Genomic DNA, 135,516 nt, shown 5'->3' with positions numbered 1-135,516 from the left:
GAACACAGGACATTTGGCATATATTTTTGCAATTTCCTGTGAATCCGTAATTATTTAAAAATAAAATGTTTGAAAAATAATGATATACTACATATCAAAAAGTTAATGTCATAAAGTTGATGAGTTTACTTAGTGAATAGCTTTGTTAATATCTGATGTAAGACTACTGAAAACGATAGTTATACAAGTATAAGCTCAGAGAACTCTCCCCCTTCCTAAATGAAATGAACAAAAGAAATGAAACAGGAAAGGCAAGCAGCACTGAAAACAGGGAAGGGTTCTTCTGCATATAACTATATCAGCAACATCAACAGCTGTTCATCCAGAAACACAGCCTCTTGCACCAGCTAAGAGGAAACTTTGGATAACAATATGTTTTCACTCTCCAAGACAGAAAATGGATAGATTAATTTTTGAGAACAAATAACCCCACCAATTTCATGCTGTGGCTTGCACCTTTAATCCCAGCTACCTACAAGGCTGAGATGAGAGGCTTACTTGAGCCCAGGAGTTCAAGGCTGCAATGAGCTATGATTGATTGTGCTATTGCACTCCAACCTAGAGTGCTAAGCTAAGAGCTAAGAACACAGCTGAGAGCAGAGAAGAAACAAACAAACCTGAACAATAACCCCCACTCCCCTCATTTTACTGGAGTGAGCTGAGACTGCTGGCAAACATGGCCTTTGCCCTATCCTGAACTGTAACAAAAGTCATCAGATATTTTTCCACCAATCAATAGACAGAAGTGGGGAGAAAACAATCCTAGTTCATAACTACAACAAGCATAAACAAAGGCCATAGTGAGGGATGGAAGACATTGTGATATACCGAAGCCAGGTTCATTTAAAACTCAACCCAAATTCCAAACAAAATACATTATGTTGTTGCCAAAGGAGCTTGAGTGAGCTTTAGCACCAATCCCTGGCCTCCAGTACCCGCCCAAAAAAATCACTCTCTGTTCTCTCCCCATTCTTTGATAGGCACACTTGCTGTTTTCTCAAAGCCAAGGTATAGAGGGGACTTAGAGGAACTAGAACTCTAATACACTGCTAGCAGAAATGTAAAATGAAGCATCTACTTTAGAAAACCATTTTATCAGTTTCTAGAAAGTTAAACATAGACCCACCATGCAGCCCAGCCACTCTACTCCTAAGTATTTACACAAGAGAAATGAAAATGTGTGCACACAGAGTTGTATTTAAAGGTAATGGTTAGCCTTGTATGTCAACTTGGCTAGGCTATAATACCCAGTTGTGGAATCAAACAGTAGTCTAGGTGCATCTGTGAAGGTATTTTGTAGATGTGGTTAACAGCTACAATCTGTTGACTTGAAATAAAGGAGATTGCTCTTGACAGTGTGGGTGGACTTCATCCAATCAGTTGAAGGCCTTAAGAGCAAAAAGTAAGGATTCCCAGAGAGAAAGAAATTCTGCCTCAAGACTGCAACCTCAACTCCGGCCTGAGTTTCCAGTCGGCCAGCCTGCCTAAAGATTTGCTAGGCCTTATAATCACCTGAGCTAATTTCTTAAAATAAACTTCTTTATATATATTGATACAATGAATGGTTATAGCAGCCTTATTTGTAAGAGCCACAAACTGGAAACAACCTAAATGTCCTTCAGTAAGTGAATACATAAACAAATTGTGGTGTATCCGCAAAATGAAATAGTACACAGCAGTAGAAAAAGGAGTAAATGGTTGAATAAGGAATAAACACATAACAAGGATGAACCTCAAAACAGTAAGGCTGAATGAAAAAAGTCAGACAAAAGTAATACATACTGAATGATTCCATTTATATTGAAATTCTAGAAAATGAGGACTAACCTATAGTAACAAAAAGCAGAACAATTTTGTCTACTGGTGGTGGGGGGACAGGTATAGTACAGTGTGTGAGAAAGGACAACTGGATTAAAAAGGGGGCACAAGAAAACTTTTGAGGGTGATTGATAGGTTCATTATCTTGTGGCATGGTTTCATAGGTGCACACATATGTCAAAACATCAAGTTATACACCTTTAAAATGTTCAGTTTACTGTATATCTATTACACTTCAGTAGAGAGGAAGGAAGGAAGTGGGGAGGGGAGAAGAAAGGAAACGAGAGAGGGAAGGCCCTAATAGGAAGGATTTTGGACTTTTGATTTTAAAATGATAAAGAATGTTTGACACTCTAGGCATATGACGAATATAGGATTAGGAGTCCACAAAAACCACCAGGAAGTCACGTGTGTTTATACTTTTTAAGTGAAGGATCAGTGGATTATCAACTCCTAATGCTTTGCATCTCTATGACTGGCTGCTGTCTTTCTCATGCCAATACTCCTTCCAAAGCCCCTTGCTTAAATGTAAGCCTTCCTTCCTCCTTCCAACACATTCTGCATTCCATGACAAAATAAGTTTTCCTTAAATAGAATGTACAGCATATTATTTGTACAATTAAAAATTTTTGGTCAGGTGTGGTGGCTCATGCCTGTAATCCCAGCAATTTGGGAGGCTGAGGTGGGTGGATTACCCGAGGTCAGGAGTTCGAGACCAGCCTGGCCAACATGGTGAAACCCCGTCTCTACTAAAAATACAAAAATTAGCTGGGTGTAGTGTGACAGGTACCTGTAATCCCAGCTACTCAGGAAGCTGAAGCAGGAGAATCTCTTGAACCCAGGAGGTGGAAGTTGCCATGAGCAGAGATCACACTACTGCACTCTAGGCTGGGAGACAGAGTGAGACTCGGTCTCAAAAAAAATAATAATTTTTTTTTTAATGTTTCCTCCTTGCCTATAGGAAAAAGGCTCTGACTCCTTAGCCTGGGCATCAGAGCTCTGCCTAAATGGACTTTAACCTGATTTTGTGGCACTAATTCCACTGCAGTACTTGTCCACTCACTGGTCTGTGCCTCTCTGCCACTATTTTTGGAATAATGTCCTCTCTCCATCTTGTTTGTCCAATATATCCAACCTCTAAGGCTGTGCTCCTACATAGCCTCCCCTGGCTACCTCAGCCCACAGGGATATTTAACTACTCTGCAGTTCAGGACATTCTTCTGACTCTGTAAATCACATTTACTTACATATGATCTTGTGATTTTTTTTTTACATGTTTACTTTAATTTTCTTCCATAACTTATTCAACAAACTCAACAAATACTTCTTAAATGCCAAGTTAGAAAAGGATTATTGATTTTATATAGATTATAGATATATTTGAAACTTTATTTGGTAATCTGCAAGTGGAAAGATAATTATCATGTGGTAAATTTGTGATGGAAGTGTTAGTGCAGAGGCCATGGGGAACATAATCCAGCCTGGAAGTTCAGGAGAGATACATGGAAGAAAGGAAGTTGGAGCCTTTTTCCTACAGGCAAGGAGGAAACATTAAAAAAATTTTTTTTTTTTTTTTTGAGACAGAGTCTCACTCTGTCTCCCAGTCTAGACTGCAGTGGTGTGATCTCTGCTCACTGCAACCTCCACCTCCCGGGTTCAAGCAATTCTCTTGCCTCAGCTTCCCAAGTAGCTGGGATTACGGGTATCTGCCACACATGGATGATAAATATGATCATATTTGCTTGTTCTTTTCCTCCTCAGTTGTCTTCCCCGAAGAAAAGAATGCCTTTTATAGATGACAAACTCCCATTCTTAAGCGCAAGGATTTTTTACCAATTTAATTTAATCAGATGTCTGGCTTTGACCTAGAAATACAGTCACGAAATGGTGATTAGAGACCAATTCCCAAACATGAACATTTGTTAGGAAACACAGTAAAGATCTGAAAGGCCCAAGAGCAGAAGGGCGAGAAACCAAAAGCCATCAGTTTGCATAGGAAACACCTTGTTTAACCTAATCTTTTTATTTTTATTACTGTATTAGTCACTACAACTATTTTCTGATTGCTATGGTGATAGATGGTTTAAAACAAGCCTTCATTGAGAATTGTCACACCATTGTCTCAGTCAAAACCACCAACATTTTTATTGGTATTGATATTTATGGGAATACCCAATTCCAAGAAGACAAGGAGACCTCTGAACTTTCTAAATGAGGACTCCAATCTTCCTGGTCTGATGGGAAGCAGCTTGGCAAGATTACCAACCACCACCACCACAGAGAGTGGACACTAAGCTAAGACTTAAAAGGTAAGTGGAAATTAATTATCCAGGCAAAGATGGATACAGAGAAGGAAGTGCATCCAGGGGAAAAGAACAATACGTGCGAAAGTCCAGAAATTGTAAAAAGTAATACTACATAGTCAAAGCCAAGCAGAGTTCAGAAGTGATCTGGTGGTAAAAAAAATAAGGCTAGAGAAAGCAGCAAGGATTGGCTTCTAAAACCTATGAAGTATTTTGAACCTTACCCTAAACGTAATGAGGAGCTGCTAAAGAATCTTTCATTTATTCATTCATTGAACAAATATTTTGAGCCTTTCTGTGCAGAACATCATTCTAAGTAGTAAAGATACAGATGTGAACAGGACACATACAATCCCAGATCTCACAGAATTGACATTCCAGAGAGGGAGAGGTAGACAATAAATACATAAACACATCATTTAACGAGATGATTTCAGACAATGGTACCTACTGTGAAGAAAATGAAACAAGGTAATGGACAGTGAAAAGGCACTGGAAGGAAGGCTGCTTACCTTTGCATGGTTAGAAAAGGTCTCTCTAAGAAAGAGACCACATGTGAGCTGTGACCTGAAGGATACTGAGAAGCTAGGTGTGTAAAGATGTGGGGACAGAACTTTTGGACTGAATAGCAAGTATAAATGCCCTTGGGTGCAAGCTTTGCCTGTTCAAGGACCAAAAAGAAGGCCAGTGTGCTGGTAGCGTACTAAGCAAAGAGGAAAAAACTGTTATATGCTGAGATTGGAATTATAAGCAGAGCCAGATAATATAGTCTCTTACAGGTCATAATAAGGCAACCAGATTTTATTCCAAGAGGATTTAAAAATCACTGGAGGTTTTGCACTAGGGTGAGAGGTGTGATTTGTATTTTTAAAAGATAATTCTGGAGAATTAATTATAATGAGGTAGGAGTAAACTAAGTTAGGGGCTATTTCAGTGGCTCAGACAAGAGATAATGGTAGCTTAGACTAGGATAGAGGATAGCAGTTGTGGAAATAAATAAAAGTAGCACTCTACTTTGGGGGTAGAGTCTGTAATAGGATCATAATATGAGAGTAATAATGGATCATATATGAGAGTAAAAAAAAGAAAATAAATTAATAATGGTTCCTAGGTTTGTACCTGAGCAACTGAATAAATAGGTGGTGTGAATTGAGATAAAGGAGATTGAGAATCACACGCTTTGTTTTGCAAATTAGTTTTGAAAGGCTTATTAGACATCCCAGTGGAGATTTCGGGTGAGTAGAGCTCATTGAAAGGTAAGGGACAGGGTCAGGTGTGGTAGGTCAGACCTGTGATCCCAGGACTTTGGAAGGCCAAGGCAGATCAGTTGAGTTCAGGAGTTCAAGATCAGCTTGGACAATATGGCAAAATCCTGTCTCTACAAAATATGCAAAATATTACCTGGGCCTGGTGGCGCATGCCTGTGGTCCAAGATACTTGGGGGACTGAGATGGGAGGATCACTTGAGCACGGGAGGTGGAGGTTGCAGTGAGCTGAGATCTCACTACTGCAAACCAGCTTAGGTGACAGAGTGAGACCCTGTCTCAATGAATAAATCAGAAAGGCAAGGGAGAAGGAAATTAATCAGATCATTGGCATATGCATAGTATTTAAAGCCAGGGGAGTAGATGAGATACTCAAAGTAGGTGAAGAGAAGAAGGCAATGAAGGCCTAGGACTCTGGTGTACATTTAGATGGTTATAAGAGGAATAGAAACTGGCAAAATAAGTAACACTGAGCACCCAATGAGTTGGAGAGGAAAGCCAGGAGATGAAGCATCATAGAAGACAAGAGAAGAAGGGTGTCAAAGAGGCAAGGCAGTCATCAACTTCTGGGCAGTCAAATAATATAAGGACAGAAAAGTGACCATTGGATTTGGAAATATCATGAGCACTCTGGTGGAGTGGTGAGACAGAAGACCAATTAGAGTAGATTGAGGAGATAATGAAAAATGAGAAAATGTAACCTGCAAGCACAGACAATTCTTGAGAGACTTTTCTGTGAAAGGAAACAGACACAGAGTCTTAGCATGTCTTGTCTTTCTATGGGAAATGTAAATAGTTCGAGATCAGGGATAGTATTTTATTCTGCTTTTTGTACCTCTACATTACCCAGCATAGAACTAGGTAATGTGCATTTAAGTATGCTCTTAAGTATGTTCTCAATTCTATCTCCTGAATGACTGGATGGGTGGATGGATGGATGGATGGATGGATGGATGGATGGATGGATGGATGCAAGACTTCTGATTTGCCAAGAAGAGGACGCTGGTAGCAGAAATAAAACAATACTAGAGAAACAAGAGTTTAGATTTTTATTCTGTAGTGTCAGTGAGACAGGAAAGTAAGACATTAGAAGAGTCCTTAGGTAATTGATGTAATTATTCACTTAGGATTTTTAAATGTGATCATTGATATTGGACATGTTCCTAGTGAAGCATTTTTGGTGTTTCATTGGTTGAAGTTAATAACCTTGTAAAATTAATCTCCATTCAGGACAGAAAAACAGAAAACCTGAAGCTCCTGTAGAAAGTTCAAGATTCTCTGGGGTTCTTAGGATTTACTGTTTCCAAAACTCTGTCGATAACAAGAAAATGACCAGTATACTTAACTGGTCTAGACAGCAGTGGAAAGACAATTCTCAGAGATTTGTTTTAAGAAGACACTTACCATAGGAATCAAACAATAGCTTTCAGTGACTAACACGGTAAGACACAGGGTGTTAGCTCTTTCCTTCCAACCTCATGGCTGTTGTACCTTACCTCTCGACCCCTTGTTCCTGAAATTGTTAAATTCATAAACTTACCAACGACTAACCAGCCTTTGGGGAATTGCTGTATACTTAGCAAACTTACAATGGGCATATTTATAAGCCATAATGATAACCGACTAATAGGAAATACCCTGAACTGAAAATAAGAGCTTATCATTTGCAAATGAGTTTTCTTACCCAGGGCAACTACTGGGAAAAATGTCGTGTCAGCAAAACTAATCTTTGAAATCCTCCTTTTCCATATTTTGTGTCTTCACTTTCCTTTTTTTTTTTTTTTTTTTTTGAGATGGAGTCTCACTTTGTCGCCAGGCTGGAGTATAGTGGCACAATCTCAGCTCACTGCAACCTCCACCTCCCAGGTTCAAGCGATTCTCCTGCCTCAGCCTCCCGAGTATCTGGGACTACCGGCGCACACCACCACGCCCAGCTAATTTTTATGTTTTTAGTTGAGATGGGGTTTCACCATGTTGGCCAGGATGGTCTCGATCTCTTGGCCTTGTGATCTGCCCGCCTCAGCCTCCCAGAGAGCTGGGATTACAGGCATGAGCCACCACGCCTGGCCTGTCTCTTCTCTTTCCATAGGCACCAGAAATATCACGGTCCCTGGATCTCATCTCTACAGAAAAAAAAAAAAAAGTGATTTCATAAACTGATTTATATCAGTGTCCAAAAACGATTGTATTTTCAAAGAGAACCCAAGGGGAGACTGCTGTCTGGCCCAACAGCAGGCTCTCGACTTCATTTCAGACACTGTGGCCAAGGGCTGGGAAACAGGTATGAACAGTCGGTTTCTGAGTCCCCTGGAATTATTCCATTTATGTAGCCACCTCCATCACAGGAAGTCTCCCTACTCTTATTTCCCAGTTTGTTCATGCATGGCACCAGGTTGCAGATTAAAAATTGCTCAGTGACCTTTTATCTAATAATGTGTTACCTTCTTCTCTTAAAAAGTACAAGGGGCAAATGCTCATGGTGTACTTTTAGGAGATTGTGGCTCTCTATTAACAGTATTTATCCAACAGACATTTATTGAGCATTTATACGTGCATCATGCTAGGGACTGGAACCTAGTAAGAGTGTAGCACATATAATTTCATTTAATCCTCACAGCAAATCCATGAGGCTGGTTTTATGATCCCTATTTTACAGAAGAAGAAACTGACATTCAGAACCAGTTAACTAACTGGTTCAAGGTCATGCAATTACTAAGTACAGAACCAAGAGTCAAAGACATGATTTTAAACCAAAGTTTTTTCTGTTACTCCGCACTGCTTCCCTAGGTGAGATCTGAGGCATTCCAGGAAAGAGAAGAGTCATAAAGCCAAGGGAAGACAAGCTTAGGAAAAAAAGGGAAATGTCCTAAATCAACAGCTTTCCTTTTTACCAGAAACCAGTAGTTTAAAAATATAATGGGAAATATCCTATTCACTTTAACAATGTAAAAAAAAAAAAAAAAAAATAGAAGAAACATAAGGATAAACTTAACACCTTTGTAGGATATGTGAAGAAACTAAAAGATGTTAACAATGGCCTTAAGAAAAACAATTTACATGTATGGAGTGATAGACCATATTATTGGATTCTAATATTTAATATTCTAGGTGTTCCATTTTTCACCAAATCAATGTATACATTTAATACAATGTCAGATGAAATATCTTAGGAATTGTTTACAAATTATCAGATAATTATAAAGTTTACCTGGTAAAAATCAGCAGGTATGAATAGTGAATGGCACCCCACCACTCCCCCCCACCAAAAAAAGGTCTAAAAAGGACACAGATCAAGGAGAGTCTTGCCTGCCAGATACAAAATTCTGTTATAAAGGTGTATTGATGAAAACCATTTAATACTAGTGTAGCAATAGGCAGCAAAGCAATGAAACAGCATAAAAAGACCAGAACTATACTTAATGATGATGAAGATTTAGGGGATGATAAACATGACATAATTCAAATCAGCAGAAATTGGTATAGGTAGGGTTAAGACAAATAGCAAATCATTGGCGGGGAGGAAGGAAAGGAGGCAGGATAAAATTACATTCCTGCCTTCATCTTACTTTAAAATAAATTCCGGGCCGGGCTCGGTGGCTCAAGCCTGTAATCCCAGCACTTTGGGAGGCCGAGACGGGCGGATCACGAGGTCAGGAGATCGAGATCATCCTGGCTAACGCGGTGAAACCCCGTCTCTACTAAAAAATACAAAAAACTAGCCGGGCGAGGTGGCAGGCGCCGTAGTCCCAGCTACTCGGGAGACTGAGGCAGGAGAATGGCGTGAACCGGGAGGCGGAGCGTGCAGTGAGCTGAGATCCGGCCATTGCACTCCAGCCCGGGCGACAGAGCAAGACTCCGTCTCAAAAAAATAAATAAATAAATAAATAAATAAATAAATAATAAAAAAATAAATTCCGGGTGTATTACATTTAAATTTTTTTAAAAAAAAGAAACCACAAAATACTTAAGAAAATATAAACTGTTATATAGTCTTTTGATGGGCCTTTTTTTTTTTTTCTCCAGACACAGGGTCTTGCTCTGTCACCTAGCCTAGAGTGCATGGCACAATCATGGCTCACTGCAGCCTTGAACTCCTGGGCTCAAGTAATCCTCCCAGCTCAGCCCCCCAGGTAGCAGGAACTACAGGCATGCGCCACCACATCCAACTTATTTTTTATTTTTTGTAGAGACCGGGTCTTGCTTTGTTGCCCAGGCTTATCTCAAACTCCTGCTTTCAAGCACCTCAGCCTCCCAAAGAGCTGGGCTGATGGGACATTTTTTTAACATAGTGCCACGTTACCATAAATGAAAAGCTTGTAAAATCCTAATTTTTAAAATTAATATATCAGAAATTTTTATAAACAAAGTTAAAAAGCAAACAAAAAATTTGTAGCACTTTTTACAAATATATGTAAATATATGAATACAAAAAAGTCTTTACAAAACAGAAAGAAAACAGTGAATATTCCCAATGGAAAACTAAACTGCTAAAAGCAATTCAAAACAAAAAAAAAGTTAACTATTCATATATATGTGAAAAAGTTTAACCTTATCAAAGAAGCAAACTCTCAAAGAAATAAACATCAAATAAGGAAATAGCCTTTTCCCACAAATAACCAAAATCTGTAAGAATACTGAGCTGTGAATGTTTCAGAAAAAAAAATTGCATACACCAATGTTAGGCATGTAATTAATATAGATAAGAACACTTTAAAAATATGTATAGGCCAGGCACGGTGGCTCATGCCTGTAATCCCAGCACTTTGGGAGGCTGAGGCAGGTGGATCACCTGAGGTGAGGAGTTTGAGACCAGCCTGACTAACATGGTGAAACCCATCTCTACTAAAAACACAAAAATTAGCCAGGCGTGGTGGTGCATGCCAGTAATCCCGGCTACTCAGGAGGCTGAGGCAGGAGAATTGCTTGAACCTGGGAGGTGGAGGTTGCAGTGAGCTGACCTTCTGCCACTGTACTCCAGCCTGGGCAACAAGAGCAAAACTCCATCTCAAAGTAAATAAATAAAAATAAAATATTTATATACTGTGACCTATTAATTTGTCCAGCATAATTAGGCATGTGTACAAAGGTTTACACACAAGAATGCCTATTGCAATATTGCTTTTAATGCTAACAAGTTGTGGAAAATGCTTTAAAAATATGGATTGAGACTATAAATTATGGTACAGTCATATATGAATATTATATAGCTATTATTTATTTTCAGCCACTGTCCAAAATATAGCTTGCCCTAACAACATTCTGTTAGGATACCCAAGCACCGTGAGGAGATCAGCTATAAAGTGTCAGTGTTTCATACCACTGCTCCTTTGCTAATAACCTTCAATGGCTTTTAATGATGTCAAAAATAAAGGCAAAATTCCTTAGTCAGCTCTTAAGACTCTCTGTTTCTTAGCTCAAACTACCCTTTTCAACAACACTGCCCTAAGCAGGCTGAGTCTTTTCCTCCCCTCGAGTACATTCAGCCTTTCCTTATCAAACCTTACTTTATATAAATATCTTGTCCAGGACCACTTCACTTTCTTCCCCAATTTAGCATTTTCTATACTTCAAGGCCTACCTCTATAAAGCCTGTCGTAACCACTCAAACCCTAGCTTTTTCTGTGAACTGCCAGAAAAATTTTTCTCTCATTTGCCATTTAGGTAAAAAGATTTTTACTGTTTATTACCTACTCCATACAAATTTTCTTTTTTTGAGATAAGGTCTTACTCTGTCGACTAGAATGGAGTGAAGTGGTGTGATCACAACTCACTGCAACTTCGACCTCCCAGCTAAACAGTCCTCCCACCTCAGCCTAGTGAGCAGCTGTGACTACAGGCATGTGCCACCATACCCCACTACTTTTTATTTTTTATTTTTTGTGAGATGGAATTTCACTATGTTACCCAGGCTGGTCTCCTGGGCTCAATTGATCTTCCCACCGTGGCCTCCCAAAATGCTGGGATTACAGGCATGACCACAATGTCTGGCCCCAGTAAACTTTTAAGGCCATTAATGTGAGGAACAGTGTGCCTTACACTATTTTATCAGCTAGGGCTTTGCATAGAGTAGGAGTTTAGTAAACGTGGTTGATGGGTTAATCAATATGTGAAAATATTCAGAGCCACCAAAAACAGATATTATGTCTATTCTCATCAATAATCAAAATTGAGTAAACAGCCATTTTCTAATCCAGGAAACCACAAAACACTGAATGGTAACATTAAAAAATTCCCCCAGCAGGAGCCAACACCTTTTTTCATCCTGATCCAAGTTAGCAAACTGCGAAAGATAGGAAACTCTAATGAGTGGAAATTTGAGTAGAAGCATTTCTTATGAAGGCTGTCTTGACTGCATCACATTTTTAATGCTGTTGGAGGTGCCACATGTGTGTGTGTATGCTAATCCTCCACCTCAGACAACACACAGTCAAGGATCCTACCAAGTGTTACCATCAAGTGTCTGTTGGCAGCTGAAGGCCCCAGCATTGTTCCCTTGCACTAGGAAGAAGACATTCCAGGTACAATTACTCCCACTTTGATGCTACAGAGGAGTTGCTGAACTTAGTGTCATTAATCTCTCTTCGTTAGATCCCCACCCTGTTTAAATCCACTCTCTGCCTACTCTAGGTCTTCACCACTTTACTAGATCCTAGTTGGAGAAAATCTACAAAACCTTGCTCCCTTTAAATTTAAACAGGTCTCCCTTTAAATTTAGAATTGCTAACTTCAAGCGGGCCCTTATGTGACAGTATGCCTGTCACTCGTTCTACATTTCCCCAATTCCATTCATGTGACTGCTACATACCATTCCCTCTCTCTTCATACCGCTATTATCTCTTCCCCTACCCTCATTTTTAACTGATGACCTTGTTTCCTTTTTCTCTGAGAAAATAGAAGCCATCAGAAGAGAGCTTCCACAATCTCCTACTGCCTTATCTAGCCCTGTACCACACACTGCATTTCCTCTCATTACCATGGATGTACTGCCTATCTGTGCTTCTATCTAAGGCTAATCCTTCTACTTCAGTTTTGAATGTTATCAGCTCTTACCAACTGAAGGCCATTGCGCTAGCAATCCTCTCACTCTCTCATTTTCTTCCATCAAGTTTTCCTTGTCTTCAATTAACAGAGTAGCTCCTAAAGGAAAAGAAAAAACGTCTTCTTTTTCTGCAGGATCAGTCCATCACCACACACACAGGCTGTTTTATGTTGTTGCCCAGCTGAAGAGATCATTCTCCAGATCCCACTTCTCCTTCCACTTGTCACCTCAGTTCTCTACTTCTTTTTGCTGATAAACTACTCTAACTAGTTACATATTATTTCTGTCCCCCGGTCCCCTCCCTCAGTTGTTTTGAACATAATCATTTATATCATTTATCATTTTCACTCCAATTGCTCAACCAAAATCTGCTTTTTTTTTTTTTTTTTTTTTTTAAGATGGAGTCTCACTCTGTCACCTAGGCTGGAGTGCAGTGGCGTGATCTCGGCTCACTCCAACCTCTGCCTCTCGGATTCAAGTGATCCCCCTGCCTCAGCCTCCTGAATGGCTGGGATTATATGCATGCACCACCATACCTGGCTAATTGTTTTGTGTGTGTGTGTGTTTTTCAAGACAGAGTCTCGCTGTGTCACCCAGGCTAGACTACAGTGGCACAATCTCAGCTCACTGCAACCTCCACCTCCTGGGTTCAAGCGATTCTCCTGCTTCAGCCTCCCAAGTAGCTAACACTACAGGCATGCACAACCATGCCAGGTTCATTTTTTTGTATTTTTAGTACAAACCAGGTTTCACCATGTTGGTCAGGCTGGTCTCGAACTCCTGACCTCAAATGATCTGTCCACCTGGGCCTCCCAAAGTGCTGGGATTACAAGCTTGAGCCACTGTGCCGGGCTATTTTGTGTTTTTCTTAAAGACAGAGTTTCACCATGTTGTCCAGGCTGTTCTCAAACTCCTGACCTCAAGTGATCCGCCCGCCTCAGTCCCTCAAAGTGCTGGGATTACAGGAGTGAGCCACCATGCCTGGCCATAGAACTGCCCTTTATTAACATGACTGTTGGCCTGCACATTGTAAAGTCCAGTGGCATTCATCTTACTCAGCCAACCTACAGCATTTGACTCTGTCCGTCTCTCCTTCTGTCTGTTTCCAGGACACTGGACTGGCTTTCTTTTTACCTCTTTTATATGCTCTTCCAGTGTCAGGCTCCTTTGGGGATTTGGAGGTATATTGCATTTTGCTATTCAATAAATAATGACAGGTAATGACCACTTAAGACATTAAGTGGTCAGTTCCTTTACTAGGATAAAAATGATTTTCTTCCCAACATGGGGCATATTCCATTTCCAATCTGACTGTTCTGTGTAATTCTTTGTATTCCTTGGCAACTCCCTTTATATCAGTTGATCTACTGTGCAGGAAATTGGACAAACATTTGCACTGGTATAACCAAATATAGTTGAACTTTTGACTCTTAGCTGAACCCACCAAAAATAATTTCTGTAAGAGACTGAGAAGTCTAGGAGTAGGTTTTTCAAAATTAGTAAATATAAATCAAGGATACACAGGTAAATTTGAATTTCAGATAAACAACAAATCCTTTTTTAGTATGTCTACTGAAATATTTGTATCTTATCCGGCAATTCTACCTGGTACGGGACTAATCCATCCTCTTGAAAGATCTTGACTCTGTAATAAGTCCTTGGGTGATGGAAGGGAGGTATTTCTGTAATTAGAGTCAGTGTCTTCCTCCCAGTTTTTTATCCTGTCCCAGATCTGCAGTGAACACATGACAGAATTCAGGGGGGATGAAGGTGGGTACTTTGTAGGAAAAAAAAAATTAAAAACATCTGAAAGAGCTTTTGTACTAACAGAATGTGATCTAAAAAAGGAAGCAGGAGACGTTTCTGTCTGCACTTTACATCAGAACAACCTTGGCGTCTTGGAGCTGTGTCCTGTGGGAAATGGTGGTGCTTGGTAAGAGATGCCAGGACCAGTGGTACCCACTGGGAGCACTGCCAATACCCAGCAAGGAACGTGGGTGCACAGTAAGGTACTGCACTGTGATTCAGCATAAAATAACAATAAGGGAACGTCATGGAGAAAAGGCCAGACTTCCTTTGCTTAGAATGTGGGAAATGTCTCCTGAAAACTGGTAGTAAAAAACACACTTGGATGGTCCACTCCAGGCAAAACTGACTAATTGGGGGTTGGGGATAGAACCCCTGCATCATATGTTTGTTTCTGTTGGACTGACGTGAGGTTCACTGTGACCACTGTGGTTTAACCCCATAGTCTCCTGGAAATACAGCCAGGTCAAGAGAGCTCCACATAAAACATAATCAAAAAAATAAACTCAAGTTTCCGCTGGGCCGGGCGCGGTGGCTCAAGCCTGTAATCCCAGCACTTTGGGAGGCCGAGACGGGCGGATCACGAGGTCAGGAGATCGAGACCATCCTGGTTAATATGGTGAAACCCCGTCTCTACTAAAAAGTACAAAAAAAAAAACTAGCCGGGCGTGGTGACGGGCGCCTGTAGTCCCAGCTACTTGGGAGGCTGAGGCAGGAGAATGGCGTGAACCCGGGAGGCAGAGCTTGTAGTGAGCTGAGATCTGGCCACTGCACTCCAGCCTGGGCGATAGAGCGAAACTCCGTCTCAAAAAAAAAAAAAAGTTTCCGCTGATCAGCTTTTCACAACTCTTATCCTTTCACTAACTTTGGAGCAAGATTTGAGAATCAGATGGCTATTTGAGGGCTATTTTTGTGCTTTAGTTCAATGTTTTGTTCTTTCTTTATTAGAGAACTATGGTTTTTTTCAACCTTGATTTCTTGCATGTGAATAAATGTTAATGATGATACAAATATTACCTAATCTGATGGTTCTGAATATTTTCATACACCAATTAAACCATCCATTAATATTTACCAAGCTTCTATTATAGATAAAGCACCAGCTACTCAAAGAGATTAAGATACATATTTCTGACTTTAGAATTTCCCTGGGTGGAATTGTAATCAGGGAACACCTAACCTGTTCACCCAGAGCAGTCCAGTTTTCACCTGTTTTCCAGGCAAAATTATTAAAACTGCTTCATTTTACTCTCAGAAATTTCCCAGTTTGGATGATAAATTGTAGTCATACTGACTGTAAAACTTTTTATTAGCTAATAAAATACAGATACATTCTAGAAACATTCAAAGGAAAGGGCATCCGGAATAGATGAAAAGGTGAATAGACTTCACAGACGTAGAGTTTAAGGTAGGCCTAAAATAAAGAGTAGAAATGGTAAAAACCAAGAGGAAATGGAAGGAAGCCCAGGGAGGCAAAATGGGGTTCCTTCAGGGGGACCTTTGATGATGAAGACAGAGATTGTTTTAGGAGGAATAGTTGTTGCAGTGTTCTGGAAATGGGATGTGAATGGTAATTTTGGCTAGTTTAAGGGACGTCTTGAATGCTAAGTGATTTGAATTTTATCCTTGAGATAATGGAGAGCCAGTGAAAATTTTGTGGGTAAAGCAGAAATGTTTTAAAATATTGACCTTTTTCTCAGGTACTTCGGCCTTTTTCCAGAAGTTGGGGGCAGGCTGCCCTTGGAGTAATCAGTGTTATTGCAAGCCTGTCTCAATATTTCTCTTGCAAAGTCTTCCATGATGACCCTACTTTTCCCACTTTTAAATAAAGTCATCAAGAGCCCTCTTCCCTATGGACATGATCCTTATGGTCCTGAGGCAATGTAAATCAAGAGAGAGGCAGTTATGTTGGCAGAGTATTAGGAGATTGTACAGCTCCATGGTGTCTTATATCATGGAAAATAAATCAATATTTTCTTATTTTTTAATTTAAAAGTGAATACAAATATATGATCTAGTATTTTCTTTCTGCCTTATGATGAGATGTCTTGTATGCCTACTTTGAGGGCCACCGCCTTTGAAACTGGGAAACTGTTAGAGATTTTAATCAGGAAGACATGGGCAGAAATTGATGTGCTGTGAGTAACGTTATCTGGTGGTAGAAGTTGAATGGATTAGCATTAGGCAGGATGAATTGGGGCAATCCTCGATTAGACAGAGATAAAAAAAGGAAGCCGTTAACTAAATATTAGCAGTGTTAGCATTAGAATAGTTCGTTTTAGTCAAACATGGAAACTAAAAGGAAATAGGAATCAAGAATGGTGGTTTGCGGTGAACCGAGATAGTGCCATTGCACTCCAGCCTGGGCAACAAGAGTGAAACTCTGTCTCAAAAAAAAAAAAAAAAAGAAGGTGGTTTTGCCCTGTAATCCCAGCACTTTGGGAGGCCGAGGCAGGTGGATCACCTGAGGTCAGGTGTTTGAGACCAGCCTGGTCAACATGGCAAAACCCTATCTCCACTAAAAATACAAAAATTAGCCAGGCATCTTGGCACGTGCCTGTAGTCCTAGCTACTCGTGAGGCTGAGGCAGGAGAATCACTTGAACTTGGGAGGTGGAGGTTGCATTGAGCCGAGATTGCACCACTGCACTCCAGCCTGGGTGACAGAGCGAGACTCTGTCTCAAAAACAAAAAAAATGGTGGTTTTAAATAAGACTAATGTCCTAGATTTATATGAAACTTTAATGTACAATATTACATTTGAAACTCATAACTGAATGCTGTAAACAGAATAAATATTATCCACCATTTTATTGAAGAGATCTTTGTCACTTTGTTACAGGACAGAGAAATATGTTACAGGAAAGGGGTTTCAATCCAGACCCCAAGAGAGGGTTCTTGGATCTCGCGCAAGAAAGAATTCAGGGTGAATCCCAGTGCAAAGTGAAAGCAAGTTTATTAAGAAAGTAAAGGAATAAAAGAATGGCTACTGCATAGACAGAGCAGCCTGAGGGCTGCTGGTTGCCCATTTTTATGATTATTTCTTGATGATATGCTAAACAAGGGGTGGATTATTCATGCCTCCTCTTTTTAGACCACATAGGGTAACCTCCTGACGTTGCCATGGCATTTGTAAAACCACATGGCGCTGATGGGAGTGTAGTAATGAGGAAGATCAGAGGTCACTCTTGTGGCCATCTTGGTTTTGGTAGGATTTAGCCGGCTTCTTTACTATAAACTGTTTTATCAGCAATGTCTTTATGACCTGTATCTTGTGCCAGCCTCCTATCTCATCCTGTGACTTAGAATGCCTTAACTGTCCGGAAATGCAGCCCAGTAGGTTTCAGCCTCATTTTGCCCAGCTCCTATTCAAGATGGAGCTGTTCTGGTTCACATGCCTCTGACAACTTGATGAAGGCATGTGCACAGTTATGAAGGGCAAGAGTCAGGTGTAGGACTTGGGTCCGTTTGACTTCTTTTTTATTAGTATTATACTTTAAGTTCTAAGGTACATGTGCACAATGTGCAGGTTTGTTATATAGGTATAAATGTGCCATGTTGGTTTGCTGCACCCATCAACTCATGATTTACATTAGGTATTTCTCCTAATGCTATCCCTCCCCCAGTCCCCACCCCCCAACAGGCCCTGATGTGTGATATTCCCTGCCCTGTGTCCCTGTGTTCTCGTTGTTCAATTCCCCCTAGAAGTGAGAACATGCAGTGTTTGGTTTTCTGTCCTTGTGATATTTTGCTGAGAATGATGGTTTCCAGCTTCATCCATGTCCCTGCTAAGGACATTAACTCATCCTTTTTATGGCTGCATAGTATTCCATGGTGTATATGTGCCACACTTTTTTAATCCAGTCTATTATTGATGGACATTTGGGTTGGTTCCAAGTCTTCGCTATTGTGAATAGTGCCACAGTAAACATATGTGTGCATGTGTCTTTATACTAGCATGATTTAAAATCCTTTTGGTATCTACTGAGTAACGGGATTGCTGGGTCAAATGGCTTTTCTAGTTCTAGATCCTTGAGGAATTGCCACACTGTCTTCCACAATGGTTGAACTAATTTACATTCCCACCAATAGTGTAAAAGTGTTCCTATTTCTCCACATCCTCTCCAGCATCTGTTGTTTCTTGACATTTTAATGATCGCCAATCTAACTGGCGTGAGATCGGATCTCATTGTGGTTTTGATTTGCATTTCTCTAATGACCAGTGATGATGAGCATTTTTTCATATGTCCATTGTCTGCATAAATGTCTTCTTTTGAGAAGTGTCTGTTCATATCCTTTGCCCACTTTCTGATGGGGTTGTTTTTTTCTTGTAAATTTGTTTAAGTTCTTTGTAGATTCTAGATATTAGCCCTTTCTCAGATAGATAGATTGCAAAAGTTTCTTCCCATCTTGTAGGTTTCCTGTTCACTCTGATGATAGTTTCTTTTGCTGTGCGGAAGCTCCTTAGTTTAATTAGATCCCATTTGTCAATTTTGGCTTTTGTTGCCATTGCTTTTGGTGTTTTAGTCATGAAGTCTTTGCCCTGCCTATGCCCATGCCTATGCCTAGGTTTTATTCTAGGGTTTTTATGGCTTTAGGTCTTGCATTTAAGTCTTTAACCCATCTTGAGTTAATTTTTGTATAAGGTGTAAGGAAGGGATCCAGTTTCAGCTTTCTACATATGGCTAGTCAGTTTTCCCAACACCATTTATTAAATAGGGAATCCTTTCCCCATTGCTTGTTTTTGTCAGGTTTGTCAAAGATCACATGGTTGTAGATGTGTGGTGTTATTCTGAAGCCTCTGGTACCATCTGTTTTGGTACCAGTACCACGCTGTTTTGTAGCCTTGTTGTACAGTTTGAAGTCAGGTAGCATCATGCCTCCAGCTTTGTTCTTTTTGCTTAGGATTGTCTTCAATATGCAAGCTCTTTTCTGGTTCCATATGAAATTTAAAGTAGTTTTTTCTAATTCTGTGAAGAAAGTCAATGGTAGCTTGATGGGGATAGCATTGAATCTATAAGTTACCTTGGGCAGTATGGCCATTTTCACAATATTGATTCTTCCTATCAATGAGCATGGAATATTCTTCCATTTGTTTTTGTCCTCTTCTGTTTCATTGAGCAGTGGTTTGTAGTTCTACTTGAAGAATTCCTTCTCATATCTTGTAAGTTGGATTCCTAGATATTTTATTCTCTTTGTAGCAATTGTGAATGGGAGTTCACTCATGATTTGGCTTTCTGTCTGTTATTGGTGTATAGGAATGCTTGTGATTTTTGCACATTGATTTTGTATCCTGAGATTTTGCTCAAGTTGCTTATCAGTTTAAGGAGATTTTGGGCTGAGACGATGGGATTTTCTAAATAGACAATCATGTCATCTGCAAACAGAGACAATTTGACTTCCTCTTTTCCTAATTGAATACCCTTTATTTCTTTCTCTTGCCTGATTGCCCTGGCCAGACCTTCCAACACTATGTTGGATAGGAGTGGTGAGAGAGGGCATCCCTGTCTTGTGCCAATTTTCAGAGGGAATGCTTCCAGTTTTTGCCCATTCAGTATGCCATTGGCTGTGGATTTGTCATAAATAGCTCTTATTATTTTGAGATATATTCCATCAATACCTAGTTAATTGAGAGTTTTTTTAGCATGAAAGGCTGTTGAATTTTGTCAAAGGACTTTTCTGCCTCTATTGAGAAAGTCGTGTGGTTTTTGTCATTGGTTCTGTTTATGTGATAGATTACGTTTATTGATTTGTGTGTGTTAAACCAGCCTTGCATCACAGTCACATGCTTACAAGAAACAAACACTTCACAGATTGATCATTATGTGTGATAAGTGAAATCCAAGGTGGGCTTAACAGGTAGGAAAAGCAGTATTTTCCTTCAACCATGAGTGTATGCAGGTTTTTCTTTTCTTTTCTGAGACGGAGTCTTACTCTATCACCCAGGCTCGCGTGCAGTGGTGCGATCTTGGCTCACTGTAACCTCTGCCACCTGGGTTCAAGCAATTCTCCTGCCTCAGCCTCCCAAGTAGCTGGGATTACAGGTGCCTACCACTGCCTACAGCTCATTTTTGTATTTTTAGTAGAGATGGGGTTTCACCATCTTGACCAGCCTTGTCTTGAACTCCTGACCTCATGAATCATCCCCCTCAGCCTCCCAAAGTGCTGGGATTACAGGCGTGAGCCACTGCACCCAGCCCGCAGGTTTTTCAAAGACTAAACTTTTTTTAAAAAATTATTTCTCAATGAAATGTAAAACTAAAGTGCTAAACTGTGATAGACTGTTTTAAAAAAAATGCCAATTTTTACAAGTGTCTATAGAACATGTAATTTAGATTGGTAAGATGAAATTTTGATAATATTTGATGGCAAATTTCAACAGGTATAAAACAAAAATAAAATTCTAAGTCCCCCAACCAACTGAATGGACTCCTTCTCTCAGCCAAAGGAATACAAAAGTAAAGCTGAAAAACTAGTTTTGGCCAGGATTGGGGGTGGGTGGGGGAAGCCCAACATAACTCCTTCTTCTCTCCTCCCTTTGGAATTCAGGCACAACTGAATGTCAGTATTGACATTAAAACACAGATCTTAAGACTGAAAAGCCAGACTCTTTGTAGCAGAGAGCCAGGCCCTGGAAGAAATCAAGGTATTTTATCCCAAAATATATTTCTTTGATATATTTTGAAATGGCCCTGCAAAGCTGTCTCTTGTGGGGAAAGCTGACATTCTGTACAGAATCTCCTTCCCTTTCCAAGTCTTTTACTGATCCAGGACAGATTTAACTAAGAGGCTAGCACCTTTTTTTTTTTTTTTTTTTTTTTGAGGTGGAGTCTTGCTGTGTTGCCCAGGCTGGAGTGCAGTGGCACGATCTCAGCTCACTGCAAACTTCGCCTCCCAGGTTCAAGCAACTCTCCTGCCTCAGCTTCCTGAGTAGCTGGGATTACAGATCCAGGCCACTATGCCCAGCTAATTTTTGTATTTTTAGTAGAGACAGGGTTTCACCATGTTGGCCAGGCTGGTATTGAACTCCTGACCTCCTGATCCACCCACCTCAGCCTTCCAAAGTGCTGGGGCATTACAGGTGTGAGCCACTGTGCCCAGCACGAGACATTTATCGTCTATTCTCTCTGAAGCTGCTACCTAGAGGCTTCATCAACATAATAAGACCTTTGGTCTCCACAACCCCTTATCTTAACCCAGACATTCGTTTCTACTGATTCCAGGTCTTTAGATAATAACTTAACTCTTTCAACCAATTGCCAATCAGAGAGTCTTTGAATCCACCTATGACTTAAAAACTCCACTCCTTCGAGTTATCCCACCTTTCTGGACTAAACCAATGTACACCTTATATGTGTTGACTGATATCTGCCCATAACTTCTGTTCTCCTAAAATGTATAGTATCAAGCTGTAACCCAACTGCCTTGGGCACGTGTTTTCAGGAACTGGTGAGACTGTGCCTCAGACCTTGGTCACTCATTTGGCTCATAGTAAACTTCTTTAAATATTTTAGAGAGTTTGGCTTTTTTCATTGACACAGGAAAAATAAAGAATTGGAAGGTCTTTCATCAGTCACTGAACCAGCTTCATCTCTGACTGAGGTCATACAGTTCAGTGATTTGTAGCTTTGCTACTTACATTGCTATTCATTATCTACAAGCATCAGGATCACATGGGACCTATTGGAAATGCAGACGCTCCTAGAACCCAGCACCTTGGAATTTTCTTGGCACATAGTAGGTGCTCAATACATATTGAACTCCTGGGTGCAATTCATTAATTCATGAATTAATAAATTAACATGCTCTCCAAGTTCAGTGCTTTTTCACAGACTAGTCTTTCTACCTGTTAAGCACTCAGCTCAACACCCTTCCAATCCCACTCCCCTATTAGTCTGATTAAAATCTGCTTACATGTAAGTGTGAGATCAAGTGTTATCTCTTCTGAGAAGTCTTCCCCCACTGACTCTTCTATCTTAGCACTGTCCCAGGTGACTTGTCATTATTCTAGTCTTCTTCATATTAGTTGTTTTTCATATATATGTTATTAAGGAAACTAGTCATTTCCCCTAACAAAACAAAATTGCTGGCCTTTGGGGTTGGCAATGCAGGGGAGGCTCTTCTTGAAAAGGGGAAGAGTGTTCTACTAATATTTTTCTTATGAGATTTATGTTGCTCATCTTTAGCTTTTGATCCCCCATTGCCTGCCTACAGTTAGCAGAGACCATCTGTTCTCTCACTGTCAGGAACTGTCTCAATTCTTGAAGTTCAGAGTCAAAAAACAAGCAAGATTTCCTAGCTCTTTGATCAACTTTCTAAGTTTTACTTCCATTTGAAAAGTCTACTAAGTCAGCAGGAGATGGTTTATACTGAGAAATATCCACTCATCCTCTTCCTCTTCAACTTTCTTCCATATACACCCTATTACAGGGATATAGTCTTACTCTACAGCTCAAAAGGATGACTCTATCAGAAACCTGCACAGTATGTAAAGCATTCTCACAAGAGGTTCACTTGTGTATTTCCACCCTAGATTGGAAGCTCCCCAAAAGCACAGAATGTATCATTTTAACTTTAGATTCTATTTGCAAACTCAGTGCTTGACACATGATTTGAAGTTAATATTTATTTATCGAGTGATTGTTTTAAAATCATGACTCACTCAACAAAGTTATAAGATTAAGAATGGTGTTACAGAATTGGTATACACATGCTGACCATAATCAACACACTTATTATTATTTTTTGAGACAGGGTCTCGCTCTGTCACCCTGGTTGGAATGGAGTGGCATGACCATGGTTCACTGTAGGTTTGAACTCCCAGGTTCAAGCTATCCTCCCACATCAGCTTCCCACATAGCTGAGACCACAGGTGTGTGTCACCATGCCCAGCTAACTTTTTAATTCTTTGTAGAGACAGGGCCACCCTATGTTGCCCAGGCTGGTCTTGAACTCCTGGGCTAGAGAGATCCTCCCACCAAGATCCCCCAAAATGCTGGGATCTCAGGCATGAGCCACCATGCCTGGTCATAATCAATACACTTTTAAGAATGCTAGAATGTTAAATCAGATGCATACTTCAGCACTGTCTCAAGCCAACTGGGGTGTGGATTATTCTACATATGAAGTTCAGCAGTGTTGTTCCACAATCCCAAACTCCAACTGAGGTCAAATGGAGGGTGCAGCAAGGTCACTTGGGCTGTCATCAAGGGCCTCTCCTTGCACTCTTGCCAACCCTGTTTCTTGATTGGCTCCACCACCATGAGTCACCAGCAATCTCCCACAGTCACTTGTTTAAAAGTTCACAAAATATTGTGTGAATTGCGGGCAACGCCTTGACTCCCTGATTGCCTGGTCTTCTTCCTTGGGCTCTACCATTTTTTTTTCCCCAGCACTTTTTCTGCTGCTCTAAATTTTAATTCATGCAATTCCATATGTGTTTCTCTATCATTCTTTATCTCTTTCCTCTTCCTTCCATCCAGTTTTGTTTGTCTGTTTGCTTGCTTGCTTTAATACATTTCTCTTTTTCTGAGAAGGCTTGAGTCCAAAGCTGTCAGTTACTTATTGTTCTGTTTCCCGTTAGTTAATCTCCGAACCTTCATAAATTAAATTTGACAAAGTCCCTTGACTAACAAAGGAAATGTACAAGTCACAGTAAAAGAGGCACACACAGAACACAAATAGACCCAGGGTCTTTTCTGTTGATCACACAGCTTTTTATAGGAGATCCAGGAGAAATGAAGTGGAAAGGGAAGTGCGTTGAGTTACTATACAACACAAGAGTAAACTTTCTTATAAGTGGTAATTTTTTTTTACAGGAATAATTGAAAATGGAAATTATCCTCTACTCATGGTAAGTACTCAGTGCATTCTTGATGGGATGAGAATGTGTTTGAGCTTTAGTGTAAGGCAGAATTCTGTTTACTCTGCCAGTATTGGAGAAAAATAAACACAAAGGGACTGACATGCAGGAAGTGGCACCTGGGAGGGGCTCAATTCTTCCTACTACAAAAATGCCCCAGAGAAATAAAAACTTTGTGTACATGTTGAGATGGCAGAGTTACCTGGGCCCCCTCGCAGGATGTGTGACAGGGGTGTGGCTCTCTGCTGGGCCACCATGAGCTCAAACCCCTTATAGGAGGGGGAGCACACAGGCGGGAAGGTATAGGAGCTGGGAGAGCTCTTTGGGTTCTGGCCCCATGGTACTGTCTAGGGGTGGGTGTCTGCAACTCCTGAAGCCCAAGTAGGCATGTGTTACAGTGTGTTCTTTCAGCTTTGCTGTCTGCAGCTTAAGCATTAACCAGCTCAGTTTCTTCTTGGTACCCAGGTCCTTGTCTGGCATCCACGAAGAATCAGGTCACACATGGCCTTGAAGGATGAATGTGGGAGTTTTATGGAGTGGTGGAGGTGGCTCTCAGTGGCATGGATGGGGAGCTGGAAGGGGGATGGAGTGAGAAGATGATATTCTCCTGGAGTTTGGCTGTCCAGCAGTCGATCTCCTCACCAATCGTCCCCAGCCTCTCGACGTTCAGATGTTCCTCTTCTCTCCTTCTCTGCCATGCTGTTCTGCCATTCATCTGCCTGTCTCCCTCTGGAGCCTGGGGTTTGGGGTTTATATGGTACACAATAAGGGGCATGGCAGGTCAAAAGGGAATTTTTTAGGTGCAAAAAACAGGAACGCCTCTTCTCACTTAGTGCTATGGATTTTCAGGCTTGAAGGTGGGGCCTTTACCAGGGAACCTGTATTTCCCTGTCTTCTGTGCATATCAATGTAATCAAATACTGGGCTGATCCAGGATTTTTTTTAGACCAATTATGGGTAAAATAATTTACATTCAGGTTTTTATATTTGGTTTTGTCATTTCTTTTTAAGCAATCACGTAAAATATCTATCTGACAGTAATAGATGATAGCAAACGTAATTATAATTACCAGAAACTTAAGAATCTCTAATGATTTCAACTGTAACTAAAGTTATTTCTCTTTATGTTGAACTATGTAAGGAGATAAGACACAAGAGTTTCTGAAGTATTTTGAGGGAGGGTATATAAATAATATTTTTTTCCTACTTTGGGAAAATGAAAGCTAGTCACAAAGTTAAATGAGTGGTTATTTTAATATTTAAAATACAGGCTTGAATGTGTTTTGTGTTAAAGGAAATAAAATGCAGAATATTCAAAACATCTGACCACCTTTCCAAGAAAATGCATCTCTGAGGTATTTTCCATAGAAGTAAGAATCTTTTTGGTTCTTATTGTAAAAATCCTGGAGAAGCTTGAACACAGCAAAGCAAACAGGATGCAGAGTTTAATCTGTGGAAAGCTTAGGGAAGAAAAGCAAATCATTAAAAATGTGCTTTCCTCTGAAGATCTTTAAAACACAAAGGTAGAATAGCAATGATAATAAAAAAGCTGGCATAGAGATTGGTTAATGACAATTTGCTGTGCCACTGAGCTGACTGGCTGTGTTCTGAATTTCTAGGCATTAGTCTACCTTTCCACACACATTCTCCCTTTAAAAAAATGCCCACACACTGAATACGTTTTTCATGCAATTTAAAATAAGTACAGCATCTAATTTACAGAAATTCACAAGAAGTTATTTATCCTAAAATAGCAGAGATCTAGAAGAATTTTGAGCTCTAGGACATTTTAGACACACAGAAAGAAGAATCTGGACAAGTCTTGACCAGACATGATAGAATAGAAATATTTTTTTTTCCTATTTATCTCTTTGAATAAAATTTTGAGGATCTTGCAGTGGACAAGTTTGTTGTCTACACATTGTGAAGCATATTGATTTCTCCTCTGTAGCCTTAGGAGGATCTGAGAGGTGACTGAGCTGACTGAATGATCCGTGACCGCTCTACTGAGACCAGTAGTAGAACTTTACTGGTGGAGACCTGCTGGAGGTTTGAGAGTAGACTTTGAAAATTACTAGAGCTACACAGATACTGTGTGGCTAACTGGATTATGTTTGGAGGCTTTCAGAACTATGCTGCTACTTCTGCAGTGTAGCCAGGACAGGCAAAGAACATCTAAGACTCTTAAATGGGGCGATAGGGACGGATTTCAGCAGCCATCTGACTTCACGCTCATTTTGATGCTTTCACTGCAGGGTGCAGTGTGCAATGTGCAGTGGTGGGAAGCTCACACAGGAGTACTTTCTTTTATAGCCCTAATTTCCAGTTCAAACTCTGCATTCACCTTGACAGATTCTTTTCTTGGCCAAAATTTAGTTAGGCTTCTGGGTTTTCTCTTATGCCTATCTGTGGACTTTTTTGTAAAATCCAGTTTTAGTAAAGAACTCTGCTAAGTCAGTTTAGCAAGAATCGCCACCTCAAAAGTCACTATCTGCCTCCCTAGTAATGTCTGGCTTATCTTCAGCAAGAATTCTGTTAGGTTCTGTTAGGTTAGAATCCTCCTTACCCTTGATGCTTCCTCTTAGTATTTTTTCATTCATTGACCCCTTGACCCACCTTGCTCCTTGGCTATAAATTCCCACTTGCCCATACTCTGCAGTTAAGCCTATTTTCTCTCCCCTACTGCAAAATCCCATTGCCATGGTCCCTATACCTATCTCAGTGGTAAGGAATAAAGTCTGCCTTTCCATGCTTTAACAAATATCATTGAACCATTTTTTCTTTAACAATGTACTGCACAATGGGATTACTAAAACTTATATTCCATTTTGTCATGCTGGATGTCCTCAATGGAATGGCTCTTGTGAGCACCAAATCATTGCGAGAAGAAAAACCTATGTCTTACAGCCCCCTTCCTACATGTGATGTATGTTACATCGTTTTTTTTTTTTTTTCCATGTTGATCACTTTTGTCCATTTGCCTATATCTTATCAGTTGGAAGACTGTGGAAGTTTGTAGTACTAAGCCACAAGATGACTAAGAAGAGTTGAAAGGGCAAGTGGGGCTAAAAACAGATTTTGTTTGCCTTACCCCACCATTCCCCCTATCATGGGGCCAAATCTACTTGGAGGAAGGAGCATCTTTATCTTTGTACTGTGAACCATACAGTCTAGCAGCAGCACAGCCAAGGCATTTGGGGTTTCATGAGACTAAGTACATGCAATTCTATTGTAAAGGCTTAACATATATACAATTGACCCTTGAACACCACGGATTAGAATTGCATGGTCAGTTATATACAGATTTTCTTCCACCTCTGCCACCCCTCAGACAGTAAGATCAACCAATCCTCTTCCTTCTCCTCCTCAGTCTACTCAAAGATACTTGAAGTCTACTTGAAGATGACAAGCACGAAGACATAGTAAATATATTTTTTCTTCCTCCTAATTTTTTAACACTTTCTTCTCTCTAGCTTAATTTATTGTAAGAATACAATCTATAATACCTATGACATACAAAAGAATTTATTGTAAGAATACAATCTATAATACATATGATATACAAAATATTCTTAGATGACTGTTTATGTTATCTGTAAGGCTTCAGGTCAACAGTATGCTATTAGTGGTTAAGTTTTCGAGGAGTCAAAAACTGTATGTCGATTTTCAACTGCATGGGGGTGGGCACCCCTGTCCCCATGTTGTTCAAGGGTCAACATTACTGCCAAAGGCAAGCCTTTGCATCCACTTTTTTCATCCCATCAGTAAATGGAAAAGGATAGCTACAGTATCCCTGCATCATATCTTTTTTTTTGCAGATCACAAATCGACCACTACCTTGCTCTGTGAGGGGTAAAATGCCCCACTTTCTTTGGTAATATTTAAGTTATAAAGTTTTTCTTTGTCATTGTAATTTTTACATAGTTTCTTTCAAATAGAAAAAGCACTTTTGTTAGATAACCTCCCGTATAGATGATGACACTCCTTTTAATTCCTTGAAAAGGCAGAAATTGGATTTCTAGTAGTTATAAATGTACTATGGCTTCCCCCAACCATCCGGGCTATATAGAAGCTGCATCCCTCGACTGCAATAAAGGATTCTTACAAAGCACAGAGCAACTTCTCTCCTGGGCTGCACTAGTTATGATGGCAATTTTAAATGTGTACTTTCATCCAAAGAAAACCTTATTATCAGCAATCACAATGCCATCATAAACATGGTATGAAAAATTCAAAATGTCCCAGCTGAAGTGGAGGCAAATAATCAAGTTCATGGAGTCTGAGTTTCCTTGCTATTCCTCTTTTTCAAATGACCATTTAGTAAGCACCTGAAGAAAATACTATGGAGGGCATTGAAAAGTGAAGATAGGTTTAATCTTCTCGAAAATCTCATTCTCTAGATGAAACGCTGATACTTATCCACCTGACAGACTCTACAGCAGATGTGTCACTGGCCATCACATTTGACACAGTGAAGTCACAACGCTTAGCACAGACACGGTTCCATGAGTTTCTGAAACATGGACAGAACGTCATCTGTGGGACATGAAAACTGGAACTTAGAGGACAGGCACATCTGAGAAATGGGCAGTTTAAAGGCAGAACACAGCACATACGTGACTAGGTTTTAGAAGCAAATTTACAAGATGCACTCTTCTTCATCCTAAATAATCTGCAACCAAAGCTTACAAAAAAAGACAATTTAGGAATGCGGAGGTGAGGAGTGGGGAGGGGAATGGGATGAGAGAGAGTGGAGATTAATGGTGGGCAGAGCAAGGCTTAGAACTTAGTGGTTTCTTCAAGTTCTGAACAGAGATTTGTATACTGTAAAGGTACAAACACCATTTTTAACAAATGTGAGCAGGACTTCCTATCTGATTCAGAAAATAAGTGACTAAATAGTAAGAATTATCAAAAATAATAATTTCCACTTATACATAGGAAACTTGATAGGAACCAAGATAAATGCTTAACTCTTAATCTTCAAAGAACTCTGCTAGGGATATAGTATTATAAACTTTGTTTTACAGATGGAGAAATTGAATTTTAACCCAAGGTATCATAACCCTTAAATGATTAAATTACACTGTTACATGAGAAAGCTATGTATCTGTTTTCTGGATTTGTAGCCATAATTTGTGTCCCAAGTCCCTTTTGCTGCCAGCTATCTTGGGTAGGTGTGTTCCCTTTGGGCTGTTTGATACCCCCAAATTTATCTTTTTTTTTTTTTTCTTTTTCTTTTTTTTTTGAGACAGAGTCTTTCCCTGTTGCCTAGGCTGGAGTGCAGTGGTGCAACCTTGACTCACTGCAACCTCTGCCTCCTGGGTTTAAGCGATTCTCACGATTCTCCTGCCCCAGCCTCCCGAATAGCTGGGGTTACAGGCATGTACCACCAAGCCCACCTAATTTCATATTTTTAGTAGACACAGGGTTTCTCCATGTTGGTCAGGGTGGTCTCGAACTCCTGACCTCAGGTGATCTGCCCACCTCGGCCTCCCAAAGGGCTGGGATTACAGGCGTGAGCCACCATGCCCAGCCCCAAATTTATCTTTAATGCCCCAAATTATCTAGTTCCCATGACTGGGCTTCTGCTTTGATCCTTTCTGCACTTGTTGAACCCTCTCCCTGGGAACTGAAATTGTCCTGAGCCCCCAGTTAGAGGCTGTGTCTCTGCTGTTCCTGAATGGGCCTCCTGGATGAGACCTCATTAAAAGTCTAATTCTCTCGGAGAATTGAGAGATACCTGTTTGTCTCAAAATCATTGAAACTGATTATTGTATTACGAGCCTCTATCCAGTGATTTGTACCTCAATTCCCCAATCCAGCTGTCAAGGCCAATTTGTTCTACCTTACCTAGTAGGTAAGTCTGGAATTGTAGCTGTGGCATTTTCAGTAATGGTACTCTAGGTTAGTGGTCCCTAACCTTTTTGGCACCAGGGACCAGTTTCGTGGAAGATAATTTTTCCACAAAGGGCTGGGCAGGGGAGTGGTTTCAGGATGAAACTGTTCCAGCTCAGATCATCAGGCATTAGATTCTCACAAGGAGTGTGCAACCTAGATCCCTCACATGTGCAGTTCACAATAGAGTGTGCACTCCTATGAGAATCTAACGCTGCTGCTGATCTGACAGGAGACAGAGCTCAGGCAGTAATACTCACTTGCTTACCACTCACCGCCTGCTGTGCAGCCCGGTTCCTAACAGGCCACGGACCGGTACTGGTCCATGGCCTGGGCATCAGGGACCCCTGTTCCTAGGTATAAGCATCTGGCTGCTGTGTGTCCTCTGTGTAGCTACACCTGTGTGTGTATCTGATGAGATATAAATTATTTGATTATAAATTACTTTCTTCATATTAGTTGTGACTATTACATATAATTATATATAAACGAGGAATATACTTTTTAATAATGTATGTAAGTAAGTTTCCTTAACTATGACTTTCATTCTAGAGTAGTAAGAGGGTGCTAAGAAATATTTGTGATGAAAATAGGCATTGGTAGAGTTGAGACCACTGGATGATGAAAGAGTGTAAAGACTTTTAAGACTTCAAATTCTGGCTCAAGGTGAGAAATGTGATTGGGAGCAAATCAATTAACTTCTTGGAGTCTTATAGGGCAGTTATGAATATTTAATGTTAACATATATAAAGGTCTTCTGTCCTGTTTACACTAAATGCTAAATACTGTTAGCTATTATGATCACTACTAAAATGGAGATAACATATACCTCATAAGGTTTTAAGTATTATGCAAGACGCTATACAAAGTACCTAGTTAACCGTAAATGTCCAGTAAATATCACATTTAATTGAATCCATGACGTCCGATTATTTTAGCTACTTCCAAGAAAGAAAAAAATGCTGTCAATTTTACTGTTGTTATAGAGAGCAAGGCAGATCCCAATTCCCAGTGAAGTAAAATGTGAAATTTTTTGCATTTGAATCAACAAAACACTTTCTCCTTTCTTTCCTACTATTTAACAACTGGTGAGAAGTCTATACTCCCCCAAATCTGGAATTCTCCTTTCTTTTTCTTTTTCCTCCTACCAAGACTGCAGGATCTCTTACTTGGCTATAAGGAGTAAACCTAAAGTAGTACAAGTTCTCTGTATCACTTTTATACTCTATCACAGATTCCCTTTATTTCCTCATCTCCATGTGAATTTAGTTAAATTCTCACCATTCTGATCCTTACTATACAAGGTAAATGAATATAAAAACAAAATGAAACAAAAACCTCCTCCTATTTACCTAAGGCCTTCAAACCTAATATTTAGTGATGTATATTAATGGCATAGTGATCTGATCAGCCACTTCACGTGAACCAGGAACTAACAAAAAGCAGGAAGAAATTCACAGACTTGAGAGAAGAAATGGCAGGATTTCCTGGGTACAATTTCATGTAATGTCAAAGATGGTAAAAAGGTCAAATAGAATGAAGATGGAGAATACCAGAATTTGCTACAAAATGATTTCCCAGGAGATCTCATCAAATGCACAAGGGTATTTTCTCAGTTTCACCTAGTGAGTACAAGATTGCTAACACAGCTCACTTATGATTTGGATAAACTAAACAAACATCAAAAATTCAGAAAAATTAATAGCAAGACAGAAATCAAACACTCAAATTTTTGGTCCTTCTGTTTATTTCATTTTGGTTACTCAGTGAACATTAACCAGGAGACTTAAAAGTTATTTCAATTATGAACCGCTTCAATCCTTCATCAATTATTTTGAGTATTCTGGTCTTAAAAACATCCCTTTCTTCTATAAACTTCTGAAAGAGGTGAACACCTCCACCTACACCAAAATAATGTGCTTTGCTAGCCAAAAGAACACGTCCATTTTTACTTAACAGTCTAAGGAAAGTCTGGTGCAAATTACTATAATAATCTGGGTTGTAAATGGTTTCTGAGGTGAGAATGAGATCATATTTTACAAAAAGTTTTTCACTGCTTAGTACAAGCTTACAAAACTCAGACCACTCACCAGAAAAAAATCGGCATTTATATAGTTCTTGTGTTACTTTTGGTTTCCTGCATCTTTTCAGATCTGGCTCATTTACATCATTTTCTTCATCTTCCAAAGTGGAGTTAGCTACTACATTAGCTAAGGTTACTTCATCAATTACCATACTGTTATAATCTTGAAAGTGAATTTCTTTGGCCCCTCCCTTGAATGCAGTTATACCCAGTAAACCTGATCCACAACCAAGATCCAAGACTTTTTTCCCGGCAAATTTCACTTTGGCCTTTGTGAAATAAGCCAGGAGGTCAAAGGTACATTCCCAGATTTTTAAGCCTCCTTCATAAACACCTGTAATCAGATCAGAGTGAGAAGAAAAGCTTTTTGAAACTATGTTTTCTCCAGGGAAGTTCTCTTTCAACAAGATGGTTTTCACTACTGAGAAGTTAACATGCTGGAAACCTGGTAATGTTTCTATGACTTTATTTTCTAACATCTTTAAATCTTTAGGCATAGCATGCTCTTTAGCAGCTCTCAAGGAGGGCTGTTTTCCATATGGCTCCAAGTTACTTGAATTGTAGGCTGCACTGAGTGGACTGTCTGTGTCTTGAGAGGGAGCTGCATTTTCCATTGACTTATGTTCCCACAAGTGACCCTGAGGCAAGTCAAATTGTTCTGCAGAACATTTTCTGTCCCTGTCTTCTCCTTTTTGACTTTCTGAGACTGACAGCTCTTTTGAGGAATCCAGGGTCAAAGCTCCATCTCCAGTGGGTGTTAATTCATTTTCCAGATGGTCTTCTATAGTGAAATTAAACTGAAAGGTCATCCTCTTATTAAATGCACACGATTGTTAAATTCAGATTCTTCAACTTCTGGATAGAATTTGATGACACACACAAACCTGCCTCAATTATTCAATTAATTTTGTTGGGCCCAATTTCTCTTTAGCAGCTTATACATGGTAACAAACATTTAGAGGTATTTCCAAATTACTTTTTACACGTCTTCGGTCCTCTTTCCATGTAACTCTGGAAAGAAAAAAAACAGAAAGAAAATGATGATTAAAGCAAAATGGCACATTTCACTAAAGTGTAATATTAAACAGCCACCTCCAATCCCTCCCCGCCCCACTATATAGTTGCCTTTTCTAAAAAAGTTGTGGGGAAGAGAGAGAGATAAACAGATTTGGACGCTCATATACACCTTAAGGGTTCAAAAGTGGGAGAAGAAAATCAGCTATAAAAACAAACAGAAGAACAGCAGCAGCAACCACCACCACCACCTGGACAAACATAAAGTCCAAGATATTCAGACAGGACGGCCTAGTTACTTGCCATCTTTCAGCTGTCTTGACTGTGTCCAACCATATTCACTCCCTAAGCTTCCAGAATAATTTCACTTCTGTCTTTTACAAAAGACGTACAATATTTTATTTTGATAAGTGGGCGTCCCTTTAAAAACATGCATAGGTATGGTCTGGTGTGTGTAAATTCATCCAAGACTTCACTCCAAACATTTAGTCGAGAACAGCAGCCCTAAGTGTATGGAAGTGGGGGTAATTTGGAAATAATTAGTAAAGACTAATTTGATGGCAGAGCGAACGCAAACTAGGGCAATGCAGTAGTTTGGAGAGGCCTGTAGAAATCAGAAGCAACTTTATTGAGAATCTTCTATCCACTGCGCTAGACACTATACCATCTGCCTCTGTTTTTATAGTTCTGGCAAGTGGGATCTTTATTCCCTTTACACAAGATTTACAATTCGGGGGAGGGGAGGGTCACCCAGTCCAGCGGCTAGGAACGCGCCTCTTTTCTCTCCCATCACGCTGCAAGGCTCGGAGTCACTTCCGGCTGCAGGTCCCAGGACAAATCCGACCCTAGAAGTGCAATCTCAAAACCCCATGGGTAGCAAATCTGGGACTTCTGGCCCTCACCTCCCCATTTGAATGTAATGTTTACAGTGATCCAGACCTGAGAATTCTAGCTTCCCGACACGTCCTGGGATCGCGCGTCTGAAAATCTCACCTCACGATACCTCCTCCGGACTGAAATCGCGCACCAGCGAGTCGAGTCCTCCGGTGGCTAGAGAAGCCCGACTTTCTTTCCGGCCTTGAGGGGACCCGGGCTCACCAAGAAACCAGCCGTCCTCCTCTCTATGGTTCTGGAGCCGGCGGAGAGAGCGCAAGGGTTGGCGGGACTGTGATTTCCGGTCTGGGCTGTGGCGGGACTGTGAGTTTCCGGTCTGGGCTGTGGCGGGATTGGTTTGAAGGTGTGCTGTTTGACGAAAGTATGTCTCAGGAACGTGCCGTCCCGGCTAGCGCGGTTCCCCTGGAAGAATTAAGTAGCTGGCCAGAGGAACTATGCCGCCGGGAACTGCCATCCGTCCTGCCCCGACTCCTCATATCCTTCCTTGGTTGTCATTTCCACCTAGAGAGGGGTGTGGGCGGGTCGCGAACCTCTCTCTTCTGTGCCGTCAGACTCACCGTCAGGCTGGGTTATATTACCGCGGCGTGAATCTCCTCTTTTCTTTGTCAGTGAGTGGGATGAAAAGCGAGGGACTGGAGGGGAAGCGACAACCATGGTAGATGTAAGGCTTTGGCCCTGGAAGGGCTCGCGGACGTATTCTGACCTAAGGGTTTAGCAGTGGATGTGGCGTTTTCCTCCATTCCTTCTTTGAGTTTTTCTGTACTCGTTGCTTGCAATTAAGTGTAAATACTTTTGGTAGTGGGTAATGGGGGAGGCAAGGACTCAGACCTGGAGTATGAGGATAGCTCTGGCTCTTAATAGGTTGAGATAAAGCGAGATACTGTGAGCTTTTGTCTCCCGTAAAAAGGGTGGTGAATATGAATAATGCCTTTCTTAGCGTTGTAAGAATTAAAGGACACAGTTCTGTGGTGTGAAATCTTTAAAAGATGTTCAGTAAATAAAAATAATGTTCCTCCTTCCTCTCAGACCTCTTTTTCTTCTTCTTTTTTTTTTTTTTTTTGATGCAAGTTCTCCCTCCTCTTGCCTGGGCTGGAGTCTTTTTCTGAAAGAGTTGCTTCCGCTTGTTGGCTTTTGACTGTTGCATTTGAGGCGCTTAGCGCCTTTGTCATCCAGGTGCAGCACATTCTTGATTGGTCTCATGCCTTTGTGGTTGTAAATGTGCCTGGAATCCTAGCCTTTTCATGGTAAACCATATGTATATGTATCTTTTTCACAACTTTTGAGCCCACCTTTATACAATTACACTAAAAAAAAGTAACCTTCACTTGAGACAGTCTCAACACTGCACAAATATTGTGCAGCTAAAGCCCCATATAATCACATAGAAGTCATTCACCTAGACATTAGCAAAATCTCAGGAAGTGCCAAGGCCCCCTTTTTAAGTTTTTGTGTAGATACAGAATTGCCGTCTTCAAGGAGTTTCAACTTGAAAACAAATAGCCACCCTAAAAACATTCAAAAACACTTAAACTGCATGCATAATGTGTGTGAGACATGATGTTAGCCTTTGGGAGAATAGAGACACGGAACATGTTTCCTCTCCTTCCCCACAAGCTTATAGAGAGACTTCATTAAGTTGAAAGTCAACATTCCCACTTAGCTTTGCACTTCAAACGACATATTCAAAAAAGCCGGAACTTCTTCCTCTGGTTTTCCTCATCTGAGTAAATGGTTTCACAAACTGAAACCTTGAATCCTGTCTCTCTCACACACCCGATCAATAAGTTCTATTGTTTCTGATTCCAAACTGTCTTGAATCAATCCATTTATTTCCATCCTCATTGCTACCACTTTGATTCCAAACCCCTATCACCCTCTCACTTGGAGTATTAATAGTTTCCCTGTTTCTACTCATAATTATTACAAGAAAGCTCAGAGGGGAAAAACACAGATCACGTAATTTCCCTTTTTAAACCACTTTACCTTCAAGGCTCCAGGTGATCTAAGCCTTGCCCTTCTCTCATACCTAGTTAACTACACTCTATTCATGAATACATTAGGCTCACCTACCTCAGGATCTTTGTGCTCAGCCTGGTTCTCCCAGCCTTTTGCATATTTCATGTTTATATCTTGGCCCAAATGTCACCTCCTTAGAGGGGCTTTTTCAGAGCCTTCAATCTTAGGTAGTTCCCCCAAACCCAGTCTTACGCTTGTATCAGTTGACCTGTTCAGTTTTCTAAAAAGCACATTATCGTTAAAAGAAATGCTCTTGTTTGCTTTGTATATTTTCCACTTTTACACATTACGTTGCAAAGTTCATAAAAGCAGCAAGTTGATTTTCCTCACAGCGTTATCCTCAGCACCTAGAACAGTGCCTGACACATAGTGAGCATTCATTAAAGGGCTAAAAATATTTCATGTTTTAAAAATTCTTGAGAGTCTAATTAGACAATACTTTTTTTTCAGCTTATGGTAGTATTTTAGCTTCACTATTTTAACAAATGAAAAATTTGCAACAAATCTACAATGCCACTACCCCCCAAAATCATTTTCATGTTTTGCATTTTACATATTTTCTAGGCCTTACCTGCATGTCTGCATAATCATAACTGACTAATTTTGGAACAGCTAGCAATTATTTGAGCTTTACTGAAATTTTTTCATGAGGCCAATTCTATCCTACTGAACTCAAATTTGAGTTAATGATGACCTCATTTCGATTGCTGCTGTAAAAATATATGTGGAAAATAATTTTTCAGAAGAGGAATGAATTCTTGTATTAGTGTCGTGGGATTATAGGTTCCTTTTTTGTTTTTTTTTTTTTGAGATGGAGTCTCACCCTGCCACCCAGGCTGGAGTGCAATGGCGCTGTCTCAGCTCACAGCAGCCAGGTTCAAGTGATTCTCCTGCCTCAGCCTCCTGAATAGCTGGGATTACAGGCACGCACCACCATGCATGGCTCATTTTTTGAATCTTTAGTAGAGACAGGGTTTCACCATGTTGGCCAGGCTGGTCTCGAACTCCTGACCTTGTGATCTGCCTGCCTTGGCCTCCCAAAGTGCTGGGACTACAGGCGTGAGCCACCGCGCCCGGGCGAGTTATTCATTTTTCTTGTTGACATTCTTTGATGATTCTTATAGTGTTGTTACAGTAAAACATTTCTAACAATTATTTTTGATGGTATATATGGAGAATTTGTTGTCATGTATTTGTAAGCTGCTATGTGCAGAAGAATTTCAGTCTAATAAGGTTGGTAAGATAGATATGTAAGTAATATGAAAATAAGATAAAAGGTGATGAGTGACGCAAGACAGGTATAAATTAAGTACTATAGAAATGTTGAGGAAAGAGAAATTTCTTGTAATAGAAATTGGAAGTACAAACTGGGCATGATGGTGTGCGTCTGTAGTCCCAGCTCCTTGAGAGGCTGGTATGGGAGGATCACTTTAGCCCAGGAGCTTGAGGCTGCAGTGAGGTATGATCATGTCACTGCACTCCATCCTGGGTGACAGCAAGACCCTCTTTTTTTTTTTTTTTTTTTCTTGACACGGAGTCTTCCTCTGTCGTGTATGCTGCAGTACAATGGCACAATCTCGGCTCCCTGCAACCTCCGCCTCCCAGGTTCAAGTGATTCTCCTGCGTCAGTCTCCTTAGCAGCTGAGATTACAGGCGCACGCCACCATGCCCACCTAATTTTTTTGTATTTTTAGTAGAGACAGTTTCACCATGTTGGTCAGGCTGGTCTCGTACTCCTGACCTCTTGTTCCACCTGCCTTGGTCTCCCAGATTGCTGGGATTACAGGCGTGAGCCACCCGCCTGGCCCCGAGCGAGACCCTCTCTCAAAAAATAAATAAATCATAAACCTGTGGATTATTGTAGCACTGTTTCTCATCTGTCAAAAATATTTCATGACTATGCATAGTTTGAAAAGGCAAGTTTGTCCTTGGGCAATTTTCAAAATATTTCTTTAATGTATTTTCACAATACTGTTTACCTAATCTTAAGTTTTTAAAAGCAAAATTAAGCCAGTAATTTGAGTCCAATTCCAATCTCTTATGGGTCATTGCTTAAATTTCAAAAGGGTTTTTTTTTTAAAGTTTATTCTGATAACGAATACCCTATTATTGTGATACTAGTATCTTCCTTAATTATCCTACTCATTGTCTCAACATTCTGACAGTTGGATTGAGCATGTTCGTAAGTTAAATTGTTTTAACTGTATTATTTGATGTTAAGGTCCGAGTCCCCACATACCTCAATGGATGTGTCCTTACAGTTTTGTATTCCCTTGAAATGTAACTGTTTTCTATGTTACAGCCTTTATAACCTTCAGTTACTTGAAATGAACAAATTCCTTCAAATTCCAGCACTTAAAAGTTTTAAATTACGTTCTGGATAAATACCAAACGTGTTTTGTTGATGATGTATGTATAAAAAAATTATTAAATGTTATGATTAGACCTATGTAAAACATGATTTACAGTCCACTGAATAACTATCAGTCTCTAACATGTTTAGTGTCATTTAGAAAATACTTTCTAAATTGTCGAAAGCTGATTGTCTAGGTGATAACAAATTTATCATTTGGAGGAAGTTGGCTTTCTCATTTTCATGTCTTCTTCAGTCTTACTTGACAAGATTTATTCTTTTAGTCAGAAGAGAGTTTAGACTGCTCAGTTTACTCATATTTTGAGTTAGCTTTTCTATTTAGAGTTCACTTGGTTGTGGAATATTCATTTATAATTTGAATCTACTTTGTGTAATGGGACCTAATTTTTTTTTTGTTTTGTTTTGTTTTTTGTTTTTTGTTTTTTTTGAGACGGAGTCTTGCGCTGTGTCACCCAGGCTGGAGTGCAGTGGCGCGATCTCGGCTCACTGCAAGCTCTGCCTCCCAGGTTCACGCCATTCTCCTGCCTCAGCCTCCGAGTAGCTGGGACTACAGGCGCCCGCCACCACGCCCGGCTAGTTTTTTGTATTTTTAGTAGAGACGGGGTTTCACCATGTTAGCCAGGATGGTCTCGATCTCCTGACCTCGTGATCCACCCGCCTCGGCCTCCCAAAGTGCTGGGATTACAGGCTTGAGCCACCGCGCCCGGCCTCTAATTTTTTTTTTTTTCCTTTGTTTTTGATGAAGTCTCATTCTGTCACCCAGGTTGGAGTGCAGTGGCATGATCTTTGCTCACTGCAACCTCCACCTTCCAGGTTCAGGTGATTCTCCTGCTTCAGTCTCCCAAGTAGTTGGGATTACAGGCATGCTTCACCACATCTGGCTAATTTTTGTATTTTTAGTAGAGATGAGGTTTCACCATGTTGGCCCGGCTGGTCTCAAAACTCCTGAGCTCAAGTGATCTTCCTGCCTTGTCCTCTGTAACTACTGGGATTACAGACATGAGCCACCAAGCCTAGCCCCGAAGTTTGTTTTGTTTTGTTTTCGAGACAAGATCTTGCTCTGTTACCCAGGCTGGAGAGCAGTGGTGTGATCATAGCTCACTGCAGCCTGAACTCCTGGGTTCAAGCTATTCTCCTGCCTCCATCTTCTAAAGTGCTGGGATTACAGATCTGAGCCATCATGCTTGGCCTACTTTTTTGTTTGTTTGTTTTAGGGGACAGAGTCTTGCTTTGTCACCAAAACTGGAGTGTAGTGGTGCGAACACAGCTCACTGCAGCCTCCATCTCCCAGGCTCAAGCAGTCCTCTCACCTCAGCCTTCCAAGTAGCTGAGACCGTAGGTACGTGCTACCATGCCTGGCTAATTTTCTATTTATATATTTATTTTTTGGTAGACATGAGGTCTTGTCATGTTTCCCAGGTTGGTCTTTAACTCCTGGGCTCAGGCAGTCCTCCTGCCTCAGCTAACCAAAGTGTTGGGATTACAGGCATGAGCCACCATGCGTGGCATAATTTTTTTTGAGTAAATTTTTTTTTATCTTGAGTATAGAAGTGATTCATGTTCATTGTGGAAAATATGAAACATAGAAAAACAGAAAAGATTACAAAACATCTAATCTGAAATGGTTAAGATTTTGATGAGAACAGTCTCATCTCATTTCCGTATGTTCCTGCCAGCCTATCCATCATTCTTTGTACATGTTTATATTAAAATTGGTGTTATATTTTGGAAACTTTTTGTTTAACTACATTTTGAACATTTTTCATGTTTTAAAATGTCATTTTAATGATGGCAGATCCTATTCAATAGATGTACAGACACCTATTCAACTGGTCCACAGTTGTTGGATATGTAGGTTGTTTCCTTTCTCTGTCGCTGTCTCTCTTTTTTTTGGCTATTACTTAATAGTTTCCCTACATAGAATGTGGTGTTTTGAAAGTATATCAAGCTTTAGATTGGTAGTATTCTTGCATTTAATAAAGGGCAGTGGCCTTTGTTGACTGACATGACAATATTTTTATAAAATATGTTATTTGCTTTACAGAAATTTTGAAAATTATTGTAGAAATGTTTTTACCTCATATGAACCACCTGACATTGGAACAGACTTTCTTTTCACAAGTGTTACCAAAGGTATAATACTATTACCTGAAAGTACATGTTATAAGGAATCTAACCTCTCAGTCTTAGATAATTTATCATTAATTATGGGTCTGTTTTTCTAATATATCAAATATATTCAAAATAAAAATAAGGAGTAAATAGATCTCATGTGAGACTATAATCGTGTTAGTGTGATCATTAGGCAATTAAAAACTGTTATAGGCTGGGCGTGGTGGCTCATGCCTGTAATCCATGCATTTTGGGAGGCTGAGGTGGGTGGATCATCTGAGGTCAGGAGTTCAAGACCAGCCATGGTCAACATGATGAAACCCTGTCTCTACTAAAAATACAAAAAATTAGCTGGACATGGTGACTGGTGCCTATAATCCCAGCTACTTAGGAGGCTGAGACAGGAGAATTGCTTGAGCCTGGGAGACAGAGGTTGCATTGAGTCAAGATCGCGCCATTGCACTCCAGCCTGGGCAATAAGAGCGATGCTCCGTCTCAAAAAAAGAAGAAAAAATTTTTATTTTCAGATTGTATGAGTCTTTTGCTAATTGATTTTAAATTATTTGTAGTCAATTTTAAATGTTCGTGTATTTTAAAGCCACTGTATTCCAGCCTGGGTGAAACCCTGAATTCCAAAAAAAAAAAAAAAAAAAAAAAAAGCTGGAATATTGGCAAAATCAAGTAACTAAGATAAAACATTAAATTCACAGACTACGTTATTACTTTTTCGATATATATGGTATACGTTTTCTCTGAAAAGCACAAGCATACTTTTTTTGTTTTGAATGGAGGCAACCAAAGATACTTTGGTGCCAAAATGAAACATTATTTGTAATTAATCTCTTATTGAAATGGGTTTCTAACTTTAGCTTTTAAACATAATCTTTCAGGTTTCTTGTACTCATAGTCACTTGATGATTCTCTATCTGAAATATTTCTTAGAATTTGTTCTTGGCCGGGCGCGGTGGCTCAAGCCTGTAATCCCAGCACTTTGGGAGGCCGAGACGGGCGGATCACGAGGTCAGGAGATCGAGACCATCCTGGCTAACACGGTGAAACCCCGTCTCTACTAAAAAATACAAAAAACTAGCCGGGTGAGGTGGCGGCGCCTGTAGTCCCAGCTACTTGGGAGGCTGAGGCAGGAGAATGGCGTGAACCCGGGAGGCGGAGCTTGCAGTGAGCTGAGATCCGGCCACTGCACTCCAGCCTGGGCGACACAGTAAGACTCCGTCTCAAAAAAAAAAAAAAAAAAAAAAGAATTTGTTCTTGACCACCAGAAAAAGATTCAACTATTACATAGATAAAAATAGATGTTGAATGTTAACAGGCCTACGGGAAACAGTATCTTCTTTAACTACATTGTATTGTTGACTATGTTGCTATTCTTGTAATGTTTAGGTCATTTAAATTGTTAGAAAGATCCAAGTATTAAGATCTTAGGGTGGCTAACTTTTCACAGACAAAAAGCTTAGTTGTAAGGTCATATACTATACTCTTAATTCAGGAAGGTTATCTTGAATTGGGTCAAAAAGGAAACTGGTTAGAAAATAAGCAAGTAGTGATTAGGAGATTCAGTGCAAATTCCTTCCAGAAAATACCCTTGTAAATGGCCATACGAATGTGGACTCATCAAGACAGTCAAATTTATTGGGCAAAAGTAATACTTTTATTTCTTGCATCTCTAAAATGTGAACTTTGAGTGATTTTTTTAAAAAATTGATGCTATTAAATAGATCCAAACCATAGAAATGGAAAATAAATTTCTGTTTGAGGCTTTTGGGGGGAATTATATTGTAAAAGTACCTTTTCTCTATATTTTGTGCTTAATTAGGTACAATTGTTAAGCTAGATGACAGCCCGTGGATGTTACTAAGTGCAAAATCAAATTATCGTATTGCGTTTTCTCTGTAAAGTTTTGTCTTGTCTTTTCTAGTGATTTCTCTTATTACTGTTTATTACTTGATTTGTTTTTACAGACTGTGAAATTATTTGATGACATGGTATATGAATTAACCAGTCAAGCCAGAGGACTGTCAAGCCAAAATTTGGAAATCCAGACTACTTTAAGGAATATTTTACAGGTAAGTCAAATGTATTAGAAAGCAGGAGAGAGAGGGAGTTTAAAGAATATCAAAATTTTTATACTGATACTGATTAGCCATGTATTCTTATGTAATGGTGTAATGTTGGAATTAAATGTATAGAATTAAAGACGTGAATATAGAAACATGAATTCTGAATAATAAACTCTTAGAAGAAGACAAGTCATCAAGCTAGCTTACCCTACCTGTATTTTTTTTTTTTGAGACGGAGTCTCGCTCTGTCACCCAGGCTGGAGTGTAGTGGTGTGATCTCGGCTCACTGCAAACTCCTCCTCCCCGGTTCACACCATTCTCCTGCCTCAGCCTCCCAAGTAGCTGGGACTACAGGCAGTCGCCACCACGCCCTGCTAATTTTTTGTATTTTTAGTAGAGACGGGGTTTCACTGTGTTAGGATGGTCTTGATCTCCTGACCTTGTGATCCGCCCGCCTTGGCCTCCCAAAGTGCTGGGATTACATGCGTGAAACACCGTGCTCAGCCTACCCGACCTGTATTTTCAAGGTATATGTGTAGAACACCTGCCATGTGTTTTGAAGTTTGGGTTAGGATTCTAAATGGCTAGACAGTTGTTCCAGTATTTGTAGTTCTGATAGACTAAAGTTCTGTGAAAAGAGGAACAGACTATGTTTTGTTCACTGCTGTATTTGTAGCACCCAGCATACTGACTAATACCTTTTCAGTGCACAAAAAATATATTCTGAATGAAATTTCCTTCCTTATTCACAGACAATGGTGCAGCTCTTAGGAGCTCTTACAGGATGTGTTCAGCATGTCTGTGCCACACAGGAATCCATCATTTTGGAAAATATTCAGAGTCTCCCCTCCTCAGTCCTTCATGTAATTAAAAGCACATTTGTGCATTGTAAGGTGAGTAAAGGTCTAATTATACTTTGAATGGTATATAATCAATGTGCATAGGGGCTGAGTAAAATAATGTTTGTATAAGATTTTACATTTTAGTCTGTATTATTGAAATAAACTTTTCTATACAATAAAGAACATGTAAGTAAATAATTGTTTCAAAAAAAGTGGTTATAAGGAAGTCATTAAAAGTGGCTTTTTGGGGGTTTTTAGTTTTATTTTATTTCCCCTCTATAAAGAAAGAAATTTTAAGAATTTATGTTGAGACAGACACAAGGATCCTGAAATAATTCTGTCATGTTGCATTGATCAATATTCAGTTACCATTATGATTAGATGTCAGAACTTCCTTTTATAAAGGGAAATTAATCCTTGTTTAGTCCATCTCTGCATTCCAAAGGTAGCCTTGAGGCACAAAAGCTTGCCTAGAATTTATGGGGTTCAGACAGTTTTAATATTGCTATTTGCTGAGCAAATGAAAATAGCTAGTTAATTAATACCTCTCTTTGCTGATAGGATGCTAAAAATGTCATGCACCGGGCCTAATGTTACCTTTCTTTTAGTTCTGTATTTGTAAGATCATGGAAGTCAAATAATATTTTATACATGCTTGCATCTCTTGAAGTACACTATATTTAATGGATGTTCACTAAACAATCAATGTGTGATTCAGTAAATTTATGATTTCTAATAGTATGAATTAAAGTAAATTTGGTTCTTGAGCTTTTTATGATTTGTTTTTTCTCTCATTTTTATTTATCCGTAATCAGAATAGTGAATCTGTGTATTCTGGGCGTTTACACCTAGTTTCAGACCTTCTTCAGGCTCTTTTCAAGGAGGCCTATTCTCTTCAAAAGCAGCTAATGGAACTGCTGGACATGGTTTGCATGGACCCTTCAGTAGATGAGAATGATGATATTTTGAATATGGTAATAGGTGAGTGGAGAAAACTTTCTGCTTAGTATATGGTGACTGTAAATCATATATCAGTTAAAATTGTCTGTAATGATTCCTGTTATTTTCTTACTAATTATGTGTTAACATTGATTTAAATCTTACCAAATGCATTTTAATCTTTAAATTTGAAATTTATAAAATTTATTTTGGGTGCCTTAACCTAGATTTGCGTATTCAGTTACTGTAATTTCTCCACAATGATTAACTTATATAACTTTATGTTCTCTGAGGTTGACCATATTCAGAGACAATAACTTTCACATTTTTTAAACCATAACTCATATTAAGATGCAGTTTATATTTCCTTCCAGAATACATATAAATATGTGCATATGTGTATGTAAATATGTCTATTCTCATATTATAATGAAGTATACTCATTTTACATGTAATGCACTTTATACTAGTTTATTTTTTTTTATTTATTTATTTTTGACACAGTCTCCCTCTGTCGCCCAGGCTAGAGTGCAGTGACGCAATCTTGGCTCACTGCAACCTCGCCTCCCGGACTCAGGCGATTCTCCTGCCTCAGCCTCCCGAGTAGCTGGGATTATAGGCGTCCGCCACCACACCTGGCTAATTTTTGTATTTCACCGTGTTGGCCAGGCTGGTTTTGAACTCCTGACCTCAGGTAATCCACCTGCCTCAGCCTCCCAGAGTGCTGGGATTACGAGCATGAGCCACCTTGCCTGGCCAATACTAGTTTATTTTTAAAGAATTGCTGGTTGTAGCACACTTCATTGATTTTATCACTCATTAATGGATTATGAACAAGAGTTTGAAAAACTATATAAGGGCAAAGTTTGCATTCAAAACTTTGGTATAAAGAGAGAAATTTGGTTTTGTGCAATGTATCAGGGCCCTGTCGCTCTGCAACACACCCTCTCAAAGTCTATTTATTCACTATTTTATTTATTCATGATTCTGTGAGTCTGCAGTTTAGGGTGGGATCCCCTGATATAACTTTCTCTGATCCACCTGGGGCACTAGCTCACCCATGTGACTTCAGCGACTTCATTCACATCTGGCTGTTGGCAGAGGCAGAAGTACTTGAGAAAGCCGTGTGCATCATTCAGCAGGCTCACCACATCTCAGATACCTGATGCCAGTGGTTTCAGGGTTTCTAAGAGTAGCAAGAGTGAGCAGGTCCCTGTATGCTAGCACGTTCCAAGTTTCTGCTTGCCTTAATTTTATTATTGTCCCCCGGGCCAAAGCAGGTCATAGGGTTTAGCCCAGAGTCATTGTGGAAAAGTGTGGATTCACAAAGGGCAGTCATTGTGGCCATTTTTATAAGTAGTCTACCACAGGCTGAGTAAAAGCCTTGCATGAATACCATGGAAATTAATTTGAATTCTTCCTTTTTAGGTTTTCTTTCCTTAGCAATTTGTTTTGTCATTTTGGATTAGAATTATATCTGTAGAATATTTCAGTTATAATAGGGTACAACTTTTATTCCACTGAACATTTTTAGTTTTATTTAGGTCATCAGGTAGGTATAAACTTCAAAAGTTAATTTCCAATAGGTATAAAAACCGTAACAAGTGTGACACTTAAATTGTTTAAATAATTCTTTTGACACAACTATTTCCAAACTGTGTTACCTATTTTAATTCAATCAAATGTTGAAATTGTTCAGTAGATAGTGTTAATTATGGGAGAAACTCACCCCCATGATATTTGGATGTCTTAAAAGTTCTGTTATCTTTCTTTGCAGTTATTCATTCTTTATTGGATATCTGCTCTGTTATTTCCAGTATGGACCATGCATTTCATGCCAATACTTGGAAGTTTATAATTAAGTAAGTTTGTTTGTTATTTTTTACTTTTTAGAAAATGTTTTCCATATTCCCCAATCTTAATTATTCATGATTCTTTAGATTGCATTTGAAACATTTTGTGTGAATTTAATGTTCACTGACACTGCTGTCTGATAATCCAGATATTATACATGTAACTCTCAAGCCAAATTGGACTTCTTTACCCTGTGGCCTCTAAAAATAAAAAAAGTGTTTTTTCTAGTTAGCTAGTACTTCAGAAATAATGGGCTATGGGCCAGACTAGAACTTAACCACTTTCCTGCTGCTACTGTTGTTTAACCAGCTCTCAAGTATCCTATTTCTAGGATTAGATAAATTGGTAACTATAATTAGAACCGAATATAATCTTTTCATTAGGTACTTTTAAGTTGTTCACACTTAATTCCATTTATACAGTAATTTTAACTTTCTGAAACTGAAGCATTATAACGGGTCACCAGGGATAGTGCCTGTAGCATTCATCAGATTCTTAGGGGTGAGAGGAGATGTAGTTGAGATGTAAAAATGGTTAAGAATATCTACTTTATACACATACATAAAACATTAAAGGTCGGTGTATTTTCAGGTGTTAGGTGCTTTTCTTCTATTACCAGGACATTAAGTTGCCATTCAGTGGTTAAGAGTGTTGCCTGGAAGCTGTGTCACATGTGCTTAAATCCATTCTGGAATCATTTACTCCTTCTGAGCCCTTGGGCTATTTGGTTAATTTCTCTGAACATTAGTTTGCTCATCTGAAAATGGAAATAATAATAGCACCTTCTTGACAGGGTTATAGTGAGAATTGAGTTCATCACTGAAATGCTTAGAACTGTGCATGACACATAGTTAATGCTCAAGGAATTAGCCACATCGCTATCATCACCACTGAATATCTTCCACTCTTACCCTCTCCCATTTCATTTTCTACCCAGCAGAATGATCTTTTAAAAAGCAAATCAGTTCATGTCACTCTATTGCTTAACATCTATCCCATTTTACTAAGAATAACAACCTAATCCTCTCTGGACGCTGCCTCCTTCACCAGCCTGTCTCATGCTGCTCTCTCCCTGCTCTTAGTTCCTTAAACATACCAAACTCTCCTGTCCCAGAGCCTTTTCATGGTTTTTCCATCTGCCTAGGATGCTTCTCTCTCCTATTGTATACCTTGCTAACTCCTGCTTATTGTCTTTCAGTTCTCAGCTTAAGAGTTATATCTTCATGATAACATTCTTTGATATCCTTATGCTAAGAATAAATTAGATTAGGTCTCTCTATTGTAGCACCTTAGACTTTGTCATTTGACAAATCACAGCCCTAATTAATTATTCTTACAATTATTTAACGTTCTCTCTCATGCTGGACCACAAGTTTCATGCAGGTAAGGCAGAGATTGTGTCCGTTTGTTTGACCCTTTGTCCCCAGGGCCTGGTAGAGTGCCTGGTACATAGTAAGAATTCAATTAATATTTTACACAGAGAAAAAATTAGCAGCTTATTTAAACAAACATACCTGCTTCAAAGGTAAATAGGCATATCTTATTTATATTATGTCATATATGATGCTTTGTGATTGTTTTTTAAATGTTCTATAAGGTAGATATTGGTGGTGGTCCTAAGTTACTTGATGTGTTACTTGTGGTGATTGTATTCTTTTCTTTTTATTCATTTAGGCAGAGCCTTAAGCACCAGTCCATAATAAAAAGCCAGTTGAAACACAAAGATATAATTACTAGCTTGTGTGAAGACATTCTTTTCTCCTTCCATTCTTGTTTACATTTAGCTGAGCAGATGACACAGTCAGATGCACAGGTAAAATCTGGGCTAATAGCATTTTAAACAGCAACTCTTATTTTCTTTGGCAATTAGTAAATCTCATTTGAATGTCTGGGTCAGTCTGTTTAAGAGGATTTTAATTTATTTCATTTGGGTGTTTTTTTGGATCTGTGGGATTATTTATAGCCCATAATTACTTTTCACCCAGAGCATTGCATTAGATTCCTAACTGCTCTCATTGCCTCTAGGGTCTACCTGACTCCCTCTTTGCATTGTAACTGGTTGGTTACAGCATTCTTCTCTGAATCCTTTCATTCTTTTCTGCATGAAAACATAAATTATTTTGTTCATATTTATATAACATCTAATATAGCTGCAATCAATCTTGCATTTTTTCTTCACCAATGCATTGCAACCTTTAGGGATACAAGTATGTTTGTGCATGTATATATATGTATCAGTCTTTTAAAGTTGATGTATTCATACATCCATTTTTATTTCGAAAAGTTAGAGCGTTGAATTGGTATTCCATTTATGAAACAGATTAAATTTGTACTACGATTATTGGGAATTAGAACTCGTTAGTACCTTTTGCTTTCAGACTAGCCTCTAATTTTATTTAACTATAATAGCCCTAAATTATAAGATTAATAGTACTCAGGACCTAACAGTTATATGTAATTTTTTTTTTTTTTTGAGACTGAGTCTCACTCTGTCACCAAAGCTGGAGTGCAGTGGTGCAGTGATATGATCTTGGCTCACTGCAACCTCTGCCTCCCGGGTTCAAGGGGTTGTCCTGCCTCAGCCTCCTGAGTAGCTGGGATTATAGGTGCCTGCCACCACGCCTGGCTAATTTTTGTATTTTTAGTAGAGACGGGGTTTTGCCATGTTGGCCAGGCTGATCTCGAACTCCTGACCTAACATAATCCACCCGCCTCGGCCTCCCAAAGTACTGGGATTACAGGTGTAAGCCACGGCGCCCAGCCTGTATGTAATAATTTTAATGGGACCATGAATTTAGTATTTCTTCTTTGAATAGCAATGACATAGCCCGTTCTATTGTACATGTGCAAGCTGATATAGGGAATTCTTTTGTACCTGTGCTCTTCCCTGCCAGTCAGTTATGGGGGTGAAAGTGTAGGGATTCATCCAAGTCCTAAAACTGGTAGTAACTCCTAGGGCAGGGATGATCTGGAAGGACAGACCCTAGGGGAGGATGGAACTTTAAAAAGAAATTCTGAAGGTAGTAAGAAGGAAATGAGGAGTAGTGTTAGGAAGGGGCTTTTTTCTTCTTGTTTCTCTTCTTTATCTCACCTGCCCCTCCCCTTATAACTCTTCTTCCTTTTTCTCTTTTCTTTTTTGTTCTCACTTCATTCATGCGTCCTTTCTGATTCCTCTTACCTTGCTAAAAGGAGAAGTTAGTTTGGGTATCCTGTATCAATGGCAGGAAGGTTGTTTTCTTCTTTACCTTTGTCCTGTAGATTCATATTCTCAACCCCAACCTCCTCTTTCAGTTTCCTTCTTGCTTCTCTTGACACCACAGATTTTCCAGCTAGTACTTGGAGAGGAAAATTAAACAGAGATATTTGGACAGGAGTAAGATGAAGAAAGCCTAAGCAACAGTATAGTCCATAGTGGCAAGAGAGAGTATGGGGGCTGCTTAGCCAGGGTGGCTGTTTATATATAAAGGATATTTTCAGTTTATATAAACTGCTTATGGATGGACATCAGAAAATTTAAATTCTCTTAACTGTCCAAGAAAATTCTCATATTTTTACTCATTTGTTCAAATTTGGGACTGATAAATGTGACCAGTTCTGCTTACTGTCCATTGCCTGAAATGGAGCTTTGAGGTGGACTGTATAATTTCTTCAATCTTAACTCCAGATTCTGATCAGCGATGCCCTCTGCTGCTCACTGTTAATATTTATTTACCAATCAAAGTGAAGTATTGAAGTTTTCCAAGCAGTTTTCACTTTGTGTCTTAGTCCATTTAGGCTGCTATAACAAAATCCCTTAAACTGGGTAAGGGATTATAAATATTAGAAATTTATCTCTCACAGTTCTGGAAACTGGGAAGCCCAATATCAAGGCACCAGCAGATTTGGTGTCTAGTGAGGGTGTACTCTCTGCTTCAAAGATGGCCCCTTGCTGCTGCATCCTCACTTAGTGCAAGGGGCAAGACACCTCCCCTCAACCTCTTTTATAAGGGCACTTATTCATGAGGGCAGAGCCTTCGTGACTTAATCACTTCCCCAAAGGCCCCACCTCTTAATAGTATCACTTTGGGTGTTAGGTGTCTGGGAGGACACCAATCTTCAAGCCATATCATCTCACTTTGAAAAAAGTCACAATAAAACCAGTAGATTTAATTAATATTACACTATTTATGGAAGCACGTGATGTGTCATTCCTTGTATTAATTTCCTGGGGTTGCCATAACAAATTACCACAAACTAGGTGGCTTAAAACAATAGAATTTTATTCTGTCACATTTCTAGAGGCAAAAGTTCACAGTGTGTCAATAGGGCCATGTTCTCTGGAAGGCTTTAGGGGAGAATATATGTCATATCTTTTTCTTAGCTTCTGGGTGTCACTGGCAATCTTCAGCTTACTTTGGCTTGCAGCTGTGTAACTCCACATGCTGTTCTCTTTCTGTGTCTTCACATCATCTTTTTATAAGAACACCAGTGATAGTGACTAAGGGCATATCTTACTTTAGTATGACGTCATCTTAACTGATTATGTCTTCAATAACCCTATTTCCAAATAAGGCCACATTCTGAAGTATTGAGAGTTAGAACTTAAAGCTTTCTGAGAGGGACACAGTTCGATCCATAACAACCCCTAAAATCGATACTTATTCTCGAGTCTTGAAATTGGTTTTAAAAAGAGAATATTCTATTAGAGTTTTTAATGTATAGTTTTAACATATAGTTCTTTAGCCCCCAATTATTTAGTTTTTCTATAAACCTAGGGAAATTTATTTGTGTGGCCCTTAGAAATAATTTAATTTCCACTCTAATTCCTACTTATATAATGCTTTTAGAAATTTGTATTATTCAGAAAATAAACATATACTATTGTATCTGTTGCCTACACTTAGATTTTATTGCCTGCTACATTTAAATTTTATTAGTATTTTAGTTGTTTTAGTTATTTTAGAAAGAATGTGCCTGTAATCTCAGCACTTTTAAGAGGCCAAGGCAGAAGGATTGCTTGAGCCTAGGAGTTCGAGACCAGCCTGGGCAATACAGGGAGACCCCCATCTCTACAAAAAACAAAAAAATTATCCAGGCCTCGTGGCATATACCTGTAGTTCTAGTTACTTGGGAGACTGGGGCAGGAGCATACATTGAGCCCAGGAGATTGAGGCTGCAGTGAGCCGTGATCGGGCCACTGTACTACAGCCTGGACAACAGAGCGAGACCCTGTTTAGATAGATAGATAGATAGATAGATAGATAGATAGATAGATAGATAGATAGATAGATAGATAGATAGATACCTGGACAATAGAGCGAGACCCTGTCTAGATAGATAGATAGACTCTGTCTAGATAGATAGGTAGATAGATAGATAGATAGATAGATAGATAGATAGATAGATAAGGAAAGAAAGAAAGAAAGGTGCTCATATTTTAAAGCATTGAAAAATGGTCTTCCTTGCTTATATTACCCACACCTTTGTTGGCATTGAGATGCAAACTTTGTTTTAAACAGTTGAGTAAATCAAAGATGGGACTGTTAATTTATTTGTGTTATTTACTTGCTTTTTGAAAAATGTAAAAATAAAACTCTAGATTTAATTAGTAGTATACTATTTAGTGATGAAGTAAAGCTACAGGCTTCGAACAAATCTTGCGTAATTTCCTCTTGAATGAGAGAGAAGATTTAAAGTAAGCAAACAAATAAGTTGTGTGTCACCACTCATTCAGTCATTTAACAAGAGTGCTTATTCCGTGCCAGGAAATGTTGTAGGTGCCCTCAACAACTTAAGAGTCTAGCTTGAAACACAAATAAGTAGGTAATTATTATAGAATGGTATGATCTTTGGAGGACTGGGTATTGGCTGGCTCATGGGAGTACAAGATAGGTATCCAGTGATGAAGTCAGGAACAGTTTCTTATGGTGATATGACGTCTATGCTGAATAAAATGTATTATAAGGTCAGTGTAGATTAATCTTTAAACTTTTAAATTTGCATAGCACTCTATTAGAGAGTTCATGTTCAAAACAATCGAAAAGGCTGGGTGTGGTGGCTCATGGCTGTAATCCCAGCACTTCGGGAGGCCGAGGTGAGCAGATCGCTTGAGCTAGGAGTTCGAGACCAGGCTGGCCAACATGGTGAAACCCCGTCTCTACTAAAAATACAAAAATTTGCCCAGAGTGATGGTGCACACCTGTAATCTCAGCTACTCGGGAGACTGAGGCAGGAGGATCAGTCGAACCTAGGAGATGGAGGTTGAAGTAAGTCGAGATTGTGCCACTGCACTCCAGCCTGGGCAACAGAGTGAGACTCCATCTCAAAAAAAAAAAAAAATTCAAAGAAGGATGAATTTTCATCTACCCTACTTCTGCTGAGGAAAATTGACTATTTTCAAATATTTTTAATAAACATGAGGGATCATGTTCCATTAGCGAACCATCCAACTCTGTTTTGACTGGGTTTAATGAAGATTTTACTCTATTGGAAAAGAAATCAAACATAGCCAATTAACATATAAGTTAAGATATGTTATTTTCATATGAAATAATTCACAAATTAAAGACAGTAATTTGTTTGACTTAATTTAATGGCACTATTTAAAGCTGTTTGGATTATAGTGTGTATTATAAACTTGGGTGATGGAACAACCAATATTTATTGAGCTAAGGTGCTTAAATGTCAGACACTGTTTAAATCTCACAATAATCCTGTATTAGCCTCATTGTAGATGAGAAAACCGGGCCACAGAAAGGTTTAGTAACTTTCCCCAGATCATATAGTAGTTGTAGTAGGACCAGGACTTAAATCCAGGCAGATGAATCTATAGCCCTCCCTGCATACTGTTGGCACTACCCACTGTTTTATCAATTTACAAATGTAATACGTAATTAGAGAACACACATATTACACAAGTATCTAACATGGAAAGTGAAATCCTATTTTCATCTACTAGAAAGAATCCCAGGAAAGTTTTTTATTTATTTTGAGGGTGGGAGAAAACATTAACATTGAACACATTTAAAAATAATGATAGGGTTATGTTGTCATTAGAGTCAATAGACAAATCTCTGAAAACAAAATGTTTTATTTGGGAGGAAGTAATTGCAATTTGTAGCATTCATGCAGACCAATTGTTTGGTATGTCCATAGAAAAAAGAGAAGGTTAGCGGTCTTATAAAAAAAGGAGAAATATTACATACGGCTCTTGAAGAAAGTCCATTGGCACTAGATTTGGGGAGCCATCAAGCTCTGATTGGTAAGTGAGGGCAATGGGTAACACAGGTTCTGTTCCAGTTACAGCAGTTCTAGAGTTCCAGTTACAGCAGGCAGTTTCAGCAGCCAGGCTTACAGAGAATTACATTTTGGGAGAAATGTTTTGTGCCCTAAGTGCTTTTCCCCCAGGCCTGTTGACTCTGTTTTAGTTGGGTATGACAAGAACGACTCAACTTGTGTTACTAATTTTTACATTATACAAATTGTTTACAACTTGAGTTTTTGCTTAACAGTTTATCCCAAGGGCTTTCTGTGTCCATGAAGGTATATGTACCTGATTCTTTTTAATAGCTATATGGTATTACAGTTTATGATTATACTATAAATTTGTAGTTGACCCTTGAACAATTCGGGTCCGAACTGCACAGGTCAACTTATGCAGATTTTTAAAAATTGTCATTTATTACAATAAAATAACACAAATCTATTATCAGAGGTTAAAATTTATCAAAACTTAGCACACAGAGACCATACATGGTACCATGCAGTTGAGAGAAATGTAAACAAATGTAAAGATGCAGTATTAAATCATAATTACATAACATTAACTGTGGTACATATTGTAGTACTATTAGGTTGTGCAAAAGTAATTGCAGTTTTTGCCATTATTTTCAATATATATATTCAATATAATACAATAATTTCATAGCCACTTCCTGTTGCTGTTACTGTGAACTCAAGTTTTGCAAGGCCATGTGATACTAACCATCCCCACATGAGTAGTTTGTCTCTCCAGTAAGTAAATTGCATTTCTCAGTAAATGTTAGCTCTTGAGGTGCCTCCATATTTTTTCATCGTCTTTAATGCAATATGATAAACCCATAAGAAGAGCCACTAGTGATGCTGGAAGTGCTCCCAAGAATTCCTTAATACGTATTGTAAATTGAGGTCTGCAACTGCAATTACCTGCCATTTCAGACAGATGATTCATTTTGTAAATAGACAGTGTTAATACATATAACATACAAAATATGTTAATCAGCTGTTTTTATTGGTAAGGCTTATGGTCAGTGGTAGGCTATTAGTGTTTTTGGAGACTCAAAAAGGTTATACTCGGATTTTAGACCACATGGGGGTTGGCACCCCTAGACCCCATGTTGTTCAAAGGTCAACTGTTTTTAGGTGTTCCCCACATGTTGCATACTTGGTTCATTTCAGTTTTCACTATATAAAAAAAGTTGTTTTTTTTGTAAAGTGAAAGCAAGTTTATTAAGAAAGTAAAGGAATAAGGCCAGGCACGGTGGCTCATGCCTGTATTCCCAGCACTTTGGGAGGCTGAGGTGGGTGGATCACGAGGTCAGGAGTTCGAGACCAGCCTGGCCAACATGGTGAAACCCCGTCTCTACTAAAAATACCAAAATGAGCTGGGCACGGTGGCGGGTGCCTGTAATCCCAGCTACTCAGGAGGCTGAGACAGGAGAATCACTTGAACCCAGGAGGTGGAGGTTGCAGTGAGCCGAGATCACGCCACTGCACTGCAGCCTGGGTGACAGAGTAAGACTCCGTCTCAAAAAAAAAAAAAAAAGAAAGTTAAAAGAATAAAGAATGGTTACTCCATAGTCGGAGCAACCCCAAAGTCTCCTGGTTGGCCACTTTTATGGCCATTTCCTGATTTATATGCTAAACAAGGAGTAGATTATTCCCTTTCTGGGAAAGGGGTGAGCAATTCCCAGAACTAAGGGTTTCTACCCTTTGTAGATCATATAGGGTTACTTTCGGTTGTTGCCAGGGTATTTGTAAACTGATGGAACGGTTTGGAGTATCTTTTATCATGCTACTGCATTATAATTAGTGTATAATGAGCAGTGAGGACAACCAGAAGTCACTTTTGTCACCATGTTGGATTTGGTGGGTTTTGGCCGGCTTCTCTACTGCATGCCGTTTTATCAGCAAGTTCTTTGTGACCTGTGTCTTGTGCTGACCTCCCATCTCATCCTGTGACTTAGGATGCCTAACCTCCTAGAAATGCAGTCCAGCAGGTCTTGGCCTCATTTTACCCAGCGCCTTTTTAAGATGGAGTCCTCTGGTTAAAACACCTGTGACATATTTGCCCCCTCCCTTTTATAAGGGAACCCTTAATCCTAAGGGTTGTAGAGGGACAGATAGATATCTTCTATAACTTCTTTGGGCTGAATAGGGATGATGATATTCCTGCCTAACTATTGGGGTCTCTTATATTCCGGGTAGAGAGGAGATCAGTCAGAAAGTGTCAGTATCATGAGGGCCATTCATAACTCTCAGTTCCGAAAAAAGGTGATATCTGGAAGATTAGTAAGTGTTCGATTTAATAAAACATTCAGTAAGCTTACCTCGTATTCCTACACAGAGTGCAACAGCAGTATATTCCACAACAGTAAAGCAAAATAAGTAAAATTATCCCAAGTACTAAATAAGAAGACTTCCCATGAACTGGGCAACTGTTGGAAACCAAGCTGATTCCAGTCGGCCCAGAATTAGAATACTGATCCAGATTTTCACATTACCATCCCTCTTGTTTCTTCTGAGCAGCAGCCGGAAATTACTGGTTGGTTCACAGGAATAAGCAGGGTTAGTCTAAATTGCAGGGAAAAAACTCAAAAACAACTGATGAGAAAAACACTCAAAAACACCTAATAACAAGTGTACCATAGTTTTTGAAACATAATTTTTTTTTCTCTCTCCAGTCTCCCATTTTTACTAAAGACAAATCATGATAGGACTGATTTGCTTTTTTATACTTGGCCTGATTATCTGTATAAAATACAGCAAGAATAATGATTTTTCACATGGACTTTTAAAAACTGGCTTTGATGGAACTCTGTTTTATAAGGAAACTCAGATAAGACTTTAAAATATGAATTGGATAAATTCCTCTCCTCTTGAGGTCCCAAGATAATTTGGGGCTCCTGGGCCTGTCAGAAAGTGACATTCTTTACTTACCACAGGTCAGGAACCCTGGCATAAACAAGGTATGAGGCAAGTTTTCCCAAGGGCCTTTATTGGCTTTATAAGTCAAGTTTGATTCCTTAAAGGAAAGCACACTATTCCAGCCAAAGCCTTGGTAAAATAATCAGTTTATCCAGTTGTGTCCTGTTGCAAAAGAAAACATTCGTATTCCACTTATGCAAATAACTCTATTGCCATAAGTTGAGAATATTCACAAATAGGTTCCAAATTCTGGAGAAATCGGAAACAAATAGGCTCCAAATTTTATTCACAGTGATGTACTTTACTCAATTGTTAAACAGCTCAAATAAAAGCTCAAAGCAGGCCGGGCGCGGTGGCTCAAGCCTGTAATCCCAGCACTTTGGGAGGCCGAGGCGGGCGGATCACGAGGTCAGGAGATCGAGACCATCCTGGCTAACATGGTGAAACCCCGTCTCTACTAAAGGTACAAAAAACTAGCCGGGCGTGGTGGCGGGAGCCTGTAGTCCCAGCTGCTCGGAGGCTGAGGCAGGAGAATGGCCTGAACCTGGGGGGCGGAGCTTGCAGTGAGCCGAGATCGCGCCACTGCACTCCAGCCTGGGCGACACAGCGCGAGACTCCGTCTCAAAAAAAAAAAAAAAAAAAAAAAAAAAGCTCAAAGCAGCTCAAAAGAAAAGTTTTCTTGACTCTGAAAAATAAAACAAAGGATAAGCAACATTTTAAACAAAAAATAAAAAAAATTACTTCAGTCTTCTGTTAGTTCAGTTCATGTAGTTAACGCTTGCCCTATTTGATATCCACGAACACTCCAGCTCTTCATGAGAGTCCTGAAAATTTCTTTCCTCTATTTTAATGTCACAATTGCCAAAGTTAGCGGAAACCTACATTTAAAAGCACCTGTCAAAGTCCTATAGCCGATTAAAAATTACCTTTTGATTAAAACCAGACAGTTGTCTCTGGATGACAAAAATGCCTTATAGCAGCCTCTGTTAAAGCCATAATTGACTGGGGATTTTGGTTACTTCTGTGGCACATAACAATTTCATATAACAATTATAACGTACACTAAGTTATATCAGAATTATAGTTGTTTCCCATAATTTTGGAACACATGCCAGTAACATTTATACAAATATAGCCCAAAGAAAGCCAAGCATCATTTTATATTTGACAGTGCTTCCTATATGATTTTTTTTTACCAAAAAAGCCAAGTTTCACCTTTGCAGTAGTGTCCTATTGTTAACCCCAATTCTTAATAAAACTGTATAGACAAATCTAATTTTAATCAGTATAAAATTTAATCAGTATAAAACTGTGTAAACAAATCTAATTTTAATCAGTATAAAATTTAATCAGTATAAAATCTAATTGTAATCGGTATAACCATAAGGTATGATTCTCATAAACTGTTTACAACTCTTTACAATTTTTGTTAAAGAGTAGATTATTGCTCTCAGGAAACCCTGTTGTGATTTTTTGCAGTGTTCAATTTATGGAAAAACTGAATAATATCCCTTTAACTTTAGCCAATATGTTCACACAGATTTTTTTTACAAGATTAATTTTTTACAAATGTACAACTTGCTCAGACCTTCAGCGTTATCGTACTTAACTTAAAACAATCCTATACCCCTTTAATCTAGGTCAAAAATACACATTCTCATGCTTTCTTACAATCTTTTACCAAAAAAACATTTCACTTTCCTTACATACCTGTAATGTAAAACTCTTTCTTCAGTAGTCTTCAATTACATATTACAATGTTAACTCTTAGCAACTTTTACTTATGGTGGAAAACCTTGGTAAGTAAGGAATTCTAATTATGTACTAGGTATGGATCCTAGGACACAGAACAGAAGTGCAGATAAGGTCTGACTCTTTCTAGCATAGCTAGGGGGCATGGCTAACACCACATGTCCCCAAGCCTTACCTAGAATCTGCTCCAAAGTAAGTAAGTTAAACAGTTTTCAAAAGTCAAAGAAGCAGTTTGTGACCTTAAAGCATTTAGCAAACCTAATATCTAACCTGCCTAATTTAAACCACATGTCTTTGTTTTGAAGATATTTTGATTTTACCAATAATCTTTAAAACTATTTCCCAGAAATTACTTAAGTCACATGAATTAAAAGGCATTCCACTTTTTACTTTTCTGACAAAATATTTAAGTGTTCATTATTTTTAAACCAGTTATCAAAGCTCTTTTATATTTCACACACAATACATATAAATACACAGAAGAAGAGATGCAGTAGTTATAAGATTTTTCATTTGCCAGTTTTATTTATTTATTTAGAGACAGAGTCTTGCTCTGTTGCCCATGCTGGGGTACAATGGCATGATCTTAGCTCACTGAAACCTCCACTTCCTGGGTTCAAGTGATTCTCTTGCCTCAGCCTCCCAAGTAGAGACAGGGTTTCGCCATGTTGGCCAGGCTGGTCTTGAACTCCTGACCCCAAGTGATCTGCTTGCCTCAGCCTCCCAAAATGCTGGGATTATAGGTGTGAGCCATCACACCTGGCTCATGTGCCAGTTTCTTAATTGGATTACTGGGTTTAGGGTAGAGCACTTGGAGGAACAGGGCCAGGAAAGCATGTAGTGTCTACAGCCTAATAAGCAGGCACAGTTGGAATGCAAAACAGATCCCCAAAAATTAAGTGTCCCATTTGTATACTGGATCCTGGATTCCCAAAAGAGAAACGCTATAGAACAAGGCAGTCCAATGATTTTACCATGCATTTCATTGCGCAGTAACCCAAAGCCAGTCAGTCCATTCTGTGATCAGCCCATCACTCATGGGAGTTGTATCTCAGTGGGGTTTGAGGGGACGGTGGGGACATCCCCATATCTTCTAGGTGGCCAAGAGCATGCTTCTGATCCAAATGTGCAAAGATCTGAGTATCCCGCTTGTGCCATTAGTTATATCCAAAAGTATATTTCCTACCTAGTTATATACGAAAGCTCTGTGAAGTAATTTCTGATACCCCCAAAGTGAAAATCATCAGATAGTGCAATGCAAAACAGAACACAGCCTTAGATTTTGAGAGGGATCTATCCATTTTAAATTTTGGGGTTCCATGAGGAAAATAGAGGTTTTCACTTAAAAGGGATCTGTGGTGCCCCCTCTGTTTTCTGATGGAGTCCGAGGCTGTTAAAGCTTGATTATCTGCTTTCAATTAAGCTGACTTAACCACGGCACTTTTTAAAACGTCCTTTTAAATCCCCTGTTACCCGTCTTTAGCCATGCCAAAGTGCCAATATTTCTGGCTTTTGAAGCGGGTAACCTTCCAGGTGCTCAGAGAAAGAAAAATTTAAGACAGTTCATGGAGGGGAAGAGAATCAACAAATGGTAAAGGTCACACAGATATCAACCAGAAAGTACTCATTGCCTTTGCCAGATTGAACCTGGGCCACCAGCCATTGTAAAATGGCAAAGCCTTAGCTGCTGAGCTCCAGCACTAAGCAATTTCCATTGCTCTTTCCAGAAGGAGCCCAGAGCAGCCAATTTTGAGCTTGCAAAGGCTCAAGATAATTTTTAGAGCTAATTATAACAACCCCCAAATTCCTGTTCTCGGGACGGTAGAGACAGAGCAAGTACTGCCATGTGGTTACAAGGTCAAGCTCCTCAGGATATTTTTCAACATGTTGTCTCTGGGCAAGATGAAAGAATGGACAGTTGATCTCAGTAACAGAAAAGATAAGAAGGGGAAAGGAGAGAATGGGAGAAAAGCATTGCCTGTGTCAGGGTTGGGACGGTGAGGAGCTCAGGGAGGCCTGAGAAAGACCCCTCCATTGCAGTGACACTGAGTCAAGTTCAGGCAGCACTTGTCTGTAGTGAAGGGACCTTTTTCAGCAGTCCCATCAGCTCAAGTTTCCCCTTTTGGGAAGGATAAAAGCTCCCCATGTCCCATGATTCTGTACATGCCTAATCCTGTCACCCATAGCCGTCACCAAGAGTGCAAGGCTGAGTAATCCAAAGAGAATAGCAGTTAACATCCCGTAGTGCCAAACCCGTTCTTAGCCCAGAGGGACTTTACTGAGGGGGATCTCTAACGCCCTAAATCTTAGGAAGAAGTCTAATTTTCCTAAGTTGGGCTGCAAACCAAAGTTCAGTCAAGCATCCTTTCCTTTTATTAAGAGGGGTGTTTAAACCCACCCTGTCTTAGGAGAGACTCTCAACTCCTATAAGATGGGGCTCTAACCCAATCCTCTTCGTCACCTGGGTACCCCACCACTTAACGAAAGTTGGCCAATTGGTGCTGCAGTCTACTTTTTGGCACTGGAGGTCTCAGTATTGTCCCTACGGCGTTTGCCAGGAAGTTATTACTGGACAGGGGTCCTGATCCAGACGCCAAAAGAGGTCTGGATCTTGTGCAAGAAAGAATTCAAGGTGAATCCATAGAGTAAGATGAAAGCAAGTTTATGAAGAAAGTAAAGGAATAAAGAATGACTACTCCATAGGCCAAGCAACCAAAAATGTCATTGCATACCTATGCTAGTATTTCTATAGACTGTGTTTCCAGAAATTGAATTGCTACTCAATTAAGATGTTTTAACACTTCAGCTTTTTATAATAATGTATTATTTTATGTTCCCATCAGTGGTAAAAGAAAGTGCTTGTTACCTTACTTCCTTACTAGTGCAGGGATATTATCAGTCTTTTTAATCTTTGCTAATCAAATAACCCTCAAACTTCCCCCTTCCCCAAATATATATAATTAGGTTGTAATTTGGATATTTTTCAGTATTAATTTATTGGCAGTTTGTTTTGTCTTTTTTGTGAAATATGTTTTTATGTCTTTACCTGTTTTCTTTTATGTATCATTCTTTCTTTGATTTGTAAGACCTTTTTTTTGGACCATCTGTTAAACTTATCCCCATGTAACAAAGAATAAGGTATTTAAATTTCTTTCACTTTCAGATCAACCAAGAAGGATCGCCTCTTTTGCTATCATAGGTTAAGATTTCTTTTCAGTAATGTAGAATTTAATACCTCTATTGTCATTTGTTATTTGATTGCACCTAATAATTCAAAGAAGAGTTATATTTTCTTGGAAAATTTTTATACCATATTTAAGAGGTTTTGTTTTTGTTTTTTAGAAAACATTGTCTCATTTGTAAGTTTAGCTAATTTTATATTCTTATTTATTATGCTTATTTCCCTTTTTGGTGCAGGATAATGCTGACTACAGATTATTTCAGAAAACACTCAAATTGTGTCGTTTTTTTGCCAACTCCCTTTTGCACTATACTAAGGTAAGTCTTTATTATACGTTACTTTATTTAATTGTAGTCCTCTCAAAAAACGAATTATTATCCCCATTCCACAGAATAGAAAGCTCAAGCTCAGATAGCATATAACTTGATCAAGTCACATATCTAGAAACCAGTAAGGCTGGGATTTAAGTACAGATGTGATTTCTTTTTTATGGTTAGACTATGCCTTAGAAAGTAAAAGAAATAGTTTTTATTGTATTATAAGATATAGGAAAAAGCTGATGATCATTTGAAAATTTTTAAAGATTCCCCTGATGGAATTGATTTTTTCAAAAAGACAAGCAGCATGATTAGGGAAAACTTTGCCTCCCTACACACCAAGCAAATATCAGATGGGTTACTACCCATCAAATGCCATTGGTGCATTTCCCACAATGTGTCTTTGCCACTGGAATACAAACCCTGCAAGCTGCAGGGAACCCAGTGTAAGAAGCAACCAACTACTCTTAAATGGCAGCTGCCCAGAAAGACCAATTTGGATGGCAGTGTATCAGTAGCCAGGGTACCAGCCATGGAATTCTGACTATAATAAATCGTCATTGGAAACCCTTATCTTTCCTCAAAAACAGAAGAAAAGGTCAAAAACAAATTGAACATGGACAGTAGTTTTTTTAAAAACCACTAACATCTTTTACTAATAATGTTTTGTTCACTGACTACTGTAAGCATTCTCGGCTCATCTTTGCAAATAATCTGCCTTGACAACTTTTCTGTTTGTTTGTTTTTTTGAGACAGAGTCTCGCTCTGTTGCCCAGGCCTGGAGTGTGATGGCATGATCTCGGCTCACTGCAACCTCTGCCTCCCAGGTTCAAGCGATTCTCCTGCCTCAGCCTTCCGAGGAGCTGAGACTACAGGCGCCTGCCACCACACCTGGCTAGTTTTTGTATTTTTGGTAGAGATGGGATTTCACCATATTGGTCAGGCTGGTCTCGAACTCCTGACCTCAGGTGCTCTGCCCACCTTGGCCTCCCAAAATGCCAGCATTACAGGTGTGAGCCACTGTGCCCGGTCGACAATTTTTCTGTTTTACAGTTACCACTACTATTCTGATGACTCTCAAATATGCAGGCCTCTTTAAAATTATGACACAGTTTTTAAAGTGTGGTGGCTCATGCCTGTAATCCCAGCACTTTGGGAGGCCAAGGCGGGTGGATGACCTGAGGTCAGGAGTTCAAGACCAACCTGGACAACATGGTGAAACCCTTCCGCTACTAAAAATACAAAATTAGCCAGGTGTCGTGATGCACGCCTGTAATCCCAGCTACCTGGGAGGCTGAGGCGTGAGAATCGCTTGAATCCGGGAGACGGTTGCAGTGAGCTGACATCACACCATTGTACTGTAGCCTGGGCAACAAGAGTGAAACTACGTCTCAAAAAAAAAAGAAAAGAAAGAAAAATAATTTTTTTTTAAAATGGGGCACATTCAGGATTTTATTTTATTTTGCATTCCTTTGTGAGATTATATGTACTAAAAAGACACATTTTATACAAAGAATGAATAGAGTTGTTTTATTTTAGGAATTTCTTCCTTTCCTCTCTGATTCTTGCTGTAATTTGCACCAGCTGTATCTTCAGATACACAGGTAAGAAGAATGCCATGATTATTAAGATATAACAATGCCATCTGTGCCATGCAGTGCTTGAGTACCTACCGTTTTACAATAAAACAAAAATTTTTCTTAATATTTTAGTAATTTTTATCTGCTAGCTTGAAATAATTGGAGATAGAGGCTTTTGAAAGATACATTCCACATGAGTTATGCTTATCTTTGTATTTTACTAGTACCTTATACAGGAGTGATAATTAGTAGGGTGATAAAATCCAATGGCAAATATAAATATGTATACACAAATATACGTATACCTTATATATGCCTTTATATTTTAATATTGGCATTTTTTAATCTTTATTTTTATTTTGTTTCTATGAAGTTTAAGTCAGCCCCCATTTAAATTTAAATTTTGATACCTTTCTGTAATTCACTTTACAGGACGGTCTTTTTTCTGAAACCATCTCAGAAAAGAAAGTGAATTACAGAAAGGTATCAAAATTTAGATGGGGGCTAAGCGACTTCTAAAATTGATGGTTACCTCCAAAGAGCCCTAAATTTGACACAAAGTGAGTTCATTTATCCATCAGTCCTGTTGCAGCTTCATAATTCATTTAGCATCCCAGACAACTTTTTCACACCTTTCCTTCCTCGAACTTCCTGTATCTCCAGCATCTTCCCAATTCCTCATTGTCAATGACCTCACTTCCTGTGTCACTGAGGAAAAATGGAAGCAATTAAAAGAGAGCTGCTGTATGTTTCCTGTAACACATCTACTATTCTATGTGTATCTAGACCCATATATTCATTCCCTCACTACCATGAGTGAACTGTGCCCCTAAGACTAGCCTCTCCATTGTGCATTGGATTTCATTCTCTCTCACAGGCTCAGTGACCTTGCACCAGCAATTATTCTCTTTCCCTCTTGCATCATCAGCCTTTCCTCCATACTGGGTCACTCTCATGAGTATACAAATATGCTGTTATTTTTCCCATCTTAACAATACAAAACAAAATCTCTTGACTCTATATCCTCCTACAAATACCCTCTCGTTTCTCTGCCTTTCTTTACAGCAAAATTTCTAGAAAGAGTTGTCTATACCCCTGTCTCAACTCTTTCTTGAATCTAGTCCAGTCAGGCTTTCTGCACCAACACTTCATCAAAATAGTTCTTGTTAAGGTCATGAGTGACCACCATATTACTGCATCCACTAGTCAATTATAGTCCTTCTGTAACCTGTCAGTAGCACTTGATCCTCTTTTATGAACACTTTGTTCTTTTGGTTTCTAGGATATGTCTCACTCTTAGTTCTCTTGGTTCCAGTCTTACTATCTGCTCCTTCTCAGCTTCCCTAGGAGGTTTCTCTTCTAAGTTAAATGTGTCCCAGCACTTACTCCTCAAGCCTGTTATCTGTCTATTATCATTTAGTCTCAAGACTTTAAATTTATATCTCCTTTAATGTCTAACTACCAATCAGGACATCTATACTAAATTGTCCCAAACTGAACTCTTGATTTCCACCCATGTCATCCTCATACCCCTATAAAATCTGCTCCTTTTGTAACCTCTTTATTTCAGTTTAAGTGGCAACTTTGTTCTTCAAATTGATCAGGCCAAAAAACCTTGCCCCTTTAGCATTTTCTGTCAGTGTTACCTTCAGTGTACACACGCATGCATGCACGTGCATGTACATGCACTTCTCATCACCTGAACTGCTACCATCTGATCTGACCCACTATTATTTTCTTGCCTGGATTTTGCAAAAAAGTTTATGTCTTTGCCTCACGCTACTTTGTTCTCCACACAATAGCCAAAATGAGTGATAAAAAACACAAATCAGATGATGTGACTTCTTTGCTCAACCCTCAGATGACTTTCATCAATAGAACTTCTTGTCTTTCCTTGTTTTATTTTTTTTCTCTGCAGCACTGAATTAACCTCTGCTATATTATGTGTTTACTTGTACACTTGTCTGTTAACTGTCCCCTTTCATTAGAATTGTAAACTCTAGAAAGACAGTGACTTTGTATATTCTCTTTATTACTGTATCACCCACTTGTGGAACAGTGCATGGCATGTATACATAGGCACTTAGTAAACATTTATCAAATTAATTTAAAAATATTTGATTGAAAAAATAAATTCTTGCAATGATGCTCAGTAGATGTAATTCAAGTCTGGAATTTCGTTATGTTTTATTTGTATATGTCTTTTATTTGCTTATAATTAATCCTCACAATAACTCAGAATCAATGTCACAAATGACAAAACTGAGTCTCAGGAAGGGCAAATGAATGAACCAAAGTCATGTAACTAATTGACAGATTGGTGCTTTTTCTATCACTCTACAAAAACCTCAAGTGTTTATCTTAAGTGCATACTTTAAAATGCTGTTATCCTCTGCTAGACAGAGTTTTCTCATGTATTGTCAAGTATACAATTAATGTGGCAAAAAATATAGAATACATATCTTAGTTCACGTAAGTTTTGATTGAACTTTAGTTTAAAACCCAGTTACTGAGACATTTTCATGAAATAGTATTTCCATTCTTCTTCAGTGTTAGTATATGGTTTATTTCTTGTAAAGCTCTTGCTTCTGAGAAACTGAGTATTAATTCATAGTAAATTCAGCGTTCTATTTAAAAACAACTTTTTTTTTTTTTTTTTTCTTTTTTGAGACGGAGTTTCGCTCTTGTTGCCTAGGCTGGAGTGCAGTGGCGCGATCTTGGCCTCCCAAAGTGCTGGAATTACAGGTGTGAGTCACCATGCCCGGCATTTTGTTTGTTTGTTTGTTTAGTTGGTTGGTTGGTTTTTTTTTTTTTGAGAAAGAGTTCACTCTCCCGCCCAGGCTGGAGTGCAGTGGCACCGTCTTGGCTCACGGCAATCTCCGCCTTCCAATTTCAAGCGATTCTCGTGCCTCAGCCTCCCGAGTAGCTGGGATTACAGGCGTGCGCCACCACACCCCGCTAATTTTTGTATTTTTTAGTAGAGACGGGGTTTCACCATGTTGCCGAGACTGGTCTTGAACTCCTGACCTCAGGCAATCCACACGCCTCAGCCTCCCAAAGTGCTGGGATTTGACAGGCGTGAGCCACCACACGCTCCACCTAAAAACAACTTTTAATAGAAATAAGCTAGAATTTATCAGAAATAATCTTTTCAATATGTATTTTCACTTCTGATTTACGATAGATTTTTGTAGTATTTTTAAGGATATCATTGTCAAAATGGTATCAGTGTCTCAAAGCAACAAAGATTTCTCTAAGATTATCAGGTTCTCATTTTATAGAATTATAGCTATGTTTAGTTTAGAGATCTTGATCCAATTCTGGTATCAATTCAGTATTTGGAATTTTGTTTTATAAAATGCACACTTATTTTTAAAAATTTAGTTTTTAATATATTTTTACTACTAGAACATCAGTTTATAGTACTTACTCTACCTAAAATTATAAGATAGCTATTAATGAGTTTTTTCTCTCCCTTTCCAGCAAGTTTCCTCCAAGCCTTTATGCTACCAGGATTTCTAAAGCACACCAAGAGGAAATAGCAGGTGCCTTCCTAGTGACACTGGATCCACTTATCAGTCAGCTGCTCACATTTCAACCTTTTGTGCAGGTGGTTTTAGATAGTAGATTAGGTAAGCTTCAAAACAGATTTAATGGTAAATCATCTATTATGACATGTTAGAGACAGTGATTTCCCCTAACCATTCTTTTTTACAATTAAGAAATTTTTATTAAGTTTCTTTTAGTTTCTTTTCTTGAAACATATTTCTTATTTAAAAATTATACCTGGCTGGGCACAGTGAATCATGCCTGTAATCCCAGCACTTTGGGTGACCGAGGCGGGGAGATCACCTGAGGTCAGGAGTTCAAGACCAGCCTGACCAATATGGTGAAACCCCATCTCTACTAAAAGTACAAAAATTAGTTGGGTGTGGTGGCGTGTACCTATAGTCCCAGCTACTTGGGAGGCTGAGGCAGGAGAATCGCTTGAACCCAGAAGGTAGAGGTTGCAGTGAGCTGAGATCACACCACTGCACTCCAGGCTGGGTGACAGAGTAAGACTCTGTCTGGGAAAAAAAAAAAAAAATTCCTTTATGTATTAATCAGGTTTCTGCTGAATTAATGTGTTTTTATTACATGTAAGACCTGCCATGTGAACTACAGTTTCCACAATGTCTTCTTCTGGTTGTTGTCATGGATAAGCTACCATTTCAGTCTAAGGAAGTGCAAACCCTGTGGTGCACAGACAGCCAGGCCTCAGAAACTACAACCAGGTAGCAAACATGTTTTTATCCAGTCACATTACCAATGGTTGAGAATGCTCTGTTGTTTGGAATGGTCTTGAAATTAAGTTTTGGTTTTTTTTAATCAGATATTTATGTGAATAGTTATTGTGTAGACCTCATATGTGTGTGCTACACACACATATATATTGCTACTATATAACAATAGATAAATATAAAATATATAAACCTATATTAGATGCTAAAAATATTTTAATGTTTTAATTTTGTTTAGTATTGCTTAATGGTCAGCATTATAAACATTGATTGTAATAGAGTAGCTGTAAGTAGAAGCATGTAAAAATGAGCTCTGATAAATAGAACACTAGACTATAGGTGTATATATATATATAAAAGGTATATCCTGGCAAATTTTACCTTTAATCATCTTCCTTGCCAACACCATAGTCCATGCTCTCGCTTCTTTCTTCCCGGATTACTCTGTGCTCTAATTTTTCACCTCTTCCTTTATCCCATTCTGTGTACATAACATTTATGTACTGTCAAAGAAATTCACTGTTAAAGAAATTCCTTAAGGAGAATTTTTGTGGACATTTTTTGCATCATTTACCAACTGTTTATCTTAGTACTGAGTTATACAAAGTCAGAGTTCCTCAAGGAACTTGAAACTTAAATAGCTAAATTAGATATTATATGGAAAACAGAAAATAAGTAGCAGAAAAGGAGGAGTCATTTTAAGATTAAAATGGTTGAAGAAACTTAGAGGATTTAAACAACAAATTAAAAATAGTCAAGTTATGGGCACGGTGTAGTGGCTCACGCCTGTAATTCCAGCATTTTGGGAGGCTGAGGCAGGAAGATCACTTGAGCCCAGGAGTTGGAAGACTAGCCTGGGCAACATAGTGAGACCTCATCCCTAGAAAAAATTTAAAAATTAGCCAGGACAGCTGGCACATACCATTGGTCCCAGTTACTTAGGAGGCTAAGGCAGGAGAATCACTTGAACCCAGGAGGTTGAAGCTGCAGTGAGCCATGGTCGTGCCAGTGCACTCCAGCCTGGGTGACAGAGCAAGATCCTGCTCCAAACAAAACAACAAAACTGTCAAATTGTAAGTATGTAAAGAAGACAAAAGCATGAATAAAAGGAAGACATAAATAAGGAGTGTGACAGAAACAAGGAATATTTGTTGAAAATGAATACAAGAATGAGGAGCAAAAATAGAAGATGGCAACAGTATGGGACAGGCTTTTATTCCAAAGCTGAGAAGTTCTAACATTATGCTTCAGTTTTTGAGCAGAATAGAAGCTCAGAGCCAGGTTTAGGGAGACTAACCTCATCATGGTACACAGAATGGGATAAAGGAAGAGGTGAAAAATTAGAGCACAGAGTAATCCGGGAAGAAAGAAACTAGAGCATGGACTATGGTGTTAGCAAGGAAGATGATTAAAGGTAAAATTTGCCAGGATATACCTTATATATATACCTATAGTCTAGTGTTCTATTTATCAGAGCTCATTTTTACATGCTTCTACTTATAGCTACTCTATTACAATCAGTGTTTATAATGCTGACCATTAAGCAATACTGAACAAAATTAAAATATTAAAATATTTTTAGCATCTAATATAGGCTTATATATTTTATATCTATCTACTGTTATAAAGTAGCAATATATATTGTCTACACAATAACTATTAACATTAATATCTGATTAAAAAATGTTTTTTGACACACATGAGGTCTACACAATAACTATTAACATAAATATCTGATTAAAAATTTTCTTTGACACTGTATTTTCCTTTTATGTGTGCATATTCACACATGTTGGAAACTTGCTGAGTATACCTTTTGAAATTTTTCTTTGCTTAAACAACCTTCCATGTTACGTATTATTATTATACTTGCTAATTAGTAAATGTTATTAACGTTGGGTTCAATGTTCTCAATTTCTCTGCAGGATATCTCTACTCAAAGCCATTTTCTACAGTTTTGAGCAGTGTTCTGGTGAACTCTCTCTACCTGTTCATTTACAGGGATTAAAGAGTAAGGGGAAAGCTGAGGTGGCTGTCACATTGTATCAGCATGTTTGTGTTCATCTGTGTACATTTATTACTTCTTTTCATCCCTCACTATTTGCTGAACTGGTAAGCATATTACTGTGCTAAGCTAAGGTTAGACTTTTGCTTTCTCTTCACTGAAATTGTGATTCATATACAGAAGAAAGTGTGGGAATACTTTACGTGTATTCATTTTGAATGAAACTTAGTTGTATCCTAGAAAATGGTAATCCTAGATTCCTATATTGTATAGATCTAATATTTGGCTAAAATATTTGAGAAAACATTTTGGGTGGGGAGGTAGGCAAAGACAGTGTGAGAAGAGGAAAAAATATGTGGTACTTAAGTCAAAAGAAAAATTAATAGCTTGTAGTACCAGGGCTCTTTTAGATCTCAGATACAATGTAGATTTTCAAAAAATAGAATTTGATTCGAAAAGAGGTTAAGAAGTTCTAGGAATTTGATACTTGTAATATCTGAAATTTAAGGATCAGTAGCATTTCAGATATTACATAATATCTAGGACCTATTAAATATTGTATGTGAATAAAAGCAGAAAGAAGAGTATAAGCATATATGTTATATATGTTGTTTTGAATATTTCAGGCTACTTAGAGAATCTTTGTGGATCCTCGTGATTGAGTTACCACATTTAAAACCATGTTGAACTCTCCATAGCACAGCACGGTACTTAATGTATAGTAGGTGCTCAATAAATATTGAGGGAATGACAGTGTCCTTTTAGATACTAGAAAGTAGAACTTTCCCATTGAGGATCTGTTCTTTGGATTCTGATAGTGCTTTCTTGTTTTATTTTGAGAAATATAATACTATTATTGTGAATTTTAGTATTTAAATAAATTTTTCTGTTTTTGATTAGGATGCTGCTCTGCTGAATGCTGTACTTAGTGCTAATATGATCACCTCTTTGTTAGCTATGGATGCATGGTGCTTCCTTGCTCGGTACAACATATTTGCTTTTTCTTTGGATTGGTTATTAGTAGTGACTGACAGTAAATAATTTTATAATTGTAAGTTTATAGAAAAACTATGTTTCAATAATCCTTTAATAATAATTCCCAAAATGCTTTGATTTCATATTACAGCATTAAATTAGGAAACAAGTTCTCTTCTTTCTTTGGTTCAAGCCAATAGATGAGTACTGTTTAGGGAATTTTGTATATTGTGATACTATTTGGTCATGGAAGTAATGACAGTTTTTAATGTCCTCATCAGAATATTTAGTGCTTTATGCAAGTTCATCTCCTTGTGTTTCTGAGTAACTGTATAAACCCAGTTGCCTTCTCTTTATATTGCAGATATGGGACTGCTGAACTCTGTGCACACCATGTCACCATAGTGGCTCATCTGGTGCGTAGAATTACAAGGCCTAGAATACCCACTCTCTATGCAGTTCCTTTGGGGATATGATAATCTTTAAGAATGTGAATATCAGCGGGAGAAATATCATAGTAGCAAGATTGTTTTGACAGTCTTTGTCCTGTATTAATGCTGATGCTTTTAAGAAGGATGTACTGAAAAACTGTTAGTGTGAAACTGGGGATGTTTTCTCATATTCTCAGGATTTTATGTAATTTCAGTAATTGTTCTGGGAAGGAAAGACTAGGTTGAGATTACATTTAAAATTGAATACAAAGTAGAAAATAAGAGCGATTTATAATTGATGGCCAAGAGGTCTCTCTCCTCTGTCTCTCTAATATGCCTTGGACAAGCTGACCCTTGATTTTGTTGTATTTTTTTTTTTTAAGTCAAGATGATTTGAGAGGAACTTGAATTTAACAGTGATAGATGTTTTTGGCAAAAGAAGTCATGTTTTATGAATGGGTACATAGAGAAAATGATTTAATAATGATTTCATCTTTTTAACATTAACATTTTTTGCTTTTAAATTCTGAAGTGTTTTATGTGTTCCATATAAGATGATTATGACCTTTTTGTTATGTATTTTTGTCCCTGGCCTTTAAGATCTTATGTAGGCCATACATCTTTTGCTTTCTAATAGTCTTATTGTATCTTACATTTCTTGGTTTACCTTTAAAGGATTTTGTAGATCAGACAGTGAGGTGTGTAATATCATGAACAGCTGACATCTATGTCTCCATGGCTGATGGTCTGGATTATCACTTACCCACTTTACTAAATCCTTAACATATCTTTCACAAAGCAGATAAAGAGTGATTTTTATGTTATGTGTTTTATGTCTCAGGTTTCCTTTAAATAAAAGCTTCTCAGTGCATTATGGTGTAGGAATGGATTTCTTCTAGTTCATTATGATAGAAATTGATTCCAGGATGGATGATAGTATATTGTGATAGGAATTGATAAAATTGAGTTTATAACATTTTTTTGTTAGTGGTGGTTTTTTTCTTAGAGACAGGGTCTCATTCTGTCACCCAGGCTAGAATGCAGTGGTGTGCAATCATAGTTCACTACAGCCTCAAACTTCTGGGTGCAAATGGTCCTCCTCCCTCACCCTCCTGAGTAGCTGGGACTACAGGCATGCACCACTATACCCAGCTCAATTTTAAAACTTTCTGTGGATATGGGGTTCTTGCTGTGTTGTCCAGGCTAGTCTCAAACTCCTGGGCTCAAGCAGTCCTCCCACCTTGACCTCCCAAAGTGCTGGGATTACAGTTGCGAACCACCACACTCAGCCCCTATAATGTCTTTTAATGAGCTTCTGTCTTGTAGAGTTTTATCTACCTCTCTATTATTGTAGTTAGATCTTAAAAAGTTCCATGAATTGTCTTTGGACTGACATACCAAGTTATCAAAATGATAATTAGAAATAGAAATTACAGTGTTATTTTTAAATATAATGTCAAAATTTCAATCTCATTCTAAATTTAGATTCATTGAAGGTAAAAAAGAAAAGCCCCAAATTAAAAGTCAATATTACTACAATCTTTTCCCCTAGAAAGAGCTGCTATTAATATTTTGGCATATTCTCTTCTTATAAAAATTCTGATTCTAAATTAGTCAATCTCTCCTCTCTTTCCCATGTCTTTTTCCAGATAAAATCATGCCCTGGAGAATGTTATCAACTCATCAACCTATCAATACTGTTGAAGCGTCTCTTTTTCTTCATGGCCCCACCCCATCAGGCAAGGAAGGATACCATTTTTGTCACTGTCTATGAACCTGCTCAGAGTTGGATTCAGACTCCTTTGATAGCCTTTTTTTTTCCGTTTTAAAAATTTTATTTTATTATTTTTTTGAGACAGGGTCTCGCTCTGTCACCCAGGCTGGTTGTACGGTGGCTCAACCATAGCTCACTGCAGCTTCAACTTCCCGGGCTCAAGCAATCCTCCCACCTCAGCCTCCTGAGTAGCTGGGACTACAGGCACACACCACTACGCCTGGCTAATTTTTTAAAAAATTATTTGTAGAGACTAGGTCTCACTATGTTACCTAGGCTGGTCTCAAACTCCTGGGCTCAAGTGATCCATCTCTGCCTTCCAAAGTTCTGAGATTGCAGGTGTGAGCCACTCTGCCTAGCCTTGCCTCCATTTATTTTAAATTTAAATATTGGTGTGATCTAAGTATAAATTTTTGACATGTTGATTGCTTTGTTTATTGCTTTCAGCTGGGTATAGATTTTGATGTCCTTGCTTCAAGTTATAATAATTATTCTAATTCCATCTTCCTGAAATAGATCTTTCCCCTTATTTTTCTTATATATTTGAGATACATGAAATGAAATGGTTCCATATCCCCTGCCCCTTTTATTTTGAAGAGCTAGAATATTATTTTTGTTCTTAATGGTCTTTACTTACATAAACCTGTATGGCCTAGTGCAGTCCCTCAGACTGGTCACATCGGAACTCTTGTATGAGCTCTTTTAAAAATATAAGTTCCTGGACTCTAATCTGTGGATGGGTGGGTATGGAGGCATGGGTATGAAGTAAGGCTCAATAATTGGTTTTTGTTGGTACTATCATTAAGTTCCTATGTGAGTCAGACTTGGATCTAAGCTTGGGAACCACTAGATTAGTGAAGGGGATTAGAATTTAAGGTCCTGTGGTCCTTGCTTTGAATCCTGGCATACCGTGACCTTGGGCAAGTCATCCTTTCTGAACTTCATTTTCCTTGTCTGCAAAACAGAACATATGTATAACTGCTTTGAAAAAGTTTGTAAAGACTTGGAACTAATACATGGAAAACAGCATAGTGCTAGGTTTAAGAGGGTGCTCAGTAAATGCTAGGAGTTATTTCTGACTAGGGTTTTTGCCCCAAGTCCAAGTCTGTTCCTGCCCTAGAGTGGTTGGTCAGGAACCAGAGGTACTACAACTACCTCTTAGCCTTCTTTTTCTTAAAGGTAGCCCCACCTATTAGCCCTCTAAGAGCATGGGAAGCTTGCTTGCTTCCAAAAGAATTTTCTACTCCAGATCTCTTAGAAGAAGTGGGACTGAGAGGGAAAGGGTCACATGTCATAAGACTTTAAGAAAATCCCTTTCCTTTTTTTTTAGACACAGGGTTATGTTGCCCAGGCTGGTCTCAGACTTGAACTCAAACGATCCTCCTGCCTTGGCGTCCCAAAGTGCTGGGATTAGAGGTGTGAGCCATTGAGCTCAGCCGTCACTTTCCTTTTAACCTCAATTTTCTTATTTATACAACAGGAATAAAATTATTTTCCCAAAGTGGTTGTGAAAATTTTAACTTTTAAAATAATATAACTCAGAATGAATTAGCTATGAGGTCTAGAAGCAGTATTCTAAATTAGATAAATTATAGTTTATGCCTGGAGATCTCTTACTCTCAATTTTCTAAATTTTTCCAAATGAGGCTATCAGATATATAAATTACAGGTAAATGAACGGTTACTTTTAATTTGTATCTTCAGTTATCGAATGCAGATTTTCTTTATGTACAAGTTATTGTGATAAGAAACCTGAATCTGAATACCTATTCTGAGAGTCTTTAGGAGAGTTAATTATAAAATTGAGATAGATACTAATACTCATATGGCAGTTAAGAAACTTGATAGGATAGAGAATATACGTATGGCATGAAAAGACCATTTAACAAATGTTAGGTCTACTCTCCTGTTTGGCTCTTTTTTTTTTTTTTTTTTTTTAACCCCTTAAGACATTATCCTTTCTCTTAAAGGAAGGAGAACGGGAAATAATATTTTTGAGACTGTACCAGGCCAGGCACTTAATTCATTTAATCCTTATAGCAGCCTTGTAAGGATTACAAGGATAGATAATATTGTGGGATAGATAATATTGTGTCCATTTGACAGATGAAGAAACAGTAGCTCAAGGAAATTAAATAACTTCCACAAATTCACACCTAACAGCTGATCTGGGATGTTGAGGCAGGAGGATCGGAGGATCGTTTTATTTAGTCCAAAGTTCAAGTCCAGCCTGGACAACATAGCAGGACTCTCTTTACAGCTTGGAAACCACTGCACTATCTCATGATATCTCAAGGAACATAAAATCTAGTATAAACTATAAATTTATAAAGATACTCATATTAAAGAGTGGTTTGTGATGAATGCCAAAACTGAGGCACAAATCAAATGTTGTTGGGTGTTCGTAGCTGAGACAGTCATTTCTGAAGAGGTGCAGCATGGGAACAGGTAGACATAGGAGTTGGAGTTGATGGCATTTGAGGTACGTGTTACAGGATGAATGTGGAAGGTGGTGGGACTAGAGAAGCAAAGGCAATAAAGCATATTAGAGAAAAAAGGAGAAGCGAGAGCAATGAAACTTGAAATAATTATTCAGCTATTTGCATACAAGATGTTGTCTTTTTAAATAGTAAAATAAGAACCCAAATTTTTTTTACTAGTGATGTAGCCTTAACATAAATGAAAATAGTTAATCCCAGTATGGTGATAATATACTTTAAAAAACAAAAGTGTCTATGATGCTAATTTGGAAGAAAATGCCAATAGAAATAGATGTTAGAATGCATTTACTGTTTTAATATGAGGGGTAATTATTGAATATCACATTATTTCTTTTAGTATGTAACTATTAATAGTATTCCATTTTATCAAGAAAAGCAAAAATACAAGGAGGTTACCTACTTGAGGGAAAAGTATTTAATATGCCTTATCTAAGCACACTGATAGTTTGTACTATGTTTTTAATGTAAAGTAAAAATTACTGCATTTACATTTTAAACCCAAAAGTGTATTTTTTCTCTTTCCAATTTTAAGAAGGGAAATCATAATTCTCTGTGTATTATTCCCTTATACTTTAGTCTTTTATGAACTATTTTGTCATAGCAGTTTTAAGTCTTTAGAATTGTGTTGAAACCAGGGTTTTCAACCTCAGAATAGAATCTTGAACTCTTTCTGTAACAAATTTTGGCAATACCTACCCTTTTATGTCGTCCAGGACATTATATTTTTAGTTTCCATTTTGGAAAGGGAAGTAGTTCACTCACTTACTGGACTTTATTATAAAGAAAGGTGATACTTGAACTGATGTTTACCAGTTGGCACAGTTCTCTTGGCTTTCCTGATGTAGTTTGCTTTTATGAATAAAGCTGCTTTTTATAATAGACACTCGCTCATCAAGGGATCTGTTTTTCTGGCTGTAGCCTCTGTCACAGCAGATAGCCACATAATTTCTAGCTTGTATTGACAGGTAAATATTTTCCACAAAAGAAGTAAAATTGAAATACAAATATAGTATATGACGGAAAAGTTTCTCTGTCAGATTTAATTTTTTTTGGTGGGTTTTTAGTTTTTGGTGTAAGAAAAGTTTTCATCAAATAGATTTTGAATATTTTAAATTGAATTATTCTACTTCTTAGAAAATACACTAATATACTTCCTAGTCGGATTATACTTATTTTAATCATTAAATGCACCATTGGTTTTACCATTTTTCCACCAAAAACTGATTCAGCATTTAAACTGTTTCTTAGAACTCTTGTTTTCCATTTGTATCTAGTCTGTAACATCTGCATTTTAACAAAACAGTACTTTTCTGTTAACCTAGTAAGCACTTTGAATTGTTATTTCAGTGGTGGAATGGATTTGCCAACCACATTCTTTTTGATTTGTGGCTTACCTTTGTGAAACTGATTTAGTATGTTGTCTAAAGTAGGGCAGAACCAGCTAACTCAGTTTAAAGCTGAATCTTTGCTTCTTTAAGTTCTCTGCTATGAATCAAGTGAGATAATAGTAAGCTATGAAGGTTGACTAAATCCAGTTTGTATATTTGGAATGTTACTTTTGACTTAACTACAAGGTGAGGAGTATACAGAAAAATAAGACTTATTGGTAAGTAGGAGCATGATAAGATATCTGACATAACTAATAATGAAATACATTATTTAATGGCTTAGTGCATTTATATCGTGCTCCACTTAAGCTGTGTTTTTGTTTTGGAAACCAGTGCAGTGTCAACAACAATAATAATAAGGTATGTTCATTTATGTTACCTTGGTCTGGAACATAGATATTACGGTACTATTAAAAAGCTTTCTTGAAATATTAAATGTGGAAACAAATACTTAGCTTTTGTGTATCCATTCCTCTGACTTGTCTCATATTACTCTTCTTTCTTTAACAATTTATTTCAGCTGGAGTTTATCCATAAATTTTCCCCAAAAGAAGCAGAAAATCTGCCTCTGTGGCAGCATATTTCCTTCCAGGCGTTACCTGCTGAGCTTAGGAAACAAACTGTCCATGAGGTCTCCACGGTAGGCACAGCAGAATGCAGGAAATGGCTGAGCAGCAGTCGTACTTTGGGAGAACTAGAATCTCTGGTAAGATAATAATTTTGATTAATTTTATTCATTCAGCAGCTATTTATTGAGCATTGTTTTAGGTAACGGGGATAGGTTGTTAATAACAAGCACACAGGCTCTGTACTCTGTTTCTGTTAGAACCTAGTAAGATTTTCAGATTTCTACATCGTAAAAGAATCTGTGAGAAACGTACTGTTATTTTAATTGATGTATTATATTGGGGGGTTGTTTCCTATGTTGCTTAAGACATGTTGAGAAATGATCAAACACACTATGGAACACTTCAGTTGTGTAATTTTGCTGATGCATCTCTGGATTAGGCAGATGTAATTCTTCCATTTGACAAAATACAACCCCCATTTTATGTGAACTTACTCTGAACCTTTATGTACCTTTTACATAGAATGTTCCCTCATAAAATAATGGAATAATAAAAAGAGACTCATCCACTAGAAGAAGTAGGAAATGCGAGCTTTTAAAAAGTTGACTGGATATAGTACATGAAATTGAATTTTCCAGTTTAGTGTTCATATGCTCATTCATTCATTCAACAAATATATTTGGAGTACTTTTATGTGCCACTTTGTTCTAGGCATTGGCAGTACATCAGGAACCAAAAATTTCTACTCTCATAGACTCACATTTGAGCTTAGCAGTGGACAGTAAAATAAGAAATGCCAATTTACATTAAGTAGAGAAAAGCAAGGATAAGGATAGGGCATTCAAAGGGACAGAGGTCTATTTGCAATTCTAACTTAGGAGTTCAGGGTTTTCTGAGGGCATATGTCTCCATGCTGAGTACAAATGTTCTGATACTGTTATATGTAATGACACTTGATCATAATAATTATAATTTTTTGTGGGGGGACGAGGTTTTGTTCTCATGGCCCAGGCTGAAGTGCAATGGCGTAATCTTGGCTCACTGCAATCTCCGCTTCCCAGATTTAAGCAATTCTCCTGCCTCAGCCTCCTGAGTAGCAGGGATTGGCTCCCACCACCATGCCCAGCTAATTTTTTGTATTTTTAGTAGAGACAGAGTTTCGCCATTTTGGCCAGGTTGGTTACGAACTCCTGACATCAGGTGATCCACCCGCCTTGGCCTCCCAAAGTGCCCGGATTACAGGTGTGAGCCACAGTGCCCAGGCTTATCCAAAGGAAATGTTTTTATGTGACTTTATTTTAGAAAAACTGTTAAATACCTTGTTAACAGGTTAAATGTGTCTGAGTTTTGCATTTAATGTGTACCAATTTCTATAGTAAGGACAAAAGATGTTTTGTTTTATATTAGGTAAAGTAAAAGCACTATAAGTAAACTTTTGAAGTATGACCACAGCTTTTTAGTCCAGCAGGTTGTTCAACATATGTCTTTTTAAATTTTTTTTCAACTTTTATTTTTTATTTTATTTTTTGAGATGGAGTCTTGCTCTGTTGCCCAGGCTGGAGTGCAGTGGCATGATCTCGGCTCACCGCAACCTCTGCCTCCTGGGCTTAAGTGATTATCCTGCCTCAGCCTCCCAAGTAGCTGGGATTACAGGCACCCACCACCATGCCTGGCTAATTTTTGTATTTTTAGTGGAGACAGGGTTTAGCCATGTTGACTAGGCTGGTCTCGAACTCCTAACCTCAGGTGATCTGTCCGCCTCAGTCTCCCAAAGTGCTGGGATTACAGGAGTGAGCCACCATACCCAGGCTCAACTTTTATTTTAGATTTAGGGGATACTTGTGCAGGTTTGTTACCTGGTTTTATTGTGTGATGCTGAGGTTTGGGGTATCAATGATTTCATCACCCAGGTATTCAGCATAGTACCCAACAGTTTATCAGTCCTTATCCTCTCTCCTCCCTCCCCCTACTAGTAGTCCCAGTGTTTATTGTTGCCATCTTTATGTCCATGAGTGCCCAGTGTTTAGCTCTTACTTATAAGTGAGAACATGTGGTATTTGGTTTTCCATTCCTGTATTAATTTGCTTAGGATAATGGTGTCTAGCTGCTCTATGTTGCTGCAAAGGACATGATTTCATTCTTTTTTATGACTGTATACTGTTCCATGGTATATATGTACTACATTATCTTTAATCTGTTGATGGACATCTAGGTTGATTCAGTGTCTGCTGTTGTGAGTAGTGCTGCAATGAACACGTGAGTACATGTGTCTTTTTGGTAGAACAATTTGTTTTCTTTTGGATATGTACCCAGTAATGAGATTGCGGGGTAGAATGGTAGTTCTGAGTGCTTTGAGAAATTGCCAAACTGCTTTCCACAGTGGCTGAAATAATATACATTCCTACCAACAGTATATAAGCATTTACTTTCTCTATAGCCTCACCAATGTCTGTTGTTTGACTTTTTAAATGGCCATTGTGACTGGTGTGAGATAGTATCTCATTGTGATTTTGATTTGCATTTCCCTGATAGTTTTTTTATATGTTCGTTGGCCTCTTGTGTGTCTTGTTTTGAGAAACGTCTGTTCATGTCTTTTGCCCATTTTCTAATGGGGTCGTTTTTTACTTGTTCAGTTGTTTTAAGTTCCTTATAGATTCTGGATAGTAGACCTTTGTCACATGCATAGTTTGCAAGTATTTTCTCCCATTTTATTGGTTGTCTGTTTACTTTGTTGATAGTTTCTTTTGCTCTGCAGAAGCTCTTTAATTAGGTCCTGCTTGTCAATTTTTGCTTTTATTGCAATTGCTACTGGTGTCTTTCTCAAGGCTGAGGTCTAGAATGGTGTTTCCTAGGTTTTTTTCTAGGATTCTTATAGTTTGAGGTCTTGCATTTAAATCTTTAATCCATCTTGAGTTAATTCTTGTATATGCTGAAAGGTAGCTATCCAGTTTCATTCTTCTGCATATAGGCTAGCTAGCTGGCCCAGCACCATTTATTGAATAGGAATCCTTTCCCCATTACTTGTTTTTGTTGACTTTTTCAGTGATCACGTGGTTGTAGGTATGTGGCTTTATTTGCAGGTTCTCTATCGTGTTCATTGATCTATTTCTGTTTTTATACCAGTATCATGCTGTTTTGGTTACTGTAGTCTTATAGTTTCAGATGCCTCTGGCCTTCTTCATTTTGCTTATCATTACTTTGGCTATTCAGGCTCTTTTTTGATTCCATATGAATTTTAGAATAGTTTCTTCTAATTCTGTGAAAAATGGTGTCAATAGTTTGGTAGGAAAAGCATTGAATCTGTAGATTGCTTTGGGTAGTATGGCCATTTTAATGATATTGACTCTTCCAATCCATGAGCACAGACTGTTTTTCCATTTGTTTGTGTCATCTATGATTTCTTTTAGCAATTTTATAGTTTCCTTGAAGAGATCTTTCACCTCCTTGGTTAAATGTATTCCTAGGGGTGTGCATGTGTCTACGGTAAACAGGATTGTGTTTTTTTGTTGTTGTTGTTATTCAGACGGAGTCTCTGTCGCCCAGGCTGGAGTGCAGTGGCGCTATCTCAGCTCACTGCAAGCTCCACCTCCCGGGTTCACGCCAGTCTCCTGCCTTAGCCTCCCAAGTAGCTGGGACTACAGGCACCCGCCAACACACCCGGCTAATTTTTTGTATTTTTAGTAGAGACGGGGTCTCACCATGTTAGTCAGGATGGTCTTGACCTCCTGACCTCATGATCCGCCCACCTCGGCCTCCCAAAGTGCTGGGATTACAGGCGTGAGCCACCACACCCAGCCTTGTCTTCTTGATTTGCCACTCAGCTTGAATGTTATTGGTGTATAGAAATGGTATTGATTTTTGTACATTGATTTTGTATCCTGAAACAGTTTGACTTCTTCTTTTCCTATTTGTATGCTGCTTTTATTTTTTTCTCTTGCCTTATTGCTCTGGCTTGAACTTTCAATACTATGTTGAATAGGAGTGGTTAAGAGTGGGCATCCTTGTCTTGTTCCATTTCTGAAGAGGAATGCCTCCAGTTTTTGCCTGTTCAGTATAATGTTGGCTGTGAGTTTGTCATAGATGGCTCTTATTATTTTGATGTATGTTCTTTTGATGCCTAGTGTCTTGACGGCCTTTATTATGAAGGGATGTTGGATTTTACCAACAGCTTTTCCATGTCTATTGAGATAATCAATATGGTTTTTGTCTTTAATTCTGCTTATGTGGCGAATCACACTTATTGATTTACATATGTTGAACCAATCTTGCATCCCAGGAATGGAGTGTACTTGATCATGGTGAATTAAGTTTTTGATGTGCTGTTGAATTTGGTTTGCTAGTATTGTTTTGAGGATTTCTGCATCTAGAACATGTTCATTTGTAAAAGGAAATAGGTAAATCTTAAGAAGTTGTATGGTAATTTCATAAAATTAAGTGTGGTTGTCTAAGTATAATAGATTAAAGGCATTCATTGTTACTGATTATTACATTCTCATAAGACCTTCCCTGTACCCCCACCACACCTCAAAAAACCTCATTCCTGGCTAGTCAGAGAGAGAATGGAGTATTTTCATACATAGGTAAGAGTTAATCCAGAAAAGATTGCCTTTAGTTTCAAATACTAGTACTTCTTAAGTACTGTCTTTGCTCATTAAATGCAGTGTTGCTGAGGCATTTAAAATTTTCAGACAACAGGAAAAATAAAAATCTAGTAAACCATAAAGATTGCTGGGTGCGTAATGTGAAAAAATAACTTTTTGTTGATGTGTATTATAAAGTAGCTTGATTATACTGACCACTTGTATCAAAGCTATTTATTAAAGTACATTTCTGCTTTCATTTGGTAACCTTGGGTTCCAACATTTCACCCTAAAAGGAAGTTTATGGCTGGGTGCGGTGGCTCACACCTGTAATCCTAGCACTTTGGGAGGCTGAGGTAGGCGGATCACAAGGTCAAGAGATCGAGACCATCCTGGCCAACATGATGAAAATCAAGTCTCTACTAAAAATACAAAAATTAGCTGGGTGTGGTGGTGCATGCTTGTAGTCCCAGCTTCTCGGGAGATTGAGGCAGGAGAATTGCTTGAACCTGGGAGTTGGAGGTTGCAGTGAGCCAAGATTGCACCACCGCACTCCAGCCTGGTGACAGAGCGAGATGCCGTCTCAAAAAAAAAAGTTTATTTAGAAAAACAAAGCAAATATAATATATACTTATGTTAGGTAAATAGCTGAAAAGATAGCTTTGGCTCTTAGAAATATTATTCTACATGGACTTTTATGAAGAGTTAAAAGTAACTTTTATAATCTCTAGGTAAAAGTGGGCTCTTGGTGGTGCTTTAGACTGGTATTTAAACTCAAGTCCTTTCTTGTTTCTGCCCTTTAGAACACAGTACTGTCTGCTCTGCTTACAATATGTAATTCTGCTGGTGAAGCTTTGGATATAGGAAAACAAACTGCAATTATGGAAGTTGTGAGTCAGCTTTGGGCTTTTTTAAACATTAAACAGGTAAGGAAAACAACTGATCCTTTCTTTATCAAAAAACAGAAAATATCAAAAAAAGAGGATAGTACTGAAATTTTCCAGTGTAGAGTAAAAACTAATTCTTTTGGGTGTGGGTGTTTGGTAGACCTTTATAAGAACTTAAAGTATCTGTACTGTCTCAGGCCGCTGTCATTTTCAGAGTGTGATAGCATTATATTAGTAAAATTAGAATATGTGATGTGATGGCAGTCCACCTACTTACTTTTCTAACTGGTTATACCCTCTCCCCTCCCTGCCCCTTATCTCTTCCCCTATTGTTTCTGTTCTGTTTTGGGTTAATGTATCCCATTTCTGTGATTCTAGGACCTTTAATAAATCTTTTGGGCAATGGAGAGTGAGCTGACTTAAAGGTGGAAAGGGCTAGTGAATAGATGTGGCTAATTTCTATTTCTCTTTCCCAGCAAAGCCAAGAAGCCAAGTGATGATCTAAAACTAATGATATGCCTCCCACACCATGGTTGTACACCTGTTTCTTAGTTTAAAAATATAAATAGGCTGTTTGTTTTCTTTGACTAAGTATAACACTGGCCTCTGGCAGCTAGTGGAAGCTAAAGGCAACAGCCATACTTTTGGGAAATGATAGAAATGATTTTACAGATAATGTTTTGTTATTATTTTTTTTTTATGGTCAGATTACCCTACTGCATTGTTTTGACTTCAACAAGTACTTTCCCGGATGTTCACAAATCATTCAGTATTCATTCAGGATATCTGTGATGGGGATATAGCTTACAATATTATAATGTAAACCAAAATTATGAAGAAGAGAAATGAAATTTTAAGATGACTAAGGAACATATAAGCCTTTCAGTCACAGACAAGTAATTAGATCCCTTTTAGACGTAAATTTGGATTTCAATCACAGCTCTTTTTATCATAGCCATGTGATCTTGAACAAATTGTTTAACCTCTTTGACCCTGTTTTCTTATCAGTAAAGGTAATAATATCTACCTCACAGAGCTGTTGTAAGGCATAAATGAGGTAATATAAAATGCTTAACATATTACCTGATATATAATAAGTGCTCAATAAAAGTTTCCTATTATTATAGTAATTCTTACGTGATTGAAACTTTTTCTTCAAAATGATTTTGTGTTTCTTAGGTAGCAGATCAACCTTACATTCAGCAGACATTCAGCCTTTTACTTCCACTGTTGGGATTTTTCATTCAAACTCTAGATCCTAAACTGATAGTTCAGGTAAGAATAATGACCAAATTGATACTTTGTTTGCTAAGGAGGTTGCTAAATTGCTATCATGTAAAATAGCTTTCTAGAAATAGTTATTTTAAACCTCCTGTTGTGTCATATATTGACTTGTCTTCATCAAGGATATCTCATTTCTCTTCTTTCTTCCTTACAGTATTATTAATATACGGCGCTGTTAATTCAGCCTTTATCTGTTCTTCTTTGTCACCCTATACTGAGCAGTCACTACTTTTTGTTATTACTGTTAACTACCCCCAAAAACCCCTGAGGTTAGGAGTTGTAGTTCATGTGTTGAACCCTGCATTCATAGCAGTTTCAAAGGCATTTCAGCAGCTGTGGGAATGTTGAATCGGTTAACCAATATGGATTAAAAGATAGCACCCATTGTTTCTTTGAAGAAATACAATTATTTTGAAAGAAGAGCACTACTGAATTTCCTCTTTGGCCTCCTGAATTTCCTCTTTGGCCTCCAGCTTACATGGCTAGGACAGGCAGAGCCTGGGTCGCTGTCTAGGCAACCCTTGTCGTGGTGCCTCAGCTGCGCCTTTCTTTTGGAGGTTCTAAGATGACAGAGAAAATGGGAAAGCCCTTCAGCTAAACTGAAGTGATTTAGAGGCTTTGGAAAGAGTCCATACTAGAGAGAATTGATGCCCCAAATTAAGAGTTAGCTTAAGCTCAGGGTCAGGTAAGAAAGAGAAACAATAACTGTTAAGAGGAGAAACTACCCTTCTTATTTATGAAGATGATGGAAGAGATGATTCCTGTCACAGTATGTGGTAGAACAGAAAGGAATGAAACATACAGCTTTGCTTTTAGTAGCTGTTTTTAATGATGTGTATATGTTAGCAATAACATGTACTATACCATATGTATAACATGGATTTTACTAATTTATAAAGAATCAGTACAATAATTAACTCAGTGAATGCAACAATTTGATTGATTCTGAAACCTCTAATATTCTTTTAGAAAAAATAATTTTGATATAATGTGCCTACCTTTAAAAAACCCAAACAAAATTCTAAAATTTTTAATTAAGTAGATTGTTCAAAAGGTATTGCTTCCTTTATAAAAGATTTCACCTTAAGATTCCCTTAAATTAGAGGTTTGCAAATTATGACCTCCTGTCTAAATTTTGCCCTCCTGTTTTCAGCCCAAGAGGTAGGCATGATTTTTAAAGGTTTGCAAAATAAAAAATAATATGTAACAGAGAACATGTTGCCTACAAAGCCTAAAATATTTACTATTTGGCCTGTTAGAGAAAAAGCTTGCCAGTCCTTACTAAATAATGAACTTCTCTCAATAGAATTTTAAATACAGGCATACCACAGAGAGATTACAGGTTGTGTTCCAGACCACCACAATAGAGTGAGTCACATGAATTTTTTGGCTTCCCAGTGCATACAGAAGTTATGTTTACACTATACTGTAGGTTAAGTGTACAACAGCATTATGTGTAAAAAATGTATATAATTTAAAAACACTTTCTTGCTAAAAATGCTAATGATCATATGAGCCTTCAGCAAAGCATAATCTTTTTGGTGGTGGAGGGTCTTGCTTCAGTGTTGATGGCTGCTAACCCATCAGGATGGTGGTTGCTGAAGGTTGGGGTGGCCATGGCAATTTCTTAAAATATGACAGTGAAGTCTGCCACATCAATTGACTCTTCCCTTCATGAAAGATTTCTCTGTAGCATGTGATGCTATTTGATGGTATTCTACCCACAGGAAAACTTCTTTCAAAAATAGAGTCAGTCTTCTCAAATCCCGCTACTGCTTTAACAACTCAGTTTATGTAATACTCTAAATTCTTTGTTTTCATTTCAACAATGTTCACAGCATCTTCTATACCAGGAGTAGTTCTGTGTCAAGAAACCACTTTCTTTGCTCATTCATGAGAAGCAACTCCTCATCCACTCAAGTTTGATCATGAGATTGCAGCAATTCAGTCACATCTTCAGGATCCACTTCTAGTTTGCTAGCTATTTCTACCACATCTGCAGTTACTTCCTCCACTGTAGGCCTGAACCCCTCAAAGTCATCCTTGAGGGTTGGAATCAACTTCTAACTCCTGTTAATGTTGATATTTTGACCTCCTACAAATGAATCATGAATATTATTCACGGCATCTGGAATGATGACTCCTTCCCAGAAGGTTTTCAATTTACTTTGTCCTGGTTTATCGAGGAATCACTATCCATGGCAGCTATAGCCTTATAAAATGTATTTCTTAAATAGTAAGACTTGAAAGTCACAATTCCTTGATTCATGGGCTGCAGAATGATTGTTGTATTAACAAACATGAAAACAATCATCTCCTTGTATATCTCCTTCAGAGCTCCTGGGTGAGCAGGTGCATTGTCAATGAGCAGTAATATTTTGAAAGAAATCTTTTCTGAGCAGTAGGCCTCTCAGTAGTGGAATACAAAAAATATTCCGTAAACAGTGATATAAACAGGTATGCTATCATCCTGGCTTTGTTGTTCCATTGATAGAGTACATGCAGAGTAGATTTAGCAGAATTCTTAAGGGCCTTAGGATTTTTTTTAATAGCAAGTGAACATTGGCTTCAACTTTGCCAGCTGCATTACCCCTCAAGAAGAATCTTGAAGCCAGGCATTGACTTCATCTCTCTAGCTATGAAAGTCCTAGACAACATCTTCTTCCAATAGAATGGTGTTTCCTCTACATTAAAAATATATTGTTTAAGGCAACCACTTCCATCAGTGATCTTAGCCAGATCTTCTGGAGAATTTACTGCAGCTTCTTCATCAGCACTTGTTGCTTCGCCTTGTACTTTTATGTTAGAGATTGCTTCTTAAACTTCGTGAGTCAACCTCTGTTAGCATCAAACATTTCTTCTGCAACTTTTTCACCTCTCAGCTTTCACAGAATTGGAGAGAGTTAGGGCCTGGCTTTGGATTTGGCTTTGGCTTAAGGGAATATTGTGGCCGGTTTGATCTATTCAGACCACTAAAACTTTCCATATCAACAATAAGACTTTCTGTGTTCACTGGAATAGCATTCTTCATTTCCTTGAAGAACTTTTCTTTTGTATTCACAACTTGGCTAACTTGCAAAAGAGGCCTAGCTTTTCACCTCTCTTGACTTTTGACAGCCTTCCTCACCAGGCTGAATTATCTTTAGCTTTCAAGTGAGAGATGAGATTATTCTTTTCACTTGAACACTTAAGAGGCCATTTTAGGTTTAATTTTCATATTGTGTCTCAGAGAATAGGGAAGCCCAAGGAGAAGGGGAGAGACTGGTGACCTACCTGTTGGTAGAACAGTCACAACACACAATTTATTATATTTGCCATCTTATATGGGCATAGTTTGTGGCACCCCAAAACAATTGCAATAGTAACATCAAAGATCACAGATCAACATAATAAAATCCTGACGAATAAGTTGAAATATTGCAAGGATTACCAATCTGACAGCCATGAAGTGAGCACATGCTGTTGCAAAAATGGTACAGGTAGACTTGTTCAGTACAGAGTTGCCATACACCTTGTATTTGTTAAAAAAAAAAAAAAAAAAATACAGTATCTTCAAAGTGCAATAAAGCACAATAAAATAGTGTCTGTACAAAATATTGTTTAAAGGTTTGATATATAAAGTTTTTCAGGAACATGTATACTTTTATTTTTACAGTGGTTTGAGGCAGGAGGGTGTGGTAAGAATAATGCTGTAATAGTTAACTTGTTCATATGATTGTCTTATTTAAATTCTACCAGTGAAGTTCAGGGGCTGTGGTGTGTTTGTTTTTTTCTGGGTTTGGTTTTGTTTCCCCTCCCCACATTTCCATCCAAATCTTAGGCAGTTACTGTGTCTGTACAAAATACTGGTATTCTTTATAACTGTTCTTTGGTCTTCACCTCTGTAGGTAGTAACTTTGCAGACCTCACTACTTAAATTAGAGCCTCCTGACTATGTTCGTCTGGCAATGCTGGATTTTGTATCTTCTCTAGGAAAACTTTTTATACCTGAAGCTATCCAGGTAATATTTCTTAACTCTGTTCTTGTATTATTAAAACAAAATCTCTATAAGAGTTAGTGATTAAGGGATTTTTAGGCTTTTTCTGAAATTTTGCAATTACTGACAAAGTTGGAAAAAAAAACTATGTTTCAGACATTATAAAATCTATTTATAACTTATAATACAATTCATTTTAAGTTCTTTTCTTTTAGAAAAATATATGTTGATACACAAATAATTTTTAGTTGGCTGTAGTCTACCATGTTAGAGTCTCATTCCAGTTGGGTTCTAATGTACAGTTCCTGAGTATAGAAAACGTATTTGTCCTATGGGGAGCAGCACGTAACTAGGAAATTTGGTAATTTATTAAAGTTATTCTCTTCGTTCTTTTATCCATGAAAGAGAACCTGCTTGTTTTTAAAGACAATATTTTTGAAAATGTTGCAAAGTATGTATAGCTGACAAATGGATTATTTATAAAATTGTACTGTACTGGCCTGGCAATACACATCTACAGAATTTTAAAACCTCAGTAAATGTATATTACCAGGCCAGTACAGTAATTTTAAAGAAATTACAGCAAAGAGATCGTAAATTGAGAGTTTACGCCTTCCTTATTACTATAGTCAATAGTAATTCTAGATAATTGACACTGCAACCTCCAAGGGAGAGACTATAAAGAGTCCACTAATGAGAATTTTCTTACGTAATCAAACACATGATAGTATCTCAGAACATGTGGATTAAACTCTTTGAAACCAAAAATTTAATTTCTAAGGGGCTCTTTTATTTGTTCGTAAGTTAACAGTATCCCATCTGTCTCCATCATGTTAATGTTACATTTCATTAGATAAGCATAGAACGTTGACAGCTTCTTTTCAACTCTCTTGACAAAAATATCCAAAGACACTTGGCATCTGAGCTGTCTTCTTTTTACCATGGAATCTATTCCAAAATGCCACTTCATTTGTGAACCACTGTGGACTATACAGGCCTAGAAATTATGAAACAAATGTTATATAAGCAGAAATTGCAGTGCCTTCTATATTCCCAGGAGTGAGGTCAAGACCTGAAGAAATTTTTGAGATTCATAAGAACATAGGAGGCATTCAAAGCTATGAAATGAGATTGACTGATTTATCCATTTGGGAAAGATTATAAGTTTTTGCCATATCCAGTGCTATTTTAATCACTGGCAATGCAGTAATGAACAAAACTAATAAATCCCCACTGTTAGCCTGTTTAGAGGCAATAAACAATAACAACATGGTGATATGTGCAGTATATTAAATGGTGGTGAGTGCCATGGAGAAAAATAAAGCAGGGAAGGAAGATAGGGAATTCCAGGAATGTGGGAGTCCAATTTGAAAGGGGATAATATAGTCAGTCACCAAGATGACATGCAAGTAAAAACCTGAAGTGCAAAGCATTGCAGATGGGAGCATGCCTCTTATATTCAGGGAAGCAAGTATAGCTAACACAGAGGTAGCAGGACTTGGCAGGCCATTTGAGGACTTTAGCTTTCACTTGGAGGGAAATAGGGAGCTACTGGAAGGATTTGAGTAAAAGAGTGACATTACCTAATATGTTTTAATGTGTGTCCCCTGGGACAGGATTATGAAAACTTGACAACACTGGGTTTACTGAATGTATGGCTATTTTATGATTATCTATTGTGGTTTCTGTTTCTCTATTATAATAAGGCTTGGTTCTTTTAGGACAGAATTCTGCCCAACCTGTCCTGTATTTTTGCCTTACTGCTAGCTGACAGGAGTTGGCTGCTAGAACAACATACCTTGGAGGCGTTTACTCAGTTTGCTGAGGTAATCATAAAACTGATTTATCACAATGACTTTCAAACCATTTTAATATTTCAAATATTCCAGAACAATCCCAAAACATTTATTGAACTGCTTCTGTATTGCAATCGGAAAATTGTCTGAAGGGTACATTACTCGTTATTTCTTTTACAGCTTCTCAAAATGAGGCTTAGAGAAATGAAGTGAATTTCCTAAGGTCCTCTGAATAAACAAGGACTAGAACAGGCATACACAGCAGGCCTACTGACACAGACACAGTCTTCGAGCAGATAGTATTTTTGGTTCAAATGATAATACATTTCATTTTGTACTATCAGTCATAAAGGTTAGGCTGATGAACCTAAACCTGTAAGACGGGTTGCTCCTTTACTCTTACAGCATTTGCTGTATAGTCATGCCTATGATCATAAGGGAGTCCAGAAGCATTAGTATAACCCAGCAGAAGTAATGAAAGCCTACAACACTTGTACAGAAGTTAACTTTATATTCTCCTAAGGGACCCTGAAGGAATCATGAGTTTATCACCTTTGAGGATCCTCTGGGACTCTTTTACTTAAAATGAATTTTTGGTTAAGGTAGCTCATAAAACTTATCTTTGTAAGTTGTTGAAACATGTTAAAATTGGTCTTGTTCATCAATTTCTTAATAGGGAACAAATCACGAAGAGATAGTTCCACAGTGTCTCAGTTCTGAAGAAACTAAGAACAAAGTTGTATCCTTTCTGGAGAAGGTACTTTCTTTACATGGCTGATGTTTTATTCTTTGTCCTATTTTTTTTTTTTTTTTTAAATTATGTAACTGTAACCAACCTGAGTATCTTCTTAAACTTTTCACAGTGCTCAGCACAGTGTGGACAGACTTTTACTAAGCAATTGAGGCCACAGAAGTAAAACACTTGGGGCTGGGCATGGTGGCTCATGCCTGTAATCCCAGCACTTTGGGAGGCCAAGGTGGGTGGATCACAAGGTCAGGAGTTCAAGACCAGCCTGGCCAACATGGTGAAACCCCATCTCTACTAAAAATACAAAAATTAGCCAGGCATGGTGGTGCGCGCCTGCAGTCCCAGCTACTCAGGAGGCTGAGGCAGGAGAATTGCTTGAACCAGGGAGGCAGAGGTTGCAGTGAGCCAAGATCGTGCAGCTGCACTCCAGCCTGAGTGACAGAGCGAGATTGTCTCAAAAAAGAACACTTGTAGTTCCTCTGCCTGTAGTTTGGGGTTTAATAGCACTGATTATCCAGGCAGTGAGATAACTAATGAGGATCCCTAAGCCATTAATAATCATAATTAAATACACTTGATCACATAATTAGGTAGGCCTGAGAGGATGTAAACATCCATATTTTGGGTATAACTTAGGCATGGCTTTTCTTTTTTTTTTTGGTGGCAGTCTTCCAAGCCAGGGTAAGCGCCGAGTCTTTTTTTTTTTTTTTTTTAAGGGATGGCTTTTTTATTCTCTTTGCAGCCAAGGCCTGTTTTTACAATTAAAACCAAAATTTTGAATAACAGGGTTCCTATATCTATGCATACTTTGGAACTTAGTGTGAGGAAATAATAGTTAATTGAAATACTAGTGGAACTGTTAAACCACAAATTTAGACTACCCGGAGAAAGTGAATTATTTTATATATTACATGTAATGATGCACATGTTATATATTTTACATATATTACGTACATTTTTTTTAGGTGGGATGGGCCCACTTGACTCACTGAACTTTATTTTTTAGACAGAGTCTCGCTCTGTGTCGCCCAGGCTGGAGTGTGGTGGTGTGATCATAGCTTGCTGTAACCTCAAACTCCTGGGCTTAAGCATTCCTCCCACCAAAATCCTGGGATTACAGGTGTGAGCCACCACACTTGGCCTACTTATATTACATCTAAGCTGGATTTTAAGTACATGTGTGTACACTGCTGTTGCCAGTTTCTTAGCTAATACAGTAAAGGTTAGCAGACTATCATTTTTTCCTGCAAAGACGATTCTATAACTTTTCTGTAAGGAAGAACACAGTAGAGTGATTTAATCCAGATTATACTAAGAGGATTTATAAGATCAGTCCATGTGACTTCCAGAATTTGCCTAGTATGGCTGAACATTAAGCACTTACATAGATTATGTGGCCATTTCATATCTAGTAGAGTGCTAACATGTTGCTATTTGCTTGGTTTTTCATGGTCCCTGGCAGACTGGGTTTGTAGATGAAACTGAAGCTGCCAAAGTGGAACGGGTGAAACAGGAAAAAGGTATTTTCTGGGAACGCTTTGCTAATGTGACTGTAGAAGAAGCAAAGAGGTCACCTTTACAGGTACGGGCTGATTTCAATAGGGGCAAACTTTAACAAGGCAAATTCTGCCCTTATTACTTACTGATGAAACAAACCAATGTGGTTTCCAGCCTCATGTTGAATTTCAAATCAAACAGATCTAGACATGTAAAATTCTGTTTTATGGTAGTTGCTTTTAAAAATCAGAAGTGGGACTATACCATACCAAATATATTCTTTCAGTATGTTTGAATTATTGGTAGTAACCTTTAAGGGAAGTTATATATTGTACCAATGATGCTATAAATGCAGTCTTTACTGAACCACAGAAGAAAATGAAAGAAACTTACTCTCCTAAATGTTTAGTTTGATTCCTTTCCTTATTAATCAAATCAGACTCCTAATAATTTTTGGCAGTATCTAAAGATCACATCTGCCTATTAAAAGGCAGAAATTTGACACCAATAAGGATATTCAAAATATTGTTTTGAGCATTTTAGTATAGTAGTAATTCATGAAGAACAACATTCTGATAAGTTTTAGTCAAACTTTCATAAGAAGAAAATACATTTATGAACTTGTTTATACGACATGTAAGCTTGGACTATGCAGCACTTCTCATTGGGAGACCTTTGGGACAGAATACTTGTTGTATACCACATACAAACTAAGACACTAGTAGCAGCACTCTGAATTGCTATGATGGCTTTATATATTTTTCTAGGTGACTATGTAGGGGTTTCAGGGTGCACCCTCCTCCTACCTTTGTGATCCAATGACTAGAATAAAATTTGCACGTAACTTTTTTCCAGTCCAAAAGGAAGGTTCTTTATATTTATATTACTTATGTTTTTTTTCCCAGCCTTATGCAAAAAGAGCTCGTCAGGAGTTCCCCTGGGAAGAAGAGTACAGGTCAGCGCTGCACACAATAGCAGGGGCCTTGGAAGCAACTGAGTCACTACTCCAAAAGGGTCCTGCTCCGGCCTGGCTTTTAATGGAAATGGAGGCGCTCCATGAAAGGATGGATAAGCTAAAACGTTATATACATACTCTAGGGTGAAACTTACGTCTGTACATTTTCTAACAAACAGATATAAAACAAATTTTGTGAAGTTGAATCTAGTGAAAATAATCTTTATTTGACATTTAGAGAACAGGATTGTGGGGAATATTCTCATTAAGAACTTTGGTACAATGTACTACATGTGGAACAGTCAGGAACTGCCCAGGTCCACAAAGAACCATTTACTCAGATAGTATAACTGTAAACAAATAAATAAGCTGCCTAAGGAAACCTCAGCAATTTAAAATCATTTATATAATTTATAGCTAAAATTTTTTTAAGTTGTATTTCATAATAGAGCTTACTCTTATGTTAAAGAAATGGCACAAAATTAAGCTAACCAGCTTGAATTCTTACATTTTCTTTACTTCCAGAATTGTCCTGGAAAAAGCAGTAAATTTGACCTCTCTTCAGCTACTTGCTCTTCAAAGAAACTGGCCTCAGTCAAATGCAAAAAGGCTCTTCCTCCTGGAAACCAGTACTGTGAGCCTCACCCCCAGGGCTTTTAGCCAGCACTCGCAGTCAGTCTCCTATTTCTGTTGGTGCAGACTGGATAATGAGCTCCTGGGATGGGAAAAGCAGGCCACTTTGGGGTTTTCTTGTCCCAAAGCCTGCTTTTGAGGTATTCTTTTTTTTTTTTTAAAAAAAAGGGAATCCTTTTTCCTAAAGTTTAACTCACATCTGTTGTCACCAGTTATTATCTTCCCAGTTCAGCTCCCCTTCTTCTTCCCAGCCTTCAGCCTCTCCCTGCAACAAAATAAAGCACACCAAGAACCCACTGAAACAAATCCATATGCAAATTTGAAAAAGCAAGAATTTAAAATTTATCTTTTGATGCCAGAAACACTACCTCGTACTAAGTAAAATAACTTAGAGCTCTAACAGAAAGTTGAAAAGTAGGATTACAAAACCACAGCACTGGAAAATAGCTTTGCAAAAACCATAAAATCAAGTAAAAATCAGTGTGGATGACACCATATCCTTATTTTAATCTTTTTTCAAATAAAAAGGTTAAAATAGCTCATTAAACAAACACTTAGCCTAAGCATTGCTACATTTTTCTGGGGAAGGAAAGATACCAATGACAGAAACTGATTTTGTTAATTTTGTGCTTGACTTGATGATTGGAAAAATAGCACGTTGCTTGTTATACATGGGATAGTGCAACTAGGACCTATGAGGGAAATCCTAAAGCTAGTAGCACAGCTTACTCCATAAAAAGTACTCACCTCAGTAATTTCTGCTGCAGCAAATTTTGAGGAAAACTGCATCACTGGGGAGACTTCATCCTTTTTAGGAACCATTTCTGTCCTCAGTTCAGGTAATATAAGAAAAGCAGCAGAAGGCTTAATTTCTGGGATCATATCAGCAAACCAATCCATCTCAGGATCTTTTACTGGCTTCTTTTTTACTTGAATGGTAAATTCCTCTCCCAAACCAAGTTCTGATGGAACCTTAAGCGGCCTTTCTTGTGATGACACTTTTGGCGGCTTGATTTGGTCTGGGTCATCCCCGCTTTGTACAAGACTAGTCTTTTGGGGTAGGCTTGATTTCCAAGGCATAGACTCTTCAGTGAGTGGAAGCAAAGCAGGAATGGGCTTCTGCTCCCCTGAGGTAACAGATTTTGTAGCAGTGATTCCACCTCCTGGGTTTACTTTAGTATCTAAATTGCTGGGCTCGCAGTCATCCCAAGATGACTCCTCCATATCCAAGGTAGTGCACTGGGGCTTGACAGCATCACATGGTTCTCTAGGCCAAATCTGTATGTTGACAGTTTGATTTTCAGGCTCCTCAGGCTCACTCCAGTCAGGCCACTCCTCAGACTTTTTAGAACTTGATGGGAAGTTTTTACTGTCTTCCAAAGTATTTTTTACATCCGAAAGTCCATTTATGGGAAATTTAATAGGCTGAGAAAATGGATCGCCTGTAGGGAAAAGAATTATTCTTATAAAATACTGGTTAAGGGTAAGAGCTACATTTAGGGGAAGGATAGCATTAAGGAAGTGTAAGTAGTATAGATCTAATTACTTGGAAATATCCATGCATACTAAACAAAAGAGATCCCAGCAGAACATTACTCAAGATCAATGATGTAACATGTTATCCAAATAATTATATAATACTTATATTATTAACTCAGTGGAAGCATGTAAGTAATACCTAGCACATTCAATCCTTATTAAATATCTAAACATATAGTATACTGACATAATTATCTATACATAAATATAGAAATGCTCTAAGCCAGGCAGTGTTATCCTTGGGATGTTAATTACATATGCCTGAAAAAGTCTTGCATGCTCAAAAGTTTGCCTAACTCAACTTATTATCCTCACTTTAAGCAGATTTCCCTAAGTGTAGTAGTTAAGGCACTGAGAGATCCTGTGCAATGTGTTAATGACTTTGCTCTCATTTCCCCAAACTCATTTAACCACAGAACTCTTTTTCACAACACGCCCATTAACATCTTTCAAAACTATCATTCTTGGTACAATTTGGAAGATGCCGCACTAAGGCATCAGAAGTCTTAAAGTATCAGTGCAAAAAAAGAATTCAAGTAATGTCAACCTGCTTTTCTCACCAATTACAAAGAAGAGGTAAGTATATATCCATTAGTCTGGAGAAACAAGATGAGACCAAAGCTGACTATATAATTACAAATAAATCAGTCTCAAAACTCCCAAAACACCCTTAAGCTTATTAGTCTCAGGAAAACATTCATCCAAGCAATGGAAAAGCTATATAAATTTAATATTTCTACCTGTCTGTAAAAGAGTATTGTAGTAATCTCGCTGTATGTGCTTCTTGCTGTTGATGGGCATGCTGCCAGAAAAGAAACATTTAGGGAATATGCTAGAGAAGGGGTTCTCCAAGACTGGCGAGATCTGACTGTGCTTGCTGCAGACGACACGCATAGAAGAATCTGAAGGTAAATAAAAACTCCAAAACATGAAAGGGACAGTAAATTGCTTCTTGATCTATCACATGGTTGGTGGGCATAAGTTAAGTGAAATGGGTATATTTTAACACAGATAAAGGATAAAATGCAGGAGAGAACATCTTCAAACATTTGAAGACATACACCCATTATGGAATGGACTACCTGTCCCTAGAGGTGTTTAAGAACAGGCTGTGTCCACTCCATGTGGTGGTGATGAATAGAAAGGATCCAAGCATTATATAGATACAACCTTTGGGACACCTAGTTAAAAAATTACAGCCCTTCAAAACATGTTGGTGGCGATTTAAAACCAACTAATTCTACTTACTTTCCTTTTAAGAATAAAAGTTGAAGAGTATAAGCACAAGAATATGAATGTACTGAATACCACAAAACTATACATTTAGTAGTAGTTAAAATAATAAATTTAAGCTATGGACATTTAACACCAACTGGGGAAAAAGTTTCAAGAAATGTCCTTAACAGTTTACCAGAAAGTTCATAATAAAAAAATGGGCATTGGTCAAAATGATTCAGTAAAATTTTGGCTAAAAAAAAAAAAAGGATGTGGGGAATGGCCTGGGGTAAATTCTTACAATTAGGTCCCCAGCTCTCTTCAGCAGCACATCTCCCCTCCTCACCCCAGCCCTCTAAGGCCAGGCCTCTACAAGCCCTTCACTCTTATTTGTGCCACCGTCCTCCTTGAAGTCCTATCTAATGTCTTATCCGATGTCGTCTTCTCTGAACCATGTTCTCCACTTCTCTTTCAGGCAGACTTAATTTCCTATTTCCCTCTCATAGCTGAAAATGAGACCACAGACTCTACATCACCCTTTACAAGCTCTTTGCAGCCACAACACTGGTTTCATTAGCACCAAGGAAGAGGTGAACGCTGTTCAAAACTTCAGGAAGCCAATGTTGCTTTAAAAATTCTTTTAGCATCAAAATTAGAGAAAAGCCTATCTGATAACTCTTTTCTATTGTCTCCATGTTACCAACTATCAATGAGAACTGGGTTAGAGATCCAGAATTACATAACAAGGTCATTGTCTTATTGAAGGCTATACAAACGAGCAATGACATTGTTGATAAAAAATTCTTGTAAGACCAGAAATTACTGCTACCTCCCAGGTAACATCCACTGGGAACATATCAGAAATAAGGACTTCCTGAAGTATCTAAAAGTCAACAGCTTTTTACCCCATAGGCCAAGAAAAGTCACAAGAAACTTAAACATCTAGTGTTAATAAGAATTGATGTAACCTTTTTGTAAGCTGACAGTATGTACTAAATTTAAAATATATCCTTTGGCCCAGCAAGTTTACTTCTGACATTCAGTGTCTGCAGATGCTCAAGTCTCTTAAAGAAAATGATGTAGTATTTAAATATAACCTATGCATATCATCCCATAATACTTTAAATCATTTCTGGGTTACTTCTTATACCTTTTTTTTGTTTGTTTCTTTTCTGAGTATTTTTGATCCACAGTTGGTTGAATCTGCAGATGCAAACCTGCAAATATGGGGGACCAACTGGAAAGATACATGTATAAAGATATTCATTGCAGCACTGTTTATAGTGATTACAAATCCAGAAATGGATGCAGTATCCATGAATAAAGAAATCACTGAATGAATTATGTTCAATGAAATATTAGGTAGCTTTCAAAGAGTAAGTTAGACTTCTATGTATTGGGAGACAGGTCCCTGATATGTTGTTACATGAAAACAAGTTAAACAAGTTATAGATTTGTGCATGGCATTTTCTTACCATTTAAACAAAAATCTACACAGTCTTGTGTCACTTAACAATGGGGATATGTACTGAGAAATGCATCTTAGGCGATTTTGTCCTTGTACAAACATCATAGATGGTATAGCCTACTAACACCTAGGCTATAAACTGACACAACATGTTACTGTACTGAGTACTGTAGGTAATTGTAACACAGTGGTAATTATTTGCGTATCCAAACATAGAAAAGGTACAGTAAAAATATAATGATACATGGTATACCTGTATAGGGTATTTATTATGAATGGCACTTGTAGGACAAGAAGTTGCTGAGTTACCAGTGAATGCATACGAAGGCCTAGGACACTACTGTACACCATCATACGCTTTATAAACACTACACTTAGGCTGCACAAAGTTTATTTTTATTTATTTATTTTTTTGAGACAGAGTCTCGCTCTGTTGCCCAGGCTGGAGTGCAGTGGTGCGATCTTGGCTCACTGCAAGCTCTGCCCCCCAGGTTCACGCCATTCTCCTGTCTCAGCCTCCTGGGACTACAGGCACCTGCCGCCATGCCTGGCTAATGTTTTTGTATTTTTAGTAGAGACGGGGTTTCACCGTGTTAGCCAGGATGGTCTTGATCTCCTGACCTCGTGATCTGCCCACCTCAGCCTCCCAAAGTGCTGGGATTACAGGTGTGAGCCACCACACCCAGCCAGGCTACACTAAGTTTATTTAAAAAATTTCTTCAATAGTCTTAGCTTACTATAACTTTATAAACTTTTTAATGTTTTTAACTGACTCTTTTGTAATAACACTACGCTTAAAACATATTGTACAACTGTACCAAAATATTTTCTTTATATCCTTATTCTGTAAGCTTTTTCTGTTTTTAAAATTATTTACTTATTTTTACTTTGAAACTTTTTTGTTAAAAGCTAAGACACAATCATACACATTAGCCTAGGCCTACACAGGGTCAAGATCATCAATTTCACTGTCTTTGACCTCCCCAGCTGTTATGTCCTCTGATAAAAATCCCTTCTTCTGGATTATCTCCTGAAGGACCCCCTGGAGGTTGTTTCACAGTTAAACTTTTTTTCTTTTAAATCAGAAGGAATACACTAATGATTGAAAGTATAGTAAATATATAAATCAGTTACATAGTCATTTGTTATCATTACCAAGTATTATGCACTGCACATAACTGTATGCAGTATACTTTTATGACTGGCAGCACACTAGGTTTGTTTACACCAGCATCACCACAAACACATGAGTAATGCATTCCACTACAGCTACAACATCAACTGCCAACAGCAATTTTTCAGCTCCATTATAATGTCATGAGACCACCGTGGTATAGACAGTCGGTCATTTACGAGGTCCTTCATTGACCAAAATGTCCTTATGTGGTACACAACTCTATGCATGTGTAAACATATATTTGTCTTTTTGCGAGCTTAAAAAAAAATGAAAGGATTTCCACTGAAAAGCCCCCCCAGAAGTTCAGAAAGGGAAATTAACTTTTTATTTATACTTCTTTATATCATTTGACTGAATATGACCCTCCTACATTACTTATATAATATTAAAAATCTAAAAAAATAACATACACAAAAAGCTAGACCTTTTAATAATTCTTACCTTCCAGAGAAAGGTCAATATTTTTAGTAAAACTTGGGGCAGTGCGTTTGAAGATCTTGGTTCGTTCTCCTCCCACAACCACCTCTGGTCCAAGTAGGGAGACCAGCACTGCTAGGCTATGCAGAGTAATTGCCACAATGGAATCGCTAGTATCACGCAGGCCCAGCAAAACCTAGGAGCAAATGAGGTAATAAGGGTTGACAACCACAATACCTATCTCTTTCTTCCTCTGTAAATGAGCATTTGGGCTGCAGATTGTGCTTATTCAGATAAACTACATTATCTTAGATATGTGTTCCAGGTCAGTGGCTCTCAAACTACCTGTGGTGAAAGACCAGTATCTTCCCCTCCCAATCCATCATAGACTTACCATTTTTAAAAAATACAATCAAAACAAAATTAAAAAGACATATGTTGGGGACATAAAAATACTGTCAAATTGCTACAAAAGCTTTTAAATGTTAAGTCTTCATATCTGTACTCACATCACAGAACTGTAATAAACAGTTCACATACTGGCAGTGTTTTGCAGAGCACACTCAGAACTCGTCTAGGGCGCTAACAGTTATGTTCCTGTCCATGCTCCTCTTTTCAGCTCTTTTCAAGGGTAGGACCTTAAAACTTCCTTTGTAAATGATGCATGTAACACCTGTCCCAAACTGAGCCCATCACGATCTCTTGTCCAGTAATATAAACTAGAATTTATATTTTCAGTTTATATAGGTTTACTTAAAATGAGGACACTATGCCAGGCAGTGACACGTGCCTGTAGCCCCAGCTATTCAGAAGGCTGAGGCAGGTGGATCACTTGAGCCCAGGATTTCTGGGCTGTAGCATGCTATGCCGCTTGGGTGTCCTGCACTAAATTCAGCATCAATATGGTGACCTCCCAGGAGCTGGGGACCACCAGGTTGCCTAAAGAGGGGTGAACCAGCCCAGGTTGGAAATGGAGCAGGTCAAAGCTCCTGGGCTGATCGGTAGTGGGATCATGCCTGTGAATAGCCACTACACTCTAGCTTGGGCAACACACACCCCATCTCTAGAAGAATTTTTTTTTTTTTTTTTTTAATGAGGACAGAAAACTTGGAAGTTATGGGACAACCGTGTTTGGCCATGTGCACACCAAAACAAGGAAAGCTGGTTAGAGAGTCAAAAGTCAAATGTAGAAAGAAAGGAATTAAAAACATGGCTGTAAGCCCCAGATGCACTTGATTTCCATCTAAGGTAGTCTAACATTTATTATTTTTTGTTTTTTGCTTAGCTGGTTTAAAATGAGTTACTTGCAACCAAAAACACCTTAGAAGACAGTAACATACAGATACCAGGCAAGTACTGCTCTGCAGAGAAGGAAGGAAATGACCTTCAAAGCATCTGCACCAGCCAGACACAAGGCCAGGATAACTGGCCTGCCTAGTGGAAGCAGCAGGGTGTGATAGGTATCAGGAATCTTTGGTTTTGGTCTTAGCTCTGCTAGTAATTCTCGATGTGACTTGACCAATTGGTCTTTTTATTTTTCTGGCCTAGTTTCCTCATTTATATAGTAAGATCAAAGATTTCAAACAGGACTCAAAAGAAAATTATTAGGACCAATGCTAACAGATCAGGCACTTTCTGTACATGTAAACTAAAGCATGTTTCTTTTACATATTAGAGTTCTACCCACTGAATGATAATCATAAAACAATCCCCCAAGCCAAAAATCAGTCATCCTCAACACTTCTTCCATCTAATGCGAAACTGCGTACTACCCCTTCTGTGTCCCTCTCCTATATCCACTGTCACACTTTCCCTAGCCTTTGTCATCTTAGCTAAACTATTCTAACAGCTTCCTAGCTTATTTCCCTTTCTGTGTTCTCTCTTCCACACTGCTACCAAAGTGAACTTTCTAGCACACACAAATTGGCCCACTCTTTTTTAGGGGAAGCAGTTTCCTAAGTATTGAGAGCTTTCATTGCCTTCCACATGCTCAACATTTACTCTCTGACCTCAGTCCAATTCTGAGACCTATGATGACACCTCCATGTCAGAGTTAAGATTGCTTCATTCCTCTTCTAAATTTCCAGACACAACTACATACTGGGTAAGAATCACTGCTACAGATGTAAATACAAAGTGCTATGTTGTAGTTACTACAACATAGTGACTTTAAAGTCAGCCCCCTGTGAATCACACCTCCAGTATCCATGCCCTTGAGTAAACCCATCCCCCACAATGAGCCTGGGCTGACTCTTGCAACTCTAACCGAGAGAATGAGGCAAAAATGGCTGTCAGTTCACAACCTACACTTTAAGGCTTCTTTTGTCCCCTTTTTTTCTTTAGCCCTGGCCATCCATTTAAGAACTCCACCTACCTTGCTAGAGAAATCATGTGTGTGGGGAAAAGAAAGATAGATCAGACTTACTGTGTCTATGTTGAAAGAAGTAGACATAAGAGACTCCATTTTGTTCTGTATTTGAGATGCTGTTAATCTGTGACCCTACCCCCAACCTTGTCCTTGCAAGAGACATGTGCTGTGGTGACTCAAGGTTTAAAGGATTTTGGGCTGTGCAGGGTGTGCTTTGTTAAACAAGTGCCTGAAGGCAGTATGCTTGTGAAAAGTCATCACCATTCTCTTAATCTCAAGTACCCAGGGACACATACACTGCCAAAGGTCGCAGGGACCTCTGCCTAGGAAAGCTAGGTATTGTACAAGGTTTCTCCCCATGTGATAGTCTGAAATATGGCCTCGTGGGAAAGGAAAGACCTGATCGTCCCCCAGCCTGACACCCGTGAAGGGTCTGTGCTGAGGAGAATTGGTGTAAGAGGGAAGGCGGCCTCTTGGCGGTTGAGATAGAGAAAAGCATCTGTCTCCTGCCCGTCCCTGGGCAATGGAACATAACCCGATTGTATGTTCTGTTTACTGAGAAAGGAGAAAACCGCCTTAGGGCGAAAGGTGGGACTTGCTAGTGCAAAGCTGCTCTTAATGCACTAAAAGGGTTTATGGAGATGTTTACGTACGCATATCAAGGCACAGCACTTTTCCTTAAACTTATGTCACAGAGATCTTTATTGATATGTCTTACTGCTGACCTTCTCCCTACCATGATCCTATTATCCTGTCACTTCCCTTTTTCTAAGATGGTAAAGATAATTATCAATAAATACTAAGGGAACTCAGAGACCGCTGCCGGCATGGGTCCTCTGTATGCTGAGCGCTGGTCCCCTGGGCCCACTTTTTCTTTCTCTATACTTTGTCTCTGTGTCTCATTTCTTTGCTCAAGTCTCTCATTCCACTTAACAAGAAACGCCCGCAGGCCACCCCTTCACATGTGGAAATGTCACTTTGGGGGACAGAAGCCCCAGGGCTCCCCGAAAATTCATGGAGAGAAAGGCCCAGCCTCGCAGCCACCCCTTCCAAGATACCAAGGAGCCATTTTGGATGTATCAACCCTTGTCGGGCCCCAGATGACTGAAGCCTCAGCTGGTATGTGGAACAGAACCTTCAGCTGAGTCCAATCAATCCAAAGAATCATGAGAATAAAATGATTGTTGTTTTAAGGCACTAAGTTTTGGGGTAGTTACACGGCAACAGATGACTGAAACATATCCCACTTACGAGCTCCTTGAAAGCAGAGAGAATGTTAATCTATCTCACAGGAAAATTATTTGAAAGACACCATGTGATTGTAGTCTTTTAAAACAATTTTTTAAAAACTTCATACTAGATTGAATAGTGTCCCTCCAAAATTCCTGTCCATGCAGAATGTGACCTTTATACTGGGTTAGGGTAGGCCATAAATTCGATGACGGGTGTCTTTCTAAGGCCATGTAAAGACAGACAAGGAGGTAAGAAGGCCACGTGACAACAGAGGCAGAGGTTGGAATGATATAGACAGAAGCCAAGAAATATCAAGGATTGCTGGGAGCTATGAGAAGCTTGTAAGGAGGAGTCCCTTTCACATCCTACAGCCTTCGGAGGAAGTAGGGTCCTGGTGACACCCTGGTTCTAGACTTCTGGCCTCCAGAACTAAGAATAAATTTCTATTGCTTTAAGCCATGCAGTTTGTGATAATTTGTTATGGCAGCCTAAGAAACTAATACAAACCTTTCATTAGTTTCACTAACGAAACACTTCAGTGGGCAAATCATAATAAAGTTCCCTAGTGGCTGATAACAACAGCCTGAAAGACACTGATACAAATCATCTCATGTTCCTCTCTGTTCTAATTTAATTACTTTATAATAATTATGGATAATTACATTTTATGTTCACAAAGCGCTCCATATATTTTTGTTATTCATTTACCCTTCTGAAATTAGCAAACAATTATAGTTTTTCCCAGGTTAAGACCAAATCTGTCGGTTTAATCGATTTGCCTGTGTGAATGGAATGGAAATGCAATTTTAATTTCAGCACTTTGTATTCCACAGACTGCTGCCTCAAGGCTTTGTAAGCTATTATCTGAATACCTCCAAACCTCCTCCTTTCAGCACTCTTTCCTCAGGTTCTGTGACTACCCCACTGCAAACTTGGCCTCTGACCTGTGGCAAGATGACTTTCTTCAGCTGCTCCTGAGTGAAGTGCTCCACGTAGGCCTCGATGTGAGACAGCAGCACCATCCGCACATGCTCTTCGTGAACTTCGAACAACTGGAGAAGCACGGGGATCACCCGTGACTGGAACAGGGCTGGTGAGAGCAAGCAAGGAGTTTCTCCCTGCGCATGATCTACCCGAAAAATCAAAGGTTATAGATGAAAAAACAAATTTTCATTTCAGTGATGAGTATTAAGCATAATTCATGCACTGGGCCCAAAAGTACACATATTCTAAGTACTCTTCTAAATTCTTTTTTTTTGTTTTTTTTTTTTTGAGATGGAGTCTCACTCTGTCACCCAGGCTGGAGTGCACGGCGTGATCTCGGCTCACTGCAACCTCCCCCTCCCAGGTTCGAGCAATTCTCCTGCCTCAGCCTCCCGAGTAGCTGGGATTACAGGCACCCGCCACCACAGGCTAATTTTTGTATTTTTAGTAGAGACTGGATTTCACCATATTGGCCAGGCTGGTCTCAAACTCCTGACCTAGTGATCCGCCTGCCTCGGCATCCCAAAGTGCTGGGATTACAGGTATGAGCCACCATCCCGGTCAGCCAGTACTCTTCTAAGTTCTAATGCTCTAAACCAAAGGAAAGTTCTTTTCTTGACCCAAAATTACTTAACGCTTAATTATGTTAAGTACACTTATCCGTAGAGTTTTTGAAATACTAGAGATCATACTTAGTATAAAACAAAGCTGCTATTTTAATAGAATTCTGAGTAACTTTTTATAAATTTATGTTTAATCAGTGAGGAATTTCATACACTAGATTTGTGACATACTGATATTGTTGTAGTTGTATTTGCAAAACCAGGTGTTAAATGCTACAGTGGGACTTTGATGCTGGATAGTCCTCTTTTTCCGGTATTTATGGTAGTGGTTATCAGGCAGGTATGCATTGAGAATTATTTGGGAACTTTTAAAAAATATGTATACCTATGTCCTGGCTCTGTTCTAGAACCAATGGATCAAGCAAAGAGGCAAATTTTTAAAAAGCAACATAGGCGATTCAGAGGCACACCCCTATGTAAGACCTATTGAGGAATAGGATGTAAGAGCTATAAAGAAAAACTCGTGGCTAAAGAGAATGATATCAAAGTACAGACATAAGGAAATTCTAAACTGTAACAAAGCTTTGTTGGACTGAGATCCGTTTAAGAAAATAAATTCTGAAAGCAAGATTCTACGTAACTTAAAATTCTAATGTTATATTAATACTATATTCTCTAATCTGTTGTGTTACCATCTATAGTGCTATAAAATTGTAAAATTCCAAAGCAATAACCTCATTTCACATTCGGAAAAAAAACCCTGAAGTCCCAAGAAGTAAAATGATCTCAGTGCTTTTCACTGAAAATAGAAAACAAATGGGTTGGTCTTGGTAAGGTAGGAGGTACAGGCCTACATGATTCATGATAAATGTAAAAGTTCTTTGAAGATGCATGCCTTACCTTAAAACTTCAGATGTATATTTCAGATTCTAGTCAGATGTAACACTTATTATAGTAAATTGGACTCTCTAGGAAGATGCTTCATTTATCCTGTGGACTTTGGTACCCAGGTTTGAAAATTAAAGTTATCACATCAGGGGCCAAAAACTGTTCTCTGTTTTTAGAACCAAACATTAACTACACCACACAGTAATTTCATCCTGCTCAAATATGGACTAATAATCACCAAACTCCTTAACTAGCAATAACACTTTGAAAAAGCATTCACCTTTTTTGGGGCCAAGCAGATGAGGAAGAAAACTCTTAACAGCCACTGGCTCTGCAAACACCAACTGATTAAGCAGAAGAGGCACCAACCTTGAAGCTATCAATTCCTCTGACAAGCAGCTGACTCTGTCCAGCAGAAATCTGAGGACAAAAAGGGAAAGCCCAAGAAACTGGTCATGACACTGTATCAGCTTACTTGTACAGTTTAGCCTACACACAGCTTCTCTCTCACTTCTATCAAAGTGATGCATTTTGAAATGGAGATAGAGAAGGTGAACAGATTGGTCCCCAAGTACTTAAGAAAAATGCATGGCTGGGTGCAGTGGCTCACACCTGTAATCCCAGCACTTTAGGCGGCCAAGGCGGGCAGATCACTTGAGGTCAGGAGTTTGAGACCAGCTTGGCCAACATGGCGAAACCCCATCTCTACTAATAAAGTACAAAAATTAGCCAGGCGTGGTGGCGGACGCCTGCAATCCCAACTACTCGGGGCTGAGGCATGGGAGGCTAAGGTTCAGTCACCTGAAGCTGGGAGGCAGAGGTTGCAGTGAGCTGAGATCACACCACTGCACTCCAGCCTGGGTGACAGTGAGATTCTGTCTCAAAAAACAAACAAACAACAACAAAAAAAAACAGGAAGTGTGAGGCAAAGCCAGCTAGTCAGCATACCTCCAATTCACACCAGGAAATGTTTCCACCAAATTATTCCCTTACTAATAGCCAAAGTGCCCTCCTTTTTACCCTAATAAGACAGGCTTTCTAGATTATTATCTAAAAGTGTCTAAAAGACACTTTCTCAAATTTAAACAATGTAGAAAGTTTCCATAACTAACAAATTATAGGCTTTTGTCACTATCCTCATAAATTAAAACAACATATATAAAAGCACTTTGTTAAAAATACATATATTAGGTATTAATGGTAATATTACTCCATTATACAATCACCCTTAGCAGATATCCTTGCCTCCTACTTTATTAGGAAACAGGTCACATGCATTATCACGTTCAAACCCCTACACCACTATCAGCAAACAGGTTTGTCTTGATACTCATTCCCACCTCCATTCCAGTTATCAAGGTTCCGAGGGCCTCCTCTTAAGGCCACCCCCATCCAGTCACTGCGCCAGCATTCCCCTCTCTTCCAGGACAATGCACTAACAGTTCCCCAACTTGACTGCAGCTTCAACTACTCCCTCCATTCTTCTGCTAGCCCCTTTCCCTCGTCTATTAATATGCTCAGGTCTCTTCTACCTTTACAAAATGCTTCCTTGACTCCATTTGCTTCTTCAGTGATAATATTTTCTCTCCAAGTTTTTCTCCAGTGTCTTTCTCACCTTCTGTTCACTTATCAGCCCAATGCATTCTCACTGCTGGAACAGCTCTTGCTAAGATAAAGTTACCAGTGTCTTCCTAACTGCTAAATGAACAGGTACCTGTTGATTCCTCCTACCTTTGTGAAATTCCCTACTCCTTTGGGAGTATCATAGCCTTCCTAGCTCTCTGAGTCTCCTCTAACCCCTGCTTCTCATTCATCAGCCACCCCTTCCCACCAGCCACCACTTCCCACCAGCCTCCTTATAAGGTTGGGTGCCCTAGGATTACAATTTGGGCCCACTGTCCTTCATGCTACCCACTTTCTCTGTGAAAATATTACCAACTACAGGCTAACACACTAATATTTCCCTCTAGCTCATCAGCTTAAGACTTCTCTCAAGCTTCAGACCTGTCTGGTCAACTGTCCATTTACATCTCTGTCTAAAGTCCAACAGATACTTCAAACCAACATATCCAACACGGAAGTCATAATTTTCCCTGCATATTAGGTCCTCTCCTCCAATATTCTCTATTTCATTTGGTGATAATTACTAAGGCTTCTCAGCTTTATCATTTGAAACCTTTATTTTAGTGTCTTCTTCATTGTAGACATTAATGCCCTTATGTGTGGCTTCATATTTACTGCCTGGACTACCATAGTCTACTAACCAATCAAAATCTTAAATGAGTTAAGCCTTCCCACAATAGAGAACAAAGTGATCCACCTAGAGGGACATTAATCTGTTTCGCAGCCTGCTTCCACCTCTTTGATGGCTTCAATGCCTGAAGTCCCCTATTTACAAATAATGTCAGCACTCCTCACTGCCACATGAGAGCGGTACCTCCTACCTGTCCTTGTCTTGGAATTTCTCCCCCAGCAGGACTCAACTGCTTGCGGTTCTTGCACTAGTCACACTAGGTTTTGTCTTTGTGCATTTGTTTATGTTGCCCCTCTGCCTAGAATACCTTTTCTCTAACGACCTCCTCCTGCCCTGTGTGTTCTCAGGACTCCTTCCAAAAGCTCTACTATACCCACCTCTCTGTTTAAGGATTATCAGTCTGGGTACCTGTTTCCTTCACCAGAAATATCTATCCCAGGGCCTAGCAGAAAGCCTGACACATAGGAAATGTTCAATAAATGTGAAATAAACCAAATATCTGAGTCATCTTCTCTAGAATACCTCAAGTGATTACATGGAGTTAATCCAAGTTATTCAATATAAATTCTTAATTTTCTGAACTTACTTAAAGAATTCCGTTTTTTCCTCTTCACTCTTCAATGTTAAACTTTTCAAGAAATTCACAACTTCCAGAAAATCATTTCTAAATGCCAAAAAGAGAAGGAATTCAGCAGAACAGATTAGAGAAGGCATGTTAAATATTGAGGCCATAACCACAGACTACATTAACATAATTTTAAACAAAGAAACATTCTCCTTTGCCATTTAAAGATTCTATTACAACTAAGTAGCTTGTGAGACAAATACTACGGAACAAGCCTCTATGAAATCTAACATTTTAATATCAAAGAGATCTGTGAAGAGGATACAAGTTTAAACACACATATGCTAACATGCTTTATGGTTTCGTCAGAAAAATCCTCCAAATTGTTGGTTGTAATAGGATGTTAAATGAAATATCCTGGGAGAAATGACATTACCATTACAAAATATTGCTGACTCTCCAGTCTCCTTTGATGAAATAAAAACTATTAAAGAGGTTGTGGAAAGTGGAATTTCCATACAGCAATCTTCTCATTTCTCCTGCTGTAATTTGCTTGGTCATTCTTTCAGCCAAGCAGGGATTAGTGCGAGAGGAGCGGTCAGTTTCCTACAGGGCTGCCAGAGAATTCCAAAGGCTGTGCACTGCTCAGCTCACATCCTACTGTGTATGAGACTGTTGACCGCAGATGCTACGGCATACAAGCTGGACATTCTATTCAGAGGCCCAGTAAGCAGAGCTACCACCTGGGTCTCCACATCTTATGTTTATACCTATCTTAGGCTTCCCCTGGTTCAGCGCAAAGATGTGTTAACTTAAATCTCATCAGTCAAATTGGTTCAGCTGCCTCTGTAAGGGATGCTGACCCTGGCTCCTACTGTTGTCTCTTGACTGGGGTTTCTCCCCACATTAACAGTGGGATTTTGGCAGGTGCGGTTTGTGTGTTTTCAGCTTTCTTCTCCCCTCTCAATTTACAACTCTTAATAACTCATTTTACACATAGTGATGACAGAATCTATTTACCGTAAGGGATTGTTCTTTGTAGAGACTTTCTATCAAGGGAAATAAAATATTTCTAAGAATCATCCAAAAGGGCATAGAAATACCTTGGAAAGAGTCTCATAGTGATAAATATATAAAATTTATGTCAATTAAAAATACAAATGTTTAAAAACATCCTCAAAATGATGATCATAATGGGAAAAATTCTGAATAGTTTCTTTGAAATATAAATGACAATATAATCCCAGTGACCACAAATGCTACTTATTTAATAAGATTACCCTCCCCACCTGCCCCAAGTTCTATCCTAGAGGTAATTTTCCCCACTTGGGAATAATATTGGCCCTCCCTCTGCTCTGGTTTTTCCCAAACTCTAAATGCAAACACATAGGGTTTTTAGTTTTAAAACTGACATAAGGTTGGCTTTGCTAATAAAAGTCATGAATATGGAACTAACCTGTGCAGAAGTTCTGCAGTCATGGAAATAAAAAAATGAAGGACACATAATTAAAACTAACCTTGAAGAGGGGGTCAAAAACATCTCTGAATCTAATAAAGTATTAAATTATATTGTGCCCTTCCCTCTAAACCGACTTCTTTGCTCTTCCATCACATACTACTAGACAAAGAAAATGAACTCATTCACCATCCCCATGAGAAAAAAATAATAATAAACTCATAATATAATGGCAGCAGAAAAGAAAGTCTAGGTTGAATAACTTTTTCAATTAACTTACAAATGTAAACCAGTGGACACACCTAGCTTCTTCACTATTAGAAGCCCTAATAAGGCTGGCTACAATGTCTAAATCCAAGCCTTCAAGACAATAAAGGATTTCTAAAACTTCCTATCTATAATAGGAAACTGACGGACAACCCAATTTCTTCCCTATTTTCTCCTGTGGACATGATTCAATCTCTCCTAATAATTAACAACAGAAACTGCATCATTTAGTCCTCCAAAATCCCCCCACTGGCACTTATCCAAGGTATGAGAGCAGGCAGCAGTGTTCCGGAAGCAGCCAGCGTCACCACACCAGATGCCCTCACCTGAAGAACTCATGAGATAGTAAGGTGCAGAGCGCTGGCCGACAGTTTGGAATGGGATTCAGCAAAGTTGAGTGCAAGGTCTGTTGAAAGCTGGAGAGAACATCCGCTGAAACTGAAATCCAGAGCTACAATTAGTTTCCAATGCCTTCTCCCTCTTTTCAGGACCTCTATAGCTGGAGACTGCCGAAAGCAAAAACCAACCTGTAAAAGCCCAAACAAACAAAGCCCTGGCTGTTGCTAAACAGCTTCCTACTTGCCTTAGGCATAACTCCTTGGCAGGTGTAGAAAGTTGTCCTGCCACCACTGTCAAACCCCACCCCAGGTGCCATTTCCTTCTATACCCTCTCATTTCCTGATTATCCATTTAACCCAGCTCAGGCCCAAAGAAGAAGGGCTAACAGTGTGATAGGTTTCAGGGCCTTTCTCAACAGGGGTTCCTCATCCATAGAACAGTTATGTGAACGATTATATTTACAGTTCTTCCAAGGATAGTAAATAATTGCTACCATTCTACATACACAGAATAGTTAGTTCATTATACACAATGGATGCCTTTGGGCCTTAGGGTTTAATTCTCAAGTATTTGGGATGGGACAATTTAGAGCTGAGAGCTGAATCAGAACACTGCATAAGCCTGGCGGAACAAACTGCATTAGAACTGGCACAAAGCTTGAGCTATGTGAGATGTAGGCCAGTAAGGGGCCTACTGTGACACTTGCCTCAGTAAACTCAATGAGTGGAAAATTAAAGTCCTAAAGTGGGCACAGGAGAGTGAAGCAGGCTGCCAAGCATGCAATTAGAGAACACAGAGGAGAGGAGAAAACAATGTCCTTAGTAGCCTGAGCTTTAAGAGGCAATGAAAGAAAAAAGTGAAGAGTAAATTAAAGTAATAGGAAAATAAATCAAATGAGCTTTGAAAGAATAGAGAAATGTTAAGCCCAATTTAACAAAAAATTATGAATTTTACCCTATTATTCAGATTATTACATATAAATCATTAATGATAGTTATGTACTTATTGGCTGGTTCAATAAGGAATACAGTCTACATTTAGACCACTTAAGTACTATTACCAATTAATAAGATAATCACACATGATACTGACAGCCATAGTTCAAAGTGCTTCCTACTTAAAATTCTTTTCACCATGCAAACGAATGAAACCCAAAGCTTCTTTCCCTACTGTTCTTAATATCTGCCCTAAAAAAGTTACCTGGTAAGCAAAAGATTCCTTACTATGCTCAAAGACTATAGTCCTTTGAATTCCACAGAGAACAGATCCCCGGATGATTTTCCTACTTATTCTATAGATGCAGTAGTATAACTCTAACTCACCCTGTTCATTTAAGATTGTGAGCAAACTTTCCACCAATGTTCCAAATGAAAAGGCATCCCGGGCATGTCCATGACACTCTGGGAGAGTTGTGAATTCTGGAGACTAAAAGCAGTAAAGACAATTAAAACTACAGGATCTGCCTTATAAGCCATTTCTAATTTTCTCTGAAGCACTTTCTCCCATGTTTGTATTTATTATACTAAAATCTGTCTTTAGAATACCACACATAAATGAATGTATAGGTTCTTAACACTATTAGTGAATAGAATTTGTGGAAGATTTTAAAACATTAAAATGGGCAAAAATTTTTAAAAACGTCAGAGCATGGCACACGTCGGTGGCTTTTAAAAATATTTTCACTGCAACCCATGGTAAAGAATATGTCTTATATCATGACCTACTATACATACACGTGCATAAATACACACATAATGGAAACAAAAGTTTCATAAAACAATGCTTAGACTTACTATCTAAGATGCCCAAAGACATCTTCTTTTATTCTATTTTTTTGTAAAATGCTAGTCAGGACCCCCTAAATTGACTTAAAACCCACAAATCACCAATTTTAAAAACACTGGTGTGTGTGTGTGTGTGTGTGTGTGTGTGTGTGTATATAGAAAATACTGATTTGGATAAATCTGATTTATTTCAAGTCTTAGGTCTATACTTAAGTTTATAGTTGAGTTCATATTTCCTGTAAAGCACACTAAATATATCTTTGGGAATTGTTTATTTACAGTGGCTATAAAAACAAATTTATAGAGGGAGCATCTGCTTTTGAATTTATTGGTAAACAGAATATTCTTTGCTAGCACTCTAATGTTAATAATCATTGTTCTGTGCATCTTGAAATCCTAAGTAATGGGCAGCTAGAGATAGATGAATGGTTTGGGTGACATACAATAAAGGACCTAGGGCTTTTGCTTCCACAATTATTATGGATTCCAGGAAAGTACAACTACTTATAATGGTTTCACTGTTTCCCCACCCAAATCTCATCTTGAATTATAACTCCCACAATTCCCACGTGTTCTGGGAAGAACCAGTGGGAGGTGACTGAATTATGGGGGCAGGTCTTTCCTGCCCTGTTCTCATGATAGTGAATGAGCCTCACAAGATCTAATGGTTTTAAAAAGGGGAGTTTCCCTGCACAAGCTCTCTTGTCTGCCACCAGGTGAGAAGTGCCTTTCACCTTCTGCCATGAATTGTGAGGTCTCCCCAGCCACATGGAAGTGTAAGTCCAATGAACCTCTTTCTTTTGTCAACTGCCCAGTCTTGGGTATGTCTTCATCAGCAGCATGAAAACAGACTAATATAGTAAACTGTTACCAGTAGAGTGGGGTGTTGCTGAAAAGATACCTGAAAATGTGGAAGAGACTTTGGAACTGGGTAACTGGCAGAGGCTGGAACAGTTTGGAGGGTTCAGAAGAAGACAGGAAAATGTGGAAAAGTTTGGAACTTCCTAGAGACTTGTTGAATGGCTTTGACAAAAATGCTGCTAGTGATATGAACAATAAGGTCCGGGCTGAGGTGGTCTCAGATGGAGATGAGGAACTTGTTGGGATCTGGAGCAAACGTGACTCTTGTTATGTTTTAGCAGAGACTGGTGGCACTTTGCCCCTGCCCTAAAGAACTGTGGAACTTTGAACTTAAAAGGGATGATTTAGGATATCGGGTGGAAGAAATTTCTAAGCAGCCAAGCATTCAAGAGGTGACTTGGGTGCTGTTAAAGGCATTCAGTTTTAAAAGGAAAACACAGCATAAAAGTTTGGGAAGTTTGCAGCCTGACAATGCAATAGAAAAGAAGATCTCAGGTGAAATTCAAGCTGGCTGCAGAAGTTTGCATAAGTAATGAGGGGCCAAATGTTAATCCCCAAGACAATGGGGAAAATGTCTCCAGGGCATGTCAGAGAGCTTCACCGCAGCCCCTCCCATCACAGGCCTGCAGGCCTAGGAGGAAAAAGTGGTTTCACGGCCAGGCCCAGGGTGCCCGTGCTGTGTGAAGCCTAGGGACTTGGTGCCCTGCATCTCAGCCGCTCTAGCCATGCAGAAAGGGGCCAACGTAGAGCTCGGGATGTGGCTTCAGAGGGTGCAAGCTCCAAGCCTTGACAGCTTCCATGTGGTGTTGAGCCTACAAGTGCACACAAGTCAAGAACTGGGGTTTGGGAACCTCCACCTAGATTTCAGAAGATGTATGGAAATGCCCGGATGCCCAGGCAGAAGTTTGCTGCAGGGGCAGGGCCTTTATGGAGAACCTCTACTAGGGCAGTGTGAAAAGGAAATGTGGGGATGGAGCCCCCACAGAGAGTTCCTACTGGGGCACCACCTAATGGAACTGTGAGAAAGGGGCCAGCATCCTCCAGATCCCAGAATGGCAGATCCACTGACAGCTTGCACCGTGTGCCTGAAAAAGCTGCAGACATTCAAGACCAGCCTGTGAAAGCAGCCAGGAGGGAAACTGTACCCTGCAGAGCCACAGGGTAGAAGCTGCCCAAGACCATGGGAACCCACCTCTTACATCAGCATAACCCAGATGCCAGACACAGAGTCAAAGGAGATCATTTTGGAGCTTTAAGATTAGACTGCCCCATTGGATTTCAGACTTGCATGTGGCCTGTAGCCCCTTTGGCCAATTTCTCCCATTAGGAATGGCTGTATTTACCCAATGCCTGTACCCCCATTGTATCTAGGAAGTAACTAACTTGCTTGTGATTTTACAGGCTCATAGGTGGAAGGGACTTGCCTTGTCTCAGATGAGATGTTGGACTACTGACTTTTGAGTTAATGCTGAAATGACTGAAGACTTTGGGAGACTGTTGGGAAGACATGATTGGTTTTGAAATGTGAGGACATGAGATTGGGGAGGGGCCAGGGGAGGAATGATGTGGTTTGCCTGTGACTCTCATCTTGAATTGTAACTCCCACAATTCCCATGTGTTGTGGGGAGGAACCCAGTGGAAGGTGATTGAATTACGGAGGTAGATCTTCCCTGCATTATTCTGGTAATAGTCAGTAAGTCTCATAAGACCTGATGGTTTTAAAAAAGGGAATTTCCCTGCACAAGCTCTCTTCTCTTGTCTGCTGCCATGTGAGAAGTGCCTTTCACCTTCTGCCATGATTGAGGCCTCCCCAGCCACACGGAACTGTAAGTCCAATAAACCTCTTTCTTTTATAAATTGCCCAGTCTCAGGTATGTCTTTATCAGCAGCATGAAAACAGACTAATACAGCTACTTATCGTGAAATGGGTATAATAGTCTGTTCACACTGAGGTATCTCTACCTCATATCATAGGTGTTTATGTGACAAAAAAATTTAAGCTGGTTCCCTGGCTGTGGCGATAAGATTAATCTTAGAAAGCTTTAAGGCCAGAGGAATTATGAGGCACCTATAACTCAGTAAAGAAAGGAATAAGCAGAGGAAAGTTTTTTAAAATTTCATACTTAGTTACACAAAGGTGCCTTCATTACATGTGAAGTATATCATCTTACCATCTCTTCAGGAGGGATAGATGCTGGGTCTCTTATTGACTGAATGCTCCTCAGAAACTAGACAGAGAAATGAATTAAAGAAAATGATTCATACACATGTTTGGTGAACTAATCTCTTACATCAGGTAACATAAGCAATGAGCAATGCAAACAGCAGCAATTAAACCTTCAAATCAATGCCACACATTAGATGCACAAATTTAAAATGCTCCTAATTTAAAAAATGCAAATAAAGTACCTGGCACAGCACAAGGCATAGTAATAAATGGTAGTTCCTTTTCCTCTCCCCTTCATCTGGTTTAACAGACATGCTCTGCTATTCAGAGGCATCTGTGCATCTGATTTCCTTATATGGAAATTAGAACACTTCCTTCTCTTCCTGCTTAGATATTAACAATAAGGAGGCTTTTCTAGCACAGAACAAATCTGTCATTAATCTCACTAAATCAAATGAATCTTAAGTCTTGCTACCACACGAGATTAGAAAGTTGAGAACCTTAGCTATGGAGACAAAACCAACATCCACAGAATAAGCATGTTAATTTGCTAGTTTTGAAGATTATTTTTGAAGAGCTTATATGTCCCGAACATCATTGAGAGCACTAAGAATACAAGATGAACGCAATAAAGTTTCTGCCCCCAACCAGGTGCTCACAACCTAGAATGTAAATAAGAATCTCCATAAACGTGCTGAGTGCCCTGGAAGCACCAGGGTGACTAATTTTGTTGGGTAGGGGAGTGCCTAGGGGAAGGAGTCACAGAAAGGAGATGGAAGCCAGATCTTAGATGAGTTTACATTTTCCAGAAGCCAAGGGGAAGAAATGCATTCCAGCAACAGAATGGCCTGCAAAGAAGAAGAGTATGAAGGAAGAAGGCATATGTGGGGACATAGCTGAACTACATGGAACAAGATGTAACCAGACTACAGCTCAAGAACTCTTGAGTGAGGCCAGGCTCCGTGGCTCACATCTGTAATTCCAGCACTTTGGGAGGCTAAGGTGGGCAGAAAACCTGAGGTCAGGAATTTGAGACCAGCCTTGGCAACATGGCAAAACCTCATCTCTATCAAAAATATAAAAAATTAACCAGGTGTGGTGGTGTGCACCTGTGGTCCCAGCTACTTAGGAGGCTGAGGTGGGAGGATCACTTGAGCCAGGGAGGCAGAGGTTGCAGTGAGCCGAGATCACACCACTGCACTCCAGCCTGGGTGACAGAGGGAAATGCCGTTCCCCAGCACTCCCCTAAAAAACCTAAATGGTAAATGAGGCTGAAGGTAGGCTGGAGAAAGACTGTGAAGGGCCTTATATCCCATGGCAAAGAATTTGGAATAAATAGCACAGAAAGGATTACATGCTATTATACGAAGTACACAAAAGGTAAACTCAGGGAAAAAAGGGATCAGTATGGGCAGGATAACCAGAGAGATGTCTTTGTGATAGAGCTTTTGAACTGAGCAAGAACCCATGAAAGTGCACATTAGACATGGCCCCAAGTTAAGTGTGGAAGCAGCACAAAAGAGAACAGGGGAAATTAGACTGAAACAGTGAGTCAACAGTGAGCCACCATTTCCGTAGGGATATTAAGAGGGAAATGATTTTTATTTTTTCTGTAAGAAAGAGTGAATGCAATGGCAACATGCGAAATGTGAAGAGAACACACAAAACAGAAAACAGGTTCATCAACCTGGGAGGGAAACACGCAGACAAAAGTATAAGGAATACTACGTCAGCAACAACACAGTCCACTAGGAGTTAAGATGCACAGGTCCTAAGTCCAGCTAATAAGATACCATGTATGAATTCGGGCAACTTGGACAATTGTTCAAAGAACATTTTCTGAATAACTATTATGTGCCAGGCACTATTCTAGGTAGAGGTATAACGATAAGAGACCCACACCCTTAAGAGCCCAACCACTGGAATACAAGACAGATACATAAAGGTAATCTCACTATCAAGTGGTATGATCAAAGTAAGTACAAGGTACTATGGGGCAGAGAGGAGGGGCATTTAACTAAAATATCTGAACAAAACATTTTACCTCTCTCAGTCTCAGGTTCCCCATTTTATAAAATAAGGAGAAAGGATACATGACTCCTACTGCCTCTGAGGAACAAAATGCTACAATTCTATAAATGAGGGCACTGACAAAAAATTCAAGTCTCTTAAGACCAAGCTAACACTGAAGGAAAGTGCCTAGGCAAGAACCACATACTAAGACGCTATTAAAAACCAAGTAAGGAAGGGGGGCTGTCCCCTGGCTTACCTCTGGTGTGGCCTGAGAAATTTTGCAAACAGTTTCCATTGCTCCTAGTTTCCAGTGCCCATCTTCACTCACAAACACAGATGATAAACAGACATTATTGTGTGTTAGTTGTCCCTGGAAAAAAAAAAAGAACAGAAGGAAGAGTGCCACTCCAGGATCTGAAATAGAAATTTATTTAAAAAAATGTTTTTCTCCATCTCTCACAATCTTTATTTTAAAAAACTAAATACTAATCACCAAAAAAAATATGACAAGCCTTCCCACTTGTGGCACGATAAATGGAACTATGACTTTAAGAAACAACAAATTGTATGAAGTTAGATAAAAGGAAAAATGGAATGGAAGGGCTTCTGTTATCTCCCCCTGCCTCATGTGGCAGGTTAATAAACACATTAAAGCCAGTGCACACAGTCATCTCCCCATTTCTATGGGAGTCAGGAGACATACATGTTCTTAAACATAAATTTACAAGTCTGTATAGCCTATATTATTTACTTCCAATGCCTTCAAAGATAAAATATATCTTTGCTCACATAAGTTATTTTATTAATTTTCTTCTCTAGATTCTTTCTCACCTACATTCTATCACGAACCCAGATCCACTTCACCTGAAATCTTGTCAGTAGGCATTAAAAAAATTCTGCCTGAAGAAGAGGAAAATGGAATGATAAGGACCACCAGAAATATCCCACAGACCACAAAAGAGCCCATTTTAAAACTGTAAAAACAGTACAGTCAAATAAGAGAAGGAGAAAATAAGAACAGGATTCAGGTATTATTTTTCCCCAAAGCAAAAATCATTTCAGTAGACAAAAAAGTGTGTTTAAAGTTATTATGTATGTATGTAATGTATGTATGTATTTATTACAGGGTCTCTGTTGCTCAGGTTGGAGTGCAGTGGCGTGATCACAGCTCACTGCAGCCTTGACCTCCTGGGCTCAAGCAATCCTCCCACCTCAGCCTCCCGAGTAGGGGGAACTACAGGCATGTGACACCATGCCTGGCTCATTTTTTAAAATGTTTTTGTAGAGATAGGGTCTTGCCATGTTGCCCAGGCTGGTCTCAAACTCCTGGGCTCAAACAATCTGCCTACCTCGGCCTCCCAAAGTGCTGGGATTACAGGTGTGAGCCATTGCACCTGGCCAAAAGAGCACTTTAAATATTCTACCCAATACATCAAATATGTAAATATTTTTACAGAGAATACTCCAAAGGATAAATATTTTGTAAAGGAAGGTTTAGAATAGTGTGTATAGTACATTTCCATTTGAGAAAAAAATGAAAGTGAAGAAGTTTACACACTAGATATTTGTTTCATATGCACAAAGAACATCTCTGGAATAATACACGAGTCACCATCATTGCCTCTGAAGAGAGGAATTGGGGCACTGGATTCAAGGATGGGAGAGGGACACCTCACCCACAGAGTGTACAAACTTTTTAACCATGTGCATGCACTTTTGTCAACAAAGAAGATATTTTTCCCCGTTGAACCATTAATAATTCTCATTATCATGTGACCTTGTAAACATACTTTTAAGAGACTATAAATCCAATATGATATTTGGAGAATCTGTCTCAAATTAATAGAAAAAATTTAAAAACATACATAAAGATGAGTCAAGTCCAAGTGTTTCTAACCTGTGATTGGTATTTGTTCATCTTGGTGGACTGCCAAAGACCTTAATGCTTCAGAATGCAAATACCATTAAGAAAACAGTAATACTGTCAAGAAACAGACCAGAAGTAAACCTAGGAACCACCATCTTCTAGTAATAGCAAACATCGTCAGAGAGTCAAGCACACTGGTTACACCACAGAATGTTAAGAGGCTGTCTCTCAATTGGCCCCAACTACTCAAATGGGAAAGGATATGTATATATTCTGCCTTTTCCTAAGAAATGGTCATTTCTTTCTTCAAAATCTAAAATGGGACACAACTCCTGAAAACAAATAGGAACTTTAGTCTAAGGCAGCACTGATACTACACCTTTTCTTTGTTTTAATAACTCATGCCAGCTGTAGCTATTTTTAGGCAAAGAATTATCCAAAACTAGAGGCAGACTATAGTAAAGTAAAATTCTAAAAATAACTGTCCAGGGACACAGAACTAGTTGTCCATTCAATAAAACCTCTATCTATAGCACCTCTTGTGCCTTCCAACGTGCTATTTTTTCTCTGGAGGTTTTCTAATAATAACACTAACTTACAATTTCTATACACACCATAATTTATAAGTATTACCACACACATCATTCCCCTACCCCAATCTACATCAAAGTCTGTGAGGCAGACTATACAGGTTACTTACTCTGTCATGAAGAAAGATAAGAGCCAGCAATATGTCATAGATCCCAGCACAGACCTCTGCAGAAGACAATGTTTCCAAAGCCACTTCCAGGGGCTGTACTCGCTCAGTGACAAGATGAATGCCATCCGCTTCCACAGTACAAGATAAAAATCTTAGCAAGCAAGGGTGACGAAGTGTCTTCAAATGCTTTAAAAATACAAACAGAAGAGCTGAAGTTAATGACCCCAAACCAGATTATAGTTTCATATACATTATGGGAGAAACCAGAAAATGTATACTTGCAGTTAAGGCTCTTTTGAGCACCCTACCTTCCTCCCTACCCGCTAAATTTCACATAAGGCAAAGATCTATGACTTGTTCTGACATCATTCAATTTACTAACATTTAAATGACTCTACAGAAATTTCCAGTTCCATTATGGTAGTGTAAGCCTCATAAGAGCCCAGATCTCTCAAGGATTACTGCTGTCAACTAAACAAAGTGCCAGAAATAACTGAAATCCCGAAAAGCAAGCAAATGCAAGCAGATTATGGAGGGGAGTCAAACCTGAAGAAGCGACACCAATGGGGGTAAGTTTCTTGGTTTGGGGAAATTTTCCCCTTCTCACAGCTATGCATGGAGACAGGCCCCAGTTGCAAAGCAGTGTAACAATGGTGCTAAAAGTCCAATAAAAACTTTACCATCTTTCTGGCTGAAAGAATGATAGAAAAGAACGAGGAAGGCGAGTATGAGGAGGATATCCCAGAGAGGAGACAGCTGGAGAGATGCCCTGATTTTTCACATACCCACAAATTCTCAGAAGCAAGCATCCGCAGGATAGACCCAAACCAGCAAACTTTTGAGAAAGACAGATTGCAAATACTATTCACAGGAAGAGTAAGAGGAAGTAGTTCAAAAACTTGAGGCCTGAACCTAAATTAGCTGCCTGCTAAATAAAAAACATCAACATTTTCCAAAGGATTATAACAGAACAAAGAGTTATGTGACGCTGCATTCAGAATGTCCAGGATGCAACCCCAAACTACTCAACATACAAAGAACCATAAAAATGTAACACATTCTCAATGGAAAAGACAACCAACAAACACCACCTCAAGGGGCCTCAGATATTAGAATGACCAGAAATAATTTAAAGCAGCTATTATAATCATCTTCCTAGAGATAAAGGAAAAGTTATAAAATAAATAGATACAAATTTCCAAAAGAAAAAAAGATTGAAAATAAAAAATTAATGTATAGACTCATTAACAGAATGAATAGGACAGAATAAAGAATCAGTAAACTTGAAAATATTAACCAATCTGAAGAATAAAAAATATTTTAAAAAAATGATCAGAGGGGCCAGGTGTGGTGGCTCAAACCTGTAATCCCAGCACTTTGGGAGGTCAGTGCAGGAGGATTACTTCAGCCCAGGAGTTTGAGACCAGCCTGGGCAACACAGTGAAACCCCCGTCTCATAAAGAAAAATTAAGAAAAAAAAAAAGAGACCAGAGCCTAAGAAACCTGTGACAATAACAAAAGGTCAAATAAATGTAACTGAAGTCCCAAAAAGAGAAAAGAAAAAAATTGGGGCATAAAAAATACAATGGATGAAAATTTAAATTTGGCTAAATACTCAGGTTTACAGACTTAAGAATTTCAGTGAATATAAAACAAGACAAAATTTTTTAAAAGCACACTTAAACATATTACCATCAAACTGCTAAATATCAAAGATAAAAAAATATTGGAAGCAGCTAAAGGAAACACATTACATGGAGGAGAATGATGATTTAAACAACTGCAGATTTCTCATCAGGAAACATGGAGGGCAAGAAACAATGAAACGTTTAAAATGCTGAAAGAAAAAACTATCAGCTTGGAATACTGTATCTAAGCAAAAGTAACCTTCAGAGACAAAGGCAAAATAAAAGCACTTTTGGTGACAAAAAAACAGAAAATTTCTCGCCAGAAGACCCGCTATTTAAAAAATGCTCATGGAAATTCTACAAATGGAAGAAAAAATGATACCAAAAGGAAACTTGGATTTTCAGGAATGAAGGAACAGCACGAGAAATGGTAAATATTACAATAAATATGAAGGCCACTTTTTTTTTTTCCTTTTTCTTTTTTGAGACAGGGTCTCACTCTGTCACCTAGGTTGGAGTGCAGTGGCGCAATCTCAGCTCACTGCAACCTCCACCTCCCGGTTCAAGCGATTCTCCTGCCTCAGCCTCCCGAGTAGCTGGTACTACAGGTTTGCACCACCATGCCCAGGTAATTTTTGTATTTTTAGTAGAGACAGGGTTTCACCATGTTGGCCAGGCTGGTCTTGAACTCCTGACCTTCGGCAATCCGCCTGCCTCAGCCTCCCAAAGTGTTGGGATTACAGGCATGAGCCATCGTGCCCAGGTGAAGGCCACATTTTTACCTCTTCAGTTATTTAATCACTACTAAAAGCAGATATTTTAATAATTCCTGGTGAGGTTTTCAATGTGTGTGAATGAATGTACAGTTAATATGTGTGTAACAAAGAACAGTAGGGATGGGAGGTTGAAGATACCTACATTACAAGGCTTCCACATTTTATGTGACATGTGGACATGGTACAATATTAACCACAGTAGACTATTTTTTGCCCTATTTATTTTTAATTTTCTTAAATTAAAAAAATTGATAATAGATACGCATATTTCGGGGGAGTACCTGTGATTTTAATACCTTCATAATATTTGTAAAGATTTAATCAATATAATTGGGATATCCGTCACCTTAAACATTTGTCTTTTCTTTATGCTAGAAACATGAGAATTATTCTCTTCTAGTTATGTAAAAATATACAATTGATTACTGTAAACTAGTCATTCTACTGACCTATCAAACACTAGATCTTATATCTTCTATCTTCTAACTGTGTATTTGTACCCATTAATCAACCTCTCCTCATCCCCTACAATCCCCTTCCTGGCCTCTGGTAACCACCAATCTACTCTCAACTCGTATGAGATCAACTGTTTTAGATTCCACATGAGTGACATCTTTCAGTGTGTGTCTTTCTGTGCCTGATTTACATCACTTAATGCAGCGGTCCCTAACCTTTCTGACACCAGGGACCAGTTTCATGGAACACAATTTTTTCACGGACCACGGGTGGGGGGATTATTTCGGGATGAGACTGTTCTACCTCAAACCATCAGGCATTAGTTAGACTGTCATAAGAAGTGCACAACCTAGATCCCTTGCATACACAGTTCACAACAGGGTTCCTGCTCCTATGAGAATCTAATGCTGCTGCTGATCTGACAAGAGGCAGAACTCAGATGGTAATGCTCGTGTGCCCACTGCTCACCTCCTGCTGTGCAATCCAGTTCCTAGAACCGGTACCAATTTGCAGCCTAGGAGTTGGGGACACCTGACTTAACATAAGGTCCTCTAGGTCCTAACATGTTACTGCAAATGATGGGATTTCATTCTTTTTATGGCTAAACAGTATTCCATCGTATATATACACCACATTTTCCTTACCCATTCATCCACCAATGGACACTTAGGTTGATTTCACATTTTGGCTATTGTGAATAATACTGCAATAAATATAAGAGTGCAAATATCTCTTTTTCATATTGATTCCCTTTATTTTGGATACACACCCAGTAGTGGAATTGCTGAATCATTGGGTAGTTCTGCTTTTAGTTTTTTGAGGAACCTCCAGACAGTTTTCTGTAGTGGCTATACTAATTTACATTCCCGCCAACAGTATATGAGGATTCCCCTTTCTCCAGATCATCACCAGCATCCAGGAGGATGGCGTGAACCCGGGAGGATGGCGTGAACCTGGGAGAATGGTGTGAACCCGGGAGGCGGAGCTTGCAGTGAGCCGAGATAGCGCCACCACACTCCAGCCTGGGTGACAGAGCGAGACTCCGTCTCCAAAAAAAAAAAAAATGTAGAAACCGTTCTTAGCTAATCTGGGCGTAAGTTTGCTCACCTCTGCCACAGATCATCAATGAATATAAAACATATTTACAAAGTATTTTAATTTTGTTTATTCTGTTTTCTTACATTTTACCTTTTTACTTATTATTTACTCCCCCTTGAAAATGTTTATGCTGGTTGCCGTGGCTTTCCCCTGAAATCCCAGCACTTTGGGAAGCTGAGGTGGGTGGATCACTTGAGCCCAGGGATTCAAGACCAGCTTGGGCAACATGGCGAAACCTCATCTCTACAAAAAAATACAAAAATTAGCTGGGCATGGTGGCGCCCACCTGTGGTCCCAGCTACTCAGGAGACTGAGGTTGGAGGATCGCTTGAGCTGGGGAGGTCCAGGCTGTAATGAGCCATGATCAAGTCACTGCACTCCAGCATTGGCAACAGAGCTAGACCCTATCTAAATAAATAAAATAAAAATAAAACGTTTAAACATCTTTTAAACTTTTATCACAACTCGCTGGGTATGGATACCCCAACTTTTAGAAATCCCTACAATGGAATATTCCTGCTTCCTGACCTGGTTTCTTTGTCCTACTTTCTAAGCAGACACTAGACACAGATGAAATGACAAGCAAGAAACAATTTTGTGTCCGAACAAGGAAGGTTAAATCTGTGGAATATCTTCTCTAGATGGTCCTGGAACAGCTCTATCAGATCCTGACTTTCCAATCCCCACCCATGCAGCATATTTTGAAAATTTTAACATGAGTAACAGGAGATCCACAGTCCAAAATTCCTCCAACATCGAATAATTTTATCATTTAATTACAGCAAAAAGAAACTGCTGGAAAAGTGGTTTTCCTTACAAACCACGAATTTCTGAAAGAAATTTCATGATATTAAAGCTCTAAGGTCTACCCTATACAATCACTGAGGAAGCCCTGTAAAGCAGTCATATTGGGAGGAGAGTGATAAAATATTTCATTTGGAAGATAACCCTCAAGGTATTACCAGGTGGTGCCATTTTCACAAATAAACAGTGAGTACTGAACATTCCAAACACCTTCTTGGAAGACTATGGGCTAGTATAAGAATCTATACCCTGCATTGGTACAGTTTTTCTATCAGATGCCTCAAAGTTCTATTAAACTACTTCCAGGAAGGGTCATAGGAAAATCTTCTCAGTGGGTTGGTTTCTCCAATTACCTTTTTTTTTTTTTTTTTGAGACAGAGTCTCGCTATGTCACCCAGTCTGGAGTGCAGTGGCACAATCTTGGCTCACTGCAACCTCCACCTCCCGGGTTCAACTGATTCTCCTACCTCAGCCTCCCAAGCAGCTCGGACTACAGGCACCCGCCACCATGCCCAGCTAATTGTCTTGTATTTTTAGTAGAGATGGGATTTTACTATGTTGGCCAAGCTGGTCTTGAACTCCTGAGCTTGTGATCTGCCCGCCTCGGCTTCCCACAATGCTGGGATTACAGGTGTGAGCCACCATGCCCAGCCTCCAATGTCTTTTATTTTCTTATAATAATCTCAAATTTTGCCAACTCTGCGAATAGCTCCAAAAAGGTTTATTTATTTATTCTTAGCAAGAAAGTTGTTACCTTCCCTTGAGTTAATTTAATACAAACTAATTAAGAAAATATTGAAGAAAAAATTTCTCTAAGTAGCAATTACAAACTAACAAATACAGCAAAGATCCTGATAAACCAAAAATTGTGTGAGCAGGTTGGTTAAATCAGTTAAGTTACCTGGGAATAATTTTTTACATGTGTTTTTTTGTTTTGTTTTTGAGACGCAGTATAGCTCTTGTTACCCAGGCTGGAGTGCAATGGCGTGATCTCAGCTCACTGCACCCTTCGTGTCCCGGGTTCAAATGATTCTTCTGCCTCAGCCTCTCAAATGGCTGGGATTACAGGCACCCACCACTATGCCCGGCTAATTTTCATGTTTTTAGTAGAGATGGGGTCTCACTATGTTGGCAAGGCTGGTCTCAAACTCCTGACCTCAGGTGATCCACCTACCTCGGCCTCCCAAAGTGCTGGGCTTACAGGCGTGAACCACCATGCCTGGCCTACAAGTGTGTTTTGAGCTACAGCTTCTGTATAAAATTATGTAGCCTCCCTCATATTTTCATTTTAAGAATCATTTCAAGTAATTTTCAAATAAATTTCAAATAATTTTCAAACCAAATCTTTCATGTTCTCTTCTGCTTATTGTTTTACTCTACAATGCCTAGAAAATTTCTTGATCCAAAGTGAGTTCTTGTTTGTTTAATAAAGAAGGAGAGGAAGAAATAACTCATTGCATGTTTCTGAACAAGGCACTTAGCAAGAACCTTATTTGTCACTCTCCTTTGGTACATTCAATATTAAGCATAAATTATGCATACAGATTCACAGGAAAGGCTAGCAGTTCAGAATCAAATAGAACATTTTTTGATTCAAGCCTCTGCTGCTCTAAAGAATAGCAACAAGACATACTTGCTAAGGGTAACTAGGATATTTTTCAATCAACATCAGTTGAGCAAATAAATGGCTCTTGCCCTAGTAGAGAAAGATGACTATTTTTGAATGACAGAGTCTTGAAAGCACTTTCCCCAAAGTTACTGAATACCTGTTACATCCCATTCACTATCCTAGGTCATGGTCTCTGAAAGACGATTCTGAGTAAGGACCTTTACTGTTAAATATGAATAGTAGTATATAATTTATCAATGTTGATATTTATCTACACCCAAACAGGGATCTTAAGTATGAGATTCTATCCCTAAATATAAATGATTCCCATTTGTCAGGAATCAGCTATGATTCAGTTATCCAGAGAATTCATTCAAGCCTCAGAGGCTTAACTTGTTATTGCTGATCTGCCTCTGATTTGCTATTTCACTTTGAGAACTATGCAAAGTTAACTGACTCAGCATTACAGCCCAAATCCACCTGCAGGCTTTTAGATGGGACAAAGCCATAATTTATGCTGTTAAATATGTTAAGTAAACATAATAAAATGACCAAGATGCCTAAACTAGAGAACAAGGACCTTCAGGGAAAAATATTATTCCTTTTTCTCTGAAGATGTAAATCTAAGACAAAATGCAGATACTTTTTTTTTTTTTTTTTTTGGTATATGTCCACTATCTGAAGGTTAGATCATAAACTAACAATAAAACGCAAAAAGGGAAAGGAATAAAGAATTCCATTGTGTAGAGCTTGCATTTGAGGTACTGATAAAAACTTTTAGGTGGAAATGTTCAATAGTTAAGTGAAAATATAGATCTGGAGCTCAGACTAGAGATTTTGGCAGATAATTAGTTTAGAATAGCAGGTTGGATGGTTATCAACATTAAAGGAAAAAGGAGAGAGTGAAGTCTGAAAGGTGTGGTGGGGGCAAGTAGCTGGCCATTCCATCTGGTGGGTCCATCATATCTGAGGCATGGAGGGTACTTCAGAAGTTCTTCTGAGTGGATAGTGCCCAGGAGCCACATAAGAGCACTGCATTCTGATTATGAAGGGCAAAAAATAATTTCTTAAAAAGTCAACCATGGGCCAGGTGCAGTGGCTCACGCCTGTAATCCCAGTACTTTGGGAGGCTGAGGCAAGCAGATCACGAGGTCAAGAGATGGACACCATCCTGGCCAACATGGTGAAACCCCATCTCTACTAAAAATACAAAAATTAGCTGAGTGTGGTGGCACGTGCCTGTAATCCCAGCTACTTGGGATGCTGACGCAGGAGAATCGCTTGAATCCAGGAGGCAGAGGTTGCAGTGAGCCAAGATTGAACCACTGCACTTTAGCCTGGGAGACAGAGCGAGACTCCATTTCAAAAAAAAAAAAAAATCAGTATGAGAAAGAGGAGAACAGCTTTCCCCAACTAGAATGCAAGCTCTTTTGAGCACAGCCATCATCTCTCCCATTTCTTGTTATGCCCACACAATGTGCATTCTTAAATACGTTGAGCAACCCTTCCACAACAGCCCGAATCCATTATGGAGAAGAGCATAATGACTCCAACAATACTAAATAGAGCACTTATATAGCATCTATATACCACTCCTAGATAGTTCAATGTGATTCCTGGCATAAAGACACTCAAGAATCATTTTTATAAGCTTTTATAAACTTACCACAAAGCCCTAATTAAACACTTGGATTACAGCAAACTACAGCCATCAAATTCGGGCTTAGAATTTATCATTGTTTATAGGCTTACATATATGAGTCATCATCATCAGTTAGCAAATTATACTGTTAATTATAGCTGATGAATTCAAGATAAAATGAGATGGTCAGACAGAACTAAGTATTTCTCATATTATTTTGTGGCCAGAGCTTATACCTGCATTTCATCTTGGTGTACTATGATTGTTGTTTTTCACTTGTAACAGTGGAGAAAGTGTATATTGTTATCCAGTAACATCTGCCACAGAAAACACTATATATCTGCTTGAAATAATCGTTAAAACTACCAAAGGTGTGGCCAACAACCCAAACTCTAGAGAAAGTGAGGCAAGCTAAATATATTGTTTTAGTATTTCAGATACCTAGGACATCAAATTCCTAAAATCTAACACATCGAATGCCATACATTTCTCAAGAACTATGACCTAGTTTTTTAAGATTATGAGAAACATTCTGAAAATCTAAAGTTATCACTTTGTTGCAATTTCAAATTTCCCAAATTCATATATGAGGTTTTCAAAGCCACAGAATGGCTTACCAAGAGACAAAGATGAACTATGTGCAAAGACTCAGACATGGCTTAAAAGGGTATCTATGGATATTAGGGGGGAATAAATCTTCCCTTTCAGGCTTCGCAATTCCTTCAGCACAGAAGTCCTCCAAAATGGAGAGTGGACTTTGTGTTTTTTTCCTTTAAAAACTCAATCTACGTTATTCAGTTTTCTTGGTACATGCACCATAAAGGGTAACACCATTTTTAAAAAATCTTATAAAGAAAAAAAAACTAAGAAAGATAAATCTCTAGTACCTCGCTGATAACAGTCAGTTTAAGTTATTATAAAAAACAATATGCACAATCTTATTGGATAAAAATAACGAGAGGCATGTTAGACATGAACTGTAAGAACAAGAAAGCGAAGTAAGGCATTTTGTCTTTTGTAAAATCACAATAAAAAATTCTTCATACCTAGATGATGTAAAAAAGAGTCAAAAATGTGGTTCTACCAAAAAGCAAAATTACCTAGCAATAAAAGAGCCAGCTATACTTTTTACCACAATGCATTACTAGGAAATGCATCTCAAGAGAACTGTTACACATCTTTTTCTTTAGGAACCATTTTATAACAATTTCATGCTTGATCAAAAATACAACATCAAATAAATAACTGTTGTGACCAATGGAAGACCAAAATTCCATTACTAATATAATCCTTTATAATCATGTTAAAAAGTAGAAACAATTTAGAGTCCTATGAAATAGAGATCAATGTTCCATACCTGTTGATATTACTAAGGGACTCAAGGTAATAGAGATTTTAATTCTAACAAAATCAAGATATCAAGTTCAACCTGAAAATAGCATGCCTACCAGAATAAACACTGGGGAATTAATTTACTAATACAACTACATTTTCCTTTTTAGAAGATGATATATCTAAATGGCTAAATTTCCGAAGTACTAGCTATCCAAAGAAGCATCAACTAATGCCTTCATTTTCCCCAATTTAAAAAGACAATTGGGGGTTATTTTATTGACTTATATTCCACAGTAAAATCATTTTTTTCTAATAAGAGGCCAGGGTCACCTGAGTGTGACAGCATGCTAATGCACTGGCACCCTCTGCCTGGAGCAGCAATTATAAGGCATGAACTACAAGGATCTTTTCCCTAAGGAGGAAGCTGAAGCCTACAGAATGTTGTCAATACTTAACAGAATTTTGCCAGACAAGATTAACTCCTTATATCGCTCCTTATATCTTATATTAGTTATATAAAAATGTCTCCCTAACTTTCTCACCAGAAAAATAAAATATGATAAAAGCCATCGTGGCGTGAACCCGGGAGGCGGAGCTTGCAGTGAGCCGAGACGGCGCCACTGCACTCCAGCCTGGGAGACAGCGCCAGACTCTGTCTCAAAAAAAAAAAAAAAAAAGCCATCATACTGAGTTTTATGATGTTTTTTGGCTACAGTACGGTACCTGACCATGTCATGCAAATGCAAGATAGGCTCACGAAGTAAGAGCAATGTTTCAAAAGGACATAAATAATAAAATACTGTTCCTTATCATCTTACCTCTTTTGACCTTTACTAATTTCATATTTTTTTAAAAGAAAACAAGATAGTAAAAAGTACTAACTATTAAGTCGTCACCTATTATGGTACCTTGGCAGCTTTATTAACCTTGTCTTCATTTTCTCTCTTATACACAAAAACTGAAGCAAATTTGCCATCTTGCAGTACAGCGGGATAAACAGCAAGTCCAGAGGGTAAGATAAATGGTGGTTCTTTCAGTGTATAGCTCTTTAAAGCACTGTTCTCTGATCCCATCCCTTTTGCAGTGAGGCAGTACTGCCACTCTTCCTCAAAGCCAAGCAGATCTAAAAGAAAATAGAAAACAATTTCAAACATTAAACCCCTATCTGCAACATCAACAAGAGATATTCAGACATAGCCACCCCAAACTACTAGTTTCTTCGATCCTCGTAATGAGGACATTTGACAGTAAAAATGGTAAATGCTCAGCAAGTTACCAGCAATGGTTGTTAATTAACAACTAACAACTCTAGAGAAAATGCACATTACTAAGTAGTCACATGTAGTTACTGTCCCTCCCCAAACACCACCACATACAAACTTTCAGAGTGGAAAGGCAATCAAAAATAGAATAAAGTAATTCATACTTCCTAACTCACTTGTATATCCTAAGGAAAATGTTGTAAAACTTTATTATTCAAAAACAATACAACTTCTGTATGTCTAAAATAACTTAAAATTATAAAAGAAAACAATACAAATTGGAGAATACTTATAACAATGATGAAAATCATTGTTTTAATGTTAATATGTTGAAAAACATTGTTAATATGAAAAACATATTAACAAATGAAGAGCTCATATAAACCAAGTAAAACACTAAAACACCAGTACAATAACGGGAAGGAAAACAGCTCATTGAAGAAACACAGATGACAATAAACATAAGAAAAAGTACAGTCACACTACTCTTCAAGGCTATCCCAAGTAAAAAGGGGAAACCACAAAACTGAATCATCTCAAATAATCTCAAACACTAAAAAAAAAAAAAAAAAAAAAAAAAAAGCCCACACATACACAGAATTCAAATGCAACTACGACAAAATATTTCAGTGCTTGCCTAATGAAGGGGCACAGTTAGAGGGACCAAGGGGGAAGACAGGATTATCATGATGTATGAGGAAAGTTTGGGAAGATGGATATATTCATTATTTTGATTATAATGATGGCAATGGGTGATTATAAACGTCAAAACATAAAACTGTACACTTTTTTCATTTATTCTATATCAATTACACCTCAAAGTTGTTTTAAAAAGAAATATATGCATACATACACACAGACTTGAAAAATATATGTTGAAGTATTAACAGAGGTTTGCGGTGGAAGGTCACACTATAGGTAATTGTATACACACACACTTGCCTGCACCTTCCAAATCTTCTACAATATAAACATATCTTTCTTGACAACAGGGATACAAACTCACAGGGTGACAACAGGTAATGCGCAGCGCCCCAGCAATACTGGCAGCTTGGCACAGGGACCTACTGTGCGTGCCTGGGACCTACTGTGAGAGGCTTTCATTCTGAAGAGAGTGGCTATCACAGAGTTCCAACCAGGACTCCAGTTTCAGAACTGTCAGATCATGCCACTTATCATGAGGAACCAACAGCCTGAATAGTTTTGTGGAAATCTTCATATTTTTCAATGTTGGATCAAATGTTTTCTAAACCTATATAGGCCAAACAACGTATGTCTGAAAAATCTGTGGCAGTCAGTTTTCAGTGGTGGCTTTACCATAATATAAAAATTAGCAAATAGAGTTCTTACTAACTCTGGCAATGTAGAAAGCAAACTGCTACAAATACGCCAATAATTCTATGTAGGCCTTTCAAAATTTGTTTAAAAATCTGTATTCTTTGGACAAATATAAACTCAATAATCATTACACATTGACCCTCTACTTGGAATTTTTCCCCACTTCGGTGAAGTTCCATTCAACACCTTCTACACCAGGTATGTAATGCTGCTCAAAACACATGCCGTGAAGTTCCATTCAACACCTTCTACACCAGGTATGTAATGCTGCTCAAAACACATGCCTAGAACGAAATTTAAAATGCCTACCGATCCACAACCATCGTTATATAAGAAACACACGTATAAAGTCTAAAGCTATCTAAAATTGAAGCTTTTCAAAATCTAAAACTGTTCCTGAGAGTAAGAACTAAATCTGCTTTGTAACAAATTCACTAATTCCTACCTACCTGGCAATGTATCTTTCTTAAAAATGACAGAGAAGCAAAAAACAGGACTAAAAAAATGCCAAGTATGGCAACTATGGTAACATTCACCTTTCTACTGGGACTACAAATAAAAAGTTTATGTGGGACCATGAGTAAAAGCAATGATGTTAATCCCTCGATTCTGGAGATGGAGTGCTGGCCAGATGGTCACAACCGCCTGCTGAGTAGGGAGGTTCATGCTTAGCACTTGATCTTGCCATCTTTTCTTGGGCACAGTTAATGTTGTCAGGTACCTAGCCTGGGCCAAAGGGCGGTCAACTCACAAATTAGTCATCAGTCTCACGGCCTGAATGAAGAGATAAACTGGCCAGATCATTGTCTCCCCCAGGAATTTGAACTAAGAACAATTTTTGCCTATTAGAAGCATAGCTGAAGGTAGAAGGATGCTATGAGGTAGAGTTGGAGCTATGGCAAACCAAAGCCACATGAAGTCAGAAATTTGTCAAGCACGGAGGAAGTCCGTTGGTAGGAAAATTTAAAAAAGCAAACACTGGGACAGTAGCTTAGTCATACTTAGGGGGCACATTGCTACTATCCATCTCAAGATTACCAGAAGCCCAGCCTCAAACCCAGTTCCACCCAGATACCCTAACATCCCATTGACAGGCTTATAACCAGCCCCCTTTCCCTCAGGTAGCTTGAATGGGTCTATGTTCTTTGAAACTAATTGCCATTTCATAGGCAGAAAACTCTACTTGGTCTCCAACTCCTGCCTGAAAAGCCAGCCAGACTGGAAGAGTGAGTTACAGAAGTGTTACTTTGAAAGTATCTGAAGCTAGTCTGACCTCCTTCTCTCTCTTAGCCACAAAACGCAGCTTTCCAAAATCAACACACAGTTAAGAGAAAAGCAGAGAATAAGGGACTGTATGTAAATGAATATCTTCTTGACAGGAAATCATGCTGTTTATTTAGTGTTAATATTAGTCCTCCCGGGAGATAAGACTGCCACCAGGATTCAGGGTCAGCGCTCTGGCTAGATGAATGGCAGTCACCAGAGGCAGAAGAAAGGGACATTTAGTTTACTTAGCTATTTCTAAATAGCGAAATACTTCCTTGGGGGAATATTGACCTTGCAATAGCTATCAACCTTAGATTTTATATGAATTCCACTATAAAGTAATTAACAAAGTTATAAAAGCGTTAGGAAGTAGTTAAAATTCATTTTTCTTAGTGTATTTTAGGTCTAAGACTTTAAAAAATATCACTTAAAAATTTAAAAGAGACGACTGAATTTCTTGAGAGAACTGGAAAGGATGCCATTTTCTTGTTTTGAAAGTATGTTAACTTTGACAGAAATCCACTGATACCATCAGTGTAATACTGAGAGTGGTAGGATTATATTCCAGGTCCCCAGTGCAAACTTTATTGGGGGAAAATTAAAAAGGTGTGCTGAGTATTGCAATTTGAGAATGTTTTGACGCAGTAATTCTTCACACTAATACATCTAAAGAGGCACAAATACTGTTATATGAACAGTTTTTTTTGTTTTTTTTTTAAAGAGATAGGGTCTCGTTCTGTTGTCGCTGGCCTGGAGTGCATTGGCGCTATCCTACCTCACAGTAACCTGGAACTCCTGGTCTCAAGCGACCCGCCCTCCTCAGTCTTCCCAGTTGCTGAGATTACACCATGCCCGCCAGTGCTTTAAAAATGATATTTCAGCAAAAATTGATCTATTGAAATGTAAGAAAAACACTTGGCCTTCCAAATGCTTTCCTGTTGTTTTGAGGAGGGGGAAAACACAAAATCTTGCTCATTAGCTTTGAAATTAAAAAGTCACAAGAAGGTATATCCTAGTATCACAGAATAGGTATTTTGTAGCAGTTGGCATCTCCACTCTATAAAAAAACACCGAGTTGACAGTCTTTGACTTGAATATGCATCATAGGCTTCCCTTTAATAATCTCCCTCCACTCTTTTGCCTACTTGGTCAGCACATGAAATTTCTGGACCGCTTGTAGATTAAGAAAACCCTTGTCTAGGTCAAAGGGCAACTCATACACTCAACTAAGAAACCTTTGTGCTCTAGGGAAATGTTTCTACCAAATATTTTCTTTTCCCAGCAATTAATCGAGACTCTCTTGGTCCTAGCTCCCTGAGCTTGAAAGTTCCGAAGATAATGGCTTGCACTGTGAGTATTAAGGACGCACTGTACTGGCTGATATTCTGGTACCCAGCGGTAGCATTACTCCGGCCCTTCGCTTTCGTCTGTTTCAGGTATACATTCCCTCTGCGGAACTCAGTCCAGCATTGCTAGTTGACAAGCAATACAAAATTATGTCTTCATGGACCAAAATAATCATGATTTCAGCTCAAGATATTACATTTTATAAGGACACGGGTCCTTAAAACAGCAGTAACAGTGACCCCCAAAATTCGAGATCCGACTCCGAGAATTTCACATGGATTCCTGAATATGCCCTTCCGAAAAATGTTTCATCTTTATTCTAAACAGAAAGCACTACGCCAAGACAGGAGCCAGCTGGGCCTTGGGGGACCGGGCACTGGTCTTGGATCAAGAATAAGGCCGCCTTCCCGAGGACGGGCGCGCCCCCAAGAGTCCCCCGGGTTCGGGCACTGCCGCCCCGGGACAGTGACCCGCCCAGCCGAGCACCCTCGCCCTGCTCGCCGCGACCCTGCGGAGTCACTGAGGGGCCGGGACTCCGCTCTCGCTTCGCTGGCCCCTCACCTCTTCCACACCTCCCCGCGAGGACCGACTCCGCGGCTGCCTAGGAGAACTCTGACTGCGGGCGCCTCACCCGGCGGGGGTCGCCCGCGAAGCGCAGATTACAGGGCGACCCACAATCAGCAAGGGGAGACTGCTCCGAAGCGAGGAGCACAGCTCAACCGGCAGCCGGCGCCGCGCCGAGCTCGCTCCTGCGCGGGACCCACAGCGCAGACCCGCGAGCGGGGCGCTCGCCGGCCGCCTCCTCCCCGCCCAGCCCCTTCCCCCACGGCGCAGTCCTGCAAGGACTGGGGGCGCAGCGCAGGGCTCCCTGTTACCTGCGGCAGGGCGGCGGGGGAGGAGGCCGAGGGTCTTGGCTTTGGTCCCCTGTTGGCCCCCGTGTTGACACCAACCACCCCTGCCTGCCTGTAAGGCTGTAGCCACTACCCCCACAATCTTCTGGGGGCCGGGTTTCTCCCACACCATAGAGACGGGTCCGGAAACGGGACAGAAGGCCCGCCTTCCTCCCTCCGACGCCACCGCTGAGGCCAACGAACCAGGAACCGAGGTAGAGCGGCCGCACAGGTGAGTCTCAGGCCAGTGCCATCTTGAGTGTGGGCGCCGTGACGTCCCCGCTTTTCACTCACTGCCCTAATGGTCTAGTTAGTCCACTAAGATGTCCCCTTTCTAGACGTTTTTGTCGAATGCTCAAGTTTGTCTTGACTTGAATTTTTAAACTTTTAACAGCACAGTTTTACTTTCATTTCCGCCCAAATCCAAAATGGCTGCTGGCCACTTGTAACAAATAGTAGAGGTGCAGGGCGGA

At 38.8% G+C, this 135,516-nt stretch overlaps 3 protein-coding genes across 8 annotated transcripts; 1 reads left to right on the top strand and 2 right to left on the bottom strand.

The window, feature by feature from the left end:
* Positions 1-31,719: 31,719 nt before the first annotated feature.
* METTL18 (methyltransferase like 18) lies at positions 31,720-34,188 on the bottom strand. Of its 3 annotated transcripts, none has more exons than XM_025396637.1 (2): positions 34,027-34,188; positions 31,720-33,084 (listed from the first exon to the last, which is right to left on the bottom strand). In XM_025396637.1, exon 2 carries the CDS (start codon positions 32,880-32,882, stop codon positions 31,764-31,766), a length of 1,119 nt encoding a protein of 372 aa, XP_025252422.1. In that variant the 5' UTR covers positions 32,883-33,084; positions 34,027-34,188; the 3' UTR covers positions 31,720-31,763. The 3 variants fall into 3 exon arrangements, with proteins under 3 accessions (XP_025252422.1, XP_025252430.1, XP_025252439.1); XM_025396645.1 differs by having other exon boundaries at positions 34,081-34,188; XM_025396654.1 differs by lacking the exon at positions 34,027-34,188 and adding an exon at positions 33,815-33,871.
* A 99-nt stretch (positions 34,189-34,287) lies between these two features.
* Positions 34,288-92,988, top strand: C1H1orf112 (chromosome 1 C1orf112 homolog). 3 transcript variants are annotated; one of them, XM_025403323.1, is made up of 24 exons: positions 34,288-34,455; positions 38,140-38,179; positions 40,416-40,504; positions 42,460-42,564; positions 43,311-43,451; positions 44,216-44,381; positions 46,117-46,201; positions 47,868-48,006; positions 61,527-61,607; positions 63,147-63,211; positions 66,671-66,819; positions 67,332-67,461; positions 69,393-69,579; positions 70,373-70,455; positions 70,812-70,863; positions 72,528-72,617; positions 77,062-77,247; positions 82,494-82,616; positions 83,757-83,852; positions 87,749-87,862; positions 89,560-89,664; positions 90,311-90,391; positions 91,845-91,964; positions 92,785-92,988. In XM_025403323.1, exons 1-24 carry the CDS (start codon positions 34,345-34,347, stop codon positions 92,980-92,982), a joined length of 2,736 nt encoding a protein of 911 aa, XP_025259108.1. In that variant the 5' UTR covers positions 34,288-34,344; the 3' UTR covers positions 92,983-92,988. The 3 variants fall into 3 exon arrangements, with proteins under 3 accessions (XP_025259108.1, XP_025259115.1, XP_025259122.1); XM_025403330.1 differs by lacking the exons at positions 66,671-66,819; positions 67,332-67,461; positions 69,393-69,579; ... (9 more) ...; positions 91,845-91,964; positions 92,785-92,988 and adding an exon at positions 65,858-65,892; XM_025403337.1 differs by lacking the exons at positions 46,117-46,201; positions 47,868-48,006; positions 61,527-61,607; ... (13 more) ...; positions 91,845-91,964; positions 92,785-92,988 and having other exon boundaries at positions 44,253-44,480.
* Positions 92,989-93,032: 44 nt separating this feature from the next.
* Positions 93,033-135,194, bottom strand: SCYL3 (SCY1 like pseudokinase 3). 2 transcript variants are annotated; one of them, XM_025403343.1, is made up of 14 exons: positions 135,029-135,194; positions 129,849-130,063; positions 119,593-119,778; positions 117,282-117,395; positions 115,017-115,073; positions 111,523-111,625; positions 110,188-110,299; positions 108,160-108,237; positions 105,600-105,739; positions 103,829-104,013; positions 99,308-99,479; positions 95,747-95,908; positions 94,215-94,909; positions 93,033-93,732 (listed from the first exon to the last, which is right to left on the bottom strand). In XM_025403343.1, exons 1-14 carry the CDS (start codon positions 135,174-135,176, stop codon positions 93,673-93,675), a joined length of 2,427 nt encoding a protein of 808 aa, XP_025259128.1. In that variant the 5' UTR covers positions 135,177-135,194; the 3' UTR covers positions 93,033-93,672. The 2 variants fall into 2 exon arrangements, with proteins under 2 accessions (XP_025259128.1, XP_025259138.1); XM_025403353.1 differs by lacking the exon at positions 95,747-95,908.
* Between the last annotated feature and the right edge of the window lie 322 nt (positions 135,195-135,516).

Source organism: Theropithecus gelada, chromosome 1 (genome assembly GCF_003255815.1).
Source record: "Theropithecus gelada isolate Dixy chromosome 1, Tgel_1.0, whole genome shotgun sequence".
Lineage (NCBI taxonomy): Eukaryota > Metazoa > Chordata > Mammalia > Primates > Cercopithecidae > Theropithecus > Theropithecus gelada.
This window is presented reverse-complemented; position numbering and strand designations above follow the sequence as displayed.

Bases quoted from the DNA above. Each gene is read 5' to 3' on its own strand.
- METTL18 (XM_025396637.1), bottom strand. From the start codon at position 32,882: ATGACCTTTCAGTTTAATTTCACTATAGAAGACCATCTGGAAAATGAA.
- C1H1orf112 (XM_025403323.1), top strand. From the start codon at position 34,345: ATGTCTCAGGAACGTGCCGTCCCGGCTAGCGCGGTTCCCCTGGAAGAA. The intron at 48,007-61,526 runs GTAAAATCTGGG...TTTTTGGTGCAG, and splicing joins TGACACAGTCAGATGCACAG to GATAATGCTGACTACAGATT. The intron at 67,462-69,392 runs GTAGCAAACATG...ATTTCTCTGCAG, and splicing joins GCCTCAGAAACTACAACCAG to GATATCTCTACTCAAAGCCA.
- SCYL3 (XM_025403343.1), bottom strand. From the start codon at position 135,176: ATGGTGTGGGAGAAACCCGGCCCCCAGAAGATTGTGGGGGTAGTGGCT. The intron at 108,238-110,187 runs GTGAGGGCATCT...TTTGGCATTTAG, and splicing joins CTATCTCATGAGTTCTTCAG to AAATGATTTTCTGGAAGTTG. The intron at 105,740-108,159 runs GTAAGTTCAGAA...TTTTGTCCTCAG, and splicing joins GAAAAAACGGAATTCTTTAA to ATTTCTGCTGGACAGAGTCA.